This window comes from Hypanus sabinus, chromosome 9, assembly GCF_030144855.1.
Source record: "Hypanus sabinus isolate sHypSab1 chromosome 9, sHypSab1.hap1, whole genome shotgun sequence".
Lineage (NCBI taxonomy): Eukaryota > Metazoa > Chordata > Chondrichthyes > Myliobatiformes > Dasyatidae > Hypanus > Hypanus sabinus.
The window spans coordinates 135,371,004-135,515,182 of NC_082714.1; the positions used below are offsets into that span (position 1 = coordinate 135,371,004).

The 144,179-nt window shown below is 39.9% G+C and overlaps 1 protein-coding gene across 1 annotated transcript; it reads left to right on the forward strand.

Moving 5' to 3' along the window:
• The first annotated feature begins 1,859 nt into the window (after nt 1-1,859).
• Nucleotides 1,860-89,374, forward strand: LOC132398925 (phosphoprotein associated with glycosphingolipid-enriched microdomains 1). Its single transcript, XM_059978761.1, has 8 exons — nt 1,860-2,061; nt 44,519-44,689; nt 49,042-49,093; nt 51,262-51,349; nt 53,629-54,143; nt 55,365-55,508; nt 72,840-72,899; nt 88,522-89,374. The coding sequence occupies exons 2-8, from the start codon at nt 44,544-44,546 to the stop codon at nt 88,969-88,971; spliced, it is 1,455 nt and encodes a 484-aa protein (XP_059834744.1). The 5' UTR covers nt 1,860-2,061; nt 44,519-44,543; the 3' UTR covers nt 88,972-89,374.
• The last annotated feature ends 54,805 nt before the right edge of the window (nt 89,375-144,179 follow it).

A 144,179-nucleotide genomic window follows, 5' to 3' on the forward strand; every position in this document is an offset into this window, starting at 1 on the left:
TTCTTCACCCATCTAGTTCCATTTGCCTACCTCGTCCACAATAAACTCCATTATATCCTCGTCCATTATAAACTTCCGTACTATTAGATTCCAGCACTGGAGACACAAGAGGCTGCAGATACTGGAATATGGACACACGCATAAAGTCCTGGAGAAAGTCAACAGGTCAGTCCATGGAGTTAAATTGACAGCTGATGTTTCAGGCTGCAACCCTTCATTGGGATTGGAAGGAAAGAGAATAGGTATAAAAGGGTGAAGTGGAGGAGTAGAGCAAGATCTGATAGATAATGAGTGTGTCCATATGAGGACATGATCGGCATGATCGGATGAGTGGGAATAAGATGAGAGATGATAGGTGGATGCATGCGAGGAAGTGATAGGCAGATGAGGGTGTGGGTGATTTGGAATGATATCAGAAGCTGAGAGGTGGTAGTTGGACCCATCTGAGGAGATGATAAGCAGATGCAGGGATGAGTGGAAATTATGTTAGAAGCAGCAAGGTGATTGGTGGATCCATCTGAGGAGATGATAAACAGATGCGAGGGTGAGTAGAAATTATGTTAGAAGCAGGAAGGTGATTGGTAGATCCATCTGAAGAGATGATAGGAAGATGGAGTGGAAGTGATGTTAGAAGCTGGGAGATGATAGGTGGAAATGACAAATGGCTGAGGATGATGGAATCAGATGAGGAAAGATAGTGTGAGCATGGAATAAAGGGAGGGGAGCGGGAAATACTTTGAAATACAGTTGCATCAGCATGAATTAAGCAATCTGATGGCCTGGTGGAAGAAGCTGTCCCAAAGCCTGTTGGTCCTGGGTTTTATACTGCAGTACAGTTTCCCGGATGGTAGCAGCTGGAACAGCTTGTGGTTGGGGTGACTTGGGTCCTCAATTGTCCTTCAGGCCCTTTTGGCACACCTGTCTTTATAAATGCCCTGAATAGTGGGCGGTTCACATTTACTGATGGGCTGGGTTGTCCGCACCACTCTCTGCAGAGTCCTGTGATTGAGGGAGGTACAGTTCCCATACCAGGCAGTGATGCAGCCAGTCAGGACGCTCTCAATTGTGCTCCTATAGAAAGTCCTCAGGATTTGGGGGCCCGTATCAAACTTCTTGAATCGTCTAAGATGAAAGAGGCGCTGTTGTGCTTTTCTCACCACACAGCTGGTGTGTACAGAACACATGAGATCCTCAGTGATGTGAATGCCGAGGAACTTAAAGCTGTTCACCCTCTCAATCCCAGATCCATTGATGTCAATAGGGGTGAGCCTGTCTCCATTCCTCCTGTAATCCACAAGCAGCTCCTTTGTTTTTGCCATGTTGAGGGAGAGGTTGTTTTCCAGACTCCACTGTGTCAGAGAGATGACTTCTTCTCTGAAGGCTGCCTCATTATTATTTTAGATTAGGCCAGTCAGTGTAGTGTTGCAGAAAATGTATTCAGCAGAGCCTGCTCAGTTCTTCTCTTTCTTGTTTTTGTGGCTATCTAGAGAAGAGAGTTTCAGAGTTGCATACTTCGATATTAAATGAATCTCAGAACCTGCAATGAAGTAAAACAAAGACTGATCCACCTGAAATCACCTACTTACTAACTTAAAAAGTGGACTAACAAACCTGCGCATTGAGAGCAACACGCACAAAATACTGGAGGAATTCAGCTAGTCTGTGAAGGGGAATAAACATTCGACGTTTCGGGCCGAGGTCCCTTCGTCCAACACTTTGTAAAGCTATAGGGAGCGCTCTAGTTCTGCTTCAGTCTGCGGGTGGTTTAATCACATGGTTAGAGAGGGCGGGTGATAGGAAGAGTTTGAGAGTCCCTTCCACTAAAAGATGAGTGACTATGATGCCAATAAACTGAGCAGCCGTTCAGTGTGAGGTAACGTTACTCACCCTGAGGAGGACTTGATTTTATTTGTGAAGCTGCATAATGCAATACAAGGAATGTGCTGCAACCAATGCCAAACAACGGTGTTGCGCTGGGAACATACGCTTCAGGGGACTCGGCAGGCGCGTAACATTGAACCCAAGAAGCAATAAATCACTTGACGAGGTTTATTTTTCAGAGTAAGTGTTATATCTAGTAATCGTTCTTGCATTTGACTGTGCAGTTTTATAACCGTAAATGTTTCTCTTACAATTGAAGCAGCATTTTAGTTTGTGACTAAACTGAGAAGCGAAGTTTTTAACCTGTTGACCTTTTGCTTCGTACAGCACGATGGGTTAATTCCGTGGTACCTGCTGCTAAAATGCCAACTGGGTAATTAATTCATACTTTAAACATAGCATATTTTCACATTTCTCTCTGTGCGAGACAACGAGTTGTGCTTTTGCTAGTTCATTGAAAAGAAATTTAAAATTTAGTACATCGTTATAGGACACTTGCCTTCAAAATTAATGGGTTTAAAAATCGCAACCTCGCCTTGTCGATTTTAGATGAGAAATTTGCCAGAATGTATACTGTGCAAATCCACTTAATAAGCCTTGTAAATTTGACCTCCAGCTTGTATTTACACTGTGCATGAACGATTAGTGGGTGATTAAATGTGTAAATAGCACTGAACCGCTCAAAATTGATTTCTGCGTCGCATTTTCCTGAAATTGGAAGATGGGATTTCGACTTAACCATTGCAGCCATAGTAATTTTTAGGACGTGAATAAACTGGGGTCACTCAACTCAAGACTGCTCGATTCTCATCGTTTCTCCGCTGCAGCTGCTCCCTACTGACATTGTTCCTCCTTGGCGTACGGTTCCTTCAGTGTATGATGCACCCGTCTATTTATATACAGGCGTACATAAAACAAACGATAAGATTTTCACTGTTGAATAATACTTTCCGCTCCTCGATATAACCATCTTCGTTTCCAAATAGACCTTTCGTTACAGTTACGAGCTATAGAAACGGCAATTTCCATTTGGTAATAAAAATATGGTGGACCCCGCCAGGAGATTACCGTGCTTATTTAAAATGTACAGCAGTGAAGCGGGCTATGCCATCGTGGCTAATCAATGTTGGCCTTCAATTCGAACACAAGCTGACTCACACCCTACAGCATCTCATGGATTTGCCCTGAAAATTCTCTATAAGTACACTTCAGAAATATGGACCATCCATCCTTCCGCTCCACACTTGCTGCCTAACCCGCTGAGTTCTTGCAACAGCTCAAAGTTTTTGCCTTTCAGAATGGTGGTGATGTATGTCAAGCTACCCCAGTCTTCTAGCTTCTTGGCAAAAAAAAGCCCGAGCTGTTTTGAAGTTATAAATTTTAGCCTTTAAAATAAGACAGTGTTTCTATAAAACATTTTCCTGATTTTTTTTTAAAGCAACAGATATGAAAGCTAAATGATAGGTTTAGATTTAGCACAATCTTATTAAATGTTGCAACAGACCCCACAAGCTGGGTGGACTCCCAGTCCTATTTTGCTAGGCCAACTTCCGAGCAGGAGGGTCTGTTCACGAAATTATCAATTTTGCAGATATTCACGTTCTGCAAAGAACAAAACTATAAGGTTCATACATATTAGTAATTGGTATTTCAAAGCTTCTTATGCCTGTAGTTTCCCTCAGGCATTGGACTGAGGAGGTAAATTAAATACAAGTGTATTTGAAATATACTCTTAACAGTTATGTTCCTTTATGTTTATCAAAACAGCAGGAATAAAGATTTGACTGCTATAAGCACATGAGCTAGACTGTTTGTTACATAAGTTCAAATAATGCTAAGAGTGTTATAAAAGTAAGAACTCATCAGATTAAAAATAGGGACTATGCATATAGAAACATATAGCACACACAGAATGCTGGAGGAGCTCAGCAGATCAGGCAACATCTATGGAAAGGAATAAAGAGTCGACATTTTGGGCCGAGACCTAGTCCTGATGAAGGGTAAATCACAAACACGAGAAAATCCGCAAATGCTACAAATCCAAAGCAACACACACAAAATGCTCGAGGAGCTCAGCAGGTCAGGCAGCATCTATGGACAAGAGTAGACAGTCAACGTTTCAGGCCGAGACCCTTCTTCAGAAATGATAAAGGCTCTCGGCAGAAAACGTCATCTCTTTATTCATTTTGTGTGTGTTACACTGGATTTCCAGCATCTGCACAATCTCTTGTGTTTGTAGGTATCTGACCATGTCACACACAAGAAAAAATCATATAAGCTGGTTGAAAAGTAGATTTCTTGGATTTTGAGACTTCTTGGCCTTGAAATAATATGATTTACTCATGTGAGCATATTTAACACAATCTCTAAAATTCCATTCAACACCTGTTTCAAGAATCCTTAAAGAGTTAATTAAAACAATTAGGTAGATATTTTACATGTTTGAAAATTGGTATCCAAATATTAATCTTGTAAGTTATTTTTCACTTCAGATTCAGATCTTGTGATTAATTTCAAATGCATCAATTTTATTATGCATAATCTTATCAGTTTATAACCCTTAGTCTTATATCTGTCATAGTTTAATGATTTAAACAATTACTTTATTATAAGTAGGTTTGTTAATAAATGGAATATGGTCAGAGTGATGCAGAATAGAAACAGGCCCTTTAGCCCCGAATGTCCAGACCAAATAAGATGTCTGTCACAGCCAGTTTCTTCTCCTATGCTTGGCCCATATCCACCGAAGCATTTCCTATACACATATCTGTCCGAAACCTGTAATTGAAACACCTACTACTTTTCTAGCAGCCTATTCCACATATACAATTTCCTCTGTGTGGAAAAAGTAGCCCCCTGGGTCCCTTTCCAAGGAAAAGATTGTGACATTATCTAGGTCGTTCTTAATTATCTATACCTTGTAAGATCACCCCTCAGCCTCTTGCACTACAGGGAGAAAATCCCCAGTCCATCTAAAGTCTCTATATCACTGGAAAAAAGACCATGACTTTATCTGTTCCACTCGTGATTTTATAAACCTCCTTAAAATCACTACTCAGCTTCCTACACTCCAGCCTATCAGTCTCTCCTTGTAACTCAAGTCCTCTGGTCCTGGTGATGGCCTTGTGAATCTCTTCTGCCCCCTTTCCAGCTTAGTGACACCATTCCTTACCAACATCTTGTACAGCTATAACACGATGTACCGGCTAGTTACTTATTGCCATGACTGGTGAAGGAACCTTCTTCACCATGCTGTTTGTCTGCATTGCTGCCTTCAGGAAGATATGTACTTGGATCCATAGATCTCTCTGTTAATTAACACTCTCCAGGGCCTTGCTACTTACTGTGCAAGGGTTGCCTTGCAAAATACAACATTTCACATTTGTCTAACCCACTTCCTTGGTCCACTTTCCCAGATAATCTAGATGCTGCTATAATCGTAGATAATTAACTTCACTATCCATGATACAACTAATTTTGGTGTCATATGCAAAGTAACCATGCCTAATAGATTTCCATCCAAAAATCTGTTAATATAGATAATGAATAACAGAAGAGCTGGCACCATTGCTGGTCATACGCCTCCAGGTATTCCCCTGACTGCACTCCTCTACTGTCACCGATCACTCTCATCCTTCCACCGAGTCACCGAGTCAGTTGACTAACTCACCCTGGATCCCATGTGATCTAACCTTCTGGACCAGCTTATCACATGGCAGCACGTAAGGGCCTTGCTAAAGTCCATCAAGGGAATGTCTACCACACTGCCTTTGTCAATATTCTTGGTCAACTCTTCAAAAACCTCAATAAAATTTGTGAGAGACAATTTCTAACACAAAATTATTTGATCAATCGCTGGCTTTCCCAAGACGGGTAGATTCAGAGGGGTCTCTGAGAATTCTCACAACAGATAATAGGCTCATCAGCCTGTAGTTCCCTGACTTGTCTTTGCCACATTTCTGAAATATTAGCTATCCTCTAGGTTTCTGTTACTTCATGCCTGATTAATGATGATACAAATATCTCTATCAGGCTCCAGCAATTTCTTCCCTGCTCTCCCTACAGTGTCCTAGCATACACTTCTGTTGGGTACTGGGATATATCCATCTTTATACTCTCACCTCCTTTGCTTCTGGCTTTCTCTCATGGATAATCCACCATTTTTTTCAGGTTATTTACAATGTGCTTTGATTCACAATCACAAAAGAGGTAACAGTATAGATACTCCTTTTAATGGTGGTGCTGCTCTATTTCCAGAGTAACATATTAACTAGAGGCCAGAGAGTTTAGGAAAACTACAAAGAAATGATGCTTCAACATAATATGGAGTTGACAATTTCTGGCAATATCAGTATTAATTATCCAACCTAATTAGTCACATCGCGGTGTGCTTAAGACTCAGGTTCATTCTTACAAGAATGGAATCTGGATAATGGGCTTGCCAGGCATAAGGAAAAGTCATATGTCCTAAATGACACTAATAAACCAGTTGGCTATGTACAGGGGACTGGTGGACAAGTTTCTGGAGTGGTGCGGGCAGAATCACCTGCTCCCGAATGTTGCTAAAACCGGGGAGGAGGAAGTGGACTGTATATATTCTGGGAGAGGAAGTTGCAGTGGTGGTGGCGTACAAATACTTGGCTGTTCACCTTGCCAACAGACTTGACTGGAAAACCAACACCATGGCGGTTCATAGCAAGGGGATGAGCAGACTCTATTTTCTGAGGAAGCTGAGATCCCGTAATGTGTGCAGCAGGATGCTGGGAGATCTTTTACCAGTCTGTTGCCAGCGCAGTCTTCTTTGTGGTTTCATGTTGGGGCGCAGCATCGGTGGCGGTGATGCTAAAAGGCTAAATAAACTCATCAAAAAGGCTGGATCCATCCTTGGCTACAACCCGGACTCTTTTGAGTGGAAAGGAGGTCATTAAACAAACTGTTATCCATTATGGACAGCCGAGCACATCCCCTCCATGACCTACTGAATAAGCAGAGAAGCATCTTTTTGAACAGGCTCATTCAGCTCCGCTGTGACAAGAATATTTGCAAAATCTTTCCTACCAAATGCAATAAGCATATACAACAGTTCATCTCTGTGCAACAGGAAAACACACATCATAGCACAATAGTCTCTGCTTTATTATTTGTTACATTATTATTGCACATTGGTATATTACTAATTTTTACATCATTATTATTCTGTATTTGTTGTTAGTTAGGCACACTGCTAAGTGTGTTTTTAAATGTTGCTGCTGTAACAAAAGAATTTCCCATTTGGGATCAATAAAGTATTATTATTATTATTATTATTAATCCATAAGAATTGATATTGCTTTCAGAAAGTGAGGTGCTGCTCTGACTTTGTGCTCAGCCTCATTATAACAGTGCAGGTGGCCACAAACAGATAATCTGTGATAGATCCTATTCCTGCCCAATTGTCTGTGGCTTCCTACACTGATGTAACATGGCCCAAAGTAAGTTTGAGCATCTCTTTATCCATTTTGATCTGTTGAAGCCTTATGGATTCAATACAAGGTAATCACACATAAGATATTTTTTTCTCTGTATTAGAACTAACTATTTCCACTGTAAGTCCTCCACCTGCGATATTAGTTCTATTTAGCTCTCACAGCCTGACTTTCTGGGCATATCCCACAGTCTAACTTCATCCATTATCCAAAAAACTCTTTAGTAGATATTGCATTGTCTTGTACATCCCTTCGCCAACTTTCCCTGCAACTTAAAACTAATTTATTTTTCTCCCTATCACAGTTCTGATGAAGATCTGAAATATTAACTCTGTTTCTCTTTTCACAGATTCTATCTGATATGCTAAATGCTTCTAATACTCTTTTTGTTATTAGTACTGATGTCAACTTTTTAAGTGAAGTTCATTATCCATTGGAACTTACTCTATGTCTTTTCTCATTAGTCCATGCATCTGGCTTTCTGGACTTGCAAATAAAACACTGATATATTCATTATAATAATAGATTGAAAACTTAAATATAGACCCTTTAATATAAACACCACCTACAGTAAATCCAAGGTGCTCTGTATTTATTTTCTGTGTTTACCAATTAAATATGGGGTTTTTTTTGTTAACGGCTGGAAATGCATTTCTTAATCTGGAATCCAGTGCAGCTTAATGGAAAAGCTTGTATCGTATTATGAACATAGTAGAGATAAGGGTTATCAGCCTGAGGAGTATTTTAAAACAATATTGAGGTGGTTATCAACATTTTAAAGGAACATTCTTCAGAAAATTATGTAATATTCAGTTGAGATCTCTCAATTTAAAGTCATTAGTTTTATACCATCTTCCTATTTGAATATTGTATATAGGAATTATAGAAAAAACTTAAATGTTTATCACATTGATTCTCAAACTTGCGCTAGCTAGAATTAAATATTCTAATCTTATTTCTTTGCTCTTTCGTAAAGCATTTTATGTGATCTATATTCAAATACTTACAACGTTGCTTTTTAAATCTCATTTTGAACAATTGCATCTGGCCAAGATGTGGCAGAATTTACATTGTTTTCTAATTTGCTTCTTCCATGAAATTTTACTTTATTTTAGCAGGACAGATCATCTAGATTACAATTGTTATGTATTCAAGGATGAAATTTGTATGATCATAATTTTTGTCAAGATATGCCTTGTCCAATCTCAAGCTAAAGGACACCATTCTACTTTTGATTGACAACAAATTTTGGAATTACTCTAGAGAAAATGAGATCCGTTTGTGTCTGAGACCTCATAAGCTGCGAGCCTCATGGAGTGTGTATTAGAAGTCTCATTTTAAACAAACAATTCATATATATATGTAGGCATATAATTCTACAACAGGTGTCAGCAACTCAACACCACAATACTTTTTCCCATCTCATAAAATCTTGGCTGATCTGAATGTAACTTCAATTCTACATTCCTTTCAAATTGAGGTAACCATTAATACCTCTGCCTTAAATTTTGAAAGGCATTGCTTCTTTTGCCCTTTTTTAAAAAAAAAGTTCCAAAGATTACAAACATCTAAATTTTTTTTTTGCTTTATCTCCATCTTAAATAGGTGCCCTCTTATTTTTAAACATTGAACGTTAGTTTTGGATACTCTCACAAGTGGAAAAAATCCTTCCTATATCTCTGTATCTACTTTGTCAAAGCTCCTCAGCATTTTGGTTGTTTCAGTCAGGTCCCCTCATTATTTGTCTCACCTATCCAACCCATTCCAGGTATTAGTCCAGACAAACTACCCATTCCAGATACTAGGCCAATAACGTTAATCTTAATTGACTTGGAAGAATTAACATTGTTTCCTTAAAAATTAATCCAGTGCCTTACACGGTATTCCCAATATGGTCTACCAATGCCACACTTAATCAAAATATAATCTCCTTACTTTTCTTCAGTTACCTTGTAATAAACAACAATGATCTGTTAGCTTTGTTAATTACTTGTTGTGCTATTTTTTATGAATCATGCATTAGAATACCCAGAACACTTCACAATCTCTTACCATTCAGAAAATGTTTCTTTTAAAATTTGTAATAACAGTGAAGTTTGAAGTGGCTTTATGAAGTTTCTGAGAAAAAATCAGCAATATGTACATGCAGCTTAGATTTCATTTTTGAAGCTCTAAGGAGTGTGCAATGAAATCTTTGCTAAATTCCAGATATAGCTACTCCTTTAGCTTGAGTGTTAAGTTGAATAAAGAGATTACTGGTTTCTGTCCTCTGTTTCCTCCCTTTTTAGCTCTTTATAAAGAACTCTCAGAGCAGGGTAATTTTAATAAGTTCACCAATTCCAATGCATGGCTATCTTGAAGAATAAAGATAATCAGTATTACAGATAATGTAATATTAATAGAGAATTGTCTGATTGTGAAATATTACTTAGAGTGTTTTGTGTGAATATACAGTATTTGCCAGGAATTCCATTGGAGTAGCCAGTATCTTGACCTATGATACTGTTGCATTCAGCAGGGGTGAGGAGAAACAAGTAAGTTCAGTTATTAAGGGACAATGTTCAGTTCTAAATAAGTCATAAACTTTATGTAGGAGATATAACATGGGGTATTATACACAAATTCAGGGAATACAGGCTCTATAGGTTGATCTAGCATTTAATTGCCCATCATTTGAGAAGATGGCGATGAGTTGCCTTCTTGAACCGCTACAGTCAACAAGAGACAATTTATTTTAATTCGAATCAATAGCTCATTTCTCTTTAGATAAAGAAGTCAAAGGATGTATACATAATTACTCCATTAATGATTTGACAAGTTTTAATAATGATCAAACAATCCCTATTGCACTGAAAATGAACTGTTACAACCACTGTAATGACTTAGAATCTTACAGTTTTGAAACCAGTTATTTTGCTCAATTCTCCCAGTGCTTATGTTCCATACGAATCTCCTCTCCCTTCACAAGTGCCATTGCCTTTTAATTTCTTCCCAATAATGCTCAGGTTTTTCAGCAGTCCAGCAATAGGTGTGAGCAGTAAACGCTGCCTTTGTAACTGAAATCTGATGAACATAGACATAATCAAGATGTGCTAATTAGATCAAGACTCAAGTTGCTTCTATAAATAAAGAGGAAGCAATCATCAAAACAATCTGTTAGAAACCACATCTTCCTAAAGACGTCAGAGTTATCTTTTTGATTTTCTACAACACTCTAAAATGCACCGCTCCCTGCCTAAGCCTTCATTAAATGTATTGCATGTGCCTAGTAGTTTCTAGCAAAATATTATGCTTGAGTTTGATCCATGAAAATAACATTGAAAAATTTGTTCTCACAATCATCTTACTTGCATAAGGGAATAGTTAAAAGTAAGTAAAACTATTGAATCAGAATCTATTGTCAAAATAACAGTTATTGGTACCTGCCAACATTTAAAAGGCTGAAAGATGGAAAATGGAGTTTAATGCTGATAAGTGTGAGGTGCTACTCTTTGGTAGGACTAAACAAAATAGGACATACATGGTAAATGGTAGGGCATTGATGAATGCAGTAGAACAGAGTGATCTAGGGATAATGGTGCATTGTTCCCTGAAGGTGGAATCTCATGTGGATAGGGTGGTGAAGAAAGCTTTTGGTATGCTGGCCTTTATAAATTGGAGCATTGAGTATAGGAGTTGGGATGTAATGTTAAAATTGTACAAGGCATAGGTGAGGCCAAATTTGGAGTATTGTGTACAGTTCTGGTCACCGAATTATAAGAATGATGTCAACAAAATAGAGAGAGTACAGAGGAGATTTACTAGAATGTTACCTGGGTTTCAGCACCTAACTTGCACAGAAAGGTTGAACAAGTTAGGTCTTTATTCTTTGGAGCGTAGAAGGTTGAGGAGGGACTTGATAGAGGTATTTAAAATTACGACGTAGATAGGCTTTTTCCATTGAGAGTAGGGGAGATTGAAACAAGCGGACATGAGTTGAGAGTTAGGGGGCAAAAGTTTAGGGGTAACACGAGGGGAACTTCTTTACTCAGAGAGTGGTAGCTGTGTGGAACGAGCTTCTGAAAGAAGTGGTAGAAGCAGGCTCGATATTATCATTTAAAGTAAAATTGGATAAGTATATGGACAGGAAAGGAATGGAGGGGTATGGGCTGAGTGCGCGTCAGTGAGAGTAAGCGTTCGGCACAGACCAGAAGGGCCGAGATGGCCTGTTTCCGTGCTGTAATTGTTATATGGTTATATGGTTTATAAATAAAATTTAAATGGGTGAGGAGAGCAGGCACACCATTTAGCAGTGATATCTAAAAGTTGGTTTTGGTGTTAGACCACTCCAACATTAACTTCTTAGTTATGGCTCATTGTGTCTGATTCACAACTCAAATACATTGAATTAATTCGTGCTCATACTAATTGATCTCAACCCAAATTAATAGCCCTTTCCATGTTACCTGTAGCTGTCAGTGAAGTTCCCTAGCTACAAAAAAATACCTTGTGAAATCTCGTTCCCATAGCAAATTATAGGGGGGAAAGGGAGAAACGTATCTCTGTTGTTTGTGTTAAAAAGAGTTCTTAATTTCAAACATGACTTGCTATGAGTTCAATGGAATCAGAACGTACAGAATGTATATAAACAGCAACCAATGCCCAGACATTTAGGACAATAACTAAAGACAAATTTATCCCATTACAATTAGAGCATAATTATATATATATATATATATCAATCTTCTATCTTCTTCTCTCACAATTAAATCTTTAACTCTTATTTATTTTTCTGTACCCAGCTTGCTCCTGCAGTTACCTACTCTAATTTACACTTTCTTTCTCGGAGTAACAGCATCCTACGATTCTCTGACGACAGCACAGGGTTTGTCTGCCCTGTTTCTCAATTAGGAAAACACACCCCATCCTCCTCCTGCATCCCAGGTCCTGACGACACTTGGAGAAGTTTTATTACATGACCCTCTCACAAATGTATCTGCCCTTGTAATGAAAGCACAATTTAGCTGGAGGCATTGTGCAACATTTTGCTCAAAGGAAAATAACCCCTTTTCTCTGGCCTAACCCTTAAGCTGAATTCTTCAACCCTGGAACCAATAATCCTGAATCTTTTTTTACATCTTCTTTAAGATCTTCACTTTCTTTCTAAATTTAACTGACCACATTTGGATGTAACATTATTTATTGAAGAAGTGGAATATATGTGTAACATATAAAATATTATTGAAGAAACATTATATATGTACTTCCAAGATAATGATCCTGCTTTTGAATTCTTGGTGTATTCTGGTATGTCCTCGCCAGGTCTTGTCAAACTAAACACGAGGAAATCTGCAGATGCTGGAAATTCAAGCAACATACACAAAACACTGGTGGAACACAGCAGGCCAGGCAGTATCTATAAGGAGATGCACTGTCAACGCTTAGGGCCGAGACCCTTCGTCAGGACTCATGAAATCATGACGAAGGGGCTCGGCTCGAAACGGCGACAGTGCTTCTTGTAAAATTATTGGCTTTGTCCCTGTGTCCTTGTCAAGAGGCAGACATTTCTTCAGCTTTCTGAATAGGTAGTCCGTGGCACAGTGGAGTAACTCCACTGACTGAGGTGGAGTCGGATCTCTGGTGCTGTTTGGGGTTTTCTTAATATCTCAAAGATATGTGGATTTGTAGCCTAATTAGCAGCTCTAAATTGGCCCTGGTGTGTAAGTGAATGAAAGAATCTGAAGTGAGATGTGGGAGAAGGAAATAGGATTTGGGTGGGTCAAAGCTCTGTCGAAGGTCTGATAACGATTAGTTTCCCCGGGATCCTGTAGTACACATACCTCTCCTATAAAATTCTTTCTTCTCCAGCCCTTGACCTTGTCCCCACCCCACTTGGCTTCACCTATCACTTTCCAGCTAACTTCTTTCCCCTCCCCCCTACTTTTTATTCTGGCATCTTCCCCCATCGAAGAAGGGTCTCGGCCCAAGTTATCGACTGTTTACTCTTTTCCAAATGAAGCTGCCTGACGTGCTGAGATCCACCAGCATTTTGTGTGTGTTTAGTTTCCCTGTGAGATTCCATCTCTCACAATTTCTGACCTGCTGGAGTTATCCTACATCTCTGCAGTTTGCAATATTCAGGTTACTTTATATGTGCGCTCACTCTATACTTGACCTCACTTCATGGCATTTTAAGAATGTTTTATTTTTTCAGATTCTCACATCCCTCCATTGACCTTGGTTAACCAAATGACCTTGGTTAAAGCTGATCCCCACAATTTTACCCATCTCATGATAGCCGAGCTATTCCCCTTGTCCTATCCATCCATACACTTTGCAACATACATTACGATGCAAAGATCTTTGACATATCTATATAGCTAGGCTTCCTAAGACCTTTGCACAGTACTGTAGTAATTTTATGTATTGCACTGTACCGATGCCACAAAAAATGCAACAAATTTCATGACATATGTAAGTGATGAAAAACCTGATTCTGATATGGGTCTTTTTGTTCGTCTAGTGATCTGAAGGTCGCTAGTTCGAGCCTTGGCTGAGGCTGCGTGTGTACCCTTGAGCAAGGCACTTAGCCACACATTGCTCTGCGACCACACCGGTGCCAAGCTGTGTTGAGTCCTAATGCCCTTCCCTTGGACAACATCAGTGGCATGGAGAGGGGAGACTTGCAGCTTGGGCAACTGCCGGTCCTCCATTTAAAAAAAAAACTGTGCCCTGGAAACTTTCCAAGGCACAAATCCATGGTCTATCAAGACTAACAGAGGCCTACACTCTATTAGGGTACTGAGAGTGGGAAGAGGGCAGGGAGAGGGGAATCATCATTGGCAAAAGGGGAAGGGAGAGGGGAATCATCATTGGCGAAAGGGAGAGGGAAGCACCAGAGAGACCTTTGGTAATGATCAATAAACTAATCGTTTGGAATCAAATGATCTTACCTGGTGTCTCAGGGCTGGGATCTGCACCCGCACCATTACTCATCCCACACCCCTCCTGTAGCACTCTACCCTCAGATTTGCAGCATCTGCAGTTTTTGATTTTCAAATTCCAATTTTGTGTTGGGATATTTTAGAACATAAATAAGAGCTTAAATCCTTTTTTCAGTTTAGATAGGGCCACAAACTCTGGTGAAAGCTTCAAAGTCATTCTGTTTTGTAGTGTTGTCTGACCGAAATTGATAATTAGCCAGAGATTTAACTAGAGAATGATTGTTTTTGCCAGATACACTTGGTGGAAATAATTGTATGTACATTAATAAACTCTTGATCTGCACCTGGATCTATGGTTTTATTGATCTGCCATTTTTTAGTGATCATTCAGCAACCAATAATGAAAAATATCCTTAAAACACTGCCTTTCCTCTTAATTCTGCATGGTCTAAAACTTAAATTTGCTGTGCATGGTGAAATATGGATATTGACTTTAAATACCCAATGACTACATAGTTCACATTTTTATTCATTATGTAATTAGCTGCTTCTAATTTGCCAGCCACTGTGAATTATGGATAACATATTAGACAGCGGTGCTTACCGACATGCTGTTTTGACTTTATGCACCTTTAGTAGAGATGCTTATATGTGATCTGAGCTGTGGAATTCACTCATAAAGGTAAAAGTTCAGCCATAGAATGAGGACAAAATGAGCAGAGGAGTAATTTCAGGGTGGATTCTGTTTCCACCAGGTTTCCTTTCTTCCCATCAGGTTCATGAGTCATTTCAACCCAGCACAGGGGGTGTTTCACTTCAGCTGTTCTACTTTGAAGGGAAGGCAGCTGGTGTATAGAATCCTGATGAAGGATCTCAGTCCAAAATTTTCACTATGTGCTCCTCTCCATGGATGCTGCCTGGCCTGCTAAGTTCCTCCAGCATTTTGTGTGTGCTGCCCTGGATCTCCAGTATCTGCAGAATCTCTTGTTTTTGTGGCATGTGGAATTCCATTCAGCCAGCAAGCTGGGATGAAATAGCCTTCCTTGCTGCATTACTGATTTCTTTAATCTGTCAATGCCATATTCTAACAGTAACAATTACTCTAGGCCTAGGCTTCCCAATCTGAGGTCTACAGACCGTTCGCTTAATCATAGGTGTCCATAACATAAAAAAGGTTGTGAACCCCTACTCTAGGCTTATGAGGGAACCTAAGGACAGCTGTAAATTCTTATCCTGGGATCCATGATCCAGTCAGCTGAAGTAAGAAGGAAAAGGAATTTTATTTTCTTTACAAGGTCCCACATACCAACAATGCTGTCTATGCGCATTATGGGACCTTATTCCTTTAGTTCAGTGCTGTGGCTCAAGATTTTAAGTTATGGCTATTTGAATAGATAGAAGTTCCAACCTCATGATATTTGGTATTGAGTGATGTTCCCAGAACCTACTGTATATCCTCTTGTGTTTAGTTATTACTTGATATAAACCTTAAAAATCAACTTCTGTACATTTTTTTCTTTTGCAAAAAACAAGACAAAAAATAAGTTAATCCAGGTAAACTTTGCTTCGTATAAAGTCTAGGTATCCAGAAGTATAGAATGGTGATTCTGTAAAAAATATATGGCATGCTATATTATATCTCCAATAATACCCTAAGCCATTTATATACAATTAATTACTTTAGAACATAGAAGGAAATAGCAAGGTCCTAAAGAGTGCAGCATGAAAAATGAACAATATGTTGTGTCTGTACACCAAGAGGACTAGTTGCTTCAAGCAATGACAAAGTGATCTTTAGTTCCCCAGAAATCACAGAGAGGATCTTACTTTAGTGTCTGCAACAAAACATGGCAACATGTTTCAGGCAACACAGAATTCCTTCCATACGGCTAGGTAGCGTCAACCAAGATGGTTGTGTTTTGTGCAGTTTATGCAGTCCTGGGTAGGTCTGCAGTCCAATGTAGTTTTTTCTGTGTTGTTTTTACGTAGTTCAGTGTAATTTTTGTAATGTTTCATGTAACACCGTGGTCCTGAAAAACATTGTCTAGTTTTTACTCTGTACTGTCCCAGCAGTTATGGTTGAAATGACAATAAAAAGTGACTTGACTTGCCTTGTATGCTTAACTGCTCATAAACTTCGATCTTGAGAGCTGATTGGGAAAATCTATCATGAACTGACTGGTGTTTACTTTTTAAGAATTTTTTTCCATCTCTTTCATAACGTGATTATGTATTATTTGTGTGATAACACGGACATTATACGCATGAAGAGTACAGCTCCTTAGATTTGTTCATGTTGATCTCTGAGCATATTGTGCTGGGAATTTGACACATATCATTAAGAAGGAAGTGGATGTAGAATCATATTAATGAAGCTAGAAAGATGGTGGGACTGCTCTTTCCTCTTGTTGTTGCCTTGTTTTTGATTAGAGAGGGGCAGAACTGAGACCGAAATAACAGGATAGGGCCTATTCCATGGTTCCCACCTTTTCTAAGTTTGGGACTCACCCAAAATGTTCAAAACAGCTGTCTGGTTGATTGGGAGCTGAGGAATTAAAGTACTTGCTGCAGGCAGCACTGAAAATACTCCACTAAACTTTTTATAATTAAAATCTGATTGGATTATAGACACCTCTCGTGGAGAGGTGTAGCAGTGTTAAAGGGCTGGTTGTGAAGTCAGAAGTGAAACGAAGTTTTCACCATCAAGCTGTGGGAAGAGTTGTTGCTTTTGTCCACATGGTGTTTGTCATGCTAGTACTTTTCTCAGCTGTGGGCACATCTTCACCTTGAGGTATTAAAACATTCAAAGAGGGTTTTCTCCCCCTCTTATGATGCAGTGGAATACTTCTCCTGTGAGATGTTAGGTTTCAGGGTACAGGGTGAGGCTGCAGGAAGTGCATCGAACTGCAGCTGCTGAGCGACAAGGTCAAGTAACTGGAGCTGGAGCTAGATGCACTCCGAACCAAGTGGGACGTTGATAACTTCACTGATGAAACTTTTACAGAGGTGGTCAGCCCCAGAGTACAGGCTTCAGATAATAGAAGGGTAACCAGCAGGTGTAGTAAGGGGAGTAAGCAGTCAGTGTGTTCACCGGTGGCCATTCCCCTCAGCAACAGGTATATCACTTTGAATACTGCTGTGGGGTGGGGGAATGACAGATCAGGGCACAGCAGCAGCACTGTGGTCAGCCCTGAGGCTCAGCAGAGAGATTGTGATTGGACACTCAATAGTAAGGGGGACAGACAAGAAATTCTGTACCTCCAGAAAGACACTAGGATGGTGCTTTGCCTCCCAGGTGCTAGGGTCCAGAAAGTCTCAGAATGGCTGCAGAAGGTTCTCAAGAGGGAGGGTGAGCAGCCAGAGGTCGTGGCACACATTGGCACCAATGACATTGGCAGGAAAGGGGAAGGGGTCCTGTGCAGTGAGGAAAGGACCCCCGAGGTAATGGAAGTGGCTGAGAAGCAGGACCTCCGAGGTAATTATCTCTGGATTACTCAAGGTGCCACTTGTTAGTCAGGGCAGGAATAGGATGATCATACAGATGAATGAGTTGCTGAGGAAGTGGTGCAGGGGACAGAGATTCATTTGGATCATTGGCATCTCTTCTGGAGAAGGGATGACCTGTACAAAAGATACAGGTTACACCTAAACCCAAGGAGGGCCAATATCCTTGTGGACAATTTTGTTAGAGTTGTTGGGGAGGGTTTAAACAAATTTGGTAGGGAGATAGGAACTGGACTGACGGCTGAGGATAGGGCTGTTGGTTTACAAGCAGTGGCAGTGTGTAGTGAGACTGTGAGGAAGGACAGGCAGATGATGGGACAAGATTGTAGACAATGGAATGACTTGAAGTGTAACGTGGGGGCAAAATTGAAAAGGGTGATTAATACAGGATTCAAGGTGTTGTATGTGAATGCATGCAGTATACAAAATAAGATACAGGTGTCCCCCCAACTTTACAAAGGTAGAGTGTTCCTATGAAACCTTTCTATAAGCCAAAATGACATAAAGCAAAGAACCATTAATTTATATGGGAAAAATTTTCATAAAAGCAGAAATCCTGCTTGTAATGCGAAAACAGGTTACTAATGTAGGTCTTTCGTAAAAGCGAAGTGGCGTAAAGCGAACATACGTAAAGTGGGGGACACCTGTAGATGATCTTGAAGCGCAGTTAGAGGTTGACAGGAATGACATCATTGAGTCATAGCCGAAAGAAGATCACAGTTGGGAGCTTAACATCCAATGAAACACAATGTAACAAAAGGACAGGCAGGTAGGCAGAGGGGATGGGATGACTCTGTAAGTAAAAAATGTAATCAAATCCTTAGAATGAGGTGACATAGAATTAAAAACTGTAGAATATTTGTGGATAGAGTTAAGAAACTGCAAAGGTAAAAAGTCCTTTATGGAAGTTATATACAGGCCTCCAAACAGTAGCCAAGATGTGGGATATAAATTATAATGGAAGATAGAAAAGGCATGTAATAAGAACAATGTTACAAAAGTCATGGAGGATTTCAATATGCAGGTTGATTAGGAAAATAAGGTTGGTGATGGATCTTAAGAGGGGATTTGTAGAATGCATGTGATATGGCTTTTTAGAGCAGCTTGAGGTTGAACCCACTAGGGAAAAACAATTCAGGATTGGGTGTTGGGTACTGAACAGGATTTGATTAGGATCCTTAAGGTAAAGGAATGCTTGGGAGGCAGTAATCATAATATGATGGAATTGACACTGCAGTTTGAGGGGAAGAAGTTAATGTCAGTGGTATCAGTATTATAGTGGAGTGAAGTGAAATACAGAGGCACGAGAGATGAGCTGCCAAAGTTTATTGGCAGGAGACACTTGCAGGGATGACGGCAGGACAAAATTGTCTAGTTTCTAGGGACAATTCAAAAGGCACAGGATAGATACTGCACATATCAAAGATGAAAAAGTATTCTAAAGGGAGGATGAGTGTACTGACAAGGCATAAAAGCAAAAGAAAGTGTGTAAAATATAGCAAAAATTGGTGGGAAGTTAGTGGATTGGAAAACTAACAGAGATACCTATAAAGCCATGAGAGAAAAGATTAAATATAAAATATAAAAGCTACCTAATAAAAGAGGCTAGCAAAAGTTTTTTTTTCTGATACATAAAGAGTAAGAGAGGCAAAAGTGTTTATTGAACCACTGGAAAAAAACACTGGAGTGGTAGTAATGGGGGACAAAGAAATGGCAGACAAACTTAATAAATATTTTGCATCCATCTTCACTGTGGAAGGCATTAGCAGTATTCCAGTAATTCAAGAGTGTCAGGGGCAGAAGTGAGCGTAGTTGCTATCACTAAGGAGAAGGTGCATGGGAAGCTGAAAAATCTGAAGGTAAACACAAAGTATACTGCAAATGCTGTGGTCAAATCAAGACGTACAAACAAGCTGAATGAACTCAGCAGGTCGGGTAGCATCTGTTGAAAGAAGCAGTCAACGTTTCGGGTCGAGACCCTTTCAACGGATGCTGCCCAACCTGCTGAAAATCAGGTGATGGGTCACCTGAGCCAAATGAAATATACCCCAGTGTTCTGAAGGAGGTTGGTGAAGAGATTGTGGAGGCATTAGTAATGGACTTTAAAGAATCACTAGTTTCGGGAATAGTTCCAAGGGACTTGAAAATTGTAAATGTTTACTCCACTATTTAAGAAGTGAAGGAGGCAGAAGCAAAGGAATTATTGGCCAGTTAGCCTAACATCAGTGGTTGGGAAGATGTTGGAGTTTTTTTTTAAGGATGAGATTTCAGGGTGCTTTGGAGGTACATGATAGAATAAGCCAAAGTCTACATGATTTCCTTAAGGGGAAATGCTTTGAGGCAATAACTGACAGTATAGGCAAAGGAGACAGTGGATGTTATTTATTTGGAATTTTACAAGGTCTTAGTAAGGTGCTACCCATCAGACTGCTTAAAAAATAAGAGCCCATGGTATTATAGGAAAGATACTAGCAAGAATATGAATAAGATTGGCTAACTGGCAGGAATAAAGAGAGGCTCTTCTGGTTGATTGCCAGTGACTAGTAGTGATACACAGGGGTCAGTATTGGGACTGCTTCTTTTCACAATGTTTATCAATGATTTGGATGATGGAATTGATGGCTTTGTGGCAAAGTTTGCAGATGATATGAAGATTGGTGGAGGGGCAGGTGGTGTTGAAGAAGCAGAGAGTCAGCAGAAGGACTTAGACAGATTGGGAGAATGGGCAAAGAAGTGGCATATTAAATATAGTGCAGGGAATTATGTGATCATACACTTGGTAGAAGACATAAAAACAGACATTTTTTCTATCTGCTGAGAAAATTCAAAAATCAAAGGGGCTTGGGAGTCTTTGTGCAGATTCCCTAAAGGTTAACTTGCAGGTTGACTCAGTGGTAAAGAAGGCAGTTGCAATGTTAACATTCATTTCAAGAGGACTAGAATATAAGAGCAAGGATGTAATAATGAAGCTTTATGAGGCATTTGTCAGACCACAATTGAAATATTTTAAGAAGTTTGGACCCTTTACCTAAGGAAAGATGTGCTGCTCTTGCAAAGGGTCCATTGGAGGTTCACAAGAATTATTCTGGAAATGAAAGTGTTAATGTACAAGGAGCATTTGGTGGCTCTGTGCCTATACTCACTGGAGTTTAGAAGAATGAGTGGGCGTGGGTGAGGGATCATTGAAACTATGTAATATTGAAAGGCCTGGATAGACGAGATATACAGTACATGTTTCTTATAGTGGGTGAGGGCACTATAGGACCAGAGGACACATCCTCAGAATAGAAAGACTTTCATTTAGAACAGAGATAAGAATGAGTTTCTTTACTCAGAGTGTAGTGAATCTGTGAAGTTCATTCCCACAGACAGCAGTGGAGGCTAAGTCATTGAGTATATTTAGAGCAGAGCTTGATAGGTTCTTGATTAGCCAGTGCGTCAAAGGTTACAGGGGGAAGGCAGGAGACTGGATTTGAGAGAGATAATAAATCAGCCATGTTTGAAGGCAGAGCAGACTCAATGGACCAAATTGCCTTTTCTGCTCCTTTGTCTTGTTGTCTAAAAGACCTGAGAGAACAACAAACATGTATCCATTAATCCAGAGAAAAATGTAACCTGTCTCTCTGAAAGGATGCTGATGCAGTGCTGTGTTTTGATGCTGGTCCTGAGCCCAGCACATAACTGCAATTACAAAGAAAGTGCAGCAGTGTCTCTACTTCTTTAGCAGTTTGCAAAGATTTGGCATGACATCTAAAACTTTGACAAACTTTTATAGAAGTGTAGTGGAGAATATAATGACTGGCAGTATCACAGTCCCTTGAATGCCCTTCACCAATGTATCACCAATGTCCTCGAATGGATATCCTACAAAAAGTAGTGGATATAGCCCAGTCTATCACAGATAAAAGCCTCCCCACCATTGAGCACATCTACACAAAAAAGCACCATCCATGACCAGGGACCCCCACTGCAGGCCATGCTTTCTTCTCACTGCTGCCATTAGGAAACAGGTACAGGAACCCCAGGACTCACACTGCCAGGTTCAGGAACAGTTACTACCCCTTAACTGTCAGGGTCTTGAACCAAAGGGGGTAACTTCACTCAACCTCACTTGCTCCATCATTGAAATGTTCCCATAACCTATGGATTCTCTTTCAAGGAATCTTCATCTCATGTTCAAAGGTTCAAAGGTATAATTTAATGTCAGAGAAATGTATACAATATACATCCTGAAATGCTTTTTCTTCACAACCATCCACGATAACAGAGGAGTTTCCCAAAGAATGAATGACAGTTAAATGTTGGAACCCCAAAGTCCCCCCACCCATATTTATTGATTACTTATTTATTCTTATTATTTATTTATTTTCATATTTCTACAGTTGGTTGTCTTTTGCACACTGGTTAAATTTCCAAGTTGGTGTGGTCTTTCATTGATTCTGTTTTGGTTATTATTCTATGGATTTACTGAGTATGCCTGCTAGAAAATGAATCTTTGGGTTGTATATGGTGATGTATATATACTTTGATAATAAATTTACTTTGAACATTTGAACTTTTAGACTGAAGACAATGGGGCCAGAAAACATCTGGGTGAAGTTATTGAAGGTTCTTGCTCCATAATTCACTATATCTCCCTCACTGATGATGTATAACAGTGTGAACCTTTCTCCATGGATCACCTGTGTACAAAAAACAGGGCAGTTTAATATGACTAATTACTGCTCTATCACATTAATTATTATTGCCAATTTGTTGGAACCTGTTCTTACCAATGCTAACGAGCACTAATCCACTAGAATCATTTGTTCACCAATGAATATTGGTAGGGTTGCTCATTATAACTTTGGACCAAATACAGACAGAAGACAGGGCAAGGTTAGTGTGAGGTTCTTGATAATAAGGCGTTTCTGACTGAATGTGGCATCAAGGAGTCTTAGTATAATTTGCATTAATGAACATCAAGAGAAAAGTAGTCAACTGCCTGGAGGCGTATCTCACACAAAGGAAGATGGTGGCAAATCCTGATGTCAATCATCTCAGCTGCAGGAAATCTCCACAGGACCTTCTTATCCTAATTTCTTAAAACAATAAGCCGTAGGAGCAGAATTAGGGTATTCAATCTATCAAATCTACTCTGCCATTAGATCGTGACAGATTTATTTTCTTTCTCAACCCCATAGTCCTATCTTCTCCCAGTAACATTTGATGCCAATAGACAGTAGGTGCAGGAGTAGGCCATTTAGCCCCTTGAGCCAGCACCACCATTCAATGTGATCGTGGCTAATCAGTACCCTGTTCCTGCCTTCTCACCATATCCCTTGACTCCACTAGCTTGAAGAGCTCTATTTAACTCTCTCTTGAAAGCATCCAGAGAATTGGCCTCCACTGCCTTCTGAGGCACAACTCTCTGGGTGAAAAAGTTTTTCCTCAACTCTGTTCTAAATGGCCTATCCCTTATTCTTAAACTGTGGCCTCTAGTTCTGGACTCCCCCAACATCGGGAACATGCTTCCTGTCTCTAGCGTGTCCAATCCCTTAATAATCTTAGATGTTTCAATCAGATCCCCTCTCATCCTTCTAAATTCCAGTGTATACAAGCCCTGTCACTCAAATCTTTCAACATATGACAGCCCCGCCATCCTGGGAATCAACCTTGTGAACCTACGCTGCACTCCCTCAATAGCAAGAATGTCCTTCCTCAAATTTGGAGACCAAAACTGAACACAATACTCCAGATGTGGTCTCACCTGGGCCCCGTACAACTGCAGAAGGACCTCTTTGCTCCTATACTCAACTCCCCTTGTTATGAAGGCCAACATGCCATTAGCTTTCTTCACTACCTGCTGTACCTGCATGCTTACTTTCAGTGACTGATGAACAAGGACACCTAGATCTCGTTGTACTTCCCCTTTTCCTAACTTGACAACATTCAGATAGTAATCTGCCTTCCTGTTCTTGCCACCAAAGTGGATAACCTCACATTTATCCACATTAAACTGTATCTGCCATGCATCTGCCCACTCACCCAAGCTGTCTGTCACCCTGCATTCTCCTAATATCCTCCTCACATTTCACACTGCCACCCAGCTTTGTGTCATCTGCAAATTCGCTAATGTTACTTTTAATCCCTTCATCTAAATCATTAATGTATATTGTAAATAGCTGCATCCATTCTGAAAAGGACCAGTTAATCCCTACACTTTGTTTCCTGTCTGCTAACCAATTTTCTACCCATGTTAGTACCCTACCCCCAATACCATGTGCTCTAATTTTGCCCACTAATCTCCTATGTGGGACTTTATCAAAGGCTCTCTGAAAGTCCAGGTACACTACATCCACTGGCTCTCCCTTGTCCACTTTCATAGTTACATCCTCAAAAAATTCAAAAAGATTAGTCAAGCATAATTTCCTCTTAATAAATCCATGACAACTCGGACCGATCCTGTAACTGCTATCCAAATGTGTTGCTATTTCATCTTTTATAATTGACTCCAGCACCTTCCCCACCACTGATGTCAGGCTAAATGTCTATAATTTCCTGTTTTTTCTCTCTCCTTCCTTTCTTAAAAAGTGGGATAACATTAGCTATCCTCCAATCCTCAGGAACTGATCCTGAATCTATAGAACATTGGAAAATGATTACCAATGCATCCATGATTTCTAGAGCCACCTCCTTAAGTACCCTGGGATGCAGACCATCGGGCCCTGGGATTTATTAGCCTTCAGTCCCATCAGTCTACCCAACACCATTTTCTGCCTAATGTGAATTTCCTTCAGTTCCTCCGTTACCCTCGGTCCTCTGGCCACTATTACATCTGGGAGATAGTCTGTGTCTTCCCTAATTAAGAACCTGTCAACCTTCACTTTAAATATCCCCACTGAATTGGCCTTCACAGTCATTCCACTCACTCGCCACCCTCTGGCTAAGAAACTTACTTCTATTCATAGTTGTGCCCTATGGTCCTAGACTCTCTCACCAATTGAAACACCTCTTTCATGTCCCTGTTATCTAGGTCTTTCAATATTCAGTAACTTTCATTGAGATTTCCCCTCATTCTTTTAACCTCCAACAAGTCCAGGCACAGGGCTATCAAATACTCCCTATCATTAATCCTTTTATTCCAGGGATCATTCTCATAAACCTTTACACTCTCAGATGCCAGCATGTCCTTTCTTAGATATGGGGCACAGCTCATCTTCGTTTGCTTTAATCAAGGACACTCCTTCCATCAACAGATCAGAAATAAAATCTTTGCTGGTTTACTCCAAAAAATGAAGTAATCCGAATGCTAAAAAAAGAGGCATGGACTGATACATTACAAAGAACATTTAATACCATACTAGTGAAGGTAATGATATTTATGGAAGTGAGTGTTAAGCCACCAATTCTTGACATTTGCTAAGATATATATTGTGGTTTCAGTGAAATAAATACTGTAGTGGTGAGTGACTGATATTCTAACAACAGTAAGGCTGTCCGCCATCCATAAGTTATAAGCCAGTGGTGTGATGGAATACTTTCAGTTTGCTTGGATATCTGTAGCTCCAACAGCATAGACAACACCATCCTGGTCAAAGTGGTCCATGTGATTCGTACCACATGCACCATTCTAATCATTTACTCCCTCCACCATCAACACGATGTAGCAGCAATATGTGCATCTCCAACGTACAGATGCCCCACCCCCACCCCCCGTGTCACGACAGGGTTCCAATCCCATAACCTGAACAGTTCATGTGTCAGGAATGCAGAACACTAACTGAGATTCCACACGGCGCAAAATGCCTGCAGCTTCACAGAGGTCAGCAAATCTGTCTCCAAAATGTTTGTTCAAGTGTACATAAGTTGGACGCTTGTATGCAGGGGAGGACTGTATACTGAAGTTACTTGCCCAGGCTAGCTTATTGGCTCTTCCAAACCTGTAATCCTACCACTAATGAGTACACCTTCACCTGCAAGGACACACACTATTCCTGTCTTGGAAACATATCACCGTTTCTTTATTGGATGGGTCAAAATCCAGGAATATTCAACCCAACAGCACCCTGAGGGTATTATCACCAGAAGGACTGCGGTAGCTTAAGTGAGTGGCTCACTGCTACTTTCAAGAGCAATCGTGCAGAAGCAAAAAAAAAATACTACCCTTGTTGTAATTTTGTTTTAAATTAAGCAGACTAGTTTATAAATTCTCATTTTTAATAATCACCGACTAAACAGAGAAAGATGTTTTCAGAGTCACTTAGGTAAGCTTTTATGTACCAAGAGTGTTTTCATGTCTTGCTTTTAGCGCTAGCTGTTCTTAATGTGCAGAACTGAGACCCTGTGGTTTTCTGTAACCCACCCATAATGAACACCTGGAGCAAACTTTGCAAAACAAATGATACAAATCAAAAAGTGCTGCAAAATGTATTTGCAATAAATGACATATTAACCTGGTTTACTTGCATAGCATGAGCACTCACTGTATAATGAATGACAATGAGGTGAGCAGTAAATCAAGGTTAAAGGACTATAAGAATGCTACTTTCTTGATAAAATAGGAAAGCTCTTTCAATTTCCATCTAGCCATCAAGAACTGGATGTATTGTGTTGTACGAATATCATCATCTGAAAATAATGATGTGTGAAGCATAGTAATTTTAATATACTCTACCCTGAATTGGCTAGGAGTATAACCTATCTCAACCTGGATTAGCGAAAAGCGTAAACTATTTACTCTAATCTGGCCAAAAGAGAAATTCACCTCACCCTAGACTGGCCAAGTGTGTAACACTCACCACCCACCCCCCCCCCCCCCACACCCTAGACTGGCTGAGCGTGACATCCACCACGTTCCATACTGGCCAAGTGTGTTAAACACCCCACCCCAGACTGGCTGAGTGTGTAACAGTTACAAAATGCTGGAGGAACTCAGCTGGGCCAGCAGCATCTATGGAAAAAAGTTAACAGTCAACATTTCAGGCCGAGACCCTTCATCAGGACTGGAAAAAAGATGAGAAGTTAGAGAAAGAAGGTGAAGAAGTGTGAGGTGATAGGTGAAACCAGGAGGGGGGAGGGGTGAACAGTAAACGGTGTGGCCTCCTGTAGATTGGGAAACTGTTCTGCTAGGCAACTATGCTCTGTCAGCCAGAAAAAGCAGGATCTCCCGGTGACCACCCACTTCAATTCTACTTCCCATTCCCATTCCAACATGTCAGTGCATGGCCTCCTCTGCTGCCACGATGAGACCACACTCAGGTTGGAGAAGCAACACCTTATATTCCATCTGGTTAGCCTCCAAACTGATTACATGAAGATCGATTTCTTGAACTTGCGATAATTACCCCCCTTCATCATTCCCATTCCCATTTCCCTCTCTCACCTCATCTTCTTACCTGTCCATCACCTCCCTTTGGTGCACCTTCCCCTTCCCTTTCTTCTATAGTCTCCTATTACTCCTGTGGTCTTCCCCAGCCCTTATCTCTTTCACCTATCGGCTTCCCAACTCTTCACTTCATCCCTCCCCTGCTTCTTGTTTCACCTATCGCCTGCCGCTTTGTACTTCTCCCACCTCTCCCACCACCTTCTTTCTCTAACTTCTCATCTCTTTTTCCAATCCTGATGAAGGGTCTTGGCCCAGAACATCAACTGATAACTCTTTTCCATAGATGCTGCCTGGCCTGATGAGTTCCTCCAGTATTTTGTGTATGTTGATTGGATTTCCAGCATCTGCAGATTATCTTGTCTTTGGCTAAGTGTGCATCGCAACTTAACCTTGGACTGTCTCAGGGTGTAACCTGCTCCACCATGGAGTGGTTGAATTTCAATCCTAAAATAAAAATAGAATTTCTCAAAGATCAGGTAGTATCCTAGTAGAGAGGGAGAAAGAGTTGCCATTTCTGTTGAAAATTCCTCAATCTGAACTAGCAGAAGTTGAAAATATGTAAAATCTTAAATTGCAAAGAAAAGAGAAGGAACAGACAGTATGAAGCGGAGGTGGAGAATAGGAGACTGAGTGATAAAAGAGGAGATGAAGATAAAATGTGCCAGAGCAGATGAGGGTACCACAGCCAAATGGATTGATTTAAATTGTTGAATCCTGAAGGTTGCAATGTTCCAATTCAGAAGGTGACGTGCTGTTCTTCAAGCTCACATTGATTTCATTGGAACAATGACCAAAGGCAGAGGTTAAAGTGTGATTGAGACAGAGAGTTAAAGTTGCAGACAACCTGAAAGCTCAGGGTCATCCCCAATTCACTGGATGACAAGAAGGTTAAAGGGAAAGTGTCATGAAGAGGGAAGTAGGTAGCTGTTGCTGCAAGTGAAAAGGTGCATCAAGAGAGCCATTCCTTAGGAATGCCAGAAGGGAAGAAGTAACATGTTTCTGGTAGCATCACAATAGAAATGTTGAAAGTTAGTTTATCCATTGCCTGTTTGAGGCTGGTGAGGTGCAAGGTAAGGACAAAGGGAAACCTGTCTATGTTCTGGACAGGGGAAGTAGGGGTTGGTGTAGACGTGTGGAAATGGAGCAGACATGTTTAACAGCTCTGTCAACTATAGTTACTTCAATCACATGTCACACTTTTAAATTTAGGTTCTTTTCCTTTCACTTTTCAGACTTCCTTCATCATCTAATACTTCTACTCTGGCCCTCCCTCCCCCACACCAAGACCCCTACCACTTGTGTCATTCAATCTCCCTTTCTATCTTTTTGTGCTTTCCATTCTTGCATTCCCCACTCTGCTCCCTCTACTTCTCTCCGCAACTAAAATTGTGTTTCATTTCAAACTTCGCAGTTCTAATGAAAGTCTATTGAACTGAGGTGCTTCTGTCACCATAGACACTGACTTACCTGCTGGGTAATTGCCGCCAGGTAGCATGCCGGTTAGCACATTGCTTTATAGTGTCGGCGAATGGGGTTCAATCCCCACCTTTGCCTCTAAACAGTTTGTACGTTCTCTCTTTGATCATGTAGGTTTCCTGCAGATGCTTCGGCTTCCTCCCACTCACCAAAAATGCACGAGTTAGTAGGTTATTGGTCACATGGGGGTAATTGGTCAGCATTGGCTCATTGGACCAGAGGGGTCTGTTTCGATGCGGAATCTTCCTCTGTAATATATTTCCAGAATCTGCCACATTTTATTCTATCACCCCCCCACCCCCAACCACCAGTATTTACTCATCCAAACGTTTAATCTGTTCACCATGTTTTCATGTGGTTACAAAAGCCCTGCCCCTGCTGTGGGTCTGGAAAAAGTGATGCTTTCTCCACTTATCTCCACCAAAGGAACCCCGATACTGATCACTGAAAACCCACCAACAGTGAGAGGAACAAGAAAGATGAGGTGACAGGAACAACAAAAAAGAGAGCAGAGAAATGTGTATAGTGCAGCATCCTGCACCAGCAATGAAAAGCCACATTGCATTTAGGATGTCGTTTACAACTAGATATGTACCTTGTAAAGACTTCTCTGTATTAGAATTTACATGCCATGGCCAAATTTCAACTTTCATTAATACGTATTAACATGCTGACACAGGTAACACTAGGAGTAAAATAAATATGTACCAACACTTATTTTTGTTTTCCTTACATTCTCTAGTGCAATACAGTAAAATTAACATATCTTAAAAGGAATGATTATTATCAGAAGAGATAAAACGCTTGCATGAAATACATCTCATATTGAGACAATTTCCATACTATTAACAGAAGTAAAGATGGAAGCAATTCACAATATTACAGTATCAAGTACACCAAAGAAATTTCTCCGCCAAACAGATGGAGGTAAATATTATAGACTGGTTGCTTGTATAATAATCTTTGTAGATTGTGTTAAGTATTTCTAACCAAGACTAAATACATTTGTATTTTCTTTAAACTGAAAGGAGGTAAAATTAAAAGAGGATGATCTGTGAGGCAGGAGAGAGTAAACTGAGAAAATCTGCAGATGCTGGAAATCTAAAGCAACACACACAAAATGCTGGAGGAACACAGCAGGTCAGGCAACATTCATGGAAATAAGCAAACAGTCAATGTTTTGGACTGAGACCTTTCTTCAGGACGGGAAAGGAAAGGGGAAGATGCCAGAATAAAAGGGTAGGGGGAGGGGAGGGAGAATTATTAAAAGATGATAGGTGAAGCCATGTGGGTGGGAAAGGTAAAAGGTTGAAGAAGAAGGAATCTGAGAGGAGAGGAGGGAGAACCATAGGAGAAAGGGCACCAGGGGAGGTAATAGGCAGGTGAGAAGAGAATAGAGAGAATAAAGATCTTGATGTTCCTACTTTCAATTCAAACATTACATGCATAGATTATTTAATTACACTTGTTTCAAGCACATGGATTTCTAATGTGTATTTGTTCAACAGCCTGGAGAAAGAAAAGCCAAATTTACATTCAGTGACTTTTCGTTTGACCTATTGAGTATTTCTAGGATTTTCTCTTCTGATTTCAGATTGCCAATATCTGCAGCAATTTTTGTTTTGAAATTGTTGTGTACATTCTTGAGCTCAACTATTTTAAGTTTTTTAATGTTCTTAATCATAGAAGCTATAGCCTACTATATATGATCTTCAGGTGAAACCAACCAATCCAACCCCACCTTTAGATATTGTTCATGTAACAATTAACTGTGAATCTGGCTATACCTTAGTATTCCAGCTGCACAAATACTAAAGTTGTGAGTAGTATTGCGAGGAGCTTTGGTTGTTGTTCCATTATGATCATTTAATTTTGTAAGTCTTCTCTGACAGAGGAAGTGGTTCTTCAAAGATCACCAGGAAATTAACACAGCCTTTAAAAGGGCTGCAAAGAAAGTAGACCACATTCATGCATACCAGTTTTCTGCAGGTAGTGCTTATTGTATATTATCAGTAAAATCATCTTGTTTGCCTACATTCATGTTTTTGAATTTAAAAAAAAAGCTAGGATAAAGGAATTCATAGAATAACTGTGTCAAATATCAGCAACTAGTAGATGAGAGGAAATCTTTAGAATGCATAAGTACTTACTTTGTACCAGTCCACAACACAAGCAGTCATATGTCATACCCTTTGATACGTGGAATCAGAATATAGTTCAAAACTATTTTCTAATCTCCTGCGTTATTTCTTTTATTCGCCCAATGCAGTGTGAGTCAGTGCACGCAAGCAGCTAAAGGATGACGCATACCAACGGTCTGCTAGTTATTTTGAACTGTTGTAGTCTAATTTGTTACCCACCATGATGGAATTCATACTGAGTTGTGCGATTGTTAGCACATGGCCATTTAGTGGTATCACTTAAATGTTAAAGTAAACGTTAAATTCAACTGCATGACTGAGACATGGTGTGACATACAGGGAACTAGGTGAGAACAGAGTGTAATAACACAGAGCATAGACACATGGCCCTTTCCTCTGCCTCCCCCTTGTCAACATTCACCCCAGCCTCATCTCAATTCTGTAGTTGTACATAAGTAATTGTGATACATCCTGTTACACATATTTCTGAAACATGAGCCCAGAAACTGGATTAATAAAAAAAAACATTTACACCCAGTATTTTATGTCTATATTGACCATAAAGTATATTTTGCTCGTATTTTGGAATTGTTACATATTCCAACCCATCAAGAAAATGGACTAGTCACTTGTTGCAGTTCCCATGTCATTGTCAGAGTGCATTGTGTGGATTTCTTACCTTTCAACAGCAATTGCAACCTATGACTTGGATAGTGAACAAGGACTATAGGACTATATCACCAAGAAGCTCATTGTCCAAGTGGAAATTAAAGGGACTCTGCTGGGGGACTAGTTTATTTTCCCTGAGTCCTTCACATTTCTATCCGCTGCCCATTGGCAGATAGGCAGCACCAACAAAGGCTACAGCATCTGAGCAAGACCCTTTGACCCTTGGCCCCAGCTATTAATGTGACAATACCTCACTCGTGGAACAGGACCCAATCATAGCTTGGAAGACACTTTTATCCAAAAGTTCCTTTTGATCTCTTCCTTCATCTTGATTTCTCTCCTGTCTCTCATCATTCACCCCCTCTCTGTTTCCTACCTTTGTATCTTTCTTCCCCTTACCACTGCCACCATTTCCCTTGTCTGTGTGACAGGTTCTGTGGGTGTTGTGAAGCAATGCTGATCTGCTTCCCTTTGGGCAGAAAACCAATGAACTATAGTTTGCAAGCACACAGCTGCTGTCTTTGGATGTGCATGTTAGTGTTTCATACTTAAAAAACCACAACAATGAACCTTTTTGTTAATGACAACTAATTTTGCATTATGGAAAAAAATATCCATCTAATGCACCTAAAGCTGGGTAAAGTCCAGTTACAGGCAGATTAAATTATAGATACATATTGATTTTTGCAAAAAAACTCAGAAGTTTCTAAAGCTACATTGAATGAACATTTCTGTGTGCATTGTAGATTCAAACATTGTATTTAAATATGTCACAAAAGGTTAATAGGTGTTAAAGTCTGGAAATAAATCAACCATGCCATTCTGCAGCCAGTCCTACAATGGTAAACAAACCAAAATGTTTTGATGTCAATGTTGGCCAGCATCACATTGGTCAAAGGCTAGAGATTATATACTTCAAGCCACTGCTGTTATTGATGTGCTTAAAAGATTAACTTTCCTTGTACTAATAACTGGAGGAGAGGGGAGCTTTAAATCAGGGATAACTATCATTGAGTCAAGTGAGCTGAGTACAGACTGACCTGACCACATCTAAAGACTGTGCTCCCCTTCAAAGCTGGTGTGTCTGACTGAAAGTGGGAGCACAATGAGGTCATGGTGAGAGTCTGAATGAACTGAACTTAGTGGTCAGCTACATCATGGAAAGGAAACATTTAGAATCTGGAAGGTGTATTATAAATCTTACTTGTTGTTCTTGGGGACCACAGCAGGGCTTGCCAGGAGAAGTATATGTCTTTCTTCCCTCTATTGACTTTATCCAATCCATAGTCCAACAAGGTTGAGCTATAATTTAAGTACCTGTCAGGCCCCGATGATATAATTGGTGCAGGTTAACGTCAGAGTAGAAGCCAAGCTAGAGCATACACAATACCCTCTATTCTTAATGGTTGTTACATTCACATTTCATCTTAGTTTCAATGGTTCTATTTAATATCAGAGAATGTTTACAATAAACGACCTGAAATTCTTACGCTTCGTAGACAGCCAGAAAACAGAAGAAAACCCCAAAGAATGAATGACAGAAATTGTTAGAACCCCCCAATCTCCCCTCCCCCTCCCAAGTACAAGCACCCTCCCCTTCCCCCACTTGTTCCAGCAAAAAGCATCGCCCCCCCCAACCGCCCACCAAGCAAGCAATAGCAAAGCCCCAAATGAAACCATGATCTAGAGTCCAACAGTTCACCATCCCACAGACTCTCTCTCGCTGCCACTTGTCCCTCCTGCCATGGTGTTTGATGCAACTTCTGATGTTGCTAATGTGCTCTGACTTTATATGCAAACTATATTACTGAATTTATACTGAGAACTTGTACTGTTTCAGAACTTGACATTACAAGTCATTACTGGGCATCCTAAAAGTAGCAAGTGCTGTATTAATAATGCCCACCTGTGACTAAGGTTTTTAATTGAAATGCTAAACTTACTGCTTTGTACCAACTCCCACTCACCCAACACCTTTCTGCTTTTTGATCTACATGGGCTCCTAGTCCAACATGGCCTTGATTTAGTTCAATCCCTCAAATGTTCTATCCTTCCATGTCACTATAATCTTGCTCTACAAGCCTTGAATCTGGTCCCTCTTCTAATTCATGTATTTAATCATGCTCTGTTTTTTGGTGGCTTGTGGCTACATTTTTAACCATCTTAACCCTCATTACTGAAATTATCTCAAAGAAATCTGCCAGCCTCCCCCAAAATCTTCAATATGTTCTAATCTGTCCTAATGTGGCCTTCTGGGACTATTGACAAATTTTGTTTGATTATGTTCATAAGAAGTGCCTTGGGACATCAGCCACACACTATGCAAATTTAGTTTGTTGTGTATTGTTGGTGAGTGTTCAAGGAGCAGTTTCTCATTTGGAAGCATTTATTCAGAATATATTACAGCACATTATCACTCTGATGCTTTTCAAACCTAAGTCCTTGAGTATGTTTCCACAGCCATCTGAAAATACCATTGATAACTTTTTTGAAGTTATATTAATATTCTGACATCTAAGGCAATTAGTTCAATAAAAAAGCTTAAGTAGTTCATGACCTAAATTGTCAATCATTTCTGTTTCCGGCTTACCAATAAACTCTTTGAGCAGAATGATCAGAAAATAGTTCTTCAAAGAGCATGTTAAGATACAGCTTTGTCATACAATAGGTCTTCCCTGAACAAGCCAAACAATTCCATTGTATTTAGTTGTGGTAATGGTGAAAATGTTTGAACAAATATTTTTGGCGAGAGTTCTGCCAGTAAAATCCAGAGCTGCAGTTCTTCTTTTCAAGTACAGATGTCAGTATTTCCTCACTTATTTCTTTATTATCCACTATAGTTTGTACCACGTTTCATGATCTGGGAGCAAATATTGGGAATTTAAAATGACAGTGCAATTTTAATGCATTGGTTTGTATGTGCAGAATGTAAATCTGGTTAAATGATCATCTCTACGCATTTCCAAAATGCTCTTCCATTGTGCAAATAAGTAAAGAAAGCTTAAAAAATACCTGGACAAGCCCTCGTCTCATTGTTACCATCAAGGAGGAGCTACAGGAGCCTGAAGACACACACTCAACATTTTAGGAACGGCCATCAGATGTCTGAATGGACAATGACCTCTTGTACACTAACTAACTATTTGTTTTTCTTTATTTTTGCTTGCTTTTTGCACCATTTATTTAATTTGATGTTTATGTATATTTTGTATTGTAATTTTTAGTTCTTTTCATTATTATGTATTGCAATGTACTGCTGCCACAAAACAACAAATTTCGTAACATATTGCCAGGTCGGGAGTAATGTGGAAAGATTGAATGGGTTAGGTAGGTCTTTATTCATTGGAACATAGAAGATTGAAAGGAGATTTGATACAAGCAGGCTTTTTGCACTGAGGTTGGGTGGGACTACAACCGGAGGTTATGAGCTAAGGGTGAAAGATGAAAAGTTTAAGGCAGACATGAGGAGAAACTTCTCCATGCTCCTGACGAAGGGTTTCGGCCCAAAACGTTGACTGCTCATTTCAACGGATGCTGCCCGACCTGCTGAGTTCCTCCAGCTTGTTTGCACGTCTTGATTTGACCACAGCATCTGCAGTGTACTTTGTGTTTTCTTTCAGAGGGTCGTGAGAGTGTGGAACGAGCTTCCAGCACAAGTGGTGCATGCAAACTTGATTACAAAGTTTAAGAGAAGTTTGGATAGGTCCGTGGATGGTAGGGGTATGGAGGGCTATGATGGCGGTGCAGGTCATTGGGAGTTGGCAGTTTAAGTGTCTTGGCACAGACGAGATGTCCCAAAGGGCCTGTTTCTCTGCTGTACTTTTCTATGGTTCAGTGACTTTCTGTGACTATATTAAACCTTATTATGATTGCAATTCTCACTCAGAAAACAAAAAACATAAATATTTTAAGTATTTGAATTAAGAATGGATAGCTTAATGTCTCAGGCATTGGATTTATTGGAATGGCATCAGTACTTTGAAGAATATACACCTGGAGTTCATAAATGGGCACACAGCTGTCATAATGCTTCTGAATCTGTCTTCAGTCCTGGCCTCATTGGTCACAGGGAGAACATTGGTTTCCTCTCATTCCAACCATGTGCTGGTTGGTTGGTAAGGATGGGACTTGCACTACGAGAAAGAAAACCTCGGGCACTGATACAATTATCTGGATGCTCATCTTTATTACTGTCATTTCTATGGCATGAGAAATGTCATTTGTTGTTGTGGAGCTGTTGCTGCAACAGGCACTCAGTCAACATTTAATCTGTGGAGGCTGTTTTTCTTGAATCTAATGGGATTGCTTCCTCTTGTTCTGCTCTGCTTCACAGGACTGCTGATCTTGCACAGTTAGATAGCTTTGTGTTGGCTTATGTCCAGGGATTGTAGAATCTAATAGTTTATCTCAGTGCATAAATTAGTCTACTGGCAACTCAGGGGGGATTAAATCCAAATCATTGTACGCGGAGCAAATAAAATAAAGCATGTCTTATGCAAATGTTATTTTATATGTATATTAAATTGTTCTGAGAATACCACCTCATTTTCTTAAAGGGGCTATTTTGTCATAATGACTGGGCAAGTAGTAAATATGTGATGCTGGTTTTAGAAGAGTACGTCATATCAATCTTCAGTCGTTATTATTTATAAATCCTTTATTTGAATCATCAATCATGTAAACCTATCAGTAATATTTTTAAAGTACATAGTAGGATTCAGTTACTTTTGAAGATTCTACAACATTACTTTGAAGAGGAAAATAGACTTTTGGAAGATATCTGATTATTTTTCTGTGAATTTGAAACATCTTGACAAGAGATGAACAAAGTAAACTTATCAATGACCTTCAAACCCAAAGGGCTGTCTTTGTGTTAATCTGCACCATGGAGTGTGTTAGCACATGGATCCTAAGCACTGGCAAAGTGGCTTTGCAAATATTTGTGTTCATATGTTCTTTAATGCTGGGTTGTCAAATATAAATTTGTATTCTGAGCCTTTTTTTAAAAAACACTGCTGTCTTATGGTTAGATAAGTTCAAAAAATGTGCATTACATCTGGCGGGAGGGACAACAAAGACTGCAAATTCAAGAAAACAGGATTATGGAATAAAATCTTATGACCACTGACTCTGGAACAAACATGATGAATTCAGCATTTGCAAGACTTCCCTAATCTTCTCATTGTCAGCAAAGACCTATAACATGAAATTGGTTCCTCTTCCTACATTATAATACTCAACCAAACTTCAAAAATATTTTTTGTTGTCTGTAAAAGACTTTGGGACATCTTAAGATTAGGAAAGGCATGGCGTGTTCTAGGAACTCATTCTCACAAAGTTGTGTGCCTGTTTGAAAGAGCCGTAAATTTTCTGATTAAATTAAGCTTTCATGTTGTGAAAGTCATCGGTGTTTTGAATTGGACAAATAGTAATAGACTGAGTGTTTTATAGCACTCACTGTGTGCGGAGAGAAGTGATAAAACTGATGAGTGGTCTACCACAGTATTGGAGGATAAGAAGCGACAGCATCTCTAGAAAGAAAACTCGCGACAGTGAGGAAGATGTCAAATATATTGGAAGCCAGTAATGGGTGCAGGACAAGGGAATGGAGGAATGTTGCCTAAGGTTACATGAGAATCTCAATTACACTTTGGTTATTAAGAATCTGATCAGATAAAGATTAAAGCTTAGCGTTATTTGTCACATTTTCATCTAAACATACAGTGAAAAGCGTCATTCGCATCAAACTCAAATCAGCAAGGATTGTGCCGGGGGCGAGCCGTAAATGTCACTAGACTTCCGCCGCCAATGTAGCATGTTGACATGTTACTAACCCTGACTCTATGTCTTTGGAATGTGGCAGGAAAGTGGAGCACCCAGAGGAAGCACTGAGGTCAGGCGGAGAATGTGAAATCTCCTTTCAGGCAGTGGTGGGAATCGAATTGCTGGCACTGTAAAGCAAATGCGCTAACCGCAACGTTACACTGCTCCAGATGTCAATTCTGAGTTTCACAGAGGAACAGAGAATAGAAATAGGCCTTTTGGCCTACTGAGTCAAGCAAACCATCGAACGCCCATGCTGTCACAGGGAGAATATACAAAGCTCACACCGACATCACTGAGGTTAGGACTGAAGCCAGGTGGCTGGAGTTGTCAAGCAGCAACACCACTAATTGGAAACTGAGATGCTTCTGGTTTTTTTTATATAGACCCAACTTTTCAAATATTCTCTCCTTTCATCTCTTCTAGAACTAAATCCAAAGAATAGAAAATCATAAGCAACATGTCTTTGACATGTCAGTGTCTGCAACAAACTGAACAGAAGTTGGGAACTGGGGCTTGATGGAGCTGAGGGGAGAGACCACAACTGGAGTAATGTGTGCTGTTTTGGTCTCCTTGTTTAGGAAAGGATATACATGCCATGGAGGGGGTGCAGTAAAGGTTCACCAGACTGACTCCTGGGATAGCAACAGTCCTGTGAGAAGAAACTAGATTGACAAAGCATGCATTTATTGCAATTCTGAAGAATGAGGGAATTTCACTGAAGCATACAGTATTCTAACATATACACAGCATGGATGCTGGGAGAATCATTCCCAAACTGAGGAGATGTTGTGTCTAGACCCATGGGTGACAGTTTTATGTATGGGGGTAAGGCATTTAGGTATGAATTGAGGAGATACTTTTTCACTCAGAGGGTGGTGAATTTTTTACCACAGAAAGCAACCAGGTGTTGAAGTATTTTAAAGAATAAAGTATGTAGGGTTCTCGACACAAACAACATCAAGCAGTTGAGAAAATAGCATTAAAAACAAGTCAGCTATGTCAACGTTGTACAATTCTTGTCAGGTGTCACAACATTGTAGGAGGTTATCCACCTACTGTGTCAACCACGGCTAGAGCATTTCACAGGCAGAAAACAGGAGTTTCGTCTTCATTACTTAAATATGTTTCAGTCTGTGACAGCGGTGGCAAAGGTAACAGTTGCATTCTTGTTGACAACAATAATTTTTTACCAAACTCAAGGAGCCAATCATTCACCCAAGGATAACCATCTGACCTGTTGAAACTATAAGGACATGAAGTAATATCTCAGATTATAGAATTTTTGGTGAGGAACAACAGAAAGTAGGTTACTAGGGTAGGAAAACTTTAAACAAAAGCACACTGACAAGTTGCCAAGATAAAAGACATCAACGTAGTAAGGAAAGGTGAATTAAAGTTTATAGCTGGAAAGATAGAGAGAAATATTCAGTAGGTGGATAAATGGAAAACAAGAAAAATGGGCATGAGTCTCTCTACACTGACAATTAATTTTGTTTACAAAAAATGCCATATACTGTGAAGAGCTATAGGTCATGTTCTATTATTAGTCAAAATAGTACATCTAAACCACAGTCTTCATTCAAGGTAGAAGTCAAACGGATCAGAGATGAACAAACCAGCCTGTCCTCAGCAATGTGGTTTAGGGCAACTTTAATTCCCAAAGCAAACTGCACACCCTGGTCAGATGCTTCTGTTGAATCAGCAGACTGGTTACTGCCCGGTAAAATGAAGCAAGTGCTCAGTTGGCAGTCCCTAAAGGAATGGAGACTTTTCAAGGAATGAGGAAAGCCTTGCATTGAGAGGTGGGTTGGAACCTGAGTCACAGAAGAGATTAACATTTCTTCTGGGGCCACAAAAGGCAATGCTGCTCCTCATTGCCCCATAGCGAAAATAAAACTTCAGTTTTTAAAGAAAGTCTTTCTTTCCAGCCTTGATTCGTCTTCCTTGCTCCTCTTTATTTAGTGATAAAGCCAGTAATAGATCAGAATCAGGTTTAATATCACTGGCATATGTCATGAAATGTGTTAAGTTAACAGCAGCAGTACAATGCAATGCATGATAAATATTGAAAAAAAGTAAATGAATTACAGTAAGTATATAGTTATGAATGCATATTAAATAGTTAAATTAAAATAGTGTTAAACAGAATTAACAACAAAAAGTGAGGTTGTGTTCATGGGTTCAATGTCCATTCAGGGAGGAGGAAGCAGTTCCTGAATCGCTGAGTGTGTGCCTTCAGGCTCCTTCCTGATGGTAACAATGAGAAGAGAGCATGTCTTTGGTGATGGGGGTCCTTAATAATGACGTCACCTTTCTGAGCCACCACTCCTTGAAAATGTCTTGGATACTATGGAGGCTGGAACCCATGATGGAGCTGACTAACTTTACAGCTTTCTGTAGCTTCTTTCATTGCTGTGCAGTAGACACCCCCCACCCCCATCCCCTCAATACCAGCCAATGACGCAGCCTGTCAGAAGGCACTCCAAGGTAAATCTGTAGAAGTTTTTGAGTGTTTTCTGTGACAAACCAAATCTCTTCAAACTCCTAAAGAAAAATAACCAGTCTTACCTCCTTTATAACTGCATCAATATGTTGGGACCAGGTTGAGTCCTCCAAGATCTTGACACCCAGAAACTCAAAATTGCTCACTCTCTCTACTTCTGATCTCTCTGTGAGGGTTGGTTTGTGTTGCCTTGTCTTACTTGTTCTGAAGTCCACAATCACCACTTTGGTCCTACTGGCATTGAGTGCAAGGTTGTTTCTACAGCATCACTCAACTGCCTGGTATATCTTGCTCCTCTGTGCCCTCTCATCTCCATCTGAGATTCTGACAACAACGGCCTTGCCAGCTCACTGGTTTTTAATAGGAGTAAACCCCAAATAGGCCCCTTACTGTCAGAAATGGGAGGATTTACAACGGTGGAATCAAAGAAACAGAAAAACAATAACAAATTTTGTGCTTCTGTCATCATGGACGAGGACACCAATAATTTAGGGAAGTTCTAGGAAACAATGAGTCTGATGAAAGACAATTAAAAGGAATTACTAATTTTTTAAGTAATGCTGTTGAAAATAATGGAACTGTTAGCTTAAGATCAGTAGATGCTGGTGTCTATTATAAACGAAACATGACAAGATACCAGAGAATATCAACATCATTAGACTATGTCAGCATAGATTTATGAAAGGGAATGGGATAAATCTCGGGATATTTTGAGGCCGTAGCTGCTAGGCTAGATAAGGGGGAACCAGTGAATGTTGTGCATTTAGGTTTTCAGAAGGTGAAGCTGTCCACTTTGGTAGGAAAAATAGAAAGGCAGGCAATTTAAATATTAATAGATCAATAGCACAACAAATTAGAGGCTTACATAACATTTTATAGCATCAGTAATAGAAGTTAATAGAAGTTCATTTCCTGTTGCTGTCTGTCAGGAATCTGTACGTTCTTCCTGCAACCATATGGGTTCCCTCCCACAGTCCACAGACGTATGGTTAGTAAGTTGCGGGCTTCCTATGTCTGCACCGAAATTGTGGCATTTCACTGTATGTTTCAACAGACATGACAAATAAAGCTGATTTTTATTAAAAGAGCATTGATATAAATCTTTTTGCACACCAGTCTCTAAAAGCAAACATGGTATTACAGCAAGTGTTTAAAGAAACAAAAGGTATGTTTGCCTTAATTGCAGGAGGTTTGGTGTACAGGAAGAAGGATGTTGTTCCAGAATTATTCAGAACCTTGGTGAGATCACACCCAAAATGCTGAGCAGAGTTTTAGTCTCCTTACTCACAATGTGCTTGCCAGGGGAGGGAGTACAGCAAATGTTTACCATATTGCCTCCTGCAATGGCAGAATTATCCATATGAGGACACTGATATGGCTGGTGTTCAATAGAGTTTGGATAAAAGAAGAGATTTCAATGAAACTGACAGGATTTTGGTGGGGCTTTAGAGAAAGGCTGATTCATTGTCAAAGGGTCTAAGACAATGAATCACAGTCTTACAACCTGAGGTAAGATATTTAGGACTAAGCCAAGGAAAACTTTCTTCACCTGGAGGTTGTTGGATATATGGAATTTTCTTCCACAGAGCGGGTTGGGGTGAAGTCTGTAAATATATTTAAGAAGATGTTGGGTAGGTTTCTAGATGTAAAAGGCATCAAGGGACTCAAGGAGCGAAAATCACCCACTGTGTCAGTGTTGTGCAATTCTTGCCAGGTTTTGCAACAAGCTTGTGGGAGGTTATTTGCCTTCTGTGTCGACCACAGTTTGTACGCATCTCACGGAGAAAGCAGGAGTTTCAACCTCAGTACTTGCACAACAGTGGAAGAGGGAGCAGCTGTGACAACAGTCATTTTTATCAACTTCATGCCTGAAGAATATCATATTTGACCTGGTGAAGTTATAAAGGGTTGAATTAATACCTTCTATGAGGAAGCAGTTGTTGGTGAGTAGCTTTCTAATTTATAAATGGCACTGTGGTCAGCACACTGCTTTACAGTATAAGACAACCCAGGTTCAAGTCCCATCACTGCTTGTAAGGAGTTTGCATGTTCTCCCAGATAGGTTATTTGGTTTTGGTAAATTGTGCTGTGATTAGGCTTGGATTAAATTGGGGGATTGCTCGGCAGTCTTGATCGAAAGGCTGGAAGGGTCGATTCAGTGCTGAATCTCAGTAAGTAAATATTTCTAAGAAATATAAATTGATAAGATTGGCATGCAGCAACGAATAAGGGAAGATGAATAGGATAGCTAGAAATTGTCAGTGGGTAGATGGAAAGTAACAGAAAACAGGAGACCCTTAATGCACTGACAACTCATTGATCACACCCATGAAAAGAGCCATGCTCTCAGTGTGAAATGCTATCTTCAAGTGCATGATGTTATTAGCCAAACTAGTAAATCTGCATCCCAATTTTTATTCAGAGTTGACATCTTAAGGAGTCATAGATAAGAAAATGACCTAATATAATGTGCCTGATGAACTGATAAGTGAGGTTTGGGGCTTGTTCCGGGGTTCCGATCTAAGGACTCTATTTGGTTCAGAATGTTGTTTTCTTCAATGGTTTGCGTGATTTGTGTTTTTTTTCCACTTTCTTTTGCAAGTCGGGTATTGGTCTTTTAATTTTTTTCCTTAATTGGGTTCTTTAAGGTTTCTTGCTTTGTAAGCTGTAAGCAAACAAATCTCAAGGCTATATAATTTATACATACTTTGATAATAAATGTAAACATAGAAACATAAAAAAACCTACAGCACAATACAGTCCCTTCGGCCCACAATGCTGTGCTGAACATGTACTTACTTTAGAAATTACTTAGGGTTACCCATAGCCCTCTATTTTTATAAGCTCTGTATGACTTCTTAACCACACAGTCAACCTGCGCAACAGCTTTGAGCGTCTATGGACTCGGACCCCAAGATCCCTCTGATCCTCCACACTGCCAAGAGTCTTACCATTATTACTATACAGTCGGCTCTCCTTATCCACGAGTTCCGCATGCACGAATTCAACCAACCGCGAATCAAGAAAACCCAGAAGTGCTCTTCCAGCACTTGTTGTTCGAGCATTATTCGCCTCGCGTCTCGTTCGTTCCTGACTTCAGTATTATTGAGCCTCCTCCAAAGTGTCCTTGTATTCCCTAAACAAGACAGTGTGACAACTACTGTACAAGTATTACAAGTTTCACTTGTCGTTTGATCATTGTTCGCCTCGTGTCTCGTTCGTTCGCTGTTTGTGTTGTGAGCGAGAGGAACATGTACAGTTTTTTTTTCTTGCCAATATTCCCTAAACAAGACAGTGTAACAACAATTTACATAGCATTTCCATTGTATTAGGTGTTATAAGTTCTGTAATCTAGAGATGATTAGAAGTTTTACTCATTGTTTGATCGTTATTCGCCTCGTGTCTCGTTCGTTCGCTGTTTGTGTTGTGAGCGAGAGAAACACGTACAGTTTTTTTCTTGTCAATATTCCCTGAACAAGACAGTGTAACAACTATTTACATAGCAATTACTTTGTATATTTATTATAAGTAATCTAGAGATGATTTAATGTATACAGGAGGATGTGCGTAGGTTATATGCAAATACTATGCCATTTTATATGAGGGACTTGAGCATCCGCATTTTTTTAGTATCCGCGAGGGGTCCTGGAACCAATCCCTTGTGGATAAGGAGGGCCGACTGCATCCTGCCATCATGTATGACTTACCAAAATGAACCACCTCGCACTTATATCTGGAATGAACTCCATCTGCCAGTTCTTAACCCAATTTTGCATCCTATTGATGTCCTGCTGTAACCTCTGACAGCCCTCTACACTATCCACAATACCATGTCATCAGCAAATGTACTTTAAATTGAATTGAATTGAACACCTTGGCTTCAATGTGAGAATGGTCTTACATAAGAATAGACATATTTCTCATACTGGAAGCACAACAGAGACCACCAGACTGGTTCCTGGGATGGAAGGTTTGTTGTTCAATGAGAGTCTAGGTTGACTAGGTCTGTATTCAATAGAGTTTAGAAGAACGAAAGGAGTCCTCTTTGAAAGCTGCAGAATTTTATCAGGGCTTGACAAAGTGGATGCATCTCCTGCATAGAATATCTCTAATCAGTGGTCTTAGACTCTGGCTGTGGGTTAAGCCATTTCGAATTGAGATGAGGAAAACTTTCTTAAAGAGAGTGTATTCCTCTGGAATGCTGAAACCAAGTCACTGAATATACTTAAGAAGGTGCTAGATGGATTTCTAGATGCAGAAGGCATGAAGAGCTATATATATATACCAGGAAATATGGTATTGTGATAAAGAATCAGTCACGATCTGTTGAAAGACGGAAGAGCCTCTAAGGGGTAAATACCCCTGTTTATGCGAATGGGCAGACTGTGCTGTAAAGAGAAATCTGAGGATGGATTTCATCACATTTCAAGAGCTGTTCTTGTTGCCTGCCTGAGTGAACTGAAGACTGCAAGCTTCCCTCCAACCTCCCCGTCGCTTTTTGAGAAGGCAGCTAAGGCACCCTTTATGTTAATATTTTTCAAAGGGGGAGCTGCAACTGGTGGGAGTACGACTGAAATGGTATTGATTATCAAAACACATCTTCTGACTCAACACTATAAAGCAAAATAAATGTTAACAGAGATGTAGTAAAAGATGCTGCCTAGCATTTCAAAATGTACTTGTGATTCAAATATCAGTAAAATATGTAACAGCGATAAATTGGGCTTTTTGATAGTCTTTGATTATTTGATTCTGCTCCACAGTCGAGAGTGCGACTAACAGAAGATTATGGCTCCTCTCTATCTGCAATTGTTCAAGAAGACAGGACTCACACAGGAGAGTCATCCTTCATTGGCTCTCTACGGTTTACTGGTGTCTGGAGGCGCCCTGCTTTTCCTGGTGCTGCTCTCATTCCTCTGTACTTCCTGCCCAAGGTGAGCTGCAATGGATAATTTCTGTTTCTGCTGAAAATGTGCTTAATTTCATGTAAACTCCTTTCCCCTTGCCAATGTCCCTGCCTGCTAGTGTGTGAAGAAATGCATTAACGTGGTTCTACCCAGCACCGGTGAACAAACACGTGGCCAACTTTCTCCGGATGTTGTGTGTAAACAGGAGTGTTTATTGCTACTTGTGCTAATATGCCAGGTTTAAGAGATTAAGGGCTGCCTATACACAGAAACTGTGTTTAAGTTGAAGCAACTGGTATGAGGTTGGTCACTGCAGAGTAAGTATTGGTCAGGCAGGAACTTGCTTCTCCTGATTCCCTCTGAAGTATACCAGACCTGGGACGATTATGCAGCGTTTCTCTCAGTTGCTTTAGAAAGATGCACGCATTTGCAAAGAAGTCCTGAAGAGCCATATTATGCTGAAGGTGTCACATTCATCTGGTATATGATCATCTGTGGCAGAGTCTCTGCACCACTTCCCTTCCAGTTCAGTTTCTGCAGACTCATTCTGCAGAGAAAAAAACAATTAACAGCTTGTGACGTTCAAAAACCATATGAACATGTCCTAAAAACATTCCGATTGATGAATGGCATCCCCAGCATTAGAAAAAGAGATGAATAAGCTCCTGGCGAAGACACAGTCATTTGTCTAAAGTATTGCATGAATTTTTTTTAAGTGCTGGAAATATGAAATAAAAACAGAAAATGCTAGAAACAATCAACAGGTTAGACAGTCTATGTGGAAAAGGGTTTCCACAAAGCATACCATATCTAGCTAACCATATTTATGCCCTATTAAACACAGTTGTCTATAGCTTCTACCCTAACCTCCAATGTCCATCGAAGGTAGAGAAGCCCAGTGACTTTAAATTCATTGGTGTTATCATATCAGAGGATACGATATATTTTTTAAATTTCATTGAGAATCAGTGCAGAATGGCCCTTTGAGCCCCATTGCACAGCAACCCCAATTTAATCACAGGACAATTTGCAATGGCCAATTAACCTACTAACTGGTACATCTTTGGACTGTGGGAGGAAATCAGAGCAGTCGAAGGAAACCTACGCAGTTGCGGAGAGAACGTACAAGCTCCTTAAAGGCAGCGGCGGGAATTGTACCCGGGTTGTTTGTGGTGTAGAGCTTTGTGCTATCCACTACACCACCGTGTCCTGGGACCAGCATGTAAGTGCCTTTACAAAGAAGGCACAACAGCACTTCTGCTTTCTTAGAAGCGACAGACTTCTATAGATGCACAGTGGAGAGCATCGTAACAGGTTGCATCACAGCCTGAGATGGAAATACCAATGCCCAAGGATGGAAACCCATACAGAGAGAGGTGGATACAGCCCAGTCCTTACAGCCAAAGCCTTCTCAACCATTGAGCACATTTATGAGGAGCACTGTCACAAGAAAGCAGTGACTATCATCAAGGACTCCATCCTCCCACCCCCGCCATCTAGGCCATGCCTTCTCCTCAATGCTGCAGTCAGGTAGGAGGTATAGAATTCTTAGGTCCCACACCATCAGGCTCAGGAACAATTACAATCATCTAGTTCCCCAACTAGTGTAGATAACTTCACTCATTACCACTCTAAGCTGATTCCACAACTCACAGGTGACTTCTTTATCACATTGGCTGTTAGCCAGATTTTTATTTATATATAGATTTTCACAAATTCTAATTCTTCATTTTTCCTGTAAGTGCCTGCAAGAAAATGAATCTCAGGTTAGTATATGGTGACGTATATACACTTCGATAATAAATATACTTTGACTCAGTGGAGGAACAAGTAGCCAACATGATTTGGAATAGGAAGTGCTATGCAAATAACCTGCCCCTGGAACTGTAAAACAAAGCTGCTGACACTAATGGGATAAGTAACTGAAGAATTATAGAATTTTCAGTTTCCTATAAGCCAGAAACTTTTTCAGATTAAAACTGAGTGACTTTGCAACAGTCTTTGTTTGCAAGAGTTTTCTACATCTGAGCAATGCAGTCTTCTTGTTAGATGCGAGATTGGTTAAATTCTAGTTAAAGGCAACCGAAACTCAGAGAGCTGAAAATGGTAATGGATATTGCAGAGTAGTATTACACTTTCTGTTCAATATTAGAAGTGCAGTCTATTAGTCATATTTACCTCAAAGTTAATTTAACTCACCTAATACTTCAATAATAAAATGTAAAAGACTCTGGCACTTTATTTACTTTTATAGTATTCAGATTAATTAAGACTCCTAGAGCTAAATGTTGAGTAAATAAATAGTAGAAACCATAATGTGAAGTAATTTTCCAAAAGTAAAAAATGGAAGAAAACTTACTGAAGGTTTTTAAATCTTTGTCTTGTCGTACTGTAATTCCTGCAGTTTTAAGTTTTATACAGTACTTACAACCGAAGGTCATTTGGGCCAACTGGTCCATGTTAGCACCAGAGGAACAATCCCATAAAGATATGTTCCGCCTCTGTATTTTCCTGTACCCTTGTAAATTACATCACCAACTCCCTTACACACCCAACACCCCATCTACCATTTAACTTTAGTAGGAACTTTATTCTGGAGAAAAGTAACTTTGGATAGTGAGAGAAATTAAGAGCACCCAGAGGAAACTCATGCAGCGACAGGGTGAACTAGCAAGCTGCAGACAGACATTTTCCCAGTTCCGGATGAACCCAGGTCCCCAGAGCTGCTAATTAGTCGGTATAAATTGTCCCTTGTGTAGAAGGGAGAATCTGGGGGAAGGTTGATGACAGTGTGGTGAAAATAGGTTTTGTGGGAAATTAGTGGGGAGTGCATTGCTCTGTGACTCAGCTAGGACTCAGTCGACTAAAATATTTTATTCTATGTTGTTAACAAATATGCAAAAGACAAATGTGACACAGGAAATGTTTTCAACCACAATGGTATATGTGTATGCAGCATTAATTAGCTTAAAAATTTAAATTCGAAGATGTTTATGGGACTAATAATTTGATGTCTCAAATAGCATGTTCCAAGTCATGCCCTTACAGATGTGCCAATGTGCTTTCAGTTTCATCCTCAGTAAGGATGAGTGATTGTCAAGTAAGTCAGTATAAGCCACAGTCATATGTTGATATTGGCAATTTTGGAAATAGAAAACTAGCCAACATATTCAAGATGCACAGAAGAAGAGTACATCAAAGCACACTAATAGCAAAACCAGCTTGTTAAATATTTGCCATTTATCATCATTGAGGGATTTGCAGTCTAAATAGGTAAAAACTGTACTTAATTCAGCCTTCGTCTGAATGCAGTAGCCTGTACAGATTTTGTGCATTCTAATGCTTCAACAGGATGGCAAGACCTTTTGTGTATCAGCTGAAGAAAGCGGTTTTGAAATTAGGAAAATAATACGTATTTCTGTGTATCAATATTTTCCCACATTCCAACAGAAACTGCACTTTAGTTGCTCACCGTTTGTGATATGCTTCCATTATTGAGGTTTTCGGGGCTACAAGATGTTGCCCATTCTTTGCATTATCTGCTACATTGGGTTAGTTCCTTAAGCTTCCTGTTTGTTTAATAGATCTCTGTTGTGGATTAATTGGACAAATGTCAAGTTATATCAGCACCATGTCGTCATACTTTTCATCATCCCGGAATAATGGTCTGGAATTTTCAACACACTTAAGCACTTAAATGCTCGACTTTTGCAAAGCCACTCAGTAGATTCAATAGATGTAAATCTAAAACCAACATCGGGAAAAGGAGAATGTAATGCAAGTATAAGTGTATATTTTAATCAATAGGTCCCTAGAGTAAAATTCACTCTCCCAACCTCAATGTGAGCAGCTAGTCCAGTGAGGCATGCAAGGCAATATTAATAGTATTTGTCTTACACAAGGGAATTCCATTTTGCCAGGAAAACTTCTCACCTTAGAAGATTGACAAATCATCAAGTACCCCAAAAAATAACACAAAATCACATATCAACCTGCCATTTAAAGTTGGTGTCAATGGATGAGGCTCTAAGCATCCAGTCATGTTTAGCAGCCGGTCTTTGATGGAGGTGGGGGTAGCAGGGCTGAGGGTGGTGTGGAACCTGAAATCAGCAACCTTTGCCAATTCTCCATTATTTCGCTCAAATGACACCAGTTTAATTCAATGTTTTATAGGGATTAGCATCTTTTACTATGTGTGTAATTTGTCTTTTACTCAAAATATAGATGAATTTTTAGAGATGGATTTGACAATAAATGCAACTTTGTAGTCACTTTTGTAGACAAAACATTAAATATTAAAAGTAAATCTGTTATTTAAGTAGGAGTAAGGAATCGTATACATTTCAGTATAAAACAATTATTTTATGTTTATGTGGCAGAAACAATAAGGAAAAAAAAATTAAGGCTGAAGGTGTGAAGTTGGTTGGTATGGTAAGTTCTTTAACTGAATTATCATAGAAATTGTGTTTCAGTTGCTGAGCTCCTTAAGCGTTCCTTCACCTCATCATGATGCTGTTTTGTGGTATCTATATGATGTATTGCAGCAGTTCAGGAATATGTCTTTTAAAGCTTTTGCCAGTCTATGGTTCTACCAGAAAAATTGTCAAGAGCAGTAGGTGTATGGTTAAACCATCTCCTGCAGGCTCCCTTCAAAGTCCCATATCACCCTGAATTGGAAACATATTGGTATTTGATTATTATTGTTCCATGTGCCAAGATACTGTGAAAAACTTATATTGCAAGCTGTTGATACAGATCAATAATGGGGGTCCAAATCCAGCGACTCCTGCCCAAACAAAAAAAGGTGGAGTGATTTCCAGAATGACTTAACATCACCTTCTGAAAATCAATTCAAGTTGGCTAGCAAGTGTAGAATGCTATTAAAAAATAATTTGCCTGTGAATCTGTCACTGTGATGCATCGCCACCTTGTGGCAAAGATAATACATTCAAGGAACACATTTGAAATCAAATTGCTAAAACCTGCAGGCGCTGGATGGACATCTATAATAAAAAAAAAACAGAGAATAGAAATATTCAGCAGAGGTGGAAAGAGAAATGGCCTTTAATCACATCTGTGATTAAAGGTCATTTCTCTTTCCATCTATAGATCAAGATGATGTACCTGACCCTTAATAATCATCTTGTGCTCTTCCAAAAGCATCCTCTGCCAGCACAATGAGTTGGTCTCTCTGTATTGATGGGATCCAGAATGACAGCAATAATTGTCCATCAGGTGATTTATAATAGCTTTCATCAAATGCCAAAACCCAGGGTGATTAAATGCTGCTTATTTTAAAATTCATTGTCATTTCCTTTATTGTCACTTTTTTCCTTTATTGTCACTTTTTTTCACTCTTATGGGTCTTTTTGTATTCTGTATTTTTCGCTCAATCTTTCTCATTTTTAGTGTGCAGGAGAGAGGGATTTTGTGGGCCTGTTCCATTTTAGTTTTTTTTTCTGTGGGGGGGGGAGTAGGGGTTTTGGGAGTTGATGATCATGTTACCGTTCTTTGCTTCGTTTTGTGGCTATCTGGAGAAGAACAATTTCAGAGTTGCATACTTTGATAATGAATGAACCTTTGAGGTCACTGTCCAGTAATTTCCAAGGTAAACTATTAACTGGCCTCATCTATAGAAAAGAGTAAACAGTTGACGTTTTGGGCAGAGACCTTTCATCAGGCCCTAAACGTCCACTGTTTACTCTTTTCCATCGAAGCTGCCTGGCCAGCTGAATTCCACCAGTATTCTGTGCGGGTTGCTCGGATTTCCAGCAATGGCAGATTTTCTCTTGTTTAAGCTGTTCACTGTTATGCTCTGCAAAGGCCATCGATTACATTCAAAGATGTTAGCAGCAGCAATCAGTGGAACTTGCAACTTCCCACATCAATCAGAATTTTACTGAAGTAGAACTACTTGAAATGTGAGAACAGATTAATGTCAGATGATTTTCTAAATAGTAAAGACACACAAACAGCATGTTGATTTCTCTTTTGGTAGCGTTGGTTGAATGATAAATGTCGGCTAAATATGTGGAGTAATCTTGTCTCTCGTCAGTCTGTGTGTTGCGATCCAAAACGTTCAGCCGAGCTTAATATTCCATAAGGAGTACAGCACTCAACTCAGTGCTGCCCTCAGACTGCAGCCCAGAACTAATATCCAGTTGCCCACTGGGATTCCAGCTGATCACTTTCTGATGTGAAGGTGAAAGAGGTACCAGCTGGTTCAGGCTGACGGCCTGAGGTATTACATTCTGCCATCACGAGATCATCAGGCTAATACCCCCGACTACTTCTGATTACATTTTCTTTATTGTCTGGACAATGGGTCACTGATCACTGGACCTTAAATAGTTACTGCATTTGGAGGCGTGATCTCTGATCCCTACTCTAAAAACATCCCTGGATTGTTTTGATGGATGACAAAATGGGTCGCATGTAAGCCCTGATAAACTGCTTGTTGGGTTATAATTTACTTTATATGGTTAAATGTTTTTAGCGGATTTTAATATCACATTTTAAATGAACTGAACTATTAAGGACAATATGTTACACAATAATTAGACCAAATGTACTATTTACTGTCATGATATTGTGTTTAGTCTGCAGGCTACATCCCCCAACTTCGACCAGTTAGCACACCTGAAACAGGAGCACATGATCCCAACAGAATGCACTGCAATGGTGAAGGTAAGTAATCGACTAAGCAATGCTATTGTATACTTTATAAACTGCATTTTACCAGAAAGCCACAAAGAGGAAGAGGTGACGCAGATGATTTAAAAATGAACATTTAACAAATGTAGTTCTTGAGCCTTGCAAGCAAACAAAACAGAGTATTACGTATTGTTTAATCTGTAAGACTATTTCAAGTTAAAACAACTCAGCAGAGACAATGGCTCACAGTAAATAATGAGTTCAGGATAGGTTAGAAAGCTGTGCTTCAAAATGTTTACAATCTGGCATGACTTTCAGGGTGGGTAAAGAGTTTAATCATTGTGGCACAAGGCCTGTAGGTTTCATTGAAGGAATGAGTGAGGAGGACCAACAATCTCTGTCACCTGTAGTTCACTCTGTTTGGGAAGTGTGCTGATAACAAAGCCAAGTGTGGATGCAGTGAATACACTTGTGTATTTCATTGCTGCATTACTGCTCCTTTATTCAGCCTCATTTATGCTCCTTTCAGCTGAATAGAGCCACTGCCAAAGAATTTGTTAGGAAAAAGCTTTCTGGTTTTAGCAGGTAGTAGGGAAATTATTGGAAGGAGTACTAAGAGATGGGATCTACAAGTATTTGGATAGACAGGGACTTATCAGGGAGAGCCGACAGGGCTTTGTGCATGGTAGGTCATGTTTAACAAATCTATTAGAGTTTTTCGAGGAGGTTACAAGGCAAGTGGATGAAGGGAAGGCAGTGGCTGTTGTCTACATGGACTTCAGTAAGGCCTTTGACAAGGTCCCACATAGGAGGTTATTTAGGAAGATTCAGTCGCTAGGTATACATGGTGAGGTAGTAAATTGGATTAGACATTGGCTCAATGGGAGAAGTCAGAGAGTGGTAGTGGAGGATTGCTTCTCTGAGTGGAGGCCTGTGACTAGTGGTGTGCCACAGTGATCAGTGTTGGGTCCATTGTTATTTGTCATCTATATCAATGATCTGGATGATAATGTGGTAAATTGGATCATCAAATTTGCTGATGATACAAAGACTGGAAGTGTAGTGGACAGTGAAGAAGGTTTTCAAAGCTTGCAGAGGGATCTGGACCAGTTGGAAAAAAGGGCTGAAAAATGGCAGATGGAGTTTAATACAGACCAGTGTGAGGTATTGCACTTTGGAAGGACAAACCAAGGTAGAACATACAAGGTAAATGGTAGGGCACTGAAGAGTGCAGTAGAACAGAGGGATCTGGGAATACAGATACAAAATTCTCTAAAAGTGGTGTCACAGGTAGATAGGGTAGTAAAGAGAGCTTTTGGTACATTGGCCTTTATAAATCAAAGTATTGAGTATAAGAGTTGGAAATGTTATGGTGAGGCCAAATTTGGAGTATTGTGTGCAGTTTTGGTCACCAAATTAAAGGAAGGATATTAATAGGGTTGAAAGAGTGCAGAGAAGGTTTACAAGGATGTTGCCAGGACTTGAGAAACTGAGTTACAGAGAAAGGTTGAATAGGTTAGGATTTTATTCCCTGGAGCGTAGAAGAATGAGGGGAGACTTGATAGAAGTATATAAGATTATGATGGGTATAGATAGAGTGAATGCAAGCAGGCTTTTTCCACTGCGGCTAGGGGAGAGAAAAAACAGAGGACATGGGTTAAGGGTGAAGGGGGGAAAGTTTAAAGGGAACATTAGGGGGGGGCTTCTTCACACAGAGAGTAGTGGAAGTGTGGAATGAGCTGCCAGATGAAGATGGTAAACGCGGACTCACTTTTAACATTTAAGAAAAACTTGGACAGGTCATGGATGAGAGGTGTATGGAAGGGTATGGTCCAGGTGCAGGTAAAGTGAGACTAGGCAGAAAAATGGTTCGGCTCAGCCAAGAAGGGCCGAAGGGCCTGTTTCTGTGCTGTAATGTTCAGTGGTTATTGGGTACATAGCCAATGACATACAGAGAGCTTTTCCTGTCTCATGATGTGTGTTGCTCTGTCATTTTCATCAGTCACCTTTGTCCTCTTCTTCCATTCTTCCTGCACCCTTTGCCACTCCCCTATCTTTACGACCCTACATCCAAAGCCTTATGATAATGAACTCTGTGCATTGTTCTGTCTCTTCCTACATGCAAACATCTCAGACACTTTGACACCCCACAAGTTCTACACCTATGCAATGCCCAGTTATTGGAAATGTGATGTAATGATAAATCTGGCTTATTCCCCATTCCCCGCCACCCTGGAAATGACTGTATGACAAAATACACTTCAGTTTTGTATTTCTGGATAGAGTGGTTAAATTATTCACTTTTCCTGTAGGAGGTCTGAGAAGCTGGCAGGTTGACTATCTCCGACTGTCAGGAACAGAACTTTCACAGGAGGGAGAGAATCAGGACTCAAGAAACTCGTGGCTTCACCAGAGCAGAGAATTGCCCCGTGCTTCTGGAGGAAAGCAGGTACAAGATATGGACCATGTGTATTCCCAGGTTAAAGACTTCTCTTGTCAGCAGAACACTATTGAAGATTCATTGTATGAGAGTGTTGGAACAAATTATGGACAGAATCCTGGTGATCGCCGGTCTGAACCTAGATGTGGAATAGAAATTACTGTATCAACTCAAAGCCAACAAGGTTTAATGGAACCAGCTGTTTACATGGACGTACCAGAGTATGCCTCAATTCGAAGGGCAAAGAAAAGAGAAAACAGTCCAAATCTGGATGAAAAACAATCAAGGAGAAATGTAAACAATGGTTGTGTGTTTTTACCTGGAACCAGAAACTACAGAGAAGAATTAAGAATTAATGAAAATTATGAAGCTTTTACAGAAACTGAGGTATATTCTTTTTTTCTTAATTTCAAATTAATAATGTGTACTTTTCACAAATATAAAATATTGAATCTTTCTTGCCAAATGAAAGCTTCTGTCCTTTGAATGAGTGTACCAACTATAGCATGGTATCTAGTTGTTAAGTGTCGTCAGCCATACAGAACAGTCAGGATGTATTAATATCTGTGGTACCCATTTGGCGTACATAATGTAACTGACACTTGTGAATGATTCAGCATTTTCTGTCACATCCTCACTCCCATCTTTTGGTCATTTGGTAGAGACCAAAATGGGAAACATTCATCTCTCAGAACCATGACATTTAATAACCAAGAGCAACATAATACTGAGTTATCAACTAACCCTATTTCTCTGCTTTCAACATGGTTTTAATGCATTACCTTCATCATAGGCATGTCAGGTCTTGTCATGCATACTAATAGGTTTTGAAACACAAACAACCCCTCCCCCTTCCTCCATTTTGCAGCAGACCTATCCAGGGGCTGTGTTTTTTATTTCCACCACAACCATTTAATTGAGAAAATGACAACACCTGACAGAGCAATTCATAGAGCAGCAGCCTCCCTTTACAATAGATGCTTTCTCCCTTGAGCAAATAATTCCATTCCTGTCATACTTAGTTTCTTTAAGTAGGCATCATCCAGAGCAGAATGATTATTGTTCGGTTACGTCTTGTTACTATTTCTTACACGTTTGGGGAAAGCGAGGTTCTTCATCCTCCTGTTTCTGTGAAAGAGTTGCATTGCATTTCTGCAAATGCTCTAAAAGGCTTATTTAAATTGCAAATCAGAGATACAGCTCCGTAACTTCAAATCAACAAACACATACTGACATTCAGAAAGAAGAATTAATTTAGATAATGAAAATCTTGCAAGCATTCTGCTGTTGACAAAAATGTTAGGATTATTTGAAACTATAGCAAATAGATCTGTTCTTGCAGATTCATTCCACTGTTCTCCTGTTATTGCATGGCATATGTGACTTATTTGGATAAGGGCAAGTTCTTAGAATGGACCGATTGCAAACCGCTTTTTGTATTTTAAAACTCTGTATTTTGGAACCTGTTGCATTAAAACAAGCTGGTGAGGATCTTCCAAAAAAATGTCAAGTTACACAGTTTTGAACTAAAGTTTTAAAACACCCATTTTTATAGTTAAAATTGTGGTCAGATGTGGCCACACCTTTTTAATTTACTTAATTTTCCAGAATTTCAACTCTAGAATACAAGGTAGGCTGAGTCCTTTCACAGATCGTGATGCAGAAGAATCGCTGGAAGAATTTGTCGAGGGGAGAAGTGCATGTGGGAGCCTAACTGAAGAGCAGCTTTATACAAACAACATCTTTGTCCAGGTAAGTACCCAAATAACGATGAAATGAAGACTATAATCCTATTATTCTTGATTTAATTGATAACATGATCAAGCAAAGACTTGCTTTATTTGTAATTTCAATTATTTCTAAGATTATTTTCACATATTTTCTTTTATGCAGTTCTTAATTTTATTATCGTAGTTTATCACTCTGAAAATCTGTTGTTACTAATAGTTGCAAAGCAGGAAAGGGATGGTCCAATTCTCTTGCATAGAGTTATGGAACACTATAACACAAAAGCAGGCCCTTTGGCCCATCTAGTCCTTATAAAGCATTAATCTGCCTAGTCCCATTGCCCATCACACAGACCATATCCCTCCATACTCTTCCTATCCTTGTATCTATCCAAACTTCCTTTAAAAGTTGAAATTGATCCCATATCCACCATTTACACTGGCAACTCGTTCTGCACTCTGACCACACGCTGAGTGAAGAAGTTCCTCCTCATGTTCCCCTTAAACATTTCACCTATCACCCTTAACCCATGACCTCAAGTTGTAGTCTCACTCACCCTCAGTGGAAAAAGTTTGCTTGTCTTTACCCTATCTATACTGCCCATGATTTTGTATTCCTCTATCACATCTCCCTTGAATCTTCCATGTTCTGGGCAATAAAGCCCTAGCCTATTTAACCTTTCCCTGTAACTCAGGTGCTCAAGTCACTGCAACATCACTGTAAATTTTCTCGGCACTCTTTCAATTTTATTTACATCTTTCCTGTAGGTAGGTTATCAAAACTGGACACAATACTTCAAATTAGGCCTCTCCAATGTCTTATAAAATTTCAACATAACATCTCAACTCCTTTACTCAATACATTGATTTATGAAAGCCAATGTGCCAAAAGCTTCCTTTACAGCCCCATCTACCTGTAACGTCACCTTCTCCAGAACCCGAGATCTTAGGCTTCCAAATCCAAGCCGGACTCCCAGGCCAAACCCTTGGCATGCCAAACAACGGCCAGTCCTGAAGCCCCGAGAACGGGTCGCATTCCTGCAAAGACCTGAAGTCAGCATGTAACTCCATGTCAGGGTCTTCAAAGGAACCTGAAAGAGAAAAATAAAGATATTAAAGATGGAAATAGAGCTGTTTCTGAAGGTGCAAGCAAAGGAGTCGCCATTTTTACTCAGGAGATGGATACAGTGTGAAAAGAACTAAGGCAAACCAGTAGTGAGCTCATGGACGATAGTGGGATTAAAGAAAAGAAGGTGCTTGCAAATTAGAGTGGTAACTCTCCAGGGCCTGATAAGGTGTCCCTCGGCTATTGTAGAAAGCTCATGCAGAAATTGTAGTGGCCCTCGAAAAGGTACTTAAGGAGTCCTTAGCTGCGGGTGAGGTGCCAGAGGACTGGAGCAAAGCTAACATTGTTCCATTGTTCAAGAAAGGTTTTAAGTATAAGCTGGGTAATTATAGAATGACGTCAATAGCCTGACGTCAATAGAGGGTAAATTATTGGAAGGTATTCTAAGATACAGAATATATAAGTATGTGGAGAGCTAGGGCCTGATTAGTGATCATCAACATGGCTTTGTGTAATGTAGGTCATGTCTAACGAGTGTTATAGAGTATTTTTTAAAGAGGTTGCCAAGAAAGTTGATACATGAAATTTAGCAAGGTTGTTGACAAAGTTGGTCTAAAAGGATCAGACGTTTGATGTTCAGGATGAAGTAGTAAATTGAATTCAATATTGGCTCAGAGGTAGAAGCCAGGAAGTAGTAAATGGTTGCCTCTCTGTTGGAGCCTGTGATTAGTGGAGTACCGCAGGTATCCCTGCTGGTTTCAGTATTGTTTGTCATCTATATTAATGATTGGAATGATAAAGTGGTAAACTGAATAAGCAAATTTGAGGATGACATCAAGGTTGGGGAATATTGGACAGCGAAAAATGCTATTAAAGCTTACAACGGGATCTGGATCAGATGGAAAAATGGTCTGGAAAATGACAAATGGAGTATAATGCTGACAATTGTGAGGTCTGCACTTTGGAAGAACAAGCCAGCATAGTAAACTGTAGGGCATTGAGGAGTGCAGTAGAACAGAGGAATCTGGGAATACGGATCCATAGTTCCTTGAAAGTGGTGTCACAGGAGCATAAAGAGAGCTTTTGGCATATTAGCCATATATCAATTAAATATAGGAGTTGGGATGTTAATGTTGAGAAGTTGTATAAGACAGGTATATTGGGTGCAATTCTGGTCACCTGCCTATGGAAATGATATTGAAAGAGTGCAGAGAAAATTTACAAGGATGTTGCCAGGACTTGAGGACCTGAGTTATATGGAAAAGTTGAATAGGCTAAGACTTCCCTGGAGAATAGGAGAACGAAGGGAGATTTGATAGAGGTATACAAAATTATAAGGGGTATAAATAGGGTAAGTGTAAGCAGACTTTTTCCACTAAGGTTGGTTGAGGCTAGATCAAGAGTTCATGCATAAAGTGTGAAAGGTGAAATGTTTAAGGGGAACATGAGGGGCAACTTTTTCACTCTGAAGTTGTGCGAGTTTGAATGAGATGTGAATGGATGTGGCGGATGCAGTTTGAATGTAATATTTTAGAGAAGTTTAGATAAGTACGGATGGGAGGGGTATGGAGAGCATTAGTCTGGGTGGGACTAGGCAGTTTGGCATGGACTAGATGGGCTGAAAGGCCTGTTTCAGCGTTGTAGTAGTCTATGACGCTAAGGATTAACATTAAAGAATGAAAAAATGTGATTAGTTCAGTCATTCTAGGTAATGATAAAGGTCTTAAGACGGGAGGTGGGGATTATTGTGGTTTAATACAAGAATAAGGAAAGAAATCCTTCCTAAAATTTCATGTTGATATTTAAAAATAGAGGTGGGCTCTACAGGTAATTCACAAAGCATAGAAAATTATTATATTTTAAAATTATTTATGTTTTGTATTTATCTGTATAAGTAACTCAGTACATGTGACAATAATAAAACAATGCCAATTCTAGTTCTACTAGGGAAATAGAAAAGTAGGAAGGTCTTCCTTCAGTGATACAGGGCATTAGACAGACCACATCTGCAGTTGCCTTGCAGAGCACTGGTCTACTTACTTACACAGGATGATGATGCATTGGGACCAGTTCAGATAATGTTTATAGAGTCACAGAAAGATACAGAATGGAAATGTGCCCTTCAGCCCACTGAGTCCGCACCAACTATGGATACCCGTGAACGTTAGGATTTGGAGTGGACAGATTGCTCTATAAGTAAAACTTTGGATAGGCTGAGTTTATATCCCCCTGAGTACAGAAGAGTCTAATTGAAATGTAAAAGAAGGGTGGTTTAACCAGATAAATATTGGAAGTGTGTTTCCTCATTTGGAAGAATCTAAAGCCAGGTGCTATTTTTTTAAAGTAAGGGTGATCAATTGCACGGAGAAATTAGGTGTTTTTTTTTCTCTCTGTGGGTCTTTGAACCTCCTGACTTTCAAGGGCAGTGGAAACTGAATCTTTGGAATTTTAATGCAGGATTAGATACTTATCAAACAAGGAAGCAGAGTTAAGGTTAAAGTCATATCAGTCAAGATCACACTAAATAGTGGAGCAGAAGGACCTCTGTTCCCAGTTCACATGTTTGAACTCTTCTCTGTAAAGGATTTAAAAGGAGATGTGTAAAAGTGTAATCTGATCAATGGGATGGCAAAAATCATGGTAATCTGAGCTACTTTGGGACATGCAAGACTGACCTCTAATTATATGATCTATGAGATTAAAAAGTGGGAGTGTGTGAAGGTGACTTGCGTCTACAGTACATGTTGAGTCATTCCATTTTAACCAACCTGTGAGTGACAGGTGGGTATCAAACCTGTCTTCTCTTGAGATTTTATCTGCTGGTTTATTATGCCAAGGAGTTGCTAGACAATAACATGTACATGATAAGTCTAATTATAGAAGCTGGCAGGGCAAGTTTACTCTTTCAGAATAGTTACTTGATATTGTGCAGCCATATGGCATCTGGTAGAATTTCAGTAGTTTTGTACATAACTGCATTAGAGAGTTCAAATTCAAAAAATTATAAACTGAAAAAATCAATGTTATCAAATATTTAAAACCAAATTCAACCTCTACTTGTATCTAATATATTTCTCCGATAATAGGAGTTTAATAAGTTTAATAATAAAAATACGATGTTTTTTTACCCTTTTGCATTTCTTAATTTTCCTTTTCCTTATTTTTTAAATTATTAAGATGCAAGTTAATGCCCACTCCAAAATACTTTACATGACCATAATAATAATTCATCTGGTAAGATGGCATCACACTCAGACAAAATCGAAGGTGTACTTGTTTGTCCTGTACGTCATTTTATAGTTGAAGATCACTGCTGGATACTAAGTACTGCAGGAATACAACATGAGCGCATTGCTCGATAATGATGGAGTTGGACTATTGCTTTGTTATCACCTGGTGTAATTGTCTTGGGCATTTTTTTTTTGGATCACAAGACTCTGGTGGACATTGGTAACACAGAATACTGCATTCAGTTCTCTGTTTTATTGGAGAAACCAAAGATGAGGGAGCTGCATTGCCTCAGTTGTGGTGAGATCTGGGCCCACACTGCTGGGTCATCTGTTGTAGACGCCCAGGAGAAAAGAAAGCAATGCATTTTGGGAGACTCATCAGTGCTATCCTCAGTACTGCCCTCCAGTGTTTGCTTAGTAGTCAAACAAGCTGGACCAGTAAAACTTAACCATAAACCTACAGTCAGAATCAAAATCATGTTTAATATTATTGGCATATGTTATGAAATTACAGACAAGGGAAAATCTGCAGACGCTGGAAATCCAAGCAACACACAAGAAACTCAGCAGGCCAGACAACAACTACTACGCAAAAGAATACAGTTGATGTTTTGGGCCAAGGCCCTTCATCAGGACAGAGAGAAAAAAGATGATGAGTCAGAGTAAGAAGGTGGGAGAGGGGAGGGAGAAGCACAAGATGATCAGAGTAAGAAAGTTGAGGGAGGGTAGGAAGAAACACAAGGTGAAAAATCATCATAACTGGAGACTTCCTTGACTGCAGTGGCTAGCCATGACACCTTCTGTGCCTTGTTATGCCCTTCACTCTCCACAAAGCTTTGCAGCACCACCTTCTTGGCCATTGGACCTTGCAGTTGATCTCATCTGCCCAGTCCGCCAAAACTGGCTTCGCACGCTGAAGTAGGCGTATCACTACCTCACCTGGCTTAGCCCGTCTGTCGAAGTGGTGTACCAGGGTGTGGCCACTGTCACGTGCAAACAGTTACTTGGTGCCACAGGTGAGAGCTGGCTGGCAGGTGGGGACCAAAGGTGGATGAGCTGCCCCTAGGCTGAGAACGACAAGCCTGCCACCAGAGATGCTGCCCCTCCCTGTACACTACATACATCCCATAATAAAAAATGCTGTATATACAGTATAAAAAATAAATAAGTAGTGCAAAAAGAGAGGGAAAGCATTGAGGAAGTGTTCATGGGTTCATTGTCCATTTTGGAAATCTGATCGCTCAGAGGCAGAATCTGTTCTTGAAATGCTGAGGAGTCTGTACTCCTCCTTGAAGGTATTATTGAGAATAGGGCATGTCCTGGGTGATGGGGGGCCTTCATCATGGGTGCTGGCTTTTGAAGGTTTCCTGGATGCTGGGGAAATTAGTGTCCGTGATGGAGCTGACTGCTGATCCCTCGATGAGGACTGGTAAGCGTTCCTTCCACTTACTCTTCCCGAAGTCCACAATCAATTCCTTAGTCTTACTGACGTTGAGTGAAATGTTGTTACAACACCACTCAATCAGCTGATCTATCTCACTCCTGTATGCCTCCTCATCACTATCTGAAATACTGCCGACAATAGTCGTGTTATCGGCAAATTTGCAGATGGTGTTTGAGCTGTGCCTAGCCACACAGTCATGGATGTAGAGAGAGTAGAGCAGTGGGCTATGCAGGCATCCTTGAGGTGCACCTGTGTCAGTTGTCAATGAGGGGGAGATGTTACTTCTGATCCGCACTGACTGTGGTCTCCTGATAAGGAAGTCAAGGATCCAGTTGCAGAGGGAAGTACAGAGACCCAGGGTTTGGGGCTTGTTGATTAGTACCAAGTGTATGATGGTGTTGAATGCTGAGCTGTAGTCAATAAACATAGAACATAGAATAGTACAGCACAGTACAGGCCCTTCGGCCCACAATGTTGTGCTGACCCTTAAACCCTGCCTCCCATATAACCCCCCACCTTAAATTCCTCCATATACCTGTCTAGTAGTCTCTTAAATTTCACTAATGTTTCTGCCTCCACCACAGACTCAGGCAGTGCATTCCACGCACCAACCACTCTCTGAGTGAAAATCCTTCCTCTAATATCCCCCTTGAACCTCCCACCCCTTACCTTAAAACCATGTCTTCTTGTATTGAGGAGTGGTGCCCTGGGGAAGAGGCGCTGGCTGTCCACTCTATCCATTCCTCTTAATATCTTGTATACCTCTATCATGTCTCCTCTCATAACTCCTTCTGTCCAAAGAGTAAAGCCCTAGCTCCCTTAATCTCTAATTATAATCCATACTTTCTAGACCAGGCAGCATCCTGGTAAATCTTCACTGTACCCTTTCCAATGCTTCTTCATCCTTCCTATAGTGAAGTGACCAGAACTGGACATAGTACTCCAAGTCTGGCCTAACTGGAGTTTTATAGAGCTGCATCATTACCTCGCGACTCTTAAACTCAATCCTTTGACTTAGCACCCCATAAGCTTTCTGAATTACCCTATCTACCCTGTGAGGCAACTTTCAGGGATCTGTGGACATGCACCCCCAGATCCCTCTGCTCCTCCACACTACCAAGTATCCTGCCATTTACTTCGCATTCTGCCTTGGAGTTTGTCCTTCCAAAGTGTACCACCTCACACTTCTCCAGGTTGAACTCCATCTGCAACTTCTCAGCCCACTTCTGGATCCTCAAGTCAGGTCACTTTTATTGTCATTTCGACCATTACTGCTGGTACAGTACATAGTAAAAATGAGACAACGTTTCATGTCTCTCAATGTCTCTCTGCAATCTTCGACAATCCTCAACGCTAGCTACAAGACCACCAACCTTTGTGTCATCTGCAAACTTGCCAACCCACCCTTCTACCCCCACATCCAGGTCATTAATAAAAATCACAAAAAATAGAGGTCCCAGAACCATTCCTTGTGGGACACCACTAGTCACAACCCTCCAATCTGAATGTACTCCCTCCATCACGACCCTCTGCTTTCTGCAGGCAAGCCAATTCGGAATCCACCTGGCCAAACTTCCCTGGATCCCATGCCTTCTGACTTTCTGAATAAGCCTACCGTGTGGAAGGAAGGTCTGATGTAAGTAGTGCTATGGCCCAGGTGATTCAGGGTCAAGCTGGGAGCCAGAGAGATTGCAATCGCTGTAATCCTATCCTTGTAAGAGGCAAACTGCAGCAGGTCCAGGTACTTGCTTCGGTAAGAGTTGATTCGAGCCATGATCAACCTCTCAAAGCACTCAATCACAGGAGATGTGAGTGTCCTAGTTGATCGTCATTGCGGCAGCTCACCATGCAATTCTTGGGCACTGGTATCCAGGGGACTTGGGCTTTTTTTTTCTTTGTGACTGTATGCTTTTCTGAAATTGTAATCATAGGGGCTATTTGTGCCCTGTGTTGGAAATATGTTCTGCTCCTTGGCAAAGAATGCTGCTTTGTTTGGCTGTACCCATGTATGGTTGAATGATATTTAAACTTGAACTTGGGCTATTTTTAAAGCTGAGGCCATTGTGTGGATAAGATACTCCTGTGTTGTTGTTGCATTCCAGAATGCTTGGGTTGATTGCTTCTCATAAGTTAGTGTAATGGTGGGATGAAACTCCCATCTCTAATCCTGATACTTGCTCATTTCAAAGTTCAAAGTAAATTTATTATCAAAATATATGCATGTCACTGTATGCTACCTGAGAGACTAAGGAGCTGGTGGTGGACCTGAGGAGGTCTAAGGCACCGGTGACCCCTGTTTCCATCCAAGGGGTCAGTCTGGACATGATGGAGGATTACAAATACCTGGGGGTATGAATTGACAATAAACTGAACTGGTCAAAGAATACTGAGGCTGTCTACAAGAAGGGTCAGAGCCGTCTCTATTTCCTGAGGTCCTTTAACATCTGCCAGATGATGCTGAGGATGTTCTACGAGTCTGTGGTAGCCAGTGCTATCGTGTTTGCTGTTGTGTCCTGGGGCAGCAGGCTGAGGGTAGCGGACACCAACAGAATCAACAAACTCATTCGTAAGGCCAGTGATGTTGCGGGGGTGGAACTGGACTCTCTGACGGTGGTGTCTGAAAAGAGGATGCTGTCCAAGTTGCATGCCATTTTGGACAATGACACCCATCCACTCAATAATGTACTGGTTAGGCACAGGAGTTCATTCAACCAGAGACTCATTCCACCGAGATGCAACACTGAGCGTCATAGGAAGTCATTCCTACCTGTGGCCATCAAACTTTACAACTCCTCCCTTGGAGTGTCAGACACCCTGAGCCAATAGACTGATCCTGGACTTACCTCCACTTGGAAAAATTTACTTATTATTTAATTATTTATGGTTTTATATTGCTATATTTTTACACTATCCTTGGTTGGTGCAACTGTAACGAAATCCAGTTTCCCTCAGGATCAATAAAGTATGTCTGTCTGTCTATCTGTCTTTTGTAGGCATTCACAGCGGAACTAAGAAATACAGTCTAATCAGTGAAAAATTACACAAACTCTAATAAGCAGTTAAAACAAAACAAAAACAATAATAATAACTAAATAAATGACACTGAGAACATGAGTTGCAGAGTCCTTGAAAGTGACTCCATAGGATATGGAATCAGTTGTCGAGGTGAGTGAGTTTCCCATTGTCAACGAAGTAGGATTGTTCCATCATCTCCAGCAAAGAAAGCAGGAGAGATAGCGAGTTGGAATAACCCCAAAGATGAACAATTCAGTTGGCTTTGTGGTCTTTAGTCGAGGTAAGTGTATGGAGTTAAGTGTCAGGACGCTGGAGCAGGGATCCAGTCACAGACCCAGTACTGTTCACGCAGTGATATGAATTGAGTAACAAATCCCAAGGTGGAATCAAAGTTCAGGCAGAGATCAAAACATCCAGAGAAACCTAAAAACCAGAATCAGGAGACAGGCAGAGTAGACAGACAGACACGAATGCTGGACAGGCTCAGAAAAATTCACTAACACTATCTGGCAATGAACAGATGAAAACACAGGACTGAAATACACTGAGCAATAACCAGCGAGGCAGATGATAGGTGGAGCACAATGAGACACAGGTGGCAGCAATGCAGGCGATAATGAGAAACAGATGAGAGACGGAGTACTCAGTGATACAGGGGCCGGAGCAGAGCAGGAGTAGGGACAGGAGCACATGGCAATACAAAACCACAGACTGATAGCTAGGGGGGAAACGCACAAAAAGACAGAGTTCAACTGGAGGTACTAACACTAAGTTAGACCTGTTCTGCTGACTTCAATCATTTAGAAATATTCAGACAGTACTTGGGACTGACACAAGCACTGTATTCCTGCTGATACCAGAAGTAGTAATTAAGCAGAGGAATCGCCACAGGCAAGCCAAGCTCTGTTCCAGTATTTATAATGTATGTGATACTCAAAAGAAAAGAGACCAGTTGAAATTCATTAAGATGTGAAATTAAGTCAATGAGAGGGCCAACAATAGTCCTTCTGTTATACTCTTCACATCATGAAGGAGCTGGATGGCAGAGGATAAGCCCGTCTTTCCTTTTCTCACTGTTAATTATCTTCCAGCCATGCAGTCCACTTTCTACCATTCCTACCACCACATTTCCTTCTGCTATTGAATTTCAAAGCTTCTGCAGACGTAGAACTGAATATTAGCATCCTGCTGTATGCCTTGAGAAATGCTTCATGTTTGCAAAACTACTATGAATTATGTAACAAAGTTTTGAAACTCTGGTAAACAATGAGCAGAATCATAATACAGTATAAGAGCTTGACAAAATTGAGCCAAGGTGAGGCAGATGAAATTTAATACAGAGAAGTGAGAAATGATAAAATTTTAACAAGGCTGAAAGGAGTAACTCCCGTAGAGTTTAGGGGAACAGTGGGCCCTCATTGTAATTGTACTGCAGATTAATTTTGAAAATGGCAGGACATGTTGGTTAGCAAAGTGAATGGTTACTAGAGGTTTTCCTCCACAGAATATTTATCAAGCTTTGATAAGTCTAAATGATCCGTAGTTAATACTGCGAAAACTGAAGTCATTGTCTTTACCCCTACCACAAATGTTCAAATTCAAGTTCATTTATTGTCACGTGTGCGCGCACACACACACACACACACACACACACACACACACACACACACACACTATAAATTCCATGAACAAGTAGATTTTTGCAGCAGCAATGCAATCACTACACACATGATAAACATCAGTTAACATAAACTTAAATTAACACAAATTATGCAGAAGTTCCATGACAAATAAAGAAACTGGTGCAGGTTGAAAGAGAGAAAACAAAGTATAGGCTGAGGTAGTGGTATCTAGGGTTTTCTAGGTCAGTTCTGGATCCTTATGGCAGTGGAGAAAACAATTGTTGAACCTTGAGGGGTGGGTCTTCAGGTCCTGTACCTCATGCCTGATGGCAGCATCAAGAAGAGGGCATGACCTGGATGGTGGAGTTCCCTCATGATGGATGTTGCCTTCCTGAGACATCTCTTCCTCTAGATGTCCTGATGGCAGGACGAGCTCTCCCCACGGTGGAATTGGTCGAGTCTGCTACTCCGTGTGGCCTTTTGTGGTTCTGCACTTTGGTTTTCAACCAAGCCATGATGCAACCAGTCAGAATGCTTTCCACTGTGTATCTGTAGAGTTTGTCAGAGACTTCAATGACGTGCCCAATATCCTTAAACTTCTAAGTAATTAGAAATACTGGTGTATCTTCTTCATGGTTGTATCTATGTGCTGGGTCTAGCATAGGTCCTCCAAGATGCTGACACTCAAGAACTTGAAGTTGCTTCATTTTCTCCTGCAGACTGTTCAGTGAGGATTAGTGCATCTTCACCTGACTTTCCCTTCCTTAAGTCCACAATCAGTTCCCTGCTTTTCCTGACATTGTGTGCACAGCTGTTGTTATGATGCCACACAATCAGCTGACCTATTTGCTTCAGCAACTCATCACCAACTCTGTCCTCCTGTGTATGACTCTATCCTTTCAATTATCACCTTCATTTAAGCAGACTGACTACAATCAAGTCAAGTCAAGTCAACTTTTGTTGTCAGTTTGACCATAACTGCTGGTACAGTACATAGTAAAAATGAGACAACATTTTTCAGGACCATGGTTTATACGACATGGTACAAAAAACTAGCCTGAACTACGTAATAAAAAAAACAACACAGAGAAAGCTACACTAGACTACATAAAGTGCACAAAAACAGTGCAGACATTACAATAAATAATAAACAGGACAGTAGGGTGAGGTGTCAGTCCAGGCTTCGGGTATTGAGGAGTCTGATAGCTTGAGGGAAGAAACTGTTATATAGTCTGGTTGTGAGAGCCCGAATGCTTCGGAGCCTTTTCCCAGACGGCAGGAGGGAGAAGAGATTGTATGAGGGGTGCATGGGGTCCTTCATAATGCTGTTTCGTTTGCGGATGCAGCGTGTAGTGTAAATGTCTGTGATGACGGGAAGAGAGACCCCGATGATCTTCTCAGCTGACCTCACTATCCGCTGCAGGGTCTTGCATTCTGAGATGGTGCAATTTCTGAACCAGGCAGTGATGCAGCTGCTCAGGATGCTCTCAATTCAACAATGTTATAACTGTTAAAGTTCCAGCCTCCTCATTCCCATCTCATCTTCCATCTAAAATAATGCAATTCATAGCTATTATCACAAGCTCAAAATGTACCAAAGGTCTAAACAATTAAGGAAGCCCTTCAGAAGTGTTGTTATGATTGTGAAATAAGAAACACATCATGCAATATGTTCAGTGTGGACAACAATTTGATAATGGCCCGTGTGTTTTCGGTGATGCTTATAGATATTAACTCACAAGTGTGGGGCTTGGCAGTGACAATACTGGTGCTTGTTTCTGTCACCACTATAGCCCAGTATTTGTTACCTCTGCACCTAATTATTCACCATCTATAAGCAAGATGCATCAAGATACCAGCTGAGGGATCTGAACTTTATTTAGTCCCAAGAGCAGTTCAAATGGCATCATTTAGAAACTAAGAGAATCACATCAATAAAGCTTCATCGTTCTAAACAGTAATGCTCTCTATCACTGGCATACCATGGCATCTACAAATTCCAATTAATCACTCCAGCTTTTCCAAACACATCCTGTTACCACTCAGGAAGAATGCCTGCAAGTTCCACTCCAAGTTGCACACAAATCTGACTTGGAAACATATTGCTTTTACTTCAACCTTGTTATATCTACACCCTAAAGCTCCCTACACTGCATCAGACAGAATCTAAAGGTTTGAGACTACAGCTCAGCAACTTCTCAAAGGCAGTTATAGAAAACCTACAGCACAATACAGGCGCTTCAGCCCACAAAGCTGTTATGGTGGGGAAAAAAACCCTGCCATAGTCGCATCTTGAAAATAAATAATATTTTTCTTTGGAAAGTTACAGTACTCACATGTTCAGACTTCTGCTTGTCAATAATTTAACTTCTCCCAAACTTTGCTGTCTATGTCGTGACTTGCATCGTTACCATTCATCCACTCAGTGCCTGTGGATCTACTTTCACGTTTTTACTCTGTGTTCAAATCCTACAATGGTTCATTTAGTTTATCCCTGTTACTTCTCTCTGCCTCTGCCATTGAACCCCTGGACCCTAAGCTCTAGAGTTTATTTTTCCCAAGTCCTTTAAAACTTCTTCCACCACAATATTACATGTCTAACTATCTCCTCTATTGACTCTGTATAATTTATTTTGCTTGGTGCATTCTACTTCAAACATTTTATTGTATTCAAGTTGCCCTGGGAATTTGTTAATGTGTTATAGCCTTCAACTTTTAAGTCAGAATTGAAGTATTGTAATTCAAAAGGTTAGTTAGAGTATGAATATGAAATTAGAATTTAAAAACTCAACAATTAATCCAACCATATGATACAATTTGGCAGCAACTGTGTTGCTATGCCAAAGGTTAAAGTCCAGATTTGCTGTAACAGAAATCTCCTTCAAATAGAGAGCTTTTTTATAATTTTTCCGTCCAAGTCAAAGACATCATTCATCCAGAATGTAAAACATGACTGTAGTACAGATTCTGTGGGAGATAATTCAGAAATAATTGTAACAATTCTTTTTCTGGAGTGCCAGTTTCATGATAAGAGGCAGAAATCGAGTGGACAACCAGAGACTTATCCCAGGGTGAAAATGATTAATATGAGGGGGCATAATTATAAGATGACTGGAGGAAAGTATGTGGGGGGGGTGCAAATGTAAATTTTTGCATTGAGATTGGGGGGTAGTAGAGGCAGAGACATTTAAGAAACTCTTAGATAGGTAAGTGGATTGATAGAAAAATGGAGGGCTGTGTAGGAGGGAAGGGTCAGATTGATCCTGAGCTGGTTACAAGTTCAGACAACATTGTGGGCTGAAGGGTCTATACTATGCTCTGGTGTATACAGAGCTATATAAACAGAACTATAGGTATAGGCTATCAAGAATACATGGGTGTCCCCAAGCCTTGTTCACTAAAACAGATTGCCAGCAAACTTCCATTGCTGGCACTTCCTCTTTGCAGGAGCTCCTCAAGTTAAGTAGGGAAACAAGTCTTAATGACTTAGTGCTTTCTGTTTATTATTTAAATTTTGTGACAATATTTATTAGGCTAATTCTCCTTGCCACTATTTCTATGCTTTTTAGGATCAAAGGAAACTGCACTCAGAACCTAAGATCAGGCCAGAACTATGAAAGGCAGATTGCAGAGTGATGCAATGCAGTACCTCTTTTTCAGAGGGAGGAACAGCTGGATTAAATTCCCAAGGAGTGTGGTTGAGTCCAGCACACTAGAATCATTTAAAAAACAAAAAAGAGATGACAGCAAGGCTTTGATCCTGACAAATAGAAACTGAAATGTTACCTTAACCTAAACTGATCTTCTAATCTTGGGAGAAGATCGCAGTAATTTAATATCATAAAATTAAAGCTTTCATTTAATCCTGGCACCTAAAATGAAAATAGATAGACAAAAGCAGTAAGGTCATATGCCTTTTATCAGACTGATGTGTTCTTGGTTTGATTCCATGTGAAAGATCATAGGATTCTGGGGGTGTTGGAAGATCACCCTGAGCACCAGCAAGCAGCTTAGCCAAAAAGAATGAAGGTCAGAGCTTGAGAGTTGCAGGCCTATCCTCAGTTCATCTTACCCTTAAGCATTACATCCTACTGCCGATTGAATTAGATTTTTAAGCTGTACTTGATAACTAACAATGAAGAAAAAAGAAACATACTAGAAATAATTGTTGGCAATTCATAAAATATTGCAAATTTAACAAATGTTAATTGAATTTATACTGAAAAGTAATTTGATTAGAGAAATGGAAAGATCTGAATTTATGAAGTGCCCTTTTCGTTTCATGGCCGAGAATTTCTCAAAGCCCATTTTGAAGCACAGTACTGTTATACAGTTATAAGAAGAAATTTGCAGCTCTTAAACAGCTAGGTCTCAAAAATAACCACTAGTCCTTAAGGAGTCCATCGTGGGTGCAAAGGACTTGCCTGCACACCAGTTCAGTTGGTTGCAAAGTAACTGTCAGGCCAATAAAGGATCTGCAGTGCCTTCTTTAAATAGATAGGTAGTGCTGCAGAGGTTTATGGTTCTCTGGAACATTGTGTACTCCTTCTGTTCAAGCAGAGCCTACACATGCACCTATTCCAGAGACTCTGGCCAGTCAGTGCCTTATGCGATGCTCTTTATCTCATGAGTCACTGAGAATGCTACTTTTTCTCTTAAAGAGACTTTAGGAACATTCTTGAAGTATTTTCTCCATTCTCTTAAAAGCTTTTGCTAGGTCAGAGCTTGAGTAAATTGCATGTACCAGGACTCTGGTGTTGGCATCTAGATGACAAGGCTCACTAAATTTAATCAGTCTTGACTTTGCAAGAATTGGCCTGAGAGAGGTCAATATCCACAATATTGTTTGTCCATCCTGTCAATGCATTTGGTGGATTTTACAAAGTACAGTTACCAGTACATTTTCAGTATCTTGAGGTGCCAGCTTTAAATTATCCATGCTTTCAAAGCAGTCCCAAGGTCAATGCCACTCAGCAGACCAAGAGATTTGTGCTGGATTTATGATATTGGTCCTCGATTACTCAATTGGTAGGAGGCTGTTCTGGTGCAATGGAAGTATTGGTGACTTTCTTCATTGAGGTTTTTGCTCAGAGGTAGCGTTCAATATAGGCAAAGCAAATCTGTATCTTATGGCAGAACTTGATTGTTAAGGGGTGGGTGATTTAATGCATACAATCAAGGACCTTAGTCTTCTAGATGTTACTGTACATTAATAGAAGTTCTAACTCAGAAACCTATGAGTTTAGTATTCATTCAAATTGTAAGAACAATATCTGAAATTATGTGAAACATTGGAACTATGCAGCAGATCATACAGTCTTAATGGAGAGAGAGAGAGAAGGAGAGGGGGAAAAAACCACCAATCTAATGTTTCATGTTGTAGACCTTCCTGTTCAGATGAAAGGTCATTGGCTTGAAATATTAACTCCGGTTCTCTTTCCACAGAAGCTGCCTGACATCAGTGTATTACTTGCACTTGAATTTCTACCTTAGGTTTTCAACATCTAGTTCATTAAGACAGTTCAAAAGTATGTTGACGAAAGAAAGAGGAAAGTGCAGCATAGAAACAGGCCCTTTGGCCCATCATTCGGAGGATCTGTCAAAGACCCAGCACCTAAGTGCAATTATGATGAAAGCACTGTAGCTCCTCTACTTCCTTAGAATTTTGCGTATATTTAGCATGGCACCCAAAACATGGATGAGTGGTGGAGAGTTTATAGACTAGTTGCATAATGATCTGGTATGCAAATACCAATGTCCTTGAATGGACGATCCTACAAATAATGACGGGTACAGCCCAGTCCCTCCCCATCACTGAGCACATCTACACGGTGTGCTGTGGCAGGAAAGCAGCATCCATCATCAAGGACCCCACCACCCAGGCCATGCTCTCTTGTAATTCCTGCCATCTGGAAGAAGGTACAGGAGCTTCAGGATTCACACCACCAGGTTCAGGAACAGTTGCTAACCTTCAACCATCAGGCTCTTGAACCAGCAGGGATAATTTCACTCAACTTCACTCATCCCAACGCTGAACTGCATGCTTGGCCTGTGGAGTCACTTCCAAGGACTCTTCATTTCATGTTCTTGATATTTATTGCTTTTTTTTATCTCTTTCATATTTGCATAGTTTGTTGTCCTTTGCACATTGATTGTTTGTCCTGTTGGTGCCATCTTTCATTGAGTTGATTGTGTATCTTGGATTTACCATGTATGCCACAACAAAACACACGTCAGGGTTGTCTGTGATTATATATATTGTACGTACCTTGATAATAAATTGACTTTGAAGTTACTTTGAACATCGAAGATCTATAGTTGTTGCTTTTCAATATAAGGTACTGACTTTCAGTCTAATGTTGAAAATAGGGACAGTGAGGGACAGAGTAGCATGTAGGCTGGGTTGTGCAGTGAACATCATATTTTAATTGAAGGATAATATTTGAACATTTATGACAGTATCTTTTATTTTGTCTTATTTTACAACTTCCAATGATGGGAACTGAATTTTCTATTTCCATGTGCTCTAGTATTTTAAACATTTGGTCATAGTTATTCAGTGGTTAAGCAGATATTGTTGTAGAAAAAAAGTTGTACTTGAGAAGACTATTGAACTAGGCAATCACGCAAGATCAATTAAATACTCATGACTTGACTCTTGAAAGATGCCTGCTTTGCACCAAAAAGATCTTTTTATCTTCTGTTCTTCCTCAAGCACATCAAAAGTCATGCTTTGCTGTGCAGCTCTGCTGTTCTAAGTAATTGGAAACAATCGTTGAATAAATTTCAAATACACTGCCACAGAATTACAAAGTTAGAGATTAAATGTTAGGAACAAAAACACATGATTACATTGAATCAGAAATTAAATGAAGCAATAATCTGAACTACAATGAAAAATAGAAATAGAGTCTGTAAGCACAGATATAACAAAATGTTATAGTTGACTATCATTGTAACAATATTGTCCTTATTACAGAGGCAAAGCCGCTATGTCAGTAAGTCCCATGAAAAGCTCCACTCACTGACAGATGAAGAGGTTAGTAACATTCACTTCCTTTCTATCTACCTACTTTCAATGTATCAACATATTGTTAACTTATTACCTGATTATGTAATTGAATACTGTAATTTTTGTGGGGAATACTGTAATATTGTGGGTTTTTCTGCTAATGTTTTTATAAATCCATATAATTGTTCTTTACTTCTTATCCATCTGTGTGTGCCACTGTTATTTCAGTGATAATATCTTAGTTCCTACCTCATGAAATCAAGTTTCACATCAGAGAAGTAGAGATTTTTGGCAAGCTACAATCAGTGCGAAAGGCCACTCATTGGACACACAGTGTGAGATTTCAAAAAACCTGGGTGCTTTTCAGCACTTTTTCCACAGGCTGCAATCAGTGCAGGGCCAATAATAAGAAAGGAAGTGTAAGCAGTGTGGCCATTGTCAGAGTGGAGCAATATTAGAATGGTCCATCTTTGGTTCAACGGGGTAGGGGCAAGAAGAGGTCTGGGCAAGCACAGGTGGAGGTTCTAAATGCATTTCTAGTACTTAGAAAGTACTTTTTCTGTTACTGTGCAGCTAGTGCACTGAGAATAGGTCTGGAGGTAGTGATATGTTCTTTGTATGAGATGTGTGAACTCTGGGAGATCTCTAGTCTCTCTGATAACCTCATCTGCATAAAACACATTGAGCTACAGTTCCTTAGTGACCATGTTAAGGAACTGGAGTGGCACCTTGATGGCCTTCTGCTCATACAGGAAAATGAGGAGATGGTAGATAGGAGCTGCAGGGAGGTGCTTATCACTAAGTTGAAAGGTTTCGGACTGACCATTCATTGCCAAACCGCAAGGAGTGTTGTATTTTAAATGAAGCTCTAAATTGAAGAATCTACCTTGACATAAAGATCCCTCACCACGCTTCAAAAAGTGAAGGAATTCTCTCAGTACCTCTGCCAAAAATTATCCCTAAGTTATCATGACATAGTTTTGTCCGTTTCATCGTTCACTATAAAGTGAATGATCTGTGACCTCATTTCCCTTCCTATTCTCCAATTGTGTATTCTGCATTTGAGCTTATGAAACATTCCTGTTCATCATTATAAGAACATAAGAGATAGGAGCAGGAGTAGGCCAATCGGCTCCTCAAGCCTGCTCCGCCATTCAACAAGATCATGGCTGATCCAATCTTAACTCTAGTTATCACCGAATCCCACAAGGCAACAGTGCCAACCAACTGGGCACCATGCCGCCCATTTTATTTTATTATTCATCCCACCCAAACCCATGTGATCACCCGGGGGAAAAAAGACCGATTTGCCAATTGAGGAGAAAAAATCTGGAAAATTCCTCTCCGACCCATCCAGGCTATCGAAAACTGGACCAGGAGATCACATGGCTGATCTAAACCTAGCCTCATGTCTACTTACCTGCTCACTCACCGTATCCCCTAATGCCATTTTTATCCAGGAAAATGTCTATCTCCGTTTTGAATTTATTGAGTGTAGTAGCTTCCACAGCTCTCTGGGGCAGTAAATTCCACAGCCCCACTACCCTCTGAGTGAAGAAATTTCTCCTCATCTCAGTCCTGGAACGGCATCCCCTTATTTTAAGATTATGCCCCCTAGTCCTAGTTTCGCCCATCATTGGGAACATTCTCCCAGCATCCACCCGATCAAGCCCCTTCACAATCTTATATGTTTCAATAAGATCGCCTCTCATTCTTCGGAACTCCAATGAGTAGAGTCCCAATCTACTCAACCTCTCATCATACATCAACCCACCCATCCCCGGAATTAACCTAGGGAACCTTCTCTGCACTGCCTCGAGAGCCAGTATGTCCTTTCTTAAATATGGACACCAGAACTGCACACAGTACTCCAGGTGTGGTCTCACCAATACCTGGTACAACTGCAGTAAGACCTCCCTGTTCTTATACTCCATCCCCCAAGCAATAAAAGCCAGCATTCCATTGGCCTTCTTGACCACCTGCTGCACTTGCATACTAACTTTTTGTGTTTCCTGCACCAGGACCCCCAGATCCCTTTGCACAGAAGCACTTTCCAGTTTCTCTCCATTTAGATAATAACTTGCTCTATTATTTTTCCTGCCAAAGTGCAAGACCTCACACTTGTCAGTATTATATTTCATCTGCCAAATGTCTGCCCAATCACTCAGCCTATCTATGTCCCCCTGCAGGGTTTCAATGTCCTCTGCACTCATTACACTCCCTCTCATCTTTGTGTCATCAGCAAACTTCAATACGTTGCACTTACTCCCTTTCTCCAAATCATTAATATAGATTGTAAAGAGTTGGGGTCCGAACACCGACCCCTGCGGAACACCACTAGTCACCAACTGCCAGTCTGAGAATAAACCATTTATCCCAACTCTCTGTTTTCTGTTAGAAAGCCAATCCTCCACCCATGCCAGAATATTATCCCCAATCCCATGATTTTTTACTTTAAGTAATAATCTTTGGTGTGGCACCTTGTCAAATGCCTTTTAGAAGTCCAAATACACACATCCACTGGTTCCCCATTATCTACCCTATATGTTATGTCCTCAAAGAACTCCAACAAATTTGTCAAACATGACTTCCCTTTTGTAAAGCCATGCTGACTTTGTCCTATTAAGCTATGTTTATCCAAATGCCCTGTTACTGTTTCCTTCGTTATCGATTCCAACATTTTGCCAACCATAGATGTTAGGCTGATTGAAATAATTGAAATTTAACCAGGAAATGTTATAAGTACTCAGCAAGTCAAGCAGTATTTGTGGAGTTAATAACATTGCATCAGTACTGGCTGGTTTGGATATAAATTGCTGTGGTCTGCAACTAATGGGCTCCTGGATCGGCTGTGACTGGTGTCATGGTTGTGAACTCATTTCTGTGAATTTCAGTTCTTAATGTTACTTCTTTACTTTTATTGTTTGCACGATTTTTTTAAATTATTGGATGTTTTACAGTGGGTTTCTTTGTTCTGTGGCTGCCTGTAAAGAGATGAATCTCAAGGTTGTATATAGTATTTATACCTCGATAATAAATGTACTTCTAACATTTTTTGAACTTTGAAATTAGAAAGGCAGAATTTATTTCTGCAAATGCAGATTTGTGACCTCCTTGCAGATAACTGCCATTGAATCCAGACGAGTGGCATAGTCATAGGTCAAAGGTTCATTTATTATCTAAATGTACAACTCTGAAACTCTGAAAGTTGCCTGTTCTTTTTATATTCCTTTCCTAAATAGACCTCCCTTTGGCCTCCTACACTGCTCCAATAAAGCCCAACATAAGCTTAAATTAAAAACAGAAAATTCTGGAAATATTCAGCAGTTCAAATTTCATCTGTGGGAGAAGAAGCAGAACTAATATTTCAGGTTCAAACCCAACTGTCAACCAACATAAGCTTATCAGACGGCAACTCATTGTGAAACATGTCATGTTTCAGCTCTCTTTCTGGTTGCCTAAAATTGAATTCTGTTTTTTTAAAAATTTGTATCAGAGCTAGGCAAAACTAACGCAAGATCATTAACTACAGTAAGTCTCCATGGATACTGCTTGATTTTCCTTCATGTTTACAGCATTTCCTGTTTTAATTTTAATGATGTCAGTGAAATCAGGATACTTACTGGACATTAAGTTCTGCCAAATTCAATTCCCCTACTCTTAAGCTAGCGCTATTCAGCCAGCTTCCTAATTGGGCCAAAGTTTCCCCAACCAAATCCAGAAACAATATTTATAATTATTTATTTGTTTGCTGACCTACAGTATGTAAATTGGCTAAATTCACACATTACATAAATGACTATACTACAAAAAGTTTACATGTTTGCAATTTAGTTAATTCTTATCTATTTCACACCCTTTCTATGCCTTACTGGATAATAATACTCCACAAATCTAAAATGGAATTTCATTTATCATAGCATTTGCTATAAGGATATTGTATAAGCGTATTACATTTTATTGTGCTGCACTTTCTCTGGAATTTTAACACTTTATTCTGAATTCTGTCATTGTTTTGCCTCAACTAACTCAACGCACTGATGTGACAAACTGATCTATATGGTTGGCATCCAGAGCAAAGTTTTCACTGTATGCCCATGCATGTGACAATAACAAAGCAATTTACCAATTTAATTTGCATGATTCTACTTTGGTTGATGGATAGTTTGATTTACTGAACTGAGTTTAAAACTTAACTCAGATCAATAACTCAAACCTCATAAATTTGCGAGGCTACGTTGAAGCCATAAAATCTTGATTATCAGTGTAGGTCATGAGTTCTAATGCTTTAGTTCCATTTCATATCTACCTTCCTACTAACAAGATCCAAGGCACTCCTCAGGCCCTATTCAGGATATCTGCTCTCACAACCCCTCCACAGACAGAACAGAGATTGAGTTTCGCTATTTTTCACCTTTCACTCCTGTCTCCTGTATCCAACATATCATCCAACGCCATTTCCACCAGTTCCAATGCGATCCCATTCACCACCCATTACATCTTCTTTTTGCTTTACATTGGGGCCAAACTCTCTGTGATCCATTCAACCACTCATCCACATCTCCACATCTCCATTCACTTACCTCTGCAAATGCAAGGTCAGTCATCACTGCCCAGGCACCTTCGGCATGAAGCTGACATTCATTAGCACTTCCTCCAACCTGGTCTACTGCATTTGGTGTGCCCAATGTGTTCTCTACATCAGTGAGACCAGCTGACCGTTTTACAGATCACCTGTGCTCTACCTGCAGTCTTCGTCTTTAGCTTCCAGTTGCATGGTATTTCAACTCCCCTTCCCAGTCCCACACTGACCTGTCTGTCCTCTGCCTTCTCCACTGTCATGGTGTGGCAAGAGCAAGCCTGAAGAGCAACACCTCATATTCTGCTTGGGTTGCTTGCAGCCCAATGATATGAACATTACATTTTCTAGTTTCAGGTAACTCACACTCCCAATGTTCCTTTCTCAATCCTACCAGCCCATTAAAACTCTCTCCCCCATTGTTAACTGTTTTCATCTGCCCCATCATTTCTTCCCCCCCCCCCCCCCCAAGTAGTGTCACTTAGACCCATTACTCTCCCTACCTGGTTCAATCTGATTACTACCCACATTACCTATCTACCTAGCATTTCTTCTCCTTTGGTTCATGTTTTTGTCCTCTTCCCCACCTGGTTCCATCTGCCCATCAACTATCCCCTAATTATTCCTCTTCCCCACTAGATGCAATCTATTTTATTTTTTCTTATGTGTTTCCCCCCAGCCTACCAGCTACCATCTCACTTCTTTGTACACCTCAAAGTTGATGCAGGGTCTCAACCTGTAATATCAACCATATGACAATCATAGACTGTTTATTTTTAACACATGCTTTTCCAAAACATCAAGCAATTCTTTACTGTAAAATTACTTGAAAAAACAGAACCTGCAGAGTTTTTCCTAGTTTGCTTTTGTCCTGAAATCATAGGGCCTTGTTTATTTCACATTCTTACAATGTAGATACACCACAATTTCACATTAATATGTAAGTGACAGGCTAAATGTGAGCACCAAATAATCTGAGTGCTTTTAGGGGAATTTGATCTTAACACCACAAGTAACTAAACTCAGTGTAAACTAGGTTTTAGAAAAATACTCAAGTGAAATTCATGGATTTGATTCAAAATCATTTATAGGTCTCCTCTTTTTCCCAACAAAAGTTCATGGCAAAGTATGTTTATACAGCTGTAATTCCCAGAACAGTAATAGAGTAATGTTACAATCTTTAAGGAATTGCTTGAAGCTTTGAAATAGAATACATTAGGGGAAAAAACATTTGCGCTCTCATCATAATTGTCATATGACTGAAGCCTGATTTCTTTTCTCTTGTACACTGAGCCAGAGTATTGTTGAAGTTGAAAGTAACATAGAATGCAAAATTGTCACATGGATGTTTGAGAAGTGTTTATATTATTGCATTTTGAACAGAATGTGTTTTCACTCAAGTGACACAAGTCGAGAGAAATTATTGATAATGTAATTTATCAAAGATGGCAAGCTGAATTCTAAACAATAGAAAATCTGCAGATACTGGAAATCCAAGTGACACACACAAAATGCTGGAGGAAGTCAGCAGACCAGGCAGCATCTATGGAGAAAAAAGTACAGCAAAGGCCCAAAACATCAACTGTACATTTTTCAACAGATGCTGCCTGGCTGCTGAGTTCCTCCAGCATTTTGTGTGTGTTGCTAAGCCAAATCCTATTTCTATTGCTTCTGTGGATATGCTAGAGTATCTTAACTCTTTAATTAAGCTATGTCCACTTGAGGTCATAGTATGAGGACTTAAGTATGAGGAATTTAGTTTGAGTGTTCAACTGTAAAGTAAAATTGCTGTCTGTGTGTAGTATACTTTAATTCTTGTGAAAATATCTTGTTTTCAAAGTATCGTGCTTCAGTAGGATTTCTTTATGTTGCAAAAGAATTTTGACACTTTTCAGTATATGTAATCTTTAGCTTTTTAGCAATTGATATACTTGGAATTATTTGGAAATCACAGCACACACACCGTTGCTGTTTCTGTGTGAGCAGGATCTCAAATCTCATCTGCCTGCCCTGTCTCTATATTCTTATTTCACTTTCGTCAAGTCATTTGAAGCTCCTAAATGGTGAAGATAGACTCCAGCAGGCAGCGGCATGAAGAAGCCCTCAGTTCGATGGGGAAATGATTTCACATATCTCCCGAGGGCTGCAAATGTTGTCACTGAGTATATATTCAAGGCTGAGACTGATAGTTTTTTAGGACTAAGTGGAATAAATGGGGAAAATAGATGAGGTTCGAGGGGTAGGATGTTATTCCTGACCTGGGATCTACAGATACTCCATTCAAATTATCCATCTAGAATCTGCTTTTCAGAAAATGCATTATTTTTTGAAGTAGAAGCAGGAATAGGTCCAATGACTGTTAGGCCAGCTGCACCATTCATAGTTGGTTCAGTCTTGACCTCAGCGTCACTTTCTTGTTCTTTTCTTGTAGTTCAAATGTGCCCATGTTTACCTTGCAAGTATTCAGTAACAACTTTGCAGCTCCCTGATGTTAAAAACTCTAAAGATTCACAACACTGTGTGGAGAAATTCCTCATCTCTTTTTAATATTTAGGTCCTCTTATTCTAACAATATACCGTCCTTGCTTGAGATAACACTCACAGAAGAAACATCCCCTTGGAATCTTATAACTTTTTTTTAATCATCTTTCTTACAGTAACTCCTTCACTGCAAGGATCAAATTAGCCAAGCTTCTCTGCAGTGCCTCCAACGGGAGTGCATTATTCCTTAAATATGGAGACCAAACCTGTGAAGTTGCATCTGAACTTCACTACCCCATGCCCTTTGTAATAAAGGGCAACATTCCATTGGCCTTTCAAATTATTTGCACCACATACATGCTAAAGCTGTATTTGATGTGTGGCCACATCATGTGAAGATTCCATTCCTAAGAATGGTCTGTAAGCCCATTTCTCCATAAGTCAGAAATGTGTGTTTTTTTATATTGTATCACCCTACATCCATCTGTTATTATTCCGTCATTTCATTGAATAATCACCCTACTGCTATCTATAAAGAAATATATACTCTATTCAGTCATTAATGAAGGCAAGGTAATATGATACTATTGTGACTATTGTAAGTGCTTCAGGAATGTGTGGGAAAATATGCCAGCAGAAGAAGTGGAGGTGGGTTTGCTTGCAGCAGTTAAAGAGAGATTTGGATAGGTACATGGATGGGATGGGTATGGAGGGCTATGGTCCAGATAGAACTAGGCAGAATAGCAGTTCAGCATGGACTAGATAGGCTAAAGGACAGGAGAGCACTATTAATATGCATAAGCTCTGATTTCTGTAAGTCAGGTCATTTATAACCAAGGAATCCCCATACCAAGAACTAATTAGCATTCAAGTACAGCAATATCATAATAATAACAGTAATTAGATTTTTCATCTTTCTTTCTCAAGTGGCTGCCTTCATTTTCCAGAATTATATTCCATCTGACTTCTCACACACATAACCATTCAATTTGTTTTGCAGGCTCTTTGTGAAGACAACTTTATAATTTAGCTCCTTGTATCCAGGAGGTAGAAGCTAGCATTTGAACTGAGTTTGTTAAACTTGAATACTTAGGGCTGTCTGTACTCAGATGTTTGTTGTTCGTTTTTGTTTTAAATGTTCACTTACTAACGTATCACTGAAGTCATAAACTGATTTTTAAAAGAATTTTTATTTGTAATGATGCAATGTTTCCTTTTCAGTAGTTGACTCTGTGTTGTCTGATGATTAGCAATTGTGTAAGAGGATTGGGTAGGTAAGGAAAACACAGAAACATAGAAATCTACAGCACATTACAGGCCTTTCAGCAACAATGTTGTGCCCAGCAGGTAACCTACTCTAGAAATTGCCTATAATTTCCCTACTGCATAGCCCTCTTTTTCTAAGGTTCATGTACCTAAGATTCTCTTAAAAGACACTATTGCATCCACCTCTACCACCATCACACCCACCACTCTCTGTGTGAAAAACTTACCTCTGACATCCCCCTTGTACCTATTTCCAAGCACCTTAAAACTATTCCTGCTCGTGGTAGCTACTTCAGTCCTGGAAAAAAGCCTCTGGCTCTCCACACAATCAATGCCTCTCATCATCTTATACACCTCTATCAGGTCACCTCTCCTCCTCCGTCATGCCAAGGAGTAAAGGCCAAGTTCACTCAACCTATAAGGCATACTCTCCAATCCAGGCAACATCCTTGTAAATCTCCTCTGCACTCTTTCTATGGTATCCACATCCTTCCCGTAGTGAAAGCAGTATTCCATGTAGGGTCTAACTAAGGTCTTATATAACTGTAACATTACTCAATCCCACAGTTGATGAAGGCCAGCACACTGTAAGCCTTCTTAACAACACTGTCAATCTGCACAGTAGCTTTGAGTGTCCTCCACACTATCAAGAGTCTTACTATTAATATTATATTCTGTCTTCAAATTTTACCTACCAAAAAGAATCTGTTCACACTTACTTGGGTTGAACTCCACCTGCCACTTCACAGCCCAGTTCTTGATCCAATCGATGTTGCTCTGTAACATATGACAACCCTCCAGACTATCCACAACACCCCCAACTTTTGTGTCAACAGCAAACTTGCTAACCCACCCTTCTACTTCCTCGTCCAGATAATTTACAAAGAGGTCCCAGAACAGTATCCTGCAGAACACCACTGGTCACCGACCTCCATGCAGAATACGAACTATCTACAACCACCCTTTGCCTTCTGTGGGCAAGCCAATTCTGAATCCACAAAGCTAGGTCTCCTTGGATCCCATGCCTCCTTACTTTCTGAATGAGCCTTGTATGGGGAACCTTATCAAATGCCTTAATGAAATCCATATACACTACATCCACTACTCTACCTTCATCAATGTGTTTTGTTACATCCTCAAAGAATTCAATCAGGTTTGTAAGGCATGACCTACCCTTGACAAAGCCATACTGACTATTCCTAATCAGATCATGTCTCTCCAAATGCTCATAAATCCTGCCGTTCAGGATCTTCTCCAACAACTTGCCCACCACTGAAGCAAAGCTCACTGGTCTATAATTTCCTGGTTCTCTACTCCCTTTCTTGAACAGTGCAAAACTGTTTGCAACCTTGCAATCCTCTGGTACTTCTACCATCCCTATTGATGATGCAAAGATCATCGCCAGAGGCTCAGCAATCTCCTCCCTCACTTCCTTCAGTAGTCTAGGGTATATCTCGTCCGGTCCCAGTGACTTATCTAACTTATTACCTTTCAAAAGCTCCAGCACAACCTCTTTCTTAAACTCTTACACTCAAGCATTCCACTGTAAGCCATCCCCACAATTGCCAAGTTCCTGTTCACTGGTGAATACTGAAGCAAAGTACTCATTAAGTACCTCCGCTACCTCTTCCGGCTCCACTAGGGAAGGGTAGGCTGTCCGCCTGGGAGGAGCCAGGACATTCTGCCATATATAAGTGGAGAAAATTTCAAAACTCTGAGGTGCAAAGGGACTTGGGAGTCCTCGTGAAGGATTCCGTAAAGGTTAATTTGCAGGTTAAGTCAGTGGTGAGGAAGGCAAGTGCAATGTTAGCATTCATTTAGAGAGGACTGGAATATAAAAGCAAAGATGTAATGTTCTGCTTTTTTAAGACACCGGTGACTCCTCAGTTGGAGTATTGAATCCTTTATCTAAGAAAGGATGTGTTAATATTTGTGAGGGTTCAAGAAGATTATTCCAGGATTGAAAGGCTTAACGTATGAGGTTCTGGGTTTGTACTCACTGGAATTCAGAAGAATGAAGGGGGATCTCATTGAAACCCATCAGAAGTTGAAAGGCCTCAATACAGTGGATATGAAGAAGGTGTTCCTTATGGTGGGGGGAGTCTAAGACCAGAGAACACAGCCTCAGAACACAGATACAACCATTTAGAACAGAGATGAGGAAAATTCTTTAGCCAGAGAGTAGTGAATCTGTGGAATTCATTGCCAGATGCAGCTGTGGAACCAAGTCTTTGGGTATATTTATGGCAGAGGTTGATATATTCTTGATTAGTCAGGGCATGAAAGGATACTGGGAGAAGGTGGGAGATTGGGGCTGAGAGGATCAGCCATGATGAAATGGTGGAGTAGACTTGATGGGCCAAATGGCCTAATTCTGCTCCTATATCTTATGGTCTTAAGGTCTTGTAAAGAAACGTCAAAAATCGTTGTCTCCAACTAAAATATACTCTTCATAAATTATGATAAAATTAGTTTAACACAACCAAATAACCAATTACAGTCAGCCCTCCTTATCTACGGGTTCCGCATGTGCGGATTCAACCAACCACGGAGCAGGAAAACCCAGAAGTTCTCTCTCCAGCACTCGTTATTTGAGCATGTACAGACTTCTTTTTCTTGTCATTATTCCCTGAACAATAGAGTATAACAACTATTTACATAGCATTTACATTGTATTAGGTATTGTAAGTAATCTAGAGATGATTTAAGGTATACAGGAGGATGTGCATAGGTTACCGCAGATCAGGAATCGAAAGAAAAAAGGAAGTTCCCTAAGTCAGAACTGGTACATCCGGTATTATTTAATGTCAGTTAGTCGAACTTTTGTCTTAGTAGATAATATATATTTTACCTTTCTATGCATATAAAACACTTAAGAAACATATGTATTTCAATAATTAAACTACTGTGTTGCTTATAATAATTGTAGCTTTCATCGGGGCAGGGTCTTTCACATGCTCCATTATTCTCACTTTATCCTTTAAAATTGTTCTGATCCTTGACCGACTGTAGCATAATGCTTTTCCAATGACCGATGACATTTCACCTCTTTCCGATCACTTTATTATTTCCTCTTTATTTTCAATGCCGATCGCTTTCCGTCAACAGAACAGAAACAGCAGCAGCTGCAGGTGACGGGTCCTGAGCTCTGCTGGGTCCTAAAGTCCACCACACTGAAACCGGATAAGGAGGGCCAACTGTACTAGAAAGGCAAACAATGACTTAACAGTGATATAATTATCTAAATATTGTAGAATGCTGCAGTACAAAAGTGCCTTAATAGGTCTGCATCTTTTTTTAAGCCCCTATACAATCTTTAAGCCAAATGGTGCTGTAGTGGACTTAGAGGCAAATGGTCTCAAGTTCAAATCTGGCCAGCTGCTTACATGTGTTCCATCTGTGCTGGATTGAGCATCAAGCTAACAAATCAGCTTTGTAAAAAGCAGACAAATGTTAAAGAAACAGCAAAAAATGCCCTCCAATGCATCACAAGGCATAAAAAGGAACGGCATACCATCTTTGGTATTACTTTTTTTCAAATAATTTCCTTATTATTTTTAAAAAGAACATAGAGACTATACACCAACAGCGAATGGTAGAGAATTCCACCTTATAACAGCCATCTGTTTTCAAAATTTTTTGAAGCACCTAGTTGATTACTTGTGTGAAGTCTTAAATCCATGCCTTTACATGGTCTAACAGTAGGAATTTGTAGACTAACAAACATACAGAGTAACAACAATGCTTCTCCACCAGTTAAGTTTTAATAAACGTTTATCACTGATATTGATGACAAGAATTATATCATTAATGAAGTCATGCATTCTATATCTAACATACATTAATTCATTACTTCTGAGATCTTAAACTAAAGCTCTTGCGAAGCCAACATTCCAAACCCATGGTTTGAATAAACAAGGACACCCAAGTCCTCTGAAGATGTTTTTGTGTATAGCAACACCTGAATCACAACTGGCAATTAGGACAGCACAGAAACGGTATACACACAAAATGCTGGAAGAAATCAGCAGTCCAGGCAGCATCTATGCAGAAGGGTTAATAGTCGACTTTTCAGGCCAAGAACTAGGAAAAGAGATGAGTAGTCAGAGTAAGAAGGTGCGGGAGGAGAGGAGGTACAAGGTAGTAGGTGATAGGTGAAACCGGGAAAGCTAGAGATATATATAGAGGAATATCAGTGAAACCCAATGTAGACTGGGAGACCACTTTCCCGACCATCAATGCTCCATCTGCCAGAAAAAGCGGGATGTCCTGGTGGCCACCAATTTCAATTCTGCTTCCCATTCCCATTCTGATGTGTCAGTCCATGGCATCCTCTACTGCCTCGATGAGGCCCCCTCGGGTTGGAGGAGCAACACCTTATATTTCATCTGGATAGCCTCAAGCCTCATGGCATGAACATCAATTTCTCGAACTTCTGATATTGCCCCTTCATTTCTCCTTCACCATTCCCCATTCCCATTTCACTCTCTCAGATTTTCTCCTTACCTGCCCATCACCTCCCTCTGACGCTCCTCCCCCTGCCCTTTATCTCTTTTACCAATCAACTTCCCAGCTCTTTACTTCACTCTTCCTGCTCCCCTTCTCTCGGTTTCACCTATCAACTACTACCTTGTGCTTCTTCCTCTCCTCCACCCACCTTCTTACTTCAGCTTCTAATCTCTTTATTTCCATTCCTTGTGATGGGTCTCAGCCTGAAACACCAACTATTCACTCTTTTCTATAGATGCTGAATGGCCTGCTGAGCTCCTCCAGCATTTTGTGTGTATTACTTTGAATTCCAGGCTTGTTTTCACTCTATGAACCTTTGGAATTCTCTATCCCATGTATCTCTGGATGCTCAATCATTGAATGTATTAATCATTGTCAATTAAAGTTTCGTACACAAAAGGAACCAAGCTATTTGATGATTGTGCTGGACAATGAAATTCATTGAGATGTTCACTAATGATCTGATGGAATAGCAGAGTGTGCTTGATGGGCAAAATGGCCTTCCACTGCTTTACTTTCCATTGTACCTTCAGGGCAAAGTAATTTACTCTCTTTGTAGGATTGACGACTAGCTAGTTGACTACAAATATTAAAAATGCAGATCTCACCTTTATTTTGTGCCCATAACCTAGACTCCTCAATTAAATTCTGAAATAATTTCAATGAAGACTATCTTCTAAGCGGAGATCAAATTCAGAAAACAGATGTAGAAAGGAATTTGGAAGTTCTCGCATAACATTCCACAAAGGTTAACTTGCAGGTGTTGAGTCAGTGGTAAGGAAAGCAAGTGCTACATTAGCATTCATTTCGAGAGGACTATGATACAAAAGTAAAGATATAATGATGAAGCTTTTTAAGGTATTGGTCAAAGCACATTTAAAGTACTGGTACTATGAGCAGATTTGGGCCTCTCATTTAATGGTCTAGACAGATCAGGTCAATGTGAAGCTTCCAAGTTAGCCTCAAACCTGGAATAGTGAGGGAACAATAGGTTAAAAGTGAAAGGGGGAGCATAGTTTTTACTAGTCTTTTCTGAGCCAATAGAAAAAATATGGAGTTAATTTAGAAAAAATGTGGTTACTTTACAAACCTAATTTGTTGGTTTGGCACTTTTTCTTGACATATTAGTTTGTTGTGTATTTCCTGCATAGAATTGCTTTTTCTTAATGCAGCAAAATAAATTATTCAAGTAATCAGTTATTGATCCAATTATTTGATTTGAATCTTATCAGCATTTTGTATTTATAGTAATAAATAATCTTAAATTCAACTAATTCATGCATAACAAGTTAAATTTTAACTCATTTGGAAATGCTCTAATGATAGAAATTAAACATACAAACTCTTAATATGGAAATTACTTGATTTGCTTTTGGAAGCTTATCTTTGTTATAAAATATATGTTTTTAAAAACTGGAGCCAAAACCAGTTTCCCACAGGAACGCTAAAGATGGTTTACTAGCAATGTTATACTGGGGAAATAAAATGCTGTGTGTTAACACATACTCTGATATTGTTCCAGTTTGGTACACCAAGGAGTCTCAATAGCCTCCATTTAATTCATAAAAGGGCAGATTACATGTAACCTTATTTTAGTGTTGTCAGATCAGGGGTAAAGTTGTGCAAACAAGGCTGTTTTTCATAGGTAAATGATACCTTTGGAACACTGTACTTAAAGAGAAAGGCAATTGGACAGTCCAATTATGTACTATAATTGAAGGCAGAACAGCAAGGGAGAATAATGTATCATTTTCCATTTTAGAAAACAACTTTTCAGAAAATACATGTCATTAATAATTGTTGGGTCAACTCTTATAGGCTAGATTTGGTGGTTCCTGTTGTGTGATCTTTGAGTCACAGGTTCCAACAATAAAGCCAAACATGGTTGGAATTCCCCTGTGTAAAGTTGGGGAGATGTGTTCTCAATCCCCTGCTATTGGCCAGTGATCAGGAATCTTTTTATTTTTGCCTTATTTCTCAGGTAATTTCCAAGTGAACTAGAACAAGCAGTCAGTTGCATGAGCACATTAGAGATTTAGCATATGAAATATCTAAGATTTATGATCATAAGTGATACCAATGATCTGCTTTGTAATGAATGAGGCTATTGGATTAAAAAAAATGAATTTATACATCATTGACAATCCACAAATCCCAAATGAGTTATCAATTATAAGCTGAGTACATTAAGTTTACCAGAGACTAACCATTGTTTTTAACTGTCGTTCACATGTCTGTGAGCCAAATCTACCAAAAGGCTATTGCCTAATCAATCATCCTTTACACAAGGGAACTGTATAAATATTGGAATAAAAACACTTTTTAACATTTTGGGAGACCTAAATAAAATACAGTCGTTATTCCAGACATTACATTTTTAGGTATTACATCGATTCAGTTTATGCTGTATTTCTAAATATCTTCATTTAGAATGATGACAGAGCTCCAGGTAGTCATTGTTTGTGTTTGATAGAAGGAAGAATAAGTACTCTGAAATTGAGGTACTTAAACATCACAGATCAGGAATTGTTTTTTTCTCTGCTATTGTAATCTGCTTTAATTCAGCATTGTTTATTGTCTACATGAAAATTCGTGGTAATGGAACTTGATATCAATGTTTTAATTAATTATGGGTTAAAGAACTTCGAAGAATTTATACCTATAATGAACTTTATATCAATGCAAGTATCAGAAAAGGACATCAGCCAACACTTCTGCTATAAGATATCCAGTAATATAAACTTCATACTTCACCAGTTATAAGTTCTTGATCACATTCCACAAAATCTGATAAATATACATATTTTCTTACAGATTGCTGGAATGTACTCTAAGGTGGCAAAGAAAGGTTTCAGAAAGAAAATGCCTTTACCAGTAAATATGGGACTTCAAAGAGAAGACAATGCAAAATTCTACTCCTGGTCGACAGGGAATATAAATGAAGAAGAATCTGATTACGAATCAATCAAGAGTCCACGCTGGCATACAGGCAGTCAGCTCCTGGGAGGGAAACCTGGTTATGTTCCAGTTAATGAAAGGACCTGGCAAATGAAATTCCCACATGAAGATGAAAATGAAGAAGAAGCAGAGCCAGGTTACGAAGCAATCAATATAAAATGGAAGAGAAATAAATCACTAAATATTGCTCATGAGAGGCAGGCAGAAAATTATTATGAAAGTATCAATGAACTACAACAGAGTCGTACTTCTACACATGGTATGACATCTGATGATGCCGAGGACGCCTTTATAACAGGACTCTAGGGTTTTTGTGAGGATAGTGCAGTCATTACATCTAAACCAAATAATACTTTATCGACAAATCTTTTTCAAAAGAAGGCCCATAAAATAGTACAACATAATTTGATCTTTTTAAATAAGTTAAGACTTTTGCCTTATGAGATATCCTTTAATTTTTAAATTCATTTGCTGGGATACACAATAGATTTTGAGATTACTGCTGTCATACTGATGAGCACTTAAAGGAATAAACAGGCTAATGTCAAGTAAAACTTAAGCCTACTTTGAAGTCGTGGTAAGAGCTAAAAGCAGGATGTTTATTAAGCATTTCCTGCAAGTATCAGCAGTTATCATTTCCAGACCAGCATCTTTATTGTTAGTAGCCTTCAGAGGTGTAATTAATCTTCATTATAAACGAGTCATGGTCAGTGATTTACTATCATCTTGTTGATTCAATTTCTGAGTTGTTTCTACATTGAAATTTTGCTGAAATTTATGCTAGTTTTTATGTCCGTCTTGCGAACAGAAATTTGTGGCAAAATTTCTTTTAGAATTCAAATACCTACACCAGAACATGAAAACCACCATAAAATGACCACAGGGGCAATATCATCTTTAGCAGATTAAGTACCTCCTTCCATAGAATTTTAGTTTTAGCATGGTGTTTGTCTCCCCAAGCTTTTATTCAAATCAAATAGAAAAGCACTGATAAAGACCAACATCTTAATTAAACTTAAGACACTGTGGCTACACTTAAATGTTTCAACATGAGTTCATGCAACACATTTGATCCAAAATACAGCAAGAGAAGGTATTAGTATTTGTTGGATACTTCTTAGAAATCATGTAAAGAATCAAGAAAATTTATAACATCTTTTAAGCATAAACCCTATGGAAATTTATTATAACCATATATAACCATATAACAATCACAGCACGGAAACAGGCCATCTTGGCCCTCCTAGTCCGTGCCGAACCCTTAATCTCACCTAGTCCCACCTACCCGCACTCAGCCCATAACCCTCCACTCCTTTCCTGTCCATATACCTATCCAATTTTACCTTAAATGACACAACTGAACTGGCCTCTACTACTTCTACAGGAAGCTCATTCCACACAGCTATCACTCTTTGAGTAAAGAAATACCCCCTCGTGTTTCCCTTAAACTTCTGCCCCCTAACTCTCAAATCATGTCCTCTAGTTTGAATCTCCGCTACTCTCAATGGAAACAGCCTGTTCACGTCAACTCTATCTATCCCTCTCAAAATTTTAAATACCTCGATCAAATCCCCCCTCAACCTTCTACGCTCCAATGAATAGAGACCTAACTTGTTCAACCTTTCTCTGTAACTTAATTGCTGAAACCCAGGTAACATCCTAGTAAATCGTCTCTGCACTCTCTCTAATTTATTGATATCTTTCCTATAATTCGGTGACCAGAACTGCACACAATATTCCAAATCTGGCCTTACCAATGCCTTGTACAACTTTAGCATTACATCCCAACTTCTGTACTCAATGCTTTGATTTATAAAGGCCAGCATTCCAAAAGCCCTCTTCACCACCCTATCTACATGAGACTCCACTTTCAGGGAACTATGCACAGTTATTCCTAGATCTCTCTGTTCCTCTGCATTCCTCAATGCCCTACCATTTACTCTGTATGTTCTATTTGGATTATTCCTGCCAAAATGTAGAACCTCACACTTCTCAGCATTAAACTCCATCTGCCAACGTTCAGCCCATTCTTCTAACCGGCATAAATCTCCCTGCAAGCTTTGAAAATCCACCTCATTATCCACAACACCTCCTACCTTAGTATCATCGGCATACTTACTAATCCAATTTACCACCCCATCATCCAGATCATTTATGTATATTACAAACAACATTGGGCCCAAAACAGATCCCTGAGACACCCCGCTAGTCACCGGCCTCCATCCCGATAAACAATTATCCACCACTACTCCCTGGCATCTCCCATCTAGCCACTGTTGAATCCATTTTATTACTCCAGCATTAATACCTAACGACTGAACCTTCTTAACTAACCTTCCATGTGGAACTTTGTCAAAGGCTTTGCTGAAGTCCATATAGACTACATCCACTGCCTTACCCTCGTCAACATTCCTCGTAACTTCTTCAAAAAATTCAATAAGGTTTGTCAAACATGACCTTCCACGCACAAATCCATGCTGGCTACTTCTAATCAGATCCCGTCTATCCAGATAATTATAAATACTATCTCTAAGAATACTTTCCATTAATTTACCCACCACTGATGTCAAACTGACAGGTCTATAATTGCTAGGCTTCCTTCTAGAACCCTTTTTAAACAATGGAACCACATGAGCAATACGCCAATCCTCCGGCACAATCCCCGTTTCTAATGACATATTAAAGATCTCCGTCAGAGCTCCTGCTATTTCTACACAAACTTCCCTGAAGGTCCTGGGGAATATCCTGTCAGGACCCGGAGATTTATCCACTTTTAAATTTCTTAAAAGCGCCAGTACCTCCACCTCTTTAATTGTCATAGGTTCCATAACTTCCTTACTTGTTTCCCACACCTTAGACAATTCAATATCCTTCTCCTTAGTGAATACCGAAGAGAAGAAATCATTCAAAATCTCTCCCATCTCCTTCGGTTCCACACATAGCTGACCACTGTGATTCTCTAAGGGGCCAATTTTATCCCTCACTATCCTCTTGCTTTTAATATAACTGTAGAAACCTTTCGGATTTACTTTCACCTTATTTGCCAAACCAACCTCGTATCTTCTTTTAGCTTTTCTAATCTCTTTCTTAAGATTCCTTTTACATTCTTTATATTCCTCGAGCAATTCCTTTACTCCATGCTGCCTATATCTATTGTAGACATCCCTCTTTTTCTGAACCAAATTTCTAATATCTAATATATTATAGGATTATATATTATAGGATTTCCTCAAGAATTAAAATATATTGGTACGTTAGGGTGAAACATTTCATGTAATTACTGATTGGTCAATACCATTTTTCTACACCAGGACAGTTTCATAGTGGTTAATTAATATAAGATTTTTCTCTCTGAAAATAATTAATTTAAACTTCATTTGAAAACAATGTAAAAGCATTGAGTCTGGTAGATTCTTTATAGATGTTTCTCCATTTTGTGCTCCCAGTGAGAAGGCATGCACACAGGTAGTGTGTTCAAAGGTAGAGTGACAACATTGTGTATTAGGTATTGTACATAGCATTTAAATAAATAACCAAGAGTGGCAGTTTGCATCGATTTAATCAGGACCATCAGGAGAGTATTATTCAGAATCAGAATTAAATTTATTATCACTGATTTAGATGAAGTGAAATTAGTTACTTTGTGTCAGCAGCACAGTGCAAAGGCAAATGGATGATTTTCTTTAAATATTGTGTTTCTGTAGAGATAGAGTGTGCAACTGTGTGAGTGAATGTGTGAGCAATTTCTAGACTTCTGCATCTGCACATTGCAATGCAGTTTTACATAATGCATTGGAAATTCGACCTCTCACTGCATTACTGACCTCTCACTGCATTACTGAGTCTGGAGTATTCCCCAAATGCTGAGCTGAGGACCCTGATGCACTTTGCATCAGCTGTAGATGGCACATCCAGCACAGATCCACTCATTTGACTGGGGTCACCAACCTTCACCACAGTTTCTTTTATTTTAATTAATGTTAGCTTTTAACTTACATAAGTGCAGTTTTAAGTGAATGTACCACTTTTAATAATTATTTAAATGTCTTTCACTTGTTTATAAATGCTTCTGATGGTGGAAACATTTAAATACCTGACAATTTGAGCTGCCAGGAGGCCAAAAGGACATTCAAGCAACATAGACGCCTTCTCTCTCCTTTGGTTTAGACCTCAAAGGCTGCTCAACTTTATGGAGCAGCTGTGGTGGCCATGCCAAGGTGATATTAGGAGACGTGCAGCTGCAAAGGCGAAGAGTGAGCATGGTTCAAGTGTTCAGAGAGTGAAAATTAGGCCTGGACTAGGCTCAGTGCAAGGTGGCTCACAAAATTTTACTTTCAGCTCTGCGATTTGAAAATTACTTGTTCTGTTTAAAAGTGCTTTGAAAATGGTTTATTTGGTATTGCCTTTCTTTAACAATAATGAATTTCCCCATGATTATCAATGAAAGGACATCCTTTGCAGTTTCTGCTTCATTGATTTTATCACATTTTAACTTTTGTAATGTTTGTACAGAGTAGTAGAGGAAAAATAAAGGCAATGATGAACAAAATAAATATACAGGACCAACATTTAGGCTTTCTAGTTTGAAAACAGTTTGTAAACACACAAGGTATTCACTGAAAATTTGCTGAAGATTAAACTGGCATGTTTTATTAACTTAAATGGTCCAACAAAGTAATTTATTCACATTTTATATTATAAAAGTGATATTTTGAATTGCTTTAGTCTATTAAAATGATAAATCTAACATGTCACATAACAATTTATTATAGCTCAAAATTGTCATATATTAGGGCGCCATGGAAGCATAGCAGTTAGCACAGTGCCGTAGCATTCCGAAGTTCAAAGTTCAGTTCCAACACCATCTGTAAGGAGTCTGCACATCCCCATGGAATGACTGGGTATTTCCCAAATGCTCCAGTTTCTTCCCACAGTCCAAAGGCGGTTAATTGGTCAATGTAAGTTGTTCTGTGATTAGGTTAATTGGGTGTGTTGGGGGTCATGTAGGCGGCGCAGCTTGAAGTGCTGGAAGGGCCTTCTCTGCATTCTACCGCTAAATAAATGAATAGTAAAAATGTGATAATCCTGCGACATCTGGACTTTGGTGGTGTCAACTGGCAAGTTTTTCACACTATTAAATACTAGTCTTTTTAATTCATGATTACACTTTAAATACTCCTTTTTTTAATGTTTTATTTTTCCCATGAGCCAGTTGGTTTTACAGGAAACAAAATGTGGTAAGCTAAAGGAAACATAGGAACAGAGGCACAGTGAGCTTAAAAAGAATGCAGGCAACAGCATGCTGGCAAGTTTAAAAGGAACTTGAGAAATAGAAGCAGGTGAGACGGGAGCTGAATAATAGGAAGGTAGATTACCAGCCTTTTACTGTACCTAAAATTGTAGCATAAAGAGTGAGAAGAAAGAACTTAAATATCTGTTGAATCATTTTAGACAACTAATTTTTATTCGAACTCTTTTCCTGAATAAGAAGATCAAATAATAACTGGATCTAAGTTCTGTCACTTGCTGCCTTTGAAATGAGTAAAGGAATCATTGTGCGAAATATCTGATTTCACATCAATTTTCTATAATATTCCTTCAGTGCCATTTTAAATTATTTATTACTTAGCTCAGTTAAGAGACTCAGATCAGGAATATTATCTTTACCTCAGCTTGGGCTGTAGGTGACTTGTTCTGTTTGGAAGTGTAACAGCAAATTTTTTTAAAAACCGTTTCTTTAATTTGGAGAGTTTTCTACAAAAATTTGCTCATGTTTAATCAGCTGAAATATCTTTTTCATGAGGAATTTATGTAAACGTGTAAAGAAATGGTCCAATTTCCAGCCCACAAATTTAAAAACTGCATACATGATCCACAAAAATACCTAATAACATTTTTATATATCATATTAACTGCTATTGCTATTTTAAATGCTACTTTTATGATTCTGTTGGAGGTATATTCTTCAAAAAATTATGTTCAATTGTTTACATGGTATAATTCAGTTAAAGGAATTTGTATCAAGGTAGAATTTTCAAAATCTTTTAAAATTACATACTGCTAATCAAACTTTAAAATGAGAAAATAAAATAAATTATAACTGAATGAAACGTAGAGAAAACTGACCAAAAATCTATGCTAGGCATTTGCGTAGATAGTTTGCATGTTTCATGTAGAAGAAATGCTGCGGTGATACATTGGAGTGAAGAACTTAAATAGCAAAGCAGCAGCTGTTTGTTGCTTTAAAAAATAAAAACATTTTCAATAATTTTTTTACCTTTTATATTGACAGGTAGGTTTGCCTCTTAAATATATCAATGTCTACCTTTATAATTGTGTACAGCAATTGTAGTTGGAGATTCTGTTTATTTGTGTTCAATAATATGGTTTCAGAATACAAGTGAAAAAAAAGTCTACCTCATTTTGGCAATTTCTGCAATGTATAAGAACCTATGCAGTAATAGAAGGGATATATTGTGTTTTATGCATATTGGTACAGTGTTACTAGAAAGTTTGTGAACCCTGTAGAATTATCTCTATTTCTGCATAAATATGACCTATAATGTGATCAGGTCTTCACGCAAGTCCTAAAACTAGATGAAGAGAACCCAATTAAATAAATAACATAAAAATATACATGTTCATTTATTTATTGAGGAAAATTATCCAATATTACATGTATTTGTTGGAGAAAGTATGTGACCCTTTGTTTTCAGAAATGGTGTGACCCCATTGTACAGCAATAACTTCAATCAAACATTTCCGGTAACTGGTGATCAGTCCTGCACATAGGCTTTGGAGGAATTTTAGGTCATTCCTCTTTACAAAGCTGCGTCAACTCTGAGATGTTTTGGTGGGCTTCCTAGAATAAACTGCTTGCTTCAGGTCCTTCCACAACATTTCTATTGATTAAGGTCGGCATTAGATTTGGCCATCCCAAAACACGAATTTTCTTCTTTTCAAACCATTCTGTTGTTGATTTACTCTCATCTTTTGAATTATTGTCTTATTGCATTATCCATCTTCTATTAAGCTTCAGGTGACGGACTGCTACCCTGAGATTCTCCTGTAAAATGTCTTAACACAATTTTGAATTCATTGTTCCCTCAGTGATTGCAAGCTGTCCAGGCCCTGAGGCAGCAAGGCAGCCCCAAACCAGGATGCACCTTCCACCATGCTTCGCAGTTGGGATGGGGTTTTGGTGTTGGTGTGCAGAGCCATTCCCCCCCCCCCAAACATATTAAAGTACATTTCTGACAAAATGTTCAACTTTTGTCTCATCTGTCCATAGAACATCTTCCCAGAAGCATTGTAGAACATCCAGGTGGTATTTTGCAAACTTGAAAGGTGCAGCAATGGTTTTTTTGGAGAGCAGTTGGTTTCCTCCATGGTGTCCTTCCATGAATACCGTCTTTGTTCCGTGCTTATAGTGGACACGTGGACAGAGACTTTAGCAAGTTCTAGAGATTTCTGCAGTTCGTTTGCTGCTACTCTTGGGTTCTTTTTCACCTCCTTCAGCATTGCACATTGTGCTCTTAGTGTGATCTTTACAGGGTGGCCACTCCTAGGGAGAGTAGCAAAGGTACCAAGTTTCCTCCATTTGTAGACACTTTCTCCTACTGTGCACTGATGAACACTCTGGTCTTTAGAAATACTTTTGTAGCCTTTTCTAGCTTCATGCATCTCTACAATTCTACTGCTAAGGTCTTCTGAAAGTCATTTTGATCAAGGCACAGTGCACATAAACAGATCTTTCTTGAGAAGAGCAGGCTCTGTCAGTAGCCTGACTTTGTGTGTTTTTAATAGGGCAGAGTACCTCTGCAACCCACACCTCCAATCTCAGCTCATTGATTGGAACACCTGACTCCAACTAGCTTTTGTAGAAGGCATTACCCTAGAGGTTTTTCCAACAAATGCATGTAATTATAGATAATTTTTCTCAATAAATAAATGAGCAAGTATAATGATTTTGCGTTATTTATTTAATTGGGTTTTCTTTATTTAGTTTTAGGACCTGCCTGAAGATCTGATCAGCGTTTAGGTCATATTTATGCAGAAATAGAGAAAATTCTACAGGGTTCACAAACTTTTTAGCACCACCATAAGAATTAATATACAAAGAACGCTGGTGGAAATCAATGGGTCAGGCAGAGTCTATGAAGGGAGGTGGACAGTCAATGATTCAGGTCGAGACTTTTCATCTGGTCCATTTCCCTCCATGCATACTACCTGACCCTTTGAGTTCCTCCAGGGCTTTTTGTGTGTTGCTCCAGATTTCTATATCTGCAGTCATTTGTGACACATTGGAATACAATTGCATATATAGAGTAAAATCAAAACTCTGTCAGTGGCCGATCAACCTTAGTCTTAGCTCAGTAGAAGCACACTTCTGTCATCGTCGGAAGGTAATGGGTATAAAACCTGCTGCAGACATTTGAAAGCAATCAGGTGAAGGAGTCTGCATCGTGGGAGGCAAACACTTTTGGAAAGGTCTTCAAACCCAGACTCCATAGAAAAGATTCACGGCACCTGGAGAGCAAAGGAAACTTCTCAGCTTCTGGCTTCTATTCACACCTCAGCCAACGTCACCCGAAAGATCATTTAACTTGTTTCTGTTGGGATCTTATTATGCATACTTAACTGTTTTGACTCTTTATTTTGCAATAGTGATTACATTTCAGAAGTATGTTATTGGTGGTAAATTGTTAAGATGCCCATGGGTTAGAAAGGCACCATTCAAATGTAATTTTCTGTAATGAAATAAATACTAGTGTACAGAACTGCAACTGCTGGATTTCATTAATGTAATAATGTAATTCATTAAATCTTTTAAGATAGTTATATACAAGTTCTTTTGCAATACTTGAAAAACAATTAGTAATAATTATAATAATATGAAGCATTGATGTACAAAAATCACCCTTTCTATTAACAGCCAAAAGAGTACAAATCAAACTGATTTAATTTCCAGGGTGACTCTCTAAGCCCTCTATGGTGTTGTCTAGCTTTAAATCCACTCTGAATTTACTGAATCGGACAGAAATAGGAGAACAAATCAGAGACAACAAAGCAAATTATACTTTGACTCACCTTCTATACATGGATGATTTGAAATTATATGCTTCATCATCAGTAAATCTAAAGCAATTAATTCAAATAGTGGAACTATTTTCTAAATATATTAACATGAACTTTGGACTAGATAAGTACAGAACATTAAACATAAAGAATGATGCAACAGAGCTAGCAGAAAATAAAGCAAAGCAGCAGGATACAATGCAACTGATGGATGACTATGAAACATATAATTACCTGGGATATCAACAAGCAAAGAAAATAGATCATAGTATGATAAAGGGAAAACTTTTGACAGAAATTATGTGGCTTAAGAAAATCTGCCAAACAGAGCTCAACAATAAAAATAACACAAAGGCAAAAAAACACTTTGGTTCTACCCAAATTTTGCCATAATATCTTGGTCCAAAGCCAGTTTGGAAAACTTACAAAATAAATAAGCATTGAAATAACAGATTTTGGAAAGCCATGTACACTCAAACTCACTTGGATTAAAACTATCTAGGACAGAAGGAGAAAGGGGAATAACAGACAAAAAATAATTACACAACAGTTAAATAAAACATAAGAATATATTTTCATCAACAAAAACAGGATTCAGCACTTTATGTGAGCATATGTAATTCTGATACAAAATACACACCACTAAACGTAAATGAAATTACAACCCAGAAAGATGAAGAAATTATCACTATTGAAGGAAAAGTTAACCAATGGAGGAGCATGACCCTCCATGGAAGACATCCCCATGATCTGAGCAGACTAGATGTTGACAAGGAAGTATCGTATGCCTCGCTCAGAACTGGAGACCTCTCCCCTGAAACAGAAGGGTTCCTTGTGGCAATGCAGGAGCAGGTTGTTAACACAAAAAAATATCAAAAATACATCATAAAAGACCATCAAATTCAAGACATTAACAGCAGAAAATACCAAGAGAAACCAGAAACAATTCAATATATTACATGATCCTATCTCCCATCTGATTTCTCACACAGGCACAATCAAGTGGCAACCATCGTTCACCAAAATCTTGCTTTAAAATACAAACTCATAAAAGGCACCTTACCTTACACTAAATACAAGCCTGATCCAGTTTTAGAGTCAGATTCCAAGAACTTGTATTATGCTGGATGCATTACTACAGATAGGACAATCTATAATAACAATTCAGATATAATATTACAGAATAAACAAGCAAGAACAACTACTTAATAGGTACAGCCATTCCAAACACATACAACATAGAGAAATCAGTAAGTAAAAAACACCAAAAATATGCTGAATTAAAAGAGGTGATTGAAAGACTATGGAACATGAATGGAGTAGACATTGTCCCAGTAGTAATACCTGAGACTAGTATCATCCCAAAGTTACTGCACAATAGCATTAAGCAATTAGTCTACACAGTAATATTTATGTAAATCTCTAGAAAGCCACAATACTAAACACCACTAGATAGTCCAAAAGTTCCTAGCACTCGTGAAATGGTGCTTGGTGACAGTCATACCTCAGGTTTTCCCATCCTGAGCTGAGAAAAAAGAGAAGTAATAATAATGATAATAAAAACCCTGTGAGAGATTTTCTGCCCCCATTTAGCGTGTCCCCAGGTGGCGGTTTGTGGAATGCTCTGCAGATATGCAGGGCAGGAGGGAAATTAAATGCCACCCATAGACCAAAACAGAAACAAATCTAGGCACATCTGTACCCAGAATGGGCAGTGCTTTGGTCAATGTCTGTTCTCCATGTTAGGGGGCAGCTGAAAACCTGGCTGTAGGTATAAAAAAGCAATACCCTTGTGCTTTAGAAATGGAGAGATGTCTACGAAATAGAGTAATACAGCCACTGCCAGGGAATGGCCAGGGCATACCCGGAGCTAGCGCTGGGCATGTCAGTAAGTGAACCATTGGCAGTGTACTGCTGAATATACAGGCAGGCACTGGGAAACCTGAGAAAGATACAGCCGGCATTTCACCAACAGCACAGGTTGCCGCTGCTTCAGGGGAACAGTCCATTTACAGCTGAGACCATGCAAGCAGTAAAGCAAAGGAAAACACGCATTAAATGGTCATTTGAAGCAAACACATTCATAATGTATGTAATGGAACTTAAGAGTGACATGACAGCATACAGGGACAAACTTCAACAACAGTTTATTGCTCAATATCCCTTCATGCAAGTAACTGCACAATGAATAGCAATAGTAAAAATAACTTAATTCCTATGGACATGTTAAACATGAAGTAGCAAAAGAGCTAGACTTAAACCAACCAAAAGATCATGACAAATCTATTCCCTACGTTCCAAGGAATTAACTCCTAACCCATTCAACCTTTTCTTATAACACAGATCCTCAAGACCCAGCAACATCCTTGTAAATTTTCTCTGCAATCGTTTAATCTTATTTACATCTTTCCTGTAAGCTGGAGACCAAAACTGCATACAATAATCCAAATTAGGCCTCAACAATTTCTTATAAAATTTCAAATTAACATTCCAACTCATTCAGTCAATACACTGACTTATGAAGGCCAAGGTACCAAAATCTCTCTTTAAGACCCTATTTAGCTGTGACACCACTTTCAAGGAATTTTGAACCATATCCTTCTGTTCTATTACATTCTTCAGTGGCCTACAGCTCACCATATAAGACTTACCCTGGCTTGTCCTATTGAAGTGCAACTCCTCACACGTGTCTGCATTATACTTCAGCCGCCATTTTTCAGTCCATATTTCCAGCTAGTCCAGTTCCTCCTACAAGCCATGATAGTCTTCTTTGCTGTCCACCACACCCCCAATCTTGGTGCCATCCACAAATTTGCTGATCTAATTTACCATATTATCAACCAAATCATTAATATAGATGACAAACAATGACAGGCCCAGTACTAATCCCTGTGTCTAAGTCACAGGCCTCCAGTCAAAGAAGCAACCAGCTACTACCACTCTCTGGCTTTTCCCATTAAACTAATGTTGAATCCAATTCACGACCTCATCTTGAATGCTAAGTGATTGAACCTTCTTGACCAACCTCCCATGTGGGACCTTGTCAAAGGACTTGCTAAAGTCTATGTATACCATATCCACTGCATTGCCTTCATCAACTTTCCTGGTAACTTCCTCGAAAGCTCCAAGAGGAGCTTGGACACAACCTACCACACACAAAGCCATGTTGACTATCCCTACACAGTCATTGTCCATCTAAATCCTTACATATCTGGTCCCTTAAAATATCTTCCAATAACTTTGCAACTATGATATCAGGGCACTGGCCTAAAATCCCCTGGCTTTCTCTGAGAGCATTTCTTCAACATTGGAAAAACATTAGCTATCCTCCAGTCCTTTGCCATCTCACCTGTCTGTGGCTAAGGATGTTTAAAATATCTCTGCTTGTACCCCTGAAATTTCTTCACTCGCTTCCCACAGGATCTCAGAAAACACCCTATCAGGCCCTGGGAATTTATGCACCTTTATTCTTTGTCACAGGCAATTGGGAAGGCCAAGTCATTATGTATACTTAAGGCAGAAGTTGATAGATTCTTGATTCATCAGGACATGAAGGGTCACAGGGAGAAGGCAGGAAATTGGGTCTGAGAGGAAAATTGGACCAGCCATGATGAAATGGTGGAGCAGACTTGATGGGCCAAATGGCCTAATTCTGCTCCTATATCTTATGGTCTTATGCTCTAATTTGCCTCAAAACAGCAAGCACCTCCTCCTCTGTAATCTGTTTTGGGTCCATGACCTTGCTACTGCTTTGCCTCACTTAGACTCCATGTCCATCTCACCAGTAAATACTGATGCAAAAAAAAAGCATTTAAGATCTCCCCCATCACTTACAGCTGCAAACATAGATTACCATTCTGATCTTCCACAGAACCAATTTGTGCCTTGCTATCCTTTTGTTCTTAATATATCTACAGAAGCTCTTAGGATTCTCCTTTGCCTTGTCTGCTAGAGCAATTTCATGCCTTCTTTTAGTCCTCCTGATTTCCTTCTTCTCTTGCACTTTTTATACTCCTCAAATACCTCATTTGTTCCTGCCTGCCTACACCTGCTATGTCCCTTCTTCAGTTTTTTAATCAGGGCCTCTGCTTCTCTCAAAAACCAAGGTTCCCTAAATCTGTAATCTTTGCCTTTTATTCCGACAGGAACATACAAACCCTATACTCTCAAAATTTCACCTTTGAAGACCTCCCACTTACCCAGTACACCTTTGTCAGAAAACAACCTGTCCGAATCAGCATTTGCCAGATCCTTTCTGATACCATCAAAATTGGTCTTTCCTAGTTCAGGTCCCTTCTGTACAGTTCCCACCTTCCCTGGAAGAGAGCCCAATGATCCAAAAATCTGAAGCCCCCATCCTGCACCATCTCCTTAGCCACATGTTAAATGGTATGATATTTCTGTTTCTGGCCTCGCTAACACACAGCATGGGTAGCAGTCCTGAGACCACAACCCTGGATATCCTCTCCTTGAGGTTTGCACTTAATTCCCTGAACTCACTTTGCAGGACCTCGTCACCCCTCCTACCCATGTCATTGGTACCAACGTGGACCATGTCATCTGGTTGCTTACAGTAATGCTGTAAACTTGATCTGAGACATCCCCGACGCTAGCACCCAGGAGGAACATACCATCTGGGAATCTCACTCTTGTCTACAGAACCTCTTTTCTGTGCCTCTAACCAATGAATCCCTGGTCACTACAGCTCGCCTTACTCCCCACTTCCCCACACAGAGCCGGACTCAATGTCAGAGATGTGACAGCAGTGGCTTTCCTCTGCAAGATCACCCTCCCCAACAGTATCCCAAGTGGTATTCCTGTTGTTGAGGGGGACGGCCACAGGGGTACCCTGTAGCGACTGTCTATACTCTTTCCACCTCCTGGCGGTCACCCAGATACCTGTGTCCTGCACCTTGAGGGTAATTACCTCACTTATGTCCTGTTTATCAATCCCTTGGTCTCTTGAATGATCCGGAATTCATCCAGTTTCAGCTCTAACTCCTGACACAGAAGCTGCAGCTGCAAACACTTCTTGCAGATATAGTCATCAGGGATATCGGAGGTCTCCTGCAAGAGGAGCATTTCATTATCCTGCCTGGTATTCTCAGTGTTCAACATGTGCAATAAGAAAGTTTAGAAAGTTTGAGTTTATAAGAATTGTACCTGAGTTTTAGAAATCCTTCGTGTTTTAAAAATGGTTTGTGATTTGGAAATGTTTTATAAGATAGAAATCCACTGTGAGTCTTAAACATGTTTTAAGAGTGTTGATTGAATTTAGTCTTGTGTCACTGAAAATAAATGAACTGTGCTTAAACTTCTTTGTTAGCTGGAAGTGTCTTCTCCTTGGTCGGAAGAGGGGACCCACCACTCAGATAGTGGGTATTGGCAGCAAAATTCGACATGAAAAATAAACAGGGAAGTAAACTAGTCTTTAAAGATTGGGTAGTTACAGTGTAATCTCTCTTTATTGAGAGTAGTCATGGCTATTGATATCTGATGCAGCTTAGATTCTTAGTTTGAGTTTAGAACTTTGTGGTCAGTAAATATAATACCATCACAAAGGCAAGTGTAAGGGAGTCTAAAACTATCAGGAAAAATATCCATAACAAAAAGAACAATCTGGACCCTAATCCAACTAAAGAATTTAGGGAGATTAAAGAGTTCTGGATATAAACCAGTTTTTCACATCCATCACACTTCAAGCAGTAAACAACAAAATTGTCAGTGTGATAAGTTTGTTCTGTTTGGATAACTTAGCAATCTATTTATTTCTTCTACATAATGATCTCTATATTCTATACTATGCCATAAAAAAAGGTTGTCCCTTGAGTCAGTTGTTTGTCAACAAATACTTTTCTTTCATTTCTTTCCAATAAATTTTTAAACTACATTCCACAAAACATAGATGTTAGCTAATAAAATATAAGTTGCTTCCCATTCCTAATTATAGTAATGCAATCAAAAAGGATATGCTTTTCTTTTCCTCAAGTTTATCTTTAAGAAAGAGCCATTCCTTCTCATTCCATGCTCTTCAGCTGCATTTGTATGACTGCCTGCTGATAACATTTCTCATTTGGTTTCAAGGTTCATAGTTCACTTCACTTTAGGTCAATTTTAAAGTCCAATGTTTGACTACAGGTATTCTACAATGTAGGAAAGTTGCCATGCATGTTTCAAGTTTTTGATCAGTGTTTTTCCTTTTGATTTAGCGTCCCCAAGTTGGAAACACGAGATATTGCAGAAGCTGGAAATCTGGAAATCTGGAGGCACACACAGACACACACACCCACACACACACGCACACACACACACACACACTCACACACACACACACACACACACACACACACACACACACACACACACACACACACCGCCCGGAGGAACTCAGTAGGTCAGGTAGCCTGTATGGAGGGAAATGAACAGTTAATGTTTCCAACTGAGAAACTTCATCAGGACTCAATAGGTGCTGCCTCATCTGCAAAGGTCCTCCAACATGTTGTGTGTTGTTGTAGGCTGAGTTCCGATACATAAGGACAACTGTTTATTCCCACTGGCTAACCGATTTAAGATCTGAACTGAGATCAGAGAATAGAATCATGGCCATGCCTTTTCAATAATTTTTAATCATTATACAGTTCACACAGTAATGCATACTTTTCAGCAATATTTAGTTTACAGCATATAATGGTACAGCACAGTACAGACTTTCTGGCCCACAATGTTAAATCTGCTCCATGAGCAATCTAACCTCCCTACCTGACTGACCCTCCATTTTCCTTACATCCATGTGCCTAGCTAAAAATCTGTTAAATGGCCTTATGGTATCAGCCTCTACCGCTGCTCCTGAGAGTCCGCTCCAGTCACGTATCGACTGGTTTGTCCGTCGTATCTGAGGATGACTGATTACAATTAGATTTGTGCATTTTGTAGATGTCTGCTGAGTCCGAGTTGTGAGTAACCTTGACATCCACAATAAGGACACGTAACCATGCTGGATCAGGAAGTCAAGCTGCAGTTATTGCGTTCATGCTATTGCTCGGGGTCTCTCCTCCAAGTTGTTGGGAGTGGTTCTAACCAAGGCTCACCAGCCACTCTACAAGACTGGCTTATCACTCTGCATAAAAAAAAACCTACCTCTAATATCTCCCCTAAAATTTCCTCTGCTCACCTTAAACAGGTGTCCTCTGTTATTGCCCATTGCTGCCCTATGAAAAAGACACAGATTGTCCACTCTGTCCAGGGCTCTCATAATCTTATACACCTCTATCTCAACTCTTTTCCTCCATCACTCTAAAGATAAAACCCCTGACTCACTAAAACTTTCTTCACAGGATATGCTCCCGAATACAGGCAGCATCCTGGTAAATCTTCTCTGAAGTTTCCACATCCTTCCTATAAAGGGTTGTTAGATCTTTTCATTGTTAAATGTACCAATATTTGACCAGCCCACGCATGCATCATGGGCTCCTGAATTGCATTTCATTGATTTTATATCACGCTGGATTTTGCGAGCAGAGAACAGCATGCAGTTTGGTTAATGTTACTGTCTGCTGGAAAACTTCCAGGTAGCCTGTTTTCTCCTGATTGAAACCATAAAGTTCAAAGTTCAAAATAAATTTATTATCAATTTACGTATGTCACCATATTTTTTTCATGCAGGAATTCACAATAGAACAGAGAAATACAGTAGAATCAGTGAAAAACTGCACATGAAGACTGAAAAACAACCAATGTACAAAAGACAGCCCATGCAAATACAGAAAGATAAATGATAATAAATATATAAATAATACTGAGAAAATGAGTTATAGAGTCCTTGAAAGTGCATAAAATCGTTTGTTTACATGACACAAAGCTGTGTTTCTTAAAGGGAAATTACAGGTTGTAGATTACAGTGATCGTAGCTCAGTATATCTGGTAGTTTTCTGATCTACCCGCAAAACATTGCCATATATCACCAGCTCCATCTTGTTCCCAAAGATGTAAGAAGGCAGATCCGACATGGAATCTATTATAACCTCTGAAAATAAACTGGCAAACTTAAACCTTCAATGAGCAGGAAATGACCATAATCATTATGTAATCTTCAGGGTAATCTCAAAAGCAGATGTCCACTTTTGCCAAGTCAAATAATTATGCTAAATAGATGTTATTTCATCAAATTGGCCAGAAACAGTTTCATTTCAGACATTCCTCTTTCCATTTAACACATGGTCATGCATTTCCAGAAGTACTTACTTTTATTTAACTACATTTTAATGATTAATTATCCAGTCAAAACTTTGTTTATTCTTTTCAATAAGTACTAAAGTTAACTGTTTTCTGCTGCTATATCCTTACCTCATATATGCTGCGATGTACTGGTTGAGCTGAAAGATATCAGCCGTGCTTCTGTAACATAGCATATGTCACAGGCGTTCTGATAATCACCTGCTACAGTTTTATCAGAAATCTTTGGCAGCACAGTAGTGTGTTAGTTAGCATCACACTATTACAGCACAAGCTGTAAGATAGTGGATCACTTTCCGCCGCTGTCTGTAAACCATTTGTATGTTCTTGCCATGACCATGTGGTTTTTCTCTGGGTGCTCTGGCGTTATTCTACATTCCAAAGATGTGCAGTTAGGGTTAGCGAGTTTGAGCAGCTATGTTGGCGTCAGAGGCATGGCAACACTTGAGGTTTGCACAGTCCAATCCCCATGCACTGCTTGGGCCAGGATGGCTTCTCGCCAAGCTTCACTTTCTAACCACAGCAGCTGCCACTTGTAAAAATCAAACAGTTGTCAGTTAAACTTCCATCTAATATTCTTTGTTCAGTTTCTGGTTGTAAACGGGAGCCAATTTTCAGATTTTAATGTAAATGAAAATCAATAATCAGTTTGAAGTGGGAAGGGGACCTTTGCAGGCAGATGCACTGTCTGTAGAAAGCAGGATGCTGGCCATAACAGCAGTCCTATTGCTCAGGTGGGGCTGTATAAAACGGTGGATTATTTAATTTGACTTGTTTCAAAATAGACAATGCTGGCTAAGTTGCTTAGCTCAAGGAAGCTTGCAATCACTTGGCATATCAATGATCTATTAATAAATTGCAATGTTTACGTACTTGGGGAAATTAGCTTTACAGTATTAATTGTGGGTGTCTGGGAACTGTGTCTCCAAGAAGCTTTTAGATAGTTTGTGTAAAATTGATATCTGAGAAATAATCATACAGGTGTATGAAGAAACGGTATAAATGAAGAGAGTAGTTCAAGCTCTTTAGGAATGGGGTAAAGAACATCAACAGCATGAAAGAAACAGAGTGGATTAGAGTTCATTCTTCTACCTTCAAACTCTGCAATGGATGACTGGTTCAGCTGCATCGTTGGTATGTTCTTTTAATTTAAAAGAATAGTACCTGTCTTTTCAAAATCTTTCCTGTTTTAGAAATGGTTTATAATTTGGAAGTTTTTTTATAAGATGGAAGTCCTCTGTGAGTTTTTATTGCATTTTAAGAGTGTTGTTTGGAGTTAAATGTTTATCACTGAAAATAAATGAACTGTGTTTAAACTTACTTTGTCAGCTGGAAGTATCTTCTCCTTGGGAGGGAGCAGAGACGCCTCTCAAACAGTGGCCATTGGCAGCTAAACTCACCATGGAGAACAAACACGGAAATGAACCAGTCTTTAAAGATTGGGTAGTTACAATATAATTTCCCTTTAACGATGGTACTTGCAGCTATTCATATCCGATAAGGCTTAAGGTTTTCCTTTCAGTTTAGAAGTCTGCACACTCAATACTGTCACATTTGCTGAGAACAAACAAGAGGAAATCTGTAGATGCTGGAAATTCAAACAACACACACAAAATGCTGGTGGAACACAGCAGGCCAGGCAGCATCTATAAGGAGAAGCACTGTCGACGTTTTGGGCCGAGACCCCTCGTCAGGACGAAGTACTTCTCCCTATAGATGCTGCCTGGCCTGCTGTGTTCCACCAGCATTTTGTGTGTGTTGTCGCATTTGCTGACTTGGTTTGACAGTACTACTTTTCACTGTACATTTTGATGTATATTGGACAAATAAATTTTCTCAGAGTAATGCCAAGCTTACTCCGCCTAGAGTTACTCCTAATTATGTACTTTTTCAAATGCCGTCTCTATCAGAATATAGAAAACTGTAAAATGTGGGAGCAGGGTGGTTGGGAAAGGAGGCGGGGTAATTCTTTTAGCAAATAAAATTATTGCAGGTTCTCCAAATAGGTGCAAAACATCTAGAATATCCATGAATGAAATAAACTTCAATTATTTACCTTGTGGGTGTAATGCCAATGCAGCCAATTTGACTCATTTTACAGAGAGCATTAGCCATTTTCTCAACAGTAAAATGTACGAACCCCAAGTCTAATTCATCTTAGGGATATCCAAACTGAGCCATTCCTACACTGAAGAATGGACTGAATCTAACTCCAAGAGAAAAGCTGGACCTGGAATTAAAATAACAAAAAAATCAGGACACCATTCTAAGTCAGTCTGTGTTTTCCAACTTCCAAGATTTAAAGAGGCAAAGTACAATATCAGGACAGGTACATTAATTACATTATGACACTGGCTACCTTATTTCAATGATATTTGGGAATAGCCAGCAACTGAGTTATGTTGAAATCTTTCAGTGAGAGTCACTTACCAGAAAAAAAGCAAAAGCTCAGAGTCAGAATCAGAGTCAGATTCAGAACTGGGATCAGAATCAGAAGCAGATTCAGAACTGGGATCAGAATCAGAAACAGATTCAGAACTGGGATCAGAATCAGAGTCAGATTCAGAACTGGGATCAGAATCAGAAACAGATTCTGAACTGCGATCAGAATCAGAAACAGATTGAGAACTGGGATCAGAATCAGAAACAGATTCAGAACTGGGATCAGAATCAGAGTCAGATTCAGAACTGGGATCAGAATCAGAAGCAGATTCAGAACTGGGATCAGAATCAGAAACAGATTCAGAACTGGGATCAGAATCAGAAACAGATTCAGAACTGGGATCAGAATCAGAAACAGATTCAGAACTGGGATCAGAATCAGAGTCAGATTCAGAACTGCGACCAGAATCAGAAACAGATTCAGAACTGGGATCAGAATCAGAAACAGGTTCAGAACTGGGATCAGAATCAGAAACAAATTCAGAACTGGGATCAGAATCTGAAACAGATTCAGAACTGGGATCAGAATCAGAAGCAGATTCAGAACTGGGATCAGAATCTGAAACAGATTCAGAACTGGGATCAGAATCAGAAACAGGTTCAGAACTGGGATCAGAATCTGAAACAGATTCAGAACTGGGATCAGAATCAGAAGCAGATTCAGAACTGGGATCAGAATCAGAAACAGGTTCAGAACTGGGATCAGAATCTGAAACAGATTCAGAACTGGGATCAGAATCTGAAACAGATTCAGAACTGGGATCAGAATCAGAAGCAGATTCAGAACTGGGATCAGAATCAGAAACAGATTCAGAACTGGGATCAGAATCAGAAACAGATTCAGAACTGGGATCAGAATCAGAAACAGGTTCAGAACTGGGATCAGAATCAGAAACAGGTTCAGAACTGGGATCAGAATCAGAAACAGATTCAGACCTGAGATCAGAATCAGAAGCAGATTCAGAACTGGGATCAGAATCAGAAGCAAATTCAGAACTGGGATCAGAATCAGAAGCAGATTCAGAACTGGGATCAGAATCAGAAGCAGATTCAAAACTGGGATCAGAATCAGAAGCAAATTCAGAACTGGGATCAGAATCAGAAGCAAATTCAGAACTGGGATGAGAATCAGAAGCAGATTCAGAACTGGGATCAGAATCAGAAGCAGATTCAGAACTGGGATCAGAATCAGAAGCAAATTCAGAACTGGGATCAGAATCAGAGTCAGGTTCAGAACTGGGATGAGAATCAGAAACAGGTTCAGAACTGGGATCAGAATCAGAAACAGATTCAGAACTGGGATCAGAATCAGAAGCAGATTCAGAACTGGGATGAGAATCAGAAACCGGTTCAGAACTGGGATCAGAATCAGAAACAGATTCAGAACTGGGATCTGAATCAGAAACAGGTTCAGAACTGGGATCAGAATCTGAAACAGATTCAGAACTGGGATCAGAATCAGAAGCAGATTCAGAACTGGGATCAGAATCTGAAACAGATTCAGAACTGGGATCAGAATCAGAAGCAGATTCAGAACTGGGATCAGAATCAGAAACAGGTTCAGAACTGGGATCAGAATCTGAAACAGATTCAGAACTGGGATCAGAATCAGAAACAGGTTCAGAACTGGGATCAGAATCAGAAACAGGTTCATGATCACTGTCTTAGATGATGTGAAATCTGTTGTTTTGTGGCAGCTGTACACCACAAGATCAGCAAATTTGCAGATGACACCAAGATTGGGGGTGTAGTGGATAGCCAAGAAGACTATCAAAGCTTGCAGTGGGATCAGGCCAGCTGAAAAAATAGACTGAAAATAGCAGGTGGAATTTAATGCAGACAATGAGGTGTTGCCCTTTAGGAGGGTAGTTCTTACACGGTGAGCAGTACGGCACTGAGCAGAATCTGGGAATACAGAACCATAATTCCTTGAAAGTGGCATCACAAGTAGATAAGATTATCAAAAATGTTTATGGCTTACTGGCCTTCATAAACCAATGTATTAAGTACAGGAGTTGGGAAGTTATATTGAAATTGTACTGGACATTGGTGAGGCCTAATTTGGAGAATTGTGTTGCGTTTTGGTCATCTACCTACAGGAAAGATGTAAATAAGATTGAAAGAGCGCAGAGAAAATTTACAAGGATGTTGCCAGGACTTGAGGACTTGAGTAAAAAGGAAAGGTTGTATAGGTTAGGATTTTATTCCCCAGAACATAGAAGATTGAGGGCAGATGTGATAGAGGTCTACAAGATTATGAGGAATATAGACTGGGCAAATGCAAACAAGCTTTTTCAACTGAGGTTGACCTACAACTATAGGTCATGGGCTTGGGGTGAAAGGTAAAATTTTTAAAGGAAAAAATGAGGGGAACTTCTTCACACAGAGGTTGGCAAGAGTGTGAAACAAGCTGCCAACACAAGTGGTGGATGTGGGGTTGATGTCTTGGATAGGTACATGAATGAGAGGGGCATGGAGAGATATGGCGCAGGTTCAGGTCAATGAGATTAGGCAAATTAGGTTCACTACATACAAGAGGAGCCAAAGGGTCTGTTTCTGAGCAGTAGTTTTCCATTTCTCTGTGACTCTAAGTTGTTGATAAAGTGGAGGTGAGTCTTCCTGTACAGGGTGATCTTGATGAGTTGGTGCAAAGGACAGAAAAATGGCAGATGGAATTTACTCCAGATAAGTCTATGGTGATGCATTTTGGGAGTACACAGGAGGCGAAAGCATGAACCGTGTACGTTAGATTCTCAGAAAATATTGAGGAAAAGGGACGGTGTACACGTCCAAAGATCCTTGAAAGTCACACAAATATAAGTAACATGGTTAAGAAGTGGTATGTAAACTTTGTCTTCATTAACCAGGGCAGTGAGGGCAAGAGCAGGGAGATCGTGCTCCAATGTGGGCAGCTCAGTGGCATAGTGGCGAGTGCAACGCTTTACAGTGCCCGCAATCAGGGTTCAGTTCCCATCACGGCCTGTTAGGGGATTTTACATTCTCCCTGTGACTGCGTGTGCTCCCATTTCCTCACACGTTCCAGAGACGTACCAGTTATGTTAGTGAGCTGTGGTCAAGCTGAGCTAGTGCCAGAAGCATGGCGAGACTTGGAGCACAATCGTCAGTGATTTGATTTGATGCAAGTGACGGATTTCACTTCACGTGACAAATAGAGCTAAATATTACCTTTAACCTCAACACTTTTTAAAATGTTGGTCAGACATCAGCTCAAATACTGTACATAATTCTAGTCACCACACCACAGGAAAGACGTGATAACAAAGGAGAGGGTGCAAAGGAGATTCACCTGGGATGGAACAGCTCAGTCACGAGGAGATACCAGAGGGGCTAGCTCTACTTTCTTTGGAGTGAAGTGCTGGGGAGCCAGGGCTCATGGAGTTACGTGAACAGAGCAGGAATTCATTCAAAGGAGTACCAGTCTTCGGTTCTTAATCTAAGTTGCAAACATAATCAGTCTGATGTTAAAAGGACAGCTTTGAAAAGCAACAGCACTACCTACAGAGTAGAGGTTGCTGGCCTGAAGTAGCAAACTGGTTGCTCAAGAGATCTGGTTTGTAAAGTGAAGTGACCATGAGGCGTTCTTGTCTGCGTCAGACAAAAGTAGGTCGGTGGGGGCATGCTTACTTACCTGCCTCAGGCAGGGCATCACTGGCTCAGATCAACATATACAAAATGCTAGGGGATCTCAGTATCTGAGCAGAGAAATGAAACAATCTACCCCTTCATCAGGGCTGCAAAGGAAGAGAGCAGATGCCAAAATAAAAGGGTGGGGAGAAGAGTTGCGAAGGAGCATGACTTACAGGTGACAGTGAATCCATGTGAGATAGAGAAGGCAGGGACATGGGGCAGGGAGAAGAAAAGGGAATGATATAGGAAACTGGGAGGTGATTGTTGGTAGAGGCACTGGATTGAAAAAGAAGGAATCGGGTGGAAGAGAAAAGTGGACCATGGAATAAAGGGAAGGAGGTGGGGAGCCAGGGGAAGGAAGGTGTGAATTGTTGTCAAGTCATGAAGGTGGGATAGGGGAAAGAGAAGCAGTAAAGCGACAACATGGATAAAGGAAAAGGGGGGGATGATGGGGAATGATTACCAGAAGTTAGAAACCAATGTTGATGCCGTCAGAATGAAGAGTACCAAGACAGAATGAACAATTACTCTGCATTCCCTCAACACAGACATGTGACAAAGGACATCTGAGGTCCAGGCTTATTTTCAGTGCTCGAAGACCAGCAATGTGGACGGGTGTTGATGGACATCTGTGGATGTTGGGATGTCCCAGGTCAGTGGTTTCTAGGATGGGATGCCCATGCGAGAAGGAAGCACGTGGGCTGGTCAGTTGGCATGAATGGAGTTCAGGACCCCATCGTCAGTTAGTATAGTGGTTTGACATCAAAGTTCAAATGTTTGGATTTGAAGCCCAAAGGCGAAGTCTGGAGACTGGATGCCCAGAGGCCTGGCCTGTTCTGCTGAGCATTTTGGGCATGCTAAGTTGTCAATGGAATGCGTGACAACACTTATGGGCTGTCCCCAGCACGATCCTAGGTGTGTTGGTTGTTAACCCAAATGATGCATTTTATTGTCAGATTTGATGCACAAGTGACAAATGGTAAATAAATCTGATCTGATTTAATCTGCATCTGGCCTGATGGTGGCAATAGAGACAATAGTAAATCACTGCACAGTTATTCTGCATCATTGTAACTAAGTTTAAGGAAGTTTGCAGACCCGACTGATACTGTCACTTAGCACATCAAACATGATCACAGGCTCATTTGATCTATCAATAGTTAGAACAGGTAGGATAGTTAGGCTTGTTCTCCATCTCCCTCTGGTGCTCCCCTCCCCCTTTCTTTCTCCCTAGGCCTCCTGTCCCATGATCCTTTCCCTTCTCCAGCTCTGTATCACTTTTGTCAATCACCTTTCCAGCTCTTAGCTCCCCCTCCAGTCTTCTCCTATCATTTCGTATCCCCCCCCCCACCCCGCTCCTACTTTCAAATCTCTTACTAGCTTTCCTTTCAGTTAGTCCTGATGAAGGGTCTCGGCCCGAAACGTCGACAGCGCTCCTCCCTATAGATGCTGCCTAGCCTGCTGTGTTCCACCAGCATTTTGTGTGTGTTGTTTGAATTCCCAGCATCTGCAGATTTCCTCATGTTTGATAGTTAGGACAGTTGTGTATTCAGATGGCATTAAATTAGAGTGTCTGGAATTGTGTCCCCAAAAGCTTTAACACCATCCATGTGAATTACTTTGTCACAACAAAGATGTTGAAGCATTTAGAGGTACACCCAGTGGCCACTTTATTAGGTACATCTGTACACCTGCTTGTTAATGCAAATATCTAATGAGTCTACCATGTGGCAGCAGGTCAATGCATAAGAGCATGCAGATGTTATCAGGAGGTCCAGTTGCTGTTTAGACCAAACATCTGAATGGGGAAGTAATGTGATCTCAGTGACTTTGACCATAGAATGATTGTAAGCTCCACACAAGGTGGTTTGAGTTTCAGCAAACTCTGACAGCCTGGGATTTTCATGCACACCAGTTTCCAGGGTTACAGAGAATGGTGTAAAAACCAAAAAACATCCACTGAGAAGCAATTCTCTGGGCAAAAATGCCTTGTTAATGAGAGAGGTCAGAAGAGAAAGGCCAGACTGGTTCAAGCTGACAGAAGGACAAGAGTAACTCAGATAACCACGCAGAGTGCAGAAGAGCATCTCTGAGTGCACAACATGTCCAAACTTGGAGGATCGGCCTGAAAGGCAGAACACCAGACATACACTCAATGGCCACTTCATTATATACAGGAAGGCTAACAAAGTGGTCACTGAGCATATAACTCATTGGAAACATTGTCAGTCTCTTCATACAGAAGTAGACAGTGGCATTATAAATACTGAAATTCTATTGAATTATCTGCTATTACCTTTGTCCTCAAGGGTATAAAAACATCAATTTGGGAAACTCTACCAGGAGGGTCTCCAGGAAAATGTCTGCTGATCGTAATGAATAAAGGGTTTATATGATTAGCTTTTTTTTGCTTATGTATAGCTTTTCATAAGTTCTACTGGATTTCTTTATTTTCCCGTAAATGCCAGCAAGAAAATAATCTCAGGGTAGTATTGGGTAATATACAGTATACATACTTTGATAATAAATTTATTTTGACATTTGCCTTTGAGCTCGGTGTCTGTCTGGTGGCCCCGTTCATAGAGGACCTGGAGGAAGAAGAAGAGACATGGTTGAGATATCATGAGAACATAAAACCAGGAAGACTGCATGAAACTTTTCCTCATATCAGAGGGGAGATAGAGATTAAAGAAGATCTCTAAAGTAAGTACATATTAGATTTCTATAGTAAGTACACAGTATTGTGGGCCATATTGTGTTCTATGTTTCTATATTTCTAAGACCGATTCAGGGTAAAGGCATAATTGATTTACAGGAGATCTGAGTGGAAACTCAGAGAGATCAAGATTCAAGATTCAAGTTTATTTATTACATGTACATCAACACGTACAGCAAATGTATCATTTGCATTAACAACCAATACAGCTGATGATGCACTGACAGCAGTCTGCAAGTGTCACCACGCAGTCTGCCGTCAACATAGCATACCCACAATGTTCGGCTAAGGTGAGACCCAGGAATAAACTGCCCAAAAGAACAGTGGAAACAGAAAAACTGAGAGCATTTGATGTTAGTAAATTGGTTTATTTTTGTCAACGTAGCAAGGTATAGGGAAAAGCTTGTCTTGCATATCATTTCTACAGATCATGTTATCACATCGGTTCATTGTGGTATTACAGGGGAAAGCATTGACATAATGCAGAATAAATTGTTACGGTTATAGAGAAGTGCAGCACAAGCAGGTAATAAGGTACAAAGGCCATGGAGAGGTAGATTGTAGGATGCAGTGTCCATCTGATCATACTTCGGGAACATTCAAAATCTTTTAACAGTGGGATAGAAGCTGGCTTTGAGTCTGATGGTATGTGCTTTCAGGCTTTTGTATCTTCTGCCCAAAGGAAGAAGGAAGACAAGAGAATGTCTGGGTTGTGGGGCTGTTTTACCAAGGCAGTGAGAAGTGTAGACAGAGGGAAGGCTGGTTTCTGTGATGTGCTGAGCTCTGTTAACAACTCTCTGCAGTTCATTGCTGACACAGTCAGTGCGATTTCCATACCAAGCTGTGCTGTAGTCAGGTAGGATGCTTTCTCTGGTGATGGTGTCTGGGTGAGTAGTTAAATAATGAGGCAATGGGCCAAGAGTTGATAATAAGATTAATACAATTAAGCGCTCACAGGTTACTGTGAATATGATGGATCAAATGGCCTGTTTCCAACCTATATAGCAACTTTGACTCTATCTGATGTTTTTTGAAATGCCCAGTTAAGTGCACTCTTACAGTTTTGCTTTTTTTACATTTTTTGCAACTGTTTTCAATCAAGATCCATTTTAAAATAAACAACAAGCCCCAAACTTTCAATGGACTGTGCATTTCAATTTCTTTCTTTAAGTTTATTATAGATCTTATTTATCCACTGAAAAACCAATTTTATTTTCAACTCATCAGCAAAACAAAATAGATTCAGTTCTTGAACTATCTTCCTTTTATACTATTTTCTCACCTCAGCACTAAGGATTGTTATCTGTGTTTGAAGTATTCACACACATATTACAAAACGTTCATTACTGAGCTTTACAATGTTTTATTACCATTTTAAATTTTCTTTTCAAATACCATTTAGTTTTTTTTTTAATTTAGTCAACTTTGGTTGACTAAACCAAGATCATTGGGACCTCTTTTGGGACGGGAGTGACCTGTACAAAAAAGATGGGTTGCACTTGAATCCCAGGGGGACCAATATCCTGGTGGGCAGGTTTGATAGAGCTGTGGGGAGCTTTTAAACTAGTTTGGCAGTGGGAATCACAATGTGAGTGCAGGGATTAAGGTAGAAGGACAAGGGCATGATGCTAAGAGTTCTGAGTTGATGAGGAAGGACAGGCAGGGGACAGAACATAATTGTAGTCAGTTAAAGGGGTTGAAATGTGTCTATTTCAATGCCAGGAGTATTAGGAACAAGGAGGATGAACTTAGAGCATGGATTAGTACGTGGAACTACGATGTTGTGGCCGTTACTAAAACTTGGTTGGAGGAAGGGCAGGATTGGATGATGCATGTCCCGGGGTTCAGGTGTTTGAAAAGGAATAGGATGGGAGGTAAAAGAGGTGGGGAGTGGCATTGCTGGTCAAGGATAGTATCATGGCTATAGAAAGGGAGGACGCTGCAGAAGGAGTGTTCACGGAGTCAGAAATAGGAAGGGATCAATCACTGTGCTGGGAGTAGTCTATAGGCCCCCAAATAGCCCTCGGGACACTGAGGAGCAGATAAACAGGCAGATTTTAGAATGGAGCAGGAAATACAGGGTAGTAGTTATGGGTGATTTCAACTTCCCTCATATTGACTGGCACCTCCTGAGTGCAAGGGGGATTCCTGACACAGTATGTGCACTGGCCGATGAGAGGAGAGGCTATACTGGATCTAGTTCTGGGTAATGAACCTGGCCAGGTGACAGACCTCTTGGTGGGGGAGCATTTTGGTGAGAGTGATCACAACTCCCTTAGCTTCAGCATAGCTATGGAAAGGGATAAAATCAGACAAAATGGTAAAGTGCTTAACTGGGGAAGGGCTAAATTTGAAGGGTTGAGGCAGGAACTAACGAGAGTAAATTGGAAACAGATGTTCAAAGGGGAAAGCACAGAAGTAATGTGGGAGAAGTTTAGGGACCACTTGAGCTGGGTTCAGGATAGGTTTGTCCCACTGAGGCAAGGAAAAAATGGTAGGAAAAGGGAACCGTGGCTGACAAAACATGTGAGGCAACTCGTCAAGAGGAAAAAGAAAGCACATGTTAGATATAAGAAGCAGGAAGTAAGAGGAGTTTATGAGAAATATAGGGTAGCCAGGAAGGATCTAAAGAAAGGACTTAGGACTGCTCGAAGGGGGCATGAAAAGGTCTTGGCATGGAGGATTAAGGAGAACCCCAAGGCGTTCTATGCGTATGTGAAGAATAGGAAGATGACGAGAATGAAGGTGGGATCGCTAAAGGATAAAGAGGGCAACATGTGCCTGGAAGCAGAGGAGGTTGGGGAGGTCCTAAATGAATATTTTGTTTTAGTATTCACAAGTGAAAAGGATCTTGATCAGGATGAGGTCGAAGTAGAGCAGGCCTGTGTGCTGGACAGTGTGGAGATTAAGGAATAAGAAGTGCTGGATCTTCTTAAAAACATTAAGATTGATAAATCCCCAGGGCCAGATATGATACACCCCAGGTTGTTGCGGAAATTGAGAGAAGAGATTGCAGGAGCATTAGCCATGATCTTTGAATCCGCTTTGGCTGCAAGGAAAGTGCTGGAGGACTGAGAATCGCAAATGTATTTCCCTTGTTTAAAAAAGGTAATAGGGAGAAACCTGGGAACTATAGACCGGTGAGTCTTACGTCAGTGGTATGAAAACTACTGGAAAGGATTCTTAAGGATAGGATCTATGAGCATTTGGAGAAGTACAGTCTACTCATGGATAGTCAACATGGCTTTGTGAAGGGAAGATCATGCCTCATGAGCCTGATTGAGTTTTTTGAAGAGGTAACAAAAGAAACTGATGAGGGTAGGGCAGTGGATGTGGTCTACATGGACTTTAGCAAAGTCCCTCATGAGAGACTCATCCAGAAAGTCATGAGGCATAGGATAAGTGGAACCTTGGCTGTTTGGATAAAAAAAAATTGGCTTAAAGGAAGAAAGCAGAGGGTAGTTGTGGAAGGAAAGTATTCTGCCTGGAGTTCAGTGACTAGTGGAGTGCTGCAGGGATCTGTCCTGGGACCCCTGCTATTTGTGATTTTTATAAATGACCTGGATGTAGAGGTGGAAGTAAGTTTGCGGATGACATAAAGATTGGAGGAGTTGTGGATGGAGCTGTAGATGGTCGAAGGTTAGAAGAGGATATAGACAGGGTGCAGAGTTGGGCAGAAAAATGGCAGATAGAGTACAATCTGGACAAGTGTGAGGTGATGCATTTTGGAAGGACAAACCAGAAGACTGAGTACAGGATTAATGGTCAATTACTTAAGAGTGTGGATGAACAAAGGGACCTTGGGGTTCAAATCCATACATCCCTCAAGGTCGCTGCACAGGTTGATAGGGTGGTTAAGAAGGCCTGTGGGATGCTAGGCTTCATTAATAGGAGGATTGAGTTCAGGAGTAAAGAGGTCATGTTGTAACTCTACAAATCTCTGGTGAGACCGCACTTAGAGTATTGTGTTCAATTCTGGCCACCTCATTATAGGAAGGATGTGGAAGCCATGGAGAGGGTGCAGAGAAGATTTACAAGGATGTTGCCTGGATTGGAGAACAAGTCATATGAAGCAAGGTTAGCAATCTCCTAAAAATACAAGTATCAGGGATGATGTTCTCTCAATATATCACCAGAACAAGTATGTTAAAACTATGGTTGGATGTCAAATAAAGTTGGAAGTTGGAGCATTCGACGATAAACAATGTTGGGCTATGCCAGTCACATGGTAGAACTCAACTCAGAGCTATAATCAAGTTGTATCATGATTTCATAAGTCTGTTACAGGGACTTTTCTTTCCATTTGGTGAGTCACAACTTCGGAGTCTTTTGAAGGCAGCAGGTAATACAAGGAAAGCTTCACGAATAGTTATTCAATGTGAGATATGAAGAAGGACGGGAGGAACTTTGACTCTTCAAATAAGAATAGGGAAATCTAGCAGCCACATTTATAGGAACAGATGATAATAACTAAATATTTTCTGTGGAACAAGAGACCAGAAGTTCAAACTATTGCTTCTTTTGTAAAAGCATATTTAATATGAACAGGTCTCACTCACTGTCAAACTTATGGATTGGTTATAGGAAAATATAAACGTTGGAATCGCTGAAAAATCAATAAGAAACAGCAACAAGCTGGCTTCAAAATAGGCAAATAACTACCTTCATCAATAATTATTTAATGATATTGCAATGAATGAATGGAACACATTTGATTAGGTCTTCAGAAAACTGAATAAATTTCATAGTCAAAATTTGATTCCTAAATTGTTTTTTAACTCGATGTTAGCAAAGGTGTGCAGGTCAAAAATGGGCCCTTACTGACAGAGAAATAAATGGAGCTGTTTTGTAAAATATTAGTTAGAAAGGTTTAACCATATCTCATAAGATTCTTCAAAAATGTCATTATTGTTCATGGTAAATTTCAGATGGTTACATCTGTTCCTCATTGGGAACCAACTCTGATGTTTTGTAACTCAAGAAAAAATATAGGAACCAAGATAAATGTGTCTGCTTAGTTTTTTTTTTCTTTATTGAGGTGCTCAATTTCATTCCTGACTCCAATTCAATTGTATCTCTGGCTGCCATTTCCATTGACACAGAAATTTCAACTGCTTTTTTAAATGTGAGTTGTGCTTCTGTTAGGAGCTAGGTCTGAATATTTTCTTATAAGATTCCACAAACTAAGGGATCTCTCAGTACATCATTAATTCACCTAACTGACAATGCTCAGACGATTTCTTCAATTCAGCCACGCAGGCTGAAATGGACTCCCCTTCCTCTTGATTCTGCTTATGAACCAAACCATTCTGTAATCAATAATCGTTTTGATTCTATATGTTCCTACATTACATCATGATATCAGCATAGCTCATTTTGGCTGGTTTGGCTGGAGCAGTGAAAATTCTGAGCAAACTGTATGCTTTTCTACTTATTCCACTCTGTAACACTGACATAATTTTCATTGGCTGTTTCATTTGCTTCAAAAGTCTGCTCAATTCTTTTAGTGTACTTCATCCAGTTATCTGTTGTGCAATCAAACATGCCTATCTTTCTGATGTAGCCAGCCATTTCTGCTTCTTTTTTTTAATTATTTTCACCCAGTACTCACTATTTATGAACCCATGTTCACACTTCCTGATTTTCATTTCATTTATTTTCTGTCTTTATTTTAACTCAAATAAATTTATTATCAAAATACTTATATTTCACCGTATTTAACTCTGAGATTCATTTTCATGCTCAATAAATCCAATAATTATAATAGAATCAATTAAAGATTGCACCAACAGGACCATCAACCAGTGTGCAAAAGACAACAGACTGTGCAAATATAAAAGACATAATAATAATAATAATAATAATATTGTTATAAATAAGCAATAAGTATTGAGAACATGAGTCCTGGAAAGTGAGTCCATAGGTTGTGGGAGCAGTTCAGTGCTGGGGCAAGTGAAGGTGAGTGAAGTTATCCCCTGTGGTTCAAGAACCTGATGGTTGAGGAGTAATAACTGTTCCTGAACATGGTGGTGTGAGTCCTGAGGTTTCTGTACCTTCTTCCTAATGGCAGCAATGAGAAGAGAGCATGACCTGTGTGGCAGGAATCCCTGATAAAGGATATATCTTTCCCGTGACAATGCTCCATGTAAATATGCTCAGTGGTGGGGAGGGCTTTAACCATGATAGACTGGGTCTTATCCACTATATTATGTAGGATTTTCTGTTCAAGGTCATTGGTGTTTCCATAGCAGGCTGTGATGCAACCAGTCAATTTACTCTCCACTACACATCTATAGAAGTTTGTCAAAGTCTTAGATGTCATGCCAAATCTTCACAAATTCCTAAGGAAGTAGAGACGCCGCTGTGCTTTCCTCTTAATCGCACTTATATACTGAGTCCTGGATGGGTGCTCTTAAATAATAACACTGAGAAAGTTGCTGACCCTCTCCACCTCTGATCACCCAATGAAAATTAGTTAATGGAACTTGACCGTCTCTCTCCCTTTCCAAAGAATCACGTCCTGTACATTTTTTTAACCCAAACATCTCTCACTCTTTCCGAAGAAAAAAAAGTGTGGCCCTTGGAGTACAGGTAAGTCAATCACAGAGAAATAGAAAGAATATGGCACATCTCTAAATCTGCCTAGAGCAGGCCATCCTCAAAACCTGAGTGCCTGTGCAAGAAGGGGACTAGTGAGCGAGGCCACTAACAGACCTATGACAACTTTGGAGGAGTTACAAACTTCAGTGGCTGAGATGGGAAAGACTGCACATACAACAACTGTTGTCTGGGTGCCTCGCCAGTCGCAGCTTTCTGGGAGAGTGGCAAAGAGAAAGCCACTGTTGAAAACAACGCAACTGAAATCTTGACTGGAGTTTGCCAGAGTGCATGTGGCAGACTCTGAAGTCAGCTGGAAGAAAGTTCTATGGTCTGATAAAATCAAAATTGAGTTTTTGGCCGTCAGACTAAACGTTATGTTTGGCATAAACAAAATACAACATAGCATCAAAAACAAACCATCCCTACCATGAAACACACACAAAATGTTGGAAGAACTCAGCACTTTGTGTGTGCTGCTTGGATTTCCAGCATCTGTAGATTTTCTCTTATTTGTGATTGGATCCCTACCATGAAGCATGACAATGGCTACATCATGCTGTGGAGATGCTTCACTGTAGCAGGCCCTAGAAGGTAGAAGTAAAATTAATACAGCAAAATACAAGGAAGTCCTGGAGGAAAACCTGATGCAGTCTTCAAGAGAACTGAAACGGGAGAAGATTTGTTTTCCAGCAAGACAATGACCCCAGGCTTAAAGCCAAAGCTTCAGAGGAATGGCTTAATAACAACAAAGTTAATGTCTTGAAGTGGCCAAGTCAGACCTCAATCCAATTGAGAATCTGCAGCTGGACTTGAAAAGGGCTTCTCACTCATGCAATTGAAAGAGCTTGGGCAGTTTTATAAGGAAGATTGGGAAAAATTGCAGTGTCAAGACGTGCAAAGCTGATAGAGACCTATCCGCACAGATTCACGGCTGTAATTGCTGCCAAAGGTGCATCCACCAAATACAGACTTGAAGGGGGTGAGTAATTATGCAATCAATTATTTTGTGATTAATAATTGTAATAAATATAGACCAATTTGTAGAAATTTGTTTTCACTTTGAAATGAAAGTGTGTTTTCTGTTGATCAGTGTCAAGAAGCCAAATTAAACCCACTGTGATTCAGTGTTGTAAAACAATAAAACATGAAGACCTCTTTGGGTGGGGGTGAATATCTTTTATTGGCCCTGTATTAGAAGTATGTGAATGGCATATGTCATTCTGCCACCATATCATAGGTAAGCATCTCTCTAAAGAGATAGTAGGTAGCCCAGTATTCCATACTCCTGTGGTTATTTTTGATTAGTTTCTAGAGTTGCAAAACAGAACACTGACAGATAACAAAGAAATAAAAGTTATACTTGACAGTAAACTAGACAAAGAAATGGTTCCTGTTGTATTCACCTTGTAACTTTAATGCTTTCATTTGATAAGCTCCATACTGTCACTAACATGCACAGAGGAAGCAGCTGTTGTAGATACACAGATTAATTTAGATTCTGGGCTTGATGCCATAATCTGACTTGAGCTGAATGCTTCTTATGTGATCAACACTCTTGCCTAGCAGTCAGCATTCTCATTGAAAGATACAATTTTAAATGTAATTCAGACACATCCTTGTGGCTGTCTAACTGATACAGCTCAGAATGGGGATCAGAATCAGATTTATCACCACTGACTTACTGTATGTGATGCAAAATTTGTCATTTTGCAGCAGCAGTACAGTGCAAAGACAAAGTTACTCTCAAATCCAAAATAAGTAAATGCTGCAATGAAGGGGAATAATGAAGTAGTGTTCATGGACTATTCAGAAATTTTATGTTGGAGGGGAAGAAACAGACCCTGACTCATTGAGTTTGGGTCTTCAGGCTCCTATACCTTCCCCTCTGATGATAGTAATGAGAAGGGGCCATGTTCTGGATAGTTAGGGTCCTTGGGACATGTACATGATAGTGGGTGCTGCATTCTTGAGGTACCGTCTCTCCAAGATGTCAATGATGATGGAGAAGGTTGTGCCCATGATGGAGCTGGCTGAATCTATAACCCCCTGGAGCCTCCTTCAATCCTGCACATCGGAGTCTCCACACCAGGCAATGATGCAAGCAATCTGTTTAATATCTTAATGGGGGAACTGTTATTCTGTGGGGCATTTTCTACTCTCCATCCCTGTTGATGTCAAATATTGTTGGTGTACAGTCACTAGAGCAACCGCTAGAAACGACAAAGCCCTCAATGTGCCAATAGAAGTTCCTGAGGTTGATGTCAGGTGAAAGGGTTGCCAAAGAAGAGATGATTTTTTTCATAAGGTTGTGTTGTTCTAGACTGATCCAGCAAATTTTCCACCAAGGTTACTGAAGAGCCTGAATGACTGTTCCTTTCTCCAATCTGAGGTTGACACAATTTGGAGTGGTTTCAATGCGATCTGACAGGCCATCCTATAGCAAGAATTAACTATGGGATCTTCCTTCACTCATCATTCCTTTAGCAAAGCAAGTTACTGGAGATTTCACCCAAATAGTCAATTTAAAAAAGTAGAAACAAAACTGGATATAAATACCAATTGTTAAACTGCATCTAGACCCAACTTTTCTAAATTTAAAAAAACTGCTCCAAAAACTTCTAGATATACATCTTCTTTACTGTTATCACTGCAATCTGTACCCTGTAATTTCCCTTTAAGAAATGTACTTTTCAAACGCACTAACAATTTTATGACGTCTTGAAGGACTCAGTGAACTTGATTCTCAGGAATGTAGGAACGGCAACTTGAAGCAGACGAATGGCAGGAAGTGAGGATGTCTGAGTGGATTTCAAGCCAGAATATAGTGACGGGGTACATAACCACCTCTCCCTAGCATACTCTAGCATACATAAAGGACCTAAAAGCAAAATTGCTGGATCAGAGGGAAATGAAGAACTGCTGCATTCACTTTGTATTTTGGTGAGTTCAGGGCTGATATTGCAGTCTGCCAGTAAGAACAGAGCACTGGAGAGGTGCCATTAAAAATGTCTTTGGAAAAACTCCAAACCCATACACAGGATAGGCTGAATCAGTGCCAACATCCTCTTCAGGGCCAACCTTCCAGCACCGAGAGCCTGATAAAACCAGTTCAGTGGATAATCAGATTGTCGGTATGCCTGATATCAGCTCACAACACACACGTTATTCTTTCCTCTACAGGTTTATTATCACTGACTTATTTGATGTGAAAGTTATTGTTTTTCAGCAGCAGTACAGTGCAGAAACATAGAATTGCTGTAAATTGCAAAACAAATAAATAGTGCAAAACAAAATACTAGGAAAGTGGAGTTCATAGGTTCATTGACCACTCAGAAAGCTGATGGTGGAGAGGAAGAAATTTCTTGAAACATGGAGTGTGGGCCTTTAGGCTCCTGTATTTCCCCCCTCATGGTGTAATACAGTCACTGAGCATCTGTAATGGTACATCCCACCTTCTTTAGAAACAGTCTCTTGAAGATAGCTTTGATGGTAGGGAGGCTTATGCCGTGATGGACTCTTGTCACAACAAGAAATTGAGAGATCACTTCACAGTCGCTTTCAAGGTCTCTTTTGGGAAATTGAACCAACAGGCTGGTGAACAGTCAAGATAGAGGAGGGGCACCTGGAGTGACATTGACCTCTTCAAATCTCCATGAGTGCATATACATAGGGCCAAGTTCAAAGACACCCCAAAATCCCAAGTAACTCACCTAACCGGTCTGCCAAGCGCCTCCTGCCCTAGTATCTCTGGATCCGGCAAAATACTTATCAACCTTTTTAGAATCCACAGAGCCAGAGTCATTCTCTGGCCAAGCCAACTCTCCAGGATTTATATAACAGCATCTCTGAAACACATGACCTCTACACCCTAGAATAACACGAGAGGCCACACAAGAGTTCTTCTATGTGGTTTATAGAAAGTATATTGCCATAATTTTTCACGGTTGTTCGGCAGAGAGCTTCTCCTGTTTGAAGTTGAGAAGAATGAAACGTTACCTCGTTGAAATATAGAAACTTCTCAGAGTGATTGCAAGGTGGATACCCTTGGCTGAGAGTGCAGAATTTGAAAGTCACCATCTCAAAATAGGAGGTAGATTATTTATGAATGAATAAAGAAGAGATTTCTTTACTGAGAGAGTAGTTCTGTACATGTTTGGAATTCTCTCTCCTAGAGGCTTGTGGAAGCTTGTACTTCAATTTCAGTCAAAATTACAATGGATGGAGTTATGGATATGGAAGCAACCATGGTATATGGGGATATGGCAGGAAAATCGTTCTGAGGTAGATTGGTCCTGATCTGATTAAATATAGCAGCGGACTTGAAGAGCCAAATAGCCTACTTCTGCTCCTGTTCTGTCTGTAACCTGACCCGCAGGCATATCGTTACCATGTGGAATGCACCATTTCAGAAAAGCAATCACCACCACCTTCCTTTGTCAGCATCATCCATATTTTCTAGAACTAAACTCAGAAGACTTTATGATTGTGCCTATTTCCCTAGTCAGTTTGAAAGTTTCTTGAAATATATTCATTTACATATTTTTAAGTCATCATAGGCTGTATCCTCTGTAGTCTCCTTGGTCTGTAAGCCTGACAAAGAATGATGAAACATGTTGAATTCTGATGTTTCAATCCAAGATTCTTTCAGAAGTCTGGGAAGAGGCATAACACCTGTTGATTCATGATCATTTTAGTAATAGATAAGGAAAATTCCATTCAAATTTGTAGATAAGAGTCAACCAATGAATTAGCTCTTATTCAAATAATGCAGCACCAAGAGAAACTTCCAGAGTCATACTTTGCATAACTACTTGGGGAACACACCAAAATTGCATAGACATATTTTGACCACTAGAAATCAAAATAACTGTAATATGCTATAAGAACTATTTAAAACACAAGCATATAATTAATTGCTAACCTGCAAAGAAAATAAGAATTAACCAATCTAATCTAAGAATTAAACAGTCAGAGCCAACAAATGTCACTGATTCATATGTAGACTTATTTATCACATGTACATGAAAGCCCACAAGTGTGCCATGTATTCTGGCTCCGATACAGCATACCCACAATGTTCAGAACAACACAGAACAAAAAAAAGGGAGAACCCAACAAGCAAAACAACAATAACGTCAAAACAAGCCCTTTTCCTCCCTCCTACCTTTGGGCTTTGATCTTCGGTATCGATTCCTGGAATAATTGACGACAGGATTCCAAATTCCAGACTTGAACTCTGGACTCTTTGGCTGGTTGGATCCTGTGCCTTCCTATTTGCATGGAGATCTGACTCTGGGACCCATTGATCTTGGATAGCTCAAACTTCACAGATGTCCTTTGTCAGCTGTCCACATTGTTGGTCTTTGAGCACGGTGCAGAGACCTGATCTCTAACTCTTCCACATCCCAATCCCTAAACCCTATTCTTATACCTTATTGCCTTCTCTCTCTCCCCAAAAACATCCTTGTGAATTTCAAATACAAGTCTGAGTCACATTCTCAGAGGAGACTTCAGCTCAGCACAATCTTAACCTCAAATCAAGATAGGACACATTTAAATTTCAATTAATATTCCATAAATATCCTGTATTATCTACACAAGTCTTTTGAATTATTCATAAATTAAATGCTTCATCATGAAGACCTCACTACTAAATTCATACTAAAGTATACTGCAGAATTTTTGACACTGGCATTGAGTTTACATTGATAGCAGAGGTGAGAAGGGATTGTACTTTGGAGAAGCGGGAGGAGGAGGTGGAAGTTGTGGTTATGTAGTTGGTTTCCAGACCTTCCGTGTGGACCAATAATTATACAATCAATCAGCAATATCAGAATTACTAACTTCATGGCAAACCTGATTTTGTTAATTGATTGTACGATTATTGGCCTGCAAGAAAATTGTTATACAGTACACAGTCCCAAGGACCATGTGTGTTGTGCATGATGTGTCATTTGTACATGAAGGATCTGACAACATATGGTTTTGTCCACTTGCTGACCCATTGCGAGAAAGATCAGCTGATTAAGTGGTGTTACTACAACAACAACCTTGCACTCAATGTCAGTAAGACCAAGGAATTGATTGTTCCTAGGTGTCAACGTCTCTGAAGATCTATCCTGGACTCAATTTGGTGATACAATTACAAAGAAGGCAAGGCAGCATCTATAATGCATTAGAATGTGAAGAGATTTGGTATGCTATCAAAGACTCTAGCAAATTTCTACTGGTGTACTCTGGAGAGCATTTAAACCAGTGGCCTTGTGATATGTTATGGACGGACCATTGCACAGGATGAGAAAAAGGTGCAGAGGGTTATAAACTCAGCCAGCTCAATCATGGGCTCTAGACTCCCCACCGTCGAAGACATCTTCAGAAGGTAATGCCTCAAAAAGGCAGCATCCAATATTAAGGACCCCACCATGCAAGGCACACCCTCTTCTCATTACTACCATCAGGAAGGAGGTACAGGAGCCAGAAGACACTTAACATTTTAAAAACAGCTTCTTCCCCTCCACTATCAGATATTGGAAAGGTCCGTGGCTCCTACCTTGCTATTTTTTTCTCTTTTTGCACTACTTATTTCTTATCAGAGTGTATAGTCTATTTTATGTCTTGCGCAGTACCACTGCCACAAAACAACAAATTTCACTACATGTGCCAGTGATAATAAACCTAGTTCGATTCTGATTCTGATTCCATTTTGCAATCCATTTTCAAGTAGACCACAATTTCAGACTGTGACTGTGGTCTTCTCAGAGTGTTCTAACTCCCTGCCAGTATTCATGGCTGCCTGTGCTCTCAGCTTGTGATAATTCTGCATTGAACTTGCTTCTGGCTTTTCCAACCTGTGCTTTTACCTCATCGGTGTGATTTGTGTTTCTTGCCTTGTTCCTCCATCAGCCTGTCATGGAGGCCTTCCGCCTGTTTTCAAAAATTGCCACCATTATTTCACTATCTCCATAATATACACAAATGAAAGTTACATTTAATTAATTTTAAATTGCTTTATTATTGCCCCCATGTACTGAGGTAATGTGAAAACCTCTGTTTTCCATACAGATCTTTTCATTAGGACGGTATAGAAACAATGAAATAATTCGACAGGAACTGTGTATCTATTTTCTGTCCATTGGAGCCATGTATCTATCTTTTGTCACGTGGATTAGAGTGTAGCAGATGCAAATGAGTACAGTTACATATTCGCATTTCATTAGTTGTTAGGTCTAGTCTCGTTGAGAGGGAGTAAGCCATGGAAAATGATATTATTTTGATGTCTGCTATTAGTACACTTAAATATGTGTAAAACGCTAAGTTAGTTCAAACACTTAGTTACACTAATTGGGACATTTTTGGTATGCTAACTAGATCATTAACTTCACTTATATATGTTAATTCAACTGCTAGCTTTCCTTATTTCTCTAATTTGAACTTTATATCGTTAATTTAGTTTTGTTAGTTTTTTATCGCTACAAGATCATTCGCCTTTGCCGATTTCGTAACAAAGGGTCAAAAGTATCTTTTTCGACTTTGGAATTTGATATTTCAAAGCATATCATACAGTGTCAATCTTCTGGCTTAGTCTCTCATTGAGTTTGGTTTGTATTAAAGTCACCACTACAGATACAAGATTAAGTGTTACAGTTACAGGTGTATCACCAAGGACTGTAGCAAATTTCTAAAGATGGACAGTGGAGAGCATGCTGACTGGTTATATCATGAGCTGGTATGGAAGCTCCAATGCACAGGATCAGAAAAAGTGCAAAGAGTTCCAGACGCAGCCAACTCCATCAAGGGTGCCAGCCTCCCCACCATCAGGGATGTCTTTAAAGTGCGATGCCTAAGAACGCGGATTCCATCAGCACCTTCCATTCCACACACACCCTCTTGTCGTTACTATCAACAGGGAAGAGGTACAGGAGCCTGAAGACACACACTCAAATTTTTTGGAACAAATTCTTCCCTTCCACCGTCAAATTTTTGAACAGACAGTGATCTGTGAACACGACTTCACTATTTTACTATCTTCTTGCACTATATATTTGCTTTATTATATTTCTTCTTGTAACTTATTCTGGGTTTTTTTTGCATTGCACAGTCCTGTAGTGCAAAATAACAAATTTCACGACATACAGTATGTCAGTGATAATAAATCTGATTCTGAGAAAGTGTAGTGCAGGTAGATTATAAAGTGCAAGATCATAAGTAGATTGCGAGGTCAAGCATTTATCTTATCATACTAGGGACAGGGATGGAAGCTGTCCTTGAGCCTAGTGGTACATACTTTCAGGCTTTGTATCCTCTTCCCAATGGGAGGGGGAAGAAGAGAGAATGTCCAGGATGAGTGGGATCTTTGATAATGCTAGTTGCTTTACCACGGCAGCGGGAAGTAGAGACAAAGTCTGTGGAGAGGAGGATGGTTTCCACAACTCTCTGCAGCTTCTTGTGGTCACAGGTGGAGCAGATGCCATTCCAAGTGGTGATGCTTCCAGATAGGATGCTTTTGATGAATAAAAACTGGAGAGGAATGGGGAAAGAAGAAGAAGAATAGCCCTTAACTCAGCAGTGGAGTTATCAGGGCACCGTCTTTTGATGATGTTTCTGTAGCAAGCTATTCTTGTTTTTACGAGGTTGAGTTGCTAGCTTGACGCACAACCCGACTTGGATTCGAAATCAGGAACCTTCACTCCAGAGGCCGGTGTTGATATTACTGTGCCACCAAGCCGGATGGGGTCACTTGACAGATCAAATAAAGCAAGGAAGCTTCCATTCATACCATAAATAAGACTTCATGGAGCCTGTTAATTAGGTGCACCAAGTCATTTAGTCTTTGCCCTTCGTGGTGCTCCAAGTCACTGAGAAAGCACTCACTCTTTTCCCCAGGGTTGCGGAATCAAACACTTAGAGGACACAGGTTTAAAGTGAGAGCTGAAAGATTTCATAGGAACTTGAAGGGCAACTATTTTAAAGTAAATGGTGCTATCTATGGGGAATGAGCTGGCAGAGGAAGTGGCTGAGGCAGATCAATAACATCTCTTGGACAGGTGCAAGAATTGGAAAGGTTTGGAAGTATATGAGCAAAACAGTGGCAAAAGTGACCAACTTCAATCGGGCATCTTGGTCAGCATGGACCAGATGGGCTGAAAGGCCTCTGCTGTTTATTGTTGCCCCATAGGGTAATGTAACTGCTGACAGATGACACATATTATTCATAATAGAAACTGTTCTACATAATTCACAAACACTGTCACTGAGATGGTGTCCACTGCTTTTGGTTATTTTGTAGTGGAAGTAAAGGGCTGCGGTACATGTTTATTCACAACATCCTACAACATCATGACTTCTTGAAGTGCTGTCAAATTAGCACTTAATGCACAAATTAAAGCATCACAGTACCAGTCAGTTAATTACAAGGCTGACAAATTAGCACCAATTAGTGCCAAAAACAGGACACACTATTGTCCACTTAAAATAAAACATCTGTCTACTCATTTCACTTAAATCTGTTTGCATATTTAACATTTTCTGGCAGAGCTACCCATGACAGACAATTTCTCAATCCTCTATGAATAGATGCTTCTTGGAGAAAATTGGGAGTTTTGCATTTGCATTTCAAAGTCTACTTGCATTCTCTGAGTCAATGGAGGAACTACAGCTACTGTACCATCCAAAGAATACAACAGCCACCCTCACAGAAGAATTGGATTGCTCTCCACACAACCGCAATATTACACACCTTTCTAGAAGATGTAAGCCTCAGGTACTACCTTGTGATTCATTTTCTTTCAGGCATTTACAGGAAAGTAGAAACAAAACAGAATTTAACAAAAAAAAAATATGCAAATACTGACAAGAAACCAATGTGTAAAACAAGACAGACTGTCCAAATAAAAATAATAATGATAACATGAGTTGTGAAATTTCTTTGGAGGTGAGTCTGTAGGTCATAGAATCAGTACATTGGAGTGGAGAATGCAGATTCAGGAGCCTGACTGTTTTAGGGTAACAGCTGTTCCTGAACCTAGTGGCGTGGGATCTAAGTTTCTGTATGTTTTGTCCTTTGGTAGCAATGAGAAGAGCACATAGCATGGAGGTGGAGTCCTTGATGATGGAGGCTGCTTCTTTATGGAATTGCTCCTTGTAAGTGTGCTCGATGGTGGGGATGGCTTTGCCTATGAGGGGCGTTCTGTAGCCTATTCCGTTCCATGCCAAGATGCAACCAATAAGGACACAGTAACTCTATGCGAGTTTGCAGAAGTTTTTAGTGACAGGCCCAGTCTGTGCAAACTTCTGAGAAAGTATGGTGCTGTTATGCCTTCTTTGTGATGACATTTATGTGCTGGTCCCAAGAGAGATCCTCTGGTATGTTGATGCTAAGGAATTTAATGGGAGGATGAGGCAACTGTGGCTGACAAGGAAAATCAAAGGCAGCGTGAAAGCAAAAGAAAGGGCTTATGATGTAGCTAAATTTAGTCGGTAGCTGGAGGATTGGGAAGCTTTTAAAAACCAACAGAAGGCAATTAAAAAAGCAATGAGGAGAGACAAGTTGAAATATGAAAGTAACTAGCCAGCAAAATCAAAGAGGATACCAGAAGTTTTTTCAGGTATATTGTATAAAGAGTAAAAGAGAGAAGAGTCAATATCAGACCACTGGAAAATGATGGATAATGGTCAGGTAATAAAGGGGGACCAAGAAATGGCAGATAAACTCAGGAAGTATTTTGCATCAGTCTTCATTTTAAAACACACTAGCAGTATGCCAGAAATTCGAGGTGTCAGAGGGCAGAAGTGAGTGGAGCTATTACTAAGGGAAGTTGCTTGGGAAGGTGAAAGGTCTGAAGGTGCATGCTGTGTGGTACTGTCCAAAAGTCTTAGGTACATATGGCTAGGGTGCATAAGACTTTTGCACAGTACTGTATTTGCCAATGTAGAGTGGAGAGCGAGTTTGTAAATCCGGTGGGAGTAAATCTGGTGAGGCTGAATTTGGAGTATTGTGAGCAGTTTTGGTCACCTAATTACAGGAAGGATATTAATAAGGTTGAAAGAGTGCAGAGAAGGTTTACAAGGATGTTGCCGGAACTTGAGAAACTGAGTTACAGAGAAAGGTTGAATAGGTTAGGACTTTATTCCCTGGAGTGTAGAAGAATGAGGGGAGACTTGATCGAGGTGTATAAAATTATGATGGGTATAGAGTGAATGCAAGCAGGCTTTTTCCACTGAGGTTAGGGGAGAAAAAAACCAGAGGACATGGGTTAAGGGTGAAGAGGGAAAAGTTTAAAGGGAACATGGGGAGGGGCTTCTTCACACAGAGAGTGGCGGGACCGTGGAATGAGCTGCTAGATGAAGTGGTAAATGCCGGCTCACTTTTAACATTTAAGAAAAACTTTGACAGGTACATGGATGAGAGGGGTATGGAGGGATATGGTCCAGGTGCAGGTCAGTGGGACTAGGCGGAAAAATGGTTCGGCACAGCCAAGATGGGCCAAAAAGCCTCTTTCTGTGCTGTAATGTTCCGTGGTTCTATGGTTCTGAAGGATATTGGAAATGACGAGGCTGGAGTGTCGTAGGAGCGGTGTGGGACAGGTGGCAGAAACAGAGTGCTAGAGTGGGAGGAGTACAGGCACACCCAGACTTGAGACATCAGGCAAGGACATTTGATTCCAGACTATTTCTATATTGATAATTACAGAGTGTTTCTCACTGGTGATCCTGCTCCCTCCCTTATCCCTTCCCCTTTTCCTCTCTCTGCCTCTTCCCACTCTCAGTCTGCAATAAAGACCCATATCAGAATCAGACCAATATCATCACTTACATATGTCATGAAATTTGTGTTTTTTGCAGCAGCAGTACAGTGCAACACATAAAATTACTACAATACTGTGCAAAAGTCTTAGGCACCCTAGCTATATAGATGCGTCTACGAATTTTACACAGTACTATAAGGCACCCAGACCTGATGGCCTAATCCTAGTGTTATGAAAAAAGTAGCTGAGGAGATTGTGGAGGCATTAGTAATGATCTTTCGAGAGATACTAGATTCCGGAAAGGTTCCAGAGGCATTGAAAATTGCAAATATCACTTCACTCTATTTAAAGATTCTTGGAGGCAATTCTTTAGGAAGTGAGAGAAAAAAAGAGGAAATTATAAACCAGTTAGCGTAACTTCAGTGGTTGTCAAAGTGTTGGAGTCCATTATTAAGGATGCGGTTTCAGGGTGCTTGGAAGTACATAATCAAATCTGCTGAAGTCAGCATAGTTTCATTAGGGAGAAATCTTGCCTGACAAATATGTTAGAATTATTTGGGGAAATAATAGACGGGCTACCCAAAGGAGAATCAGTGGATGTTGATTCTTTGCTTTTAAGAAGACATTTACCAAGGTGTTACACCGTGAGGTGCTAAACAGAATAAGAACCCATGGGATTACAGGAATAATACTAGCAAGGGTAGAGGATTGCCTGAATGGTAGGAGACAGAGAGTAAGAATAAAGGGGCCCTTTCTGATTAGCTGCCAGTGCTCCAAAGAGGTCAGTGTTGGGGCTGCTTCATTTGATGATTTGGATAATGGAATTGCTGGCTTTACGTCCAAGTTTGTTGACAATAAGAAGCTCGGAGGAGGGGTGGGTAGTGTTGAAGAAATGGTGCGAATTTAGAAATCAGAAGCGCAAAAGGAATTTGGGAGTCCTCATGCAGGATTCCCTAAAGGTTAACTTGTGCCTGAGTCAGAGGTAAGGAAGGCAAATGCAATGTTAGCATTCATTCCAAGAGGTCTAGAATATTACAGCATGGATGTGCTGCTGAAACTGTTGTAACGTGAGTATTATTAGAAGTAAGTTAATACTAATTGGGAAGCTGTGGTAGCAAGAGGCGGGATCAGGGGTTGGCGGGGTCTTTATTTCCGCTCTTCTTACTCCCAGTTTGCATTGTATATAGTTCCTCCACCCAGGCCGCACGAGGTATTGGGAAGCCTCTGTATTGTAAATATCATTTGCTGTCCCAGATAAAGATGCTCTTTTGGCCATCAAGTTGTCGAGTGGTCTTTTTGTAAAGTAGAAGTTACCACAGAGACTTTATAAGGCATTAGTCAGACCACACTTGAAGTATTGTGAGCAGTTTTGGGCTCCTTGAAGTGCTGTCAAATTAGCTCTTAATGTGCAAATTAAAGCATCAAAGTGCCAATTAGTTAATTACAAGGCTGACAAATTATCAACAATTAGTGCCAAAAACAGGTCACGCTATTGTCTCAGTGCACAATAAAGACCCATATCACAATCAGATTTATCATCACTCACGTAAGTCACGAAATTTGTGGGGTTTTTTGCGGCAGTAGTACAATGCAATACATAAAATTACTACAGTATTGTGCAACAGTGTTAGGCACCCTAGCTATATCGATGTGCCTAAGACTTTTGCACTGTACTGTGAATCAACTGGACCTGATCTACAGTTCTCCCTACCATTATGAAAGATGTAGCTGAAGTCTGGAGGCATTAGTAGTGAGATTTCAAGAATGACTAGACACTGGGATGGTTCTGGAGGCCTTAAAAATTGCGGAAAAAAAAGAGAGAGAGAGGGAGGGGGAGGGAGAGGGAGGGGGAGGGGAGAGGGAGGGGGAGGGGAGAGGGAGGGGGAGGGGAGAGGGAGGGGGAGAGGGAGAGAGAGAGAGGGGAAGAGGGGGAGAGGTTGAGAGGGAGGGTGAGAGAGAGAGGGAGAGGGGGAGAGAGGGAGAGGGAGAGAGAGAGAGAGAGAGAGATTGATTATAGGCCAGTTAGCTTGACTCCAGTGATCGGCAAAATGTTGAAGGTCATTATTAAGGATGCGGTTTCAGGGTACTTGGAGATATGTAAGCAAATCTGCCAGTCAGTATGATTTACTTAAGGGAAAATCTTCCTTGACAAATATGTTAGAGAGGCAGTGGATGTCATTTACTTGGACTTTTAGAAGGCATTTGATAAGGTGCCTCACATGAGGCTGCTTAACAAGATAAAATCCTGTGGTGTTACAAGAAAGATACTGGCATGGATAGAGGGATGGCTGTCAACCAGAAGACAGCGAGTGGGAATGAAAGGAGCCTTTTCTGGTTGGCTGCCAGTGACTAGTGGCATTCCTCAGAGGTCAGCATTGAGACCACTATTTTTCACATTGTTTGGAATTGATGGTTTTGTGGCAAAGTTTGTGGATGATACAAAGATAGGTGGTGGAGTAGGTAGTTCTGAGGAAGCAATGCAGTAGGACTTAGACAGATTGAAAGAATGGGCAAAAAAAGTGGCAGATGAAATACAGTATGATGATGCATTTTGGTAAAAGGAACAATTTACCAAATGGGAAGAAAGTTCAAACAACAGAGGTGCAGAAACATTAGGAGTCCTTGTGCAAGACGCCCAGGAGGTCAATTTACCGGTTGAGTCTGTGGTAAAGATGGCAAATGCAATGTTGGCATTCATCTCAAAGGGAATAGAATATAAAAGCAAAGAGATAATGCTGAGACTTTTTAAGACACTAGTAAGGCCATACTTGGAGTATTGTCAGTAGTTTTGGCCCCATATCTCGGAAAAGATGTGTTGTCATTGGAGAGAGTCCAGAAGAGTTCACAAGGATGATTCTGGGAATGAAGGAGTTAACAAATGAGGAGCGTTTGGCAGCTTTGGGCCTGTACTCACTGGAATTTAGAAGAATGCTGTGGGGATCTCACTGAAATCTACCGAATGTTGAAAGGACTAGATAGGATGGATGTGGAGAGGATGTTTCCTATGGCGGGGGGAACCAGAACCAGAGAGCACAGCCTCAAAATTTAGGAGTAACCTTCTAGAACAGAGGTAAGGAGGATTTTGTTTTAGTCGGAGAGTAATGAATCTGTAGAATGCTCTGCCACTGAATACAGTGGAGACCAAATCCATGAGTATATTTAAGGTTGAAATTGATAGTTTCCAGATTGGTTCAGGGCATCAAATGATATGGAAAAAAAGCAGGTGTACGGGGCTGAGTGGGATCTGGAATCAGCCACGATGGAATGGCGGAACAGACTGGATGGGCTGAATTGCCTGATTCTGTTCCTATGTCTTATGGTCTTATAGTCTAAGATTGGCTGCATGGCGAAGCAAAGATTGGGAATGAAGGGGCCTTTTCTGATTGGCTGCCAGTGACTAGTCGGGTTCTGAAAGTGTCAGTGTTGGAGCCGCTTCATTTGGTGATTTGGATGATGGAATTGCTGGCTTTGTGGCTAAGTTGGTAGACAATAAGAAAACAGGTGGAGGGGCAAATAGTGTTGAGGACATCGGGTGCAAGTTCATAAATCAGAGGTGCAAAAGGAATTTGGGAATTTTTGTGCAGGATTCCCTAAATGTTGTGTAGGTTGAGTTGGTAGTAAGGAAGGCAAATGCAATGTTAACATTCATTCCAAGAGAGCTAGAATATAAAAGCATGAATGTAATGTTGAAGGTTGAAAAGGCATTGGTCAGACTACACTTGAAGTATTGTGAGCAGTTTTAGGCTCCTTATCATTGGAGAGACTCCAGAGGAAATTCAGGAGAATGATCCAGGGAGTGAAAGAGTTGAGGAGTAGGTGGGTCTGGGCTTGTATTCACTGGAGTTTAGAAGAATGACAGTGTTCTCATTGTGACCCATTGAAGAATGAAAGGCCTAGATAGAGTGCACATGGAGAGGATGTTTCCTGTAGTGGGGGATGCTACAGTCAGAGTGCAGGGCCTCAGATAGAAGGACATTCCTTTAGAAAAGAGGTGGGGGGGGGGGGTGAATCTGTGGAATTCATTGCCACAGATTGCTCTGGAGATCCAGACACTGGTTATGTTTAAAGTGGAGGTAGATATGTTTTTGATTAGTAAGGGCATCAAACATTACTGGGAAAAGGCAGAAGGATAGTCCTGAGGGAGATAATAAATTAGCAATGACAGAATGGTGGAGCAGACTCTCCATTAGGGCTGAATGGCCTATTTCTACTTCTATCTCAAATGTGGTATGAGTGAGCATCCTGTGGAGAAACAATAAATACAACACCTTATGTACATTCTGTACTGGGCACATTTGAAGTGAGGAACCCACCTAGTGCACAAACTTCACAAAATCAAATCTGATAAGTTATTTTATTCAGTTGATATACTAAACTGTGTACAAAAATCTCTGTCTATACTTACTTCCAGTGAGCCAGAAAAAGCTGCAGAGGGTTGTAAGCTCATCTAGATCCATCAAGGACACTAATCTCCCCACCATCCAGGACATCTTCAAAAAGCAACATGTAAGAATCCATCATTAAGGACCCTGGCCATCCAGAACATGCCCTCTATTATCAGAGGGGTGGTGTAGGAGCCTGAAGATACACACACAATGTTTTAGGAATAGTTTCTTCCCCTCTTCCATCAGGTTTTTGCACAGTCCATCAACACTAACTCACTACTTTTCTCTCTTTTTCCACTACTTAGTTTAACTTACAGAAATTCTTAATGTCTCCCACTGAACTGCTGCTACAAAACAACAATTTGCATGATGTGTTGGTGATAACTGGTGGCACTGTTGTGGCAAACTATCCAGTGCTATCTAGTAGCTTACACAAACGTATACACACACATACACCACTACACTTTCAGATCCACTTCTCCAGATCTCGGAATTGAATTTGAATTGAATTGACTTTTTTTCTTACATCCTTCACATACATGAGGAGTAAAAATCTTTAGGTTATGGCTCTGTCTAAATGCGCAATGTGCAATCATAGTAATTTATAATAAATAGAACAGTCAATGTAACGTAGAAATACATTCAAATCAGTATGAGCTAATCAGTCTGATGGCCTAGTGGAAGAAGCTGTCCCGGAGCCTGTTGGTCCTGGCTTTTATGCTGTGGTACTGTTTCCCGGATGGTAGCAGCTGGAATAGATTATGTTTTAGTGATTCAGGTCCCCAATGATTCTTTGGGCCCTTTTATCAAACCTGTCTTTGTAAATGTTCTGAAGCATGGCTGTCTGCACCACTCTCTGCAGAATCCTGTGATTAAGTGAGGTACAGTTCCCAAATCAGGCAGAATTGAAGCCAGTCAGGATGCTCTCAATTGTTCCCCTGTAGAAAGTTATTAGGATGTGGGGGCCTGTGTTCTTTGAGACTTTGTGAGCCCATGGTCATTAGCACCAGCAGATCTAAGCATGTAGTGTCACAATCATACATACTCACCCCTCTTAGTCTGATGAAGTTATTGGCTGTGTAACTGAGTCACAACATATCCCAGCCAAGCCCCCAAATGTTGTGACTGTGATTATGTCAATTGAGAAACTGGAGAAGCTGGTGATATGAAAGTCTTCATCCATCACAGCAGAAAGGCATTCATCTGGAAAGCCTCTTGATAGAATCTCACAAGCTCAATTGTACATCACATTTTTATACACTTGAGGTAAAAACTGGTGATTCAATGCAATCTTAATGGTTACAATGACACTGTTTACTTCAATACTTTGTGTTGACAACAATTCTATTGATTTGCATATCTACATTGGGAGGCATCTTTGAATGTTCAAATTCGTTTTCTGGGTCAAATTAATTCACACAGATATTGCACAAACTTCTGAGGAGAGAGAGCCTGAAACCCAAGGTTAGCGTTGTGTGAGCTCCCTCTCTGAGTATATAAATCTCCCAACTATTGATAGATGAGCAATTTGATGTGCAATGTGAGTTTATCAGTTTGGTCTGCAAGCTTCTTGAACTTGTTTACAATAGTGCAAATTACTTAAATCCATAGTTACCTGGTTTGATGTTGGCTAATTATCATAACCCCATTTACTGTTTCTTTATCTGTTTATATATTCGTATATAGATTTTCATAAATTCCATTATATTTTATTTTCTTGTAAGTGCCTGCAAGGAAATGAATCTCAGGGTTGTTTATGGTAACTTATATGTACTTTGATAATAGACTTACTTTAACTTTGACTTCATAGAGGGAGGAGTAGCCAATATGATTTGGAATTGAAAGTGTTATTCAAAAACCCTGTCTCTGTAAATGTTAAACAAAGCTGCTAAAACTTACTGGGATAAGTAACTGAAGAATTATATAGTTTTCAGTTTACTATAAACCATGAGCCTTTCCAGATGTAAAATGGGTGACTTTACAACAGTGTCTGTTTGCTAGAGTTTCCTATATCGGGGCAATGGAGTCTTCTTATTAACTACAAGATTACTTCAGTTCTGGTTAAACCAAAACTCACAGGGAGCTCAACGTGGCCTTGAATATTGCAGAGTAGTTTTACATGTTCTGTTTGATGTTAGAATTGTAGTCCATTAGTCATAATTACCTCCAAGTTAATTAATATCACCTAATTCTTGAATAACAAAATGCAAGAGGCTCTGGCACTTTCTTTATTTAATATTCCATTTAATTAAAGCACCTTAAGTTGAATGTTGAGAAAAGAAACCATAATATCAAAGGACGAAAATTGAACAAAATTGAGGTTACTTAGCCCATGATCAACTCCATTTCTTGCTATCTCACCAATTAAAGTGTAGAGAAAGGCTGAAATCATCAAGATGAGTGCGAAAGGCTGTGTTGTCTATCAGCTTCTTTCTTGCTGCTGCTGGAGAAAGGTGACTGTGTGTGACAGTTGCTCTCACTCGCTCTCACTCACTGTTCCCAGAGGAAGGCCCCTACTTTTGAATGGATTCTTTCTGCTCAACACAGTCAGAGTATCATGCCAGAGCAAGGCTTATTCAACGCAGTTTGTAGATTGGACTCTGTAGTTCACATTATGATGTGTTTCTAGTTTCTAATCACTCTGATTTTATTGCTATTTTATGTGATTGTGATCAGAGTGGACTGCAGATAACAAACAACACAGTGCCAGGTTGAACCAGGATTGTGATTAAACTGAATATGCCTGGACTTTTTCGATGAATTTCGTGGGTTGGTGTTCATAGTCTGTGTTTTACACTTTTTTTGCCATTTACATGATCTTTTGTGCACTGCGGGAGGGGGCGGCTGCTGGGGGGGTGGGTTCTGATGCTTTTCTTTGAAAATTTCCATTGTTTTTCTTTGTTTCGTGGCTGTCTGTGGGAAAGACAAATATCAGGGTTGTATACTGCAGGCATACTTTGATAATAAATGTAATTTAAGTTTAAAACTTTGAATTTTAAATCTTTACATTATTGTAGTTCCTAAGGTTTTATGTTTTATATTTACAACAATACAGTAAAAGGCCTTCCTATATAGTTTAATTGGTGGATTGAACCCCAATCCACCAACTTATAGAATTTTTTGAAGATGTAACTAGTAGAGTGGATAGGGGAGAGCCAGTGGATGTGGTATATTTAGATTTTCAAAAGGCTTTTCTCAAGGTCCCACACAGGAGATTGGTGTGCAAACTTAAAGCACACGGTATTGGGGGTATGGTATTGATTTGGATAGAGAATTGGTTGGCAGACGGGAAGCAAAGAGTGGAAGTAAACAGGACCTTTTCAGAATGGCAGGCAGTGACTAGTGGGATACCGCAAGGCTCAATGCTGGGACCCCAGTTGTTTACAATATATATTAATGATTTAGATGAGGGAATTAAATGCAGCATCTCCAAGTTTGCGGATGACACGAAGCTGGGTGACGGTGTTAGCTGTGAAGAGGATGCTAAGAGGATGCAGGGTGACTTGGATAGGTTAGTTGAGTAGGCAAATTCATGGCAGATGCAATTTAATGTAGATAAATGTGAGGTTATCCACTTTGGTTGCAAGAACAGGAAAACAGATTATTATCTGAATGGTGGCCGATTAGGAAAAGGGGAGATGCAACGAGACCTGGGTGTCAGTGTACACCAGTTATTGAAGGTGGGCATGCAGGTACAGCAGGCGGTGAAAAAGGCAAATGGTATGTTGGCATTCATAGCAAAAGGATTTGAGTACAGGAGCAGGGAGGTTCTACTGCAGTTGTACAAGGCCTTAGTGAGACCGCACCTAGAATATTGTGTGCAGTTTTGGTTCGCTAATCTGAGGAAAGACATTCTTGCCATAGAGGCAGTACAGAGAAGGTTCACCAGATTGATTCCTGGGATGGCAGGACTTTCATATGAAGAATGACTGGATCGACTAGGCTTATACTCACTGGAATTTAGAAGATTGAGGGGAGATCTTATTGAAACGTATAAAATTCTAAAGGGATTGGACAGGTTAGATGCAGGAAGATTGTTTCCGATGTTGGGGAAGTCCAGAACGAGAGGTCACAGTTTAAGGATAAAGGGGAAGCCTTTTAGGACCGAGATGAGGAAAAACTTCTTCACACAGAGAGTGGTGAATCTGTGGAATTCTCTCCCACAGGAAACAGTTGAGGCCGGTTCATTGGCTATATTTAAGAGGAAGTTAGATATGGCCCTTGTGGCTAAAGGGATCGGGGGTATGGAGAGAAAGCAGGTACAGGGTTCTGAGTTGGATGATCAGCCATGATCATACTGAATGGCGGTGCAGTCTCGAAGGGCCAAATAGCCTACTCCTGCACCTATTTTCTATGGTTCTATGTTTAACTAACTTACAGAGGAAAATTATTCTAGAGAAAATTAACCCACCAGCACAACTTTATGAACTGAGAGAAAATAAGAGCACCCGGGGAAACTCATGCAGCGACAGTGAACTAGCAAACTGCAGACAGACATCCCCTCAGTTCCAGATAAACCCAGGGCTCCAGAGCTGTTGATTACGCGTTATAAATTGTCCCTTGTGTAGAAGGGAGAATCTGGGGGGAGGTTGATGACAGTGTGGTGAAATTAGGTTATGTGGAAAATTAGTGGGGGAATATATTGTTCGGTGACCCAGCTTAGACTCAGTCAACTAAAATGTCTCCTTCTATGTGAGACAGGAAATGTTTTCAACCACAATGGTATATGTGTATGCAGTGTTAATTAGTTTAAAAAAATTAAATTCAAATAGGTTTATGTGACTGATAATTTGATGTCTCAAATGGCCTAACAACAGTGCCAATATGATTTCAGTTTCATTCATCAGTAAGGATGTGTGATTGCCAGACGTGTCTGTACAAGCCGTGGTCATACGTTGACATCTGCCATTTGGGAAATAGAAATCTAGCTATCATATTCAAGGAAGGAAGATGCACTCAAGAGGACTACATCTAATTACATTAATAGAGAAAGCAACTTGTTAAATGTTTATAAACTTGGGCAAGTCTGCAGATGTGGTAAATCCAAAGCAACACACACAAAATGCTGGAGGAACTCAGCAAGTCAATCAGCATCTATGGAAATGAATAGATAGTTGATATTTCAGGCCAAGACCTTTTTTCAAGACTGAAAAGGAATGGGGAAGATGCCAGAATAAAAAGGTGGGTGAAGGAGAATGAAGCTAGCTGGAAGATGATAGGTGAAGCCAGGTGGGTGGAAAAGATCAAGTGGCTGGAGAAGAAGGAATCTGATACTAAAGAAGAGTGGTATACAATATCATTATTAAGGGATTTGCAGTCCATATAGATAAAAACTGTACATAATTCATCTGTGTCCTACTTTGTCTGAATGCAGTAGCCTGTACAGATTTTCTGCAGACTAATGACATATCTGAATATCAAATCTTTGTGTATCAGCTTAAGAAACAAAAGTGGAGATACAGAACTGTTTTGAATTTAGAATAGCTTTATGCATTTGCATGTATCAATACTCTCCTACATTCCAACAGTAATTGCACTTCAGTTTCTGACTGTGAAATGCTTCTGTTATTGAGGTTTCAGGGCTAAGAGGTGTTTACAATCCTTTGCATTCTCTGCTATGTTGGGTAATTGCTTAAGTTTCCTGTTTGCTTACTGGATCTTTGCTCTTGATTAGTCGGACAAGTGTCAAGTTATATCAACACCATATCATCCATTTCTTTTCATGCATAATTTTTGTCATCCAGGAGTATTGGCCTGGAATTTTTAGCATTTAAATTTCATATTTTTGCAAAGCCTCTCAGTAGATGTAAGTGCAAAACCAACATGGAGAAAAGGAGAGTGTAAGGGGATGAAATTAAGTAGCACTTAAACAACCCCAAGTAAATTATGAGTGTATATTTTAATTAATAGGCCCCAGAGTAAAATTCACTCTCCCAGCCTCAATGTGGGAAGCTAGTCCAGTGAGGTGTGCCAGACTTGCATGCTGCATTGGTAATATTTGCCAAGAAAATTTTCACCTTAGAAAATTGGCACATCATCAAGTACTGTGAAAAATAACATGAAATCACACATCAACCCGCCAATTAAAGTTGGTGTCAATGGATGTGGCTCTGAGCACCCAGTCATGTTTAGCAGCAGGTCTTTGATAACTTTGCAGCAGGAAGCTGGGGGCTGGGGGTGGAGTGGAGCCTGAGATCAGCTACCTTTGCCAATCCTCTACTATTTCTCTCAACTGACACCAGAACAATTTAATTCAATATTTTATTGGGATTAGCATATATTATAGATAAATTTTTAGAGCTAGATTTGACAATAAATGCAATTATCTTTGGAGTCACTTTTGTAAACAAAACATTAAACATTAGAAGTAAATATATTATTTAAGTAAGAGTAAGAAACCATGTACTTATCGGTATAAAACAATGATTTGGTGTGTATGTGGCAGAAATAAGAAGGAATAAAATCAAGACTGAAGGTGTGAAGCTGGTTGTTTTGGTAAGTTCTTTAACTGCAGGTACCATAGAAATTGTGCTTCAGTTGCTGAGCTCCTTAAGGGTTCCTTCAGCTCATCATGATGCATCTATTGCATCTATAAATATTGCAGCACTTCAGCAATACTTCTTTAACATCATCTGCCAATCTATCGTTCTACCAGAAAAGCAAACAAGA

What these genes read in the sequence shown, in the direction of transcription:
- LOC132398925 (XM_059978761.1), top strand. Translation starts at nt 44,544, where the DNA reads ATGGCTCCTCTCTATCTGCAATTGTTCAAGAAGACAGGACTCACACAG. An exon ending in AATGCACTGCAATGGTGAAG is followed by an intron (nt 51,350 to 53,628) that starts GTAAGTAATCGA and finishes CTTTTCCTGTAG; the next exon opens with GAGGTCTGAGAAGCTGGCAG. An exon ending in CAAACAACATCTTTGTCCAG is followed by an intron (nt 55,509 to 72,839) that starts GTAAGTACCCAA and finishes TCCTTATTACAG; the next exon opens with AGGCAAAGCCGCTATGTCAG.